General features: G+C 42.0%; 1 protein-coding gene across 3 annotated transcripts; it reads left to right on the top strand.

The window, feature by feature from the left end:
* Positions 1-32,785: 32,785 nt before the first annotated feature.
* SPOPL (speckle type BTB/POZ protein like) lies at positions 32,786-99,718 on the top strand. Of its 3 annotated transcripts, none has more exons than XM_054043689.1 (11): positions 32,786-32,980; positions 67,067-67,203; positions 67,391-67,512; positions 67,795-67,946; positions 76,271-76,398; positions 86,105-86,282; positions 86,384-86,439; positions 89,456-89,578; positions 93,691-93,833; positions 93,934-93,987; positions 95,421-99,718. In XM_054043689.1, exons 2-11 carry the CDS (start codon positions 67,126-67,128, stop codon positions 95,563-95,565), a joined length of 1,179 nt encoding a protein of 392 aa, XP_053899664.1. In that variant the 5' UTR covers positions 32,786-32,980; positions 67,067-67,125; the 3' UTR covers positions 95,566-99,718. The 3 variants fall into 3 exon arrangements, with proteins under 3 accessions (XP_053899664.1, XP_053899665.1, XP_053899666.1); XM_054043690.1 differs by lacking the exon at positions 32,786-32,980 and adding an exon at positions 42,792-42,904; XM_054043691.1 differs by lacking the exon at positions 32,786-32,980 and adding an exon at positions 63,383-63,444.
* Positions 99,719-144,179: the final 44,461 nt, after the last annotated feature.

Raw genomic sequence — 144,179 nt, 5'->3', positions numbered from 1 at the left:
TGCTCCTGTGAAGTGCTAAGTACTCCTTAAGACAAGTTTCAGAGTGCCACAAGTACTCCTGTTCTTCTTTTTACTCCTTAAGAGTTACTTAGGGACCTAAACTCCCACTTGTCCTAATTTGCACCTTTTAGGATTAAGCACCAAATGCTTGCAGGGTTGGGCCAATAGATTGTAACATCTTTGGGTTAAAGGACTGAGTCTAACTATACATGGGCTGACAGTGCCTAGCACATTGTAGGCCCTACCTTAATGGAAATAATGAATAATAATGACTTCTCACATCAGTCAAGAAAGCTCATGTCATATGAGTGAGTATTTGCAGGATTGGGATTTGAATGTATAATTGTACAAAAGAACTCAAGACAAATGTTGCCCAGTGTCAGAAAATGTAAATAATGTGCCATAATTTATCAAAAATCTTGATCCTTCCCATCTTCGCCTCTTCTACCCTTCCCTCCCTCCGCCCCCACCTCCCTCAAAGAAAAGCCCAAACTACCTCAAAGAAAAGCCCAAAAGAAAGAAACTATGCCATGGGTTGGTGGAGAAGGATTGGCTCTTTAAGGCTATAATATTATGTGATTAACAGTGTAGCTGGCACTGGACAAACAGCAGCAGCATCTTCCAAAATTAAAACAAGTAGCCTTTCAGATGGATGAGCCATAGCACTTATGGGCCCAAATCCTGCAAACACGCATGTGAGTAGTCACAATGAAGCCAATGGGACTGCACATGTGAGTAAAGATACTCATATGCATGCTTGCAGAACCAGGCCCTGTAACTGCACGTTGTGCCACCCATGAAAATTATCTCAATACAAACCTGTTTACAGGACTATGTCTCTCCACAGGCACGACGACAGTATGAATCTCAGAAGTATGGCTGCTGCTCATGCTGCATTTTACAGGAAGAATGAGAAATGGCAAGTGTTGGAACTGAAGGAAAGGCAATGCAAAAAACTAATTTTGATCTGAATACGGTCTCATATGCAGCCACTTCTGATCTATTGGTGGCGCATCTTCTCAAATCAACATGTGAGAAGATATGGCGGATTGAGTATATGGACATATTTTCCCTGCTGTTCTGGGAACCTGTAATGGAGGAGAGGGATGAGGCCAAAAGGAAAGAAAAAGATAGGATGAGGCATGCCAACATAGAGAGGAATTGCAGCCTACATGTGGGTGATGGTGCAGTTATGGCAATGTATGGACCTTTGCTGAAATATTTGCTTATTATATGTAGGGCATATAATTCATTCTCAGGCACTCCAGGGCTTTTGCATGATGAGCATGTTAGAATCCTGATCGCCTCTTTGCATTGGGATAAAATTGATCAGGAACTATGACAAGAGAGCATAGCTCAAGGGCCCCCTTTAACGGGACCCTACACCAATAGTGGACATATACTGATAAAGTCAGGCATGAGAAAGGGGACAGGTCTTAGCTTAAGGCACTGAAGCCTGACCAGCCCAGACTTCTGTGCTGGGATACGAGACAGGGGGAAAAAATTGTGCATCGGGTAAGTTTTGGCAGGAATGTGGGCACTGTGGAGGTGGGCACACATCTTCAGGTTGCTGGCGTGTTAAGTGCATCTTCCCCAGGGGATGTGGGCAGCAGCCCAAGCCCATGCAGAGTGGGGCTTGGGCCACCATGGCTGAAAAAGGCAACATATCCAATTAACTTGGGTGTTTTAGCCCCCCTTTTAAGGGATAGTCCCAAGAAGGAGAAAGCGATATACTTGTGGGATTGTTTTGTTCAGGATTTTAGGATCCCCTATGAAGGGGAGAGGGTGCATATCACGGCATAGGGGGCCCAGCCAGGGACAAGATCCAAAAAGGAGACTAGTTTGGGCAGGCATGCAGGTCTTTTCCGACAAATATCATTATCTAATCTCCATATTTCCCCTTTTTCTTAAGAAAGTATCTGGTGACTGTCACCTCATTCACCATCTCTCATACCCTAAAGGGGGAATCAGTAAACAATGCAATTAACCCCAAGCAGTGCACCGTGTGCTATGCATCATTCAACACAGTGGTGCACATGATCAACTCATGCGGTCCTGCTATTTTGCTTTCAAAGACCAACATGAAGTTAGCCTTCTGCCTCCTGGTCTATCTAGCAGACTTTGACCTCTTGGGCTCCCCCCCGTCCGATTGTCAGTTTTATGTGGACAAATGCCCAAAGGCTGTGCTATTTTGTGGGCAGCCTTGGAAAAATTCAGTACAATGCTGGACTGGGTGGTCAGGAGGCACCCAGAGGTAATGCATTATCTGGACATTTTCTTGTTTGTGTGGAGGGCCAGGTCAGGCGAGTATGAGGGCTGCTTTGGGTTTTTCATGAGCGGATGGGAGAATTGGGTGTGCTCTTAGCTAATGAAAAAAAAACTGAAAGCCCTGCTACCACATGACATACTTTAGCATTGAGCTCGATACAGTCCAGGGCAGTCCCGCCTTCCTGGGGACAAGCTCACAGCACAAAACCATATGGTTGTCAGTATCAACAGGACCAAAGAGGTTTGTCTGAGGGATCTCCAATCTCTATTGGGCCATTTGAATTTTCTGTGCAAAGTCATAGCACCCAGGCATGCCTTCTGCATGCAGTTTGCTACTGTGACAATTGGGGCACAGACCCCACACCATTTGATAAGGGTCACTCTGGAGATGAAGGAAGACCTGGCACCATTTCCTCTTTCACTGTAAAGGCATGTCCATCTGGAGGGTTGTTTACATGTTTGAGGTTGATCTGCAGGTCCACTCAGATGCAACAGCTGTGAGAGCTTTTGACTTGTATTTCAGAGGCACTGGAGTGCCTGGGAGTGGCCCTGGGAGTGGATGGAAGCTGCAATTTTGATGGTGGTAATCATCTTCTGGGATGGGGAGTTCAGGGACAAGATGGTCAGGTTTTGATGCCACAATCAAGAGGTTGTCCATATAGTGGACTCTCAGTCCACTAAATCTGCCAGGGTAATGAGGTTGGTGAGGCCTTTCATTCTCCACTGGTCCAGTAAAAGATATTACCTCACCCCCCTTGTCTCTCTAATATTCATTTCACTGTCAAGCATGTACGTGGGCATAACAATGGCATCACCTATGGTGCTTCTCGTTTGCAGGTTGACAAATTCTGAGCACTGGAGTCTGCGGAGGTGCCTGAAAAGATATCAGCAGCCCCATGGAATCTTGATTGCTAGAAGCAGTATCCATGGCCAAGAGACCACTTAAACCACACACCTTTTTGGCTTACATGATGGTGGTTGAGGAGTTCTTGTATATTCCAGGGGGTTGTGGGTCTATCCATGGCCTAGCCTATACCCCAAATTTGTTGGTTTGTGATCTCACTACTTAGGCAGGGGCTCGCACCGCTGACAAAGCTAAGCACTTAGCCAGAAAGCCTTTTACTGCAGGTCTGTGGGTCTTTCAGATCCCTGTCAGGGATTCATGGTCTGCAGGATGCTGGAGGATTGGGCCCAGGCTGCCGGGACACTGAGTGATGCCAGAATGCCGATGACCTTGCACGTCCTTAGGAAATTAGTTAAGGTTCTTCCTCAGATCTGCCATGTGGGGGTGGGGGATTAGGCTGTACTCTTCAAGGCAGCTTTTCTGTTGGCTTTCTTCAGCACCTTCCAGGTCAGTGAGCTGGTCCCTTCAGCCAGGGGACACTTTCAGATGGGCTATCAAACTATAGAACATGAAGCAGACTCCATCTGACTCACAGTCCACAGGTCAAGAACTGATCAAATTGGGGGTTGGCAAGGCTATTGCTCCACTCCACTGTGGTGAAGGGAACCTGTGACCTGTTCGGGCACTGTGGGCATATGTGGCTCAATGGCCCCCAGTGGGGGTCCCCTGTTCAAGCATGGCAACTGTTCCTTCCTAACCAAATTCCAGTTTGTGGGAGTGTTTAGGAATGGACTGTCATTTTGGAGCTTGCCACCCAGACAGTATGGCTCCCACTCCCAAATAGGAGCTGCAAGAGTCACTACTCAGTTGGGTCTGTGGGCATGAGAGCTCCAGGCTATAAAACACTGGCAATCCAGGGCCTATATGTCCTACATGCAGTTGCCTGATGGGAGGCCAACACAGGTGATGGGCCATAAGTACCATAGCTTTTAACCATATCTGCTTCCTTCCCCATGTCTATCATATAGGGCGTAATGGTGCACACTCTAGGCTGAGAATATGGATGTGTGGGCACAGCCTTGTGCATAGGGCATAGAAGATAGCATGTAATTCAGTTAGAGGTTCAGTGCCTGGTCTTGGGTAGGATGTGATTTTGTCATTATTCACCGTGGCGAGAACAACCTGGGAACATGCTCTAGGTTCAAGATGATTCAGAAGGCTTAAAGGAATATTGGACTGCTGGCAGATTTGTTTCCTGGTATGGGGATAATTTGGTTGGAGATGATGGCCTGCGGGATTTGGTGGACTGCAGTCCACCCACAAAAGGTGGATAGGGCCAGGGGGAAAGTCCAACCAGAACAGTGGTGGGCCACATGCAGCCCGTGAGCTGCAGGTTGCCCACCACTGAACCAGAAGGTATCAACATGGCTGGAGTCATGAATGCAGTCAAGCTTTATCAAGAGGATGGAGAGTGCCTCACCAATACAGGTCCTGATTTGTTCCTGGATAATCTCGGTATTGGATTGTCCAAACTGCTAGATAGCCTATGCAGACACACTTATGCTGGCATCTCATTGTGGCAGGGGCCCAATGCAAGTATTAACTGAATTAGGCTTCCTATCCAAAAAAGGTAACATAGTGGACATTCCGAGGACATCTCCTTACATCATAAACATCTCAGATGAGTGTCCTCCCTATAATTTAGGGGGTCAGAATGCAGTTTAGAATTTCATTCTTCTTCTTTTGTATGCAGTGTTGTAGCTGTGTTGGTCCCAGGATATTAGAGAGACAAGGTGGGTGAGGTAATATCTTTTATTGGGCCAACTTCTGTTAGCTCAAAAGCTTGTCTCTCTCACCGTCCCCACCTTCACAAAATACATTTTTCCTGGTGTGCTTGTTATTGGCATTCTGGCATCTAGTTTTCCCAGGTGGGTTGCCTGAAGATTGATTTAGCGTGTGCTCTGAAATGACTCATTTCTGCATTAGTGTGATAACTCCGTTAGACGTCACTCATTCAAACAGATCCAGATGCCCACTTTTCCTCTCATGCTGGAGGCCCTACCTCATTGGTTGAATGTAGTATGAGAAACAAAGATAAGCATTACCAGTAATTATAGAGATGCGTTTACACTGCTCTAATTAAGGTGGTATCAGTGGTTCCATTAACCTTTAAGTTGCTGGTATTTTTTTGATTTTGTCATCTAAGTGAATAAATAACATTTAAGAAAAAATATCGGTGGATTTAGTGCACATAAAGAAGCTAGAATATCAGAACAAGTGCAACATATCCCCAGTGCCAGAACAAGTATCTCCCCAGCTCTCTCGAGACCAGATCCTCGGCTAGTATAAATTGCTAGTGCTCCACTGTGTTCAATGGCACTATGGCTGTAAGGCCAGATCAGTTTTCATTCCTTTTCACTTCTTGGCCTCTCTGCTGAGACTAATAATCAGGATCTCAAAGTGAAGTTTTTTGTGCTGTGGGCACCTGTCCAACAGGAGCTGGTCAGAAATTTCCAACATATTTCTCATAGGCCACTGAACGGAAACTGGATGATAGAAATTGCTACTGACATAGGCCCAAATAAATAAAAAACAAAACTAAACATTGAGGATACAAAAATAGAAATTGTTTGTTTCCTTTTTTATGGTCCAACATTTAGCGGTCATGAAGTTGCATTTTTTTTTTTTTTAAATCTAGTACAAAGCCTCCTGTATTTTTGCTGCAACTGACCTCTGAATGCAAAACTTGCTCACATTTAGAGAAGTTACGGAAAGGACATACATAACAGAAACAATGGTTTGTGAAGTAGAGGAACTAAATCTTCTGGATGTTCTGAAAAGGATGTTTGCAGATGTAGCTGTGTTTAAGCGAGGGAAGATTTTTGTCTTTCAATATTTCCCAAACACTTCAAAAACCAAGATTCATTCTTCAGAGTCAGTCTGTGAAAACACTTCCCATGAGCATATGAACATCCAGGAACAAAACAGAACTTCTGGTGGGATATTTTTTTTTTAAAGACTGTTTGTGCCGACAGTGCCTTTTCCCTGACTGAATGTCCGCAGGTACAATGACAAGAAGCACTCCTGCAGTGATGTAATCAAAAATTCTGTTTACTGTAGCACATTCAGCAGCTTTGTATAGTGAGAATACAGGAGTATCAACAATGGAATAAAACAACTCTGCCACCTTATAAACCACTCTAAAACCCAAAATAATTCTATTTACCTGAGAAATCATCTACCGTTATTTTATTTTTCTGACAGCCCTAACACTAGAGGGAATAGTCCAGAAAAAATGGTGAGGAGACCCTTGTGGAAATTTCACCTCACTGCAGGAGGTAGAGATGTGACCTATGGTCCTTATCTAAAATTGAACAACACTCACAGTGTCTTGTATCACCATAGACTGACTCCAGTGTCTTTAGCAGCACATGGATGATTTGGACATCCTATGGATCATCCCTTCTTTCCCTCAAATAGTATGGTGAGCTTGTGTAACACGAGACTCTCTGTTCTCCTTTTTGCAGTGTTCACCAGCACAGTGAGGGGCAGCAGTAGGGGAGGAGGCGCACATGTGATGGCAGCCCCCCTCCCCCGGCACCCAACGCAGGGGAGGTGAGGGGTCTTCCTGGACCTGAGAGGGGCCCTAGGAGCACGCGCAGTGACAGTGGTGCAAGGTGAGTTGCTGCTGGGGGATGAGGGGAGCCCCTCCCCCAGAGCTCGCTGCTGCCGGTGGGGAGAGGGCTGTGGGGAGGGAGTCCTCCTCTCTGGCCCCAGCCCTGGGGCAGCCAGCCTGCACCCCAAACTCTTCATCCCCGGCCCTGCCCCACCCCGAGCCCGCACTCCCAACCAGAACCCTCACCCCCCCCCCGCACCCTAATCCTCTACCCTAGCCCTGAGCCCCTCCCACACACCAAACCCCTCATCACCAGCCTCACCCCAGAGCCCTCACATTTTTACATTATTTAAAAAATATATATAAATTGGCTTACAAGGCAGGTGGGGGTGGGGGGGGAGAAGACTTGGACCTTTTCTGGGCACCACTAAAAATTATACAAACCTGCCACCCCTGCTACCACCTAATGTACAGGAGCTGAATACCAAAATCTCAAATAAAGGCCAATGACCAGAGAAAATACCTATGAAGCTAGAATTCCTACTTTCTAGGGTAATTCCATGATATCACCCTTCAAGGTTTCCAAGCACATGGCTACTATGGCAAACTATCACACTTCCCTCTGTTTCCCCCGTCACAGGTTCCACTCACCATGAGCGGCACCTCCTGCCAGCTGTCCTGGGGATTAGTTCTGCCAGCTTGTGCTCTCCCTCGGGTGTTTTTTTTCCTCACATCTTGTCTTGCTCTGCTGCCCTGCTCACTCCCGGGTCTGCAGCTTCCTCTCCATGACTTGGCCCTCCAGCCAGGTCGCTACAGTCCTCCCCTTCGGGAAAATTCAGTCTTTCCAGACTTGCTGGCTGGCACCTCCAACATCCTTTGCCACTCCACCGTGACTGATAGGGTAACCTGGGTCTTCCCTCTACACCAGATTCCAGCTACTGGCACCAACTTTCCAAAGTGCAGGGGGGTGCTAGACCCCTGGTGCTTCCCCAGGCCCCACTCCACCCCTTCCCCCAAGGACCCACCCCACTCCTTCCTGCCCCCACTCCACCCCCTCTCCCCTCCCAGTTCCACCTCTCCCCCTTCTTCCCACCCAGTTCCACCCCCTCCCCCAAGCAGGGCCAGCTCCAGGGTTTTGGCTGCCCCAAGCAGCCCCCCCTCCCCAAAAAAAGCCGCAATTGCGATCTGCGGCGGCAATTCGGCGGAAGGTCCTTCGCTCCGAGCGGGAGTGAGGGACCATCCGCCGAATTGCCGCCGAATAGCTGGACCTGCTGCCCCACTCCGGAGTGGCCGCCCCAAGCACCTGCTTGCCAAGCTGGTGCCTGGAGCCGGCCCTGCCCCCAAGCATGCCACATCCTCACTCTTCCCCTCAGCCTCCTACACCCCCCCACAAAACAGCTGATTGCAGCTGGTGGGAGGCACTGGGAGGGAGGGGAGGCACTGATCGGCAGGGCTACCAGCAGGAAGGAGGTGCTGATGGGGGGCTGCTGGTGTTCAGCACCCACCATTTTTCCCTGTGGGTGCTCCAGCCCCAGAGCATCCACAGAGTTGGTGCCTATGGTTCCAGCCCAGAGACCCTATAACAAACAGCCACAGTCCCTGTGCAGTCCTATCTCTTGCTGCTGTTTTTCTGGGCTTCTTCCTACATCTCTGGCTTTCCTCCTCTCTGGGTTTACCAGCCTCCAACTGCCTCCACTCACCCAGCTACTTGGCTTTATACAGGTCCTGCCTGTTCCTGCACAGATGAGCCTGTCCTTAATCAGCTGCCTCCAGCCTAAATCGCCCCGGCTTGCAGCCTAATTAGCTGATTGGGCCCACCTGGCCTAATTCAGCTCTTGCCGGGCTAGTGTGAGGAGTCCACCCCATCACACACCTTCCCCCTCAAGACTGCAACCCAGGGGTGGGCAGGTATTCTCTAAATCAGCTACTCCTTACCTCTCATAGCTGGGCTCTCGGGTCACCCCTTTCATGTCTTAGGTCGCTGGCCATGAGCCACAGCCTGTTCTCTTCCTCCATTGCATCTCTACACTTTTTCTCCAGGGTCTGGGCTGGGCCCCCACAGTAGCCTGTTTCACCTCTTGGTCATTCCCATTTCAACCTGGGCCCCTTCTGTCCCAATCAATTTATCTAGCAACCCCCTTCTTCCTGTCCCACTGTGGTCCATGCCTTCCTCTTTCCTACTCTGCCCTTTTAAAAGAGGGCAATGCCTCTTTATATGGCCAGCCTCACAGCACGCAAAACAAACCCTTTGCCTCCCGTTGGCTGTAGGCATCCCTTTGGCCTATGACCAATTTACATAAAGTCTCTCTTTTCATAGACTAGTTGACTTATATAACTGAACTCATGCTCCCTAGAAGTATGGGGGAGTCACCGGTCGTTAAAAGTGCGGTCACTGGTGCTGTGGGGCTAAGGCAGGCTAGTCCCTATCTTCCTGGCACTGCACTGCGCCCCGGAGCAGGTCTGGCTCCTAGGCTGGGGGGCCACGGGGCTCTTTGCACTCGCCCCTGCTCCGAGAACCTGCTCCGCACGCCCATTGGACAGGAACCGGCCAATGGGAGCTGGGGGGGCGGTGCCTGCAGGCAAGAGCAGCATGAGGAGCCTCCTCGCCCCCCCATATAGGAGCCGGACGTGCTGGCCGTTTTCGGGTCGCAGTCAGGTGCCAGGACAGGCAGGGAGCCTGCCTTAGCCCTGTAGCACCGCTGACCAGGAGCCGCCTGAGGAAAGCCATGCCCCAACCCCGAGCTCCATCCCCCTGCCACCGCCCTGAACCCCCCCAAAACTGTATCCCCCTCCAGCACCCCAAATCCCTCATCCCTGGCCCCAGCCTAGAGCCCGCACCCCCAGCTGGAGCCCTCACCCCTTCCCTCACCCAACCCCCTGCCCCAGCCCAGTGAAAGTGAGTGAGGGTGGGGGAGAGTGAGCCACCAAGGGGGAATGTAGTGAGCAGGGGCAGGGCCTCAGGGAAGAGGCAGGGAAGGGGGAATGGGTAGGGCTAGGGTGTTCAGTTTTGTGGAATTAGAAAGTTGGCAACCCTACTTTGCCCCCTCCCTCCCAGGCGGGCCCCCCCACCTGCTGCTCACACTTCTTCACCCTCCCTCAAGCGCCCCCACTCTCCGTTTGCACCTCTTCGCCCCTCCCCTGAAGCCTCCCTACCCAGTGTTCACGCCTCTTCACCCACTCCCCCAAAGGGCCCCCTGCCCGCCACTCGCACCTTTTTGCCCCCTCCCCCGAGAAGTCCCCCCCATCCCTCACAGAACTTTGAGCAAGTACAAAAACTGCGGGGGGGGGAGGAGGATTCACAGCCCTCAGGCACCCCTAATTGCTGCCTGCTACTTACCAGAATGCTCTGAAGGGCTATGCACCAGGTGGAGGTGGCAGGGGATCTTCCTGTCCTGGCCATTGTAGTTGGTATTGCTCAGCCACCCAGCTTAACTGGCACTGGCCCCTGAATGGCAGATGGGAGGGGCCTCGGGGGAAGAGGCGGACCGGGAGCGGGAAGAAGAGCAGCATGGGCAGGGCCATGGGGGAAGAGCAAGATGCAGGAGGGGAGGCTTGGGGCGGAGCTTGGGTAGGGCCACGGCCCGGGCACCTTTTTGGCAGGAGCACTCCAAAGGCAGCAGGCTGGCGGCATGCCTCCAAAGGGAGATGTGCTACATCCTGTTTGAGGAAGTTTAGTCTCCCTTGGCCTTTTATATCCGCCATCCATGTTGGAGCAAATGAGATCCATTGGGCTTGCACGAGTCAGCAGAATAGCCCTGCCTCTCTGTTCAGACTCCCAGTGTCTGCCTATCATGTTCTTCTATGGTGGTGGGGTCATGTTACCCCTCCCTCTGCAGCAGCCAGTTTAATGTATGCTGCACCTGCAGCTCTACCACTGCAGCATATGCCCCCTAGGCCTGGTCTACACTATGAGTTTAATTCGAATTTAGCAGCGTTAAATCGAATCAACCCTGCATCCATCCACACAACACTGGAACAAATTGCCTAGGGAGGTTGTGGAATCTCCGTCTCTGGAGATATTTAAGAGTAGGTTAGATAAATGTCTATTAGGGATGGTCTAGGCAGTATTTGGTCCTGCCATGCGGGCAGGGGACTGGACTCGATGACCTCTCGAGGTCCCTTCCAGTCCTAGAATCTATGAATCTATGAAACAAAGCCATTTCTTTCGAAATAAAGGGCTCTTAAAATCGATTTCTGTACTCCTCCCCAACGAGCGGAGTAGCGCCGAAATTGATATTGCCATTTCGAATTAGTGTTAGTGTGGCCGCAATTCGATGGTATTGACCTCCGGGAGCTATCCCACAGTGCACCATTGCGACCGCTCTGGACAGCAATCTGAACTCAGATGCACTGGCCAGGTAGACAGGAAAACCCCCGCGAACATTTGAATTTTATTTCCTGTTTGCCCAGCGTGGAGAGCACAGGTGACCACAGAGAGCTCATCAGCACAGGTAACCATGCAGGCCGATAATCGAAAAAGAGCACCAGCATGGACCGTACGGGAGGTACTGGATCTGATCGCTATATAGGGAGAGGATTCAGTGCTAGCAGAACTTGGTTCGAAAGACGAAATGCCAAAACTTTTGAAAAAATCTCCAAGGGGCATGATGGAGAGAGGCCACAATAGGGACTCAGGTCAGTGCCGTGTGAAAGTCAAGGAGCTCAGACAAGCCAATCAAAAAACAAAGGAGGCAAACGGTCGCTCTGGGTCAGAGCCGCGGACATGCCGCTTCTATGCTGAGCTGCATGCAATTCTGGGGGGGGCCACCACCACTACCCCACCTCTGACCGTGGATTCCGAGGCAGGGGTAATCTCATCAGCCACACCTGAGGATTCTGTGGATGGGGAAGAGGAGGAGGACGAGCTTGCGGCGATCACACAGCACTCCGTTCTCCCCAACAGCCAGGATCTTTTTCTCAGCCTGACTGAAGTACCCTCCCAACCCTCCCAAGCCAGTATCCAAGACCATGACCCCATGGAAGGGACCTCAGGTGAGTTTACCTTTTAAAATATAAAACTTGTTTTAAAAGCAAGCGTTTTTTAATGATTACTTTGCCCTGAGGACTTGGGATGCATTCGCGGCCAGTACAGCTACTGGAAAAGTCTATTAACGTGTCTGAGGATGGAGCGGAAATCCTCCAGGGACATCTCCATGAAGCTCTCCTGGAGGTACTCCAAAAGCCTTGCCACAAGGTTTCTGGGCAGTGCAGCCTTATTCCGTCCTCCATGGTAGGACACTTGACCACGCCATGCTAGTAGCAAGTAATCTGGTATCATTGCATGACAAAGCCTGGCAGCGTATGGTCTTGGTGTTTGATTGCTGGCATTCAAGCAACATCTGTTCTTTATCTCACTGTGTAATCCTCAGGAGAGTGATATCGCTCATGGTAACCTGGTTGAAATACGGGAATTTAATTAAGGGGACAGAGGTGGCCGTTCCTACTGGGGCTGTTTGCCTGTGGCTGAAAACAAATCCTTCCCTGCAGTTAGCCAAGCGTGGTGCGGGAGGGAGCTTTTCGTATTTGGCTAGCAGGGATCTTCCCTGATACCAGTCACGTGGTAGGGGGAGGAGTAAAGCGATCATCCCAGAGAATTCATGGTGGTGGTGGTGGTGGGGGGTGTTAGTTTGGTTCCTGCAGGGATCTTCCCTGATACCAGCCACGTGGTGGGGGGAGGGATAAAGCGATCATCCAGAGAATTGGAGGGGGGGGGTAGTTTGTTTTCTCCTGCTGAAGGTTAACAGGAAAACCGCAGCAGTCAACGGGCTTTGCTTGGTATGTGGGAAAGGAGGACGCAGAAGCCGAAAGACAGTGGCTTACCATGGCCACATGCAAGCCGAATTCTGTTGCCCGGACCTGCGTCTGTGATCTCTAGCAGCAAAGCCACGGGCACTCAATATTAAGAGGCAAAATGCAACCTTGCACAGAAATCACATGTGCTATGTAATGTGAATAGTGTTGTTCACCATGAAAGAGTATAAGCATTGTTCTGTAAAATGTATCTTTTTAAAAAATTCTCTCCTTTTTTCCCTCCCTCCAGCAGCTGCAAATTTTTCAAGCCTCCCTCTCCGTTCCAAAGGCTATCTCAGATAAGGCGTCAGAAAAAGAGGACGTGAGACAAGATTTTCGCGGAAATCATGGAATCCACCCGCAGTGAAAGAGCTCATCTGAATGAGTGGAAGGACATGGTTTCAAAGTATAGGAAAGATGCCAGTGAAAGTGAGGACAGGAGGGACCAACGTGAGGACATGCGGGACCAACGTGAGGAGAGGAGAGATGCTCGAGATGAGAGGTGGCGGCAGGAAGATCAGAGGAGGCAGGATGCAACGCTGGGGCTGCTGCGTGAGCAAACAGACATGCTCCGGCATCCGGTGGAGCTTCAGGAACGGCAGCAGGATCACAGACTGGCGCTACAGCCCCTGTATAACCCCCCTACCCCCTCACCATGTTCCATAGCCTCCTCACCCAGATGTGTAAGAACACAGGGGGGGAGGCTCCGTGCACCCTCCCATTCCACCCCAGTGGACAGCCCAAGCAAAAGGCTGTCATTTTTTTAACCTTTTTTTAGTGGCCTTTTCCTTCCCGCCGATCCTCCTCCCAAACCCTACCCGGGTTCTCTCCCTCTTTTTATAATCAATTGATAAAGAATAAATGATTTTTAAACGATAGTGACTTTATTTCCTTTGAAAGCAAGCTGTGATCGAAGGGGGAGGTGGGTTCCTTACAGAGAATGAGTCAATAAAGGGGGCGGGTTTTCATCAAGGAGAAACAAACAGAAATTTCACACTGTAGCCTGGCCAGTCATGAAACTGGTTTTCAAAGCTTCTCTGATGCGCAGTGCTTCCTGGTGTGCTCTTCTAATCGCCCTGGTGTCTGGCTGCGCGTAATCAGCAGCCAGGCGATTTGCCTCAGCCTCCCACCCCGCCATAAAGGTCTCCCCCTTACTTTCACAGAGATTGTGGCGCACACAGCAAGCAGCAATAACAATGGGGATATTGGTTTGGCTGAGGTCTGACCGAGTCAGTAATGATCGCCAGCGACCTTTTAAACGTCCAAATGCACATTCTACCACCATTCTGCACTTGCTCAGCCTGTAGTTGAACAGCTCCTGACTCCTGTCCAGGCTGCCTTTGTATGGCTTCATAAGCCATGGCATTAAGGGGTAGGCTGGGTCCCCAAGGATAACTATTGGCATTTCAACATCCCCAACGGTTATTTTCTGGTCCGGGAAGTAAGTCCCTTGCTGTAGCCGTTTAAACAGATTAGTGTTCCTGAAGACGCAAGAGTCATGAACCCTTCCCGGCCAGCTCACGTTGATGTTGGTGAAACGTCCCTTGTGATCCACAAGTGCTTGCAGCACCATTGAAAAGTACCCCTTGCGGTTTATGTACTGGGTACCCTGGTGCTCCGATGCCAAGATAGGGATATGGGTTCCATCTATCGCCCCACCACAGTTAGGGAATCCCATTGCAGCAAAGCCATTCACTATGACCTGCACATTTCCCAGAGTCACTACCTTTCGTAGCAGCAGCTCAGTGCTTGCTTTGGCTACTTGCATCACAGCAGCCCCAATAGTAGATTTGCCCACTCCAAATTGATTCCTGACTGACCGGTAGCTGTCTGGAGTTGCAAGCTTCCATAGGCTATCGCCACTCGCTTCTCAACTGTGAGGGCTGCTCTTATCTTGGTATTCTGGTGCTTCAGGGCAGGGGACAGCAAGTCATAAAGTTCCATGAAAGTGCCCTTATGCATGCGAAAGTTTCGTAGCCACTGGGAATCGTCCCACACCTGCAACACTATGCGGTCCCACCAGTCTGTGCTTGTTTCCCGGACCCAGAATCGGCGTTCCATGGATAGAACTTGCCCCATTAACAACATGATCTCCAAAGCACCGGGGCCCACAGTTTGAGAGAATTCTGTGTCCATGTCCATGTCCATGTCCTCATCACTCTTGTCGCTGCGCTGCCGTCGCCGCCTCCTCCTCGCCTCGTTTTTCTGGTCCTGATTCAGCATAAACTGCACAAGAATGCATGAGGTGCTTACAATGTTCATGACTGCTGTCTTGAGCTGAGCGGGCTCCATGCTTGCTGTGGTATGGAGTCTGCAGAATTCACCCAGGAAAAAAGGCGTGAAACGGTTGTCTGCCGTTCCTTTCATGGAGGGAGGGGTGAGGCAGTACCAAGAACCACCTGCGACAATGTTTTTTGTCCCATCAGGCACTGGGATCTCAACCCAGAATTCCAATGGGTGGGGGAGACTGCGGGAACTATGGGATAGCTATGGGATAACTACCCACAGTGCAACGCTCCGGAAATCGACGCTAGCCCCGATACATGGACGCACACCGCCGAATTAATGTGCTTAGTGTGGCCACATACATTCGACTTTATACAATCTGTTTCCAAAATTTGAATTCTGTAAATTAGGATTAATCCCGTAGTGTAGACATACCCCTAGAGTCCTAAGAGAAATTCTGGTTAGGTCAGCTGCAATTCAGTCTGGAGCATGGACATTTCTACTCTCCATTCCATAGGGATGTTTCCAGGGCTTAAATTCAGCTGGAGCAATCCAGAGCAGAGCTCCAGTTAATATTTTCAAACCCGCTGTAGCCTCAGCCCCTCCCACAGGGCTGAAAGTCCTGAGCCCAAGGCCCCCCGTGGGGCAGAAGCCTTGAGCCCTGGCACCTCCCACAGGCCTGAAGCTCCAAGTCCCAAATGGGGGGGAAGGGGAGGGCGTTCTGGGAAATAATCTCTGAGAATTTAAGCCCTGGATGTTTCAGTTTTGGAGAGAGAAGTAGGAGATGTTTGAGATGGGAATATACATAAATGCACAACTGAGGTACTCCATCTTTGTTTGTTTGGATGGTTAGTTTGGTAATATGTACTGGGTCATGGTTGTGTGATGTGTTTCTGATACTGTGGGGGGGGGGGGGGGGGGAACCCTGAACTAGCAGGATTTATAAATTCTAAGATAAAATGATATATGATTCATTCAAAAGCTTCTCTCAAAATCTTAGAAGCTGTTCTCTACTATGACATATTGAGAGACTCCAGTACAATTTGTCTTTTCAAGCTGTCCCTGAAAGAAGATTCTGGTGGATATTTTTCAAGTGCAGAAATGTGTGCTGTCTTCTTAGCTTTCAGTTTATATCCAAGTTATAGAACAGAGAAAATTTTATACCCTGTCAGTTTTAATGGAATTGGGACTATTTTTATAATTGTGTCATTTGTGACATTTTATGTGAGCAGAAACACATTGGTTTGTAAAACTGTGACACGTGGAAGCTGTTTGCAGTGATTTAAAGAGAATTTTCTTTCAGTAGTCACTGAAACAGTGGGTCACAAGCTATCCCTGTGGAGGGTCTTGGAAACTGTGAGTTTCCTCCAGTTCTCTGATTTGGATGATAGGATTTGCACCCTAGCCTTGTGGCAAGGGGTTCTGCCCTCTAAATTTGCATGTGTCCTGTGATCTGTGGATCTCAGGATACATTCAGGAGTCAGAATCATCACCATAGAAGCCAAGAGCTTCCACGCAACTGCCTGGACTTTTTTCTTATTTGGTGTCTTCCAGTAGCTGCTGCAGAATTCCTCTTTGGAGTGTAATCGCTTGAGGGAGCTACTGCTGGCTGAACCAACATTAAATCCTGGATTAAATTCTGTGTGGAAATTATCCGACACCCAAAAAGAGCATGCCATGTCCAGCAGCTGCTCTCTTGCTCCCTCTCCAACTCCTGTCCTGCCCCATCCCCATGAACGACTTTCCTCAGTGTGTAAGGTAAAGAAGAATAAATGCTGCACAGTTGCTGCTCTCCTTCACTGCCAGCTTAAGCCTTCTCTACACTGTAACATTATTGCACTGCCAGCACTATTCCCTCTCATAGCTTGCCTCTAATACATCATGCATCTAGACACAAAAGTTTGCAGTGGCACACAACATGCACAACTCTTATGATTGCACTTTTTCTGAGTAAGCCCTTATCTTCACTGCTAAAAAGATGTATTTTTTTTTACCTTGGGATAATTAATACACATAAGCTACCCCAAGATCAAAAAACACAGTGAATAGGAGGCATTTTAATCTTACCATGGGGCAAACTTGGTGAGGTCAGTGCTACGGGTCTGGTGTTTACCTTGTGGCAGGGATACAGAACTGATCTCACCAAATTTACCTCACAGTAAGACTAAAGTGCCTTTTCTTCACTGTTTTGTCACTCGGGGTAGCTCACATGCATTAGTTTTGCCAAAGTAAAAAAATACAAGGTTTTTTTTTAGCAAGGAAGTCAAGGCCTAGTGCTAAGCGTGGTGTTAACCAGCATGTCACACTACACAGTTGCAGTATCACTGTAACTACACATGCTGCTATATGAGCTACACTGGCTCAAATTGATCCTTCCAGATCCGTCCCATGCTGCACCAAGCAACCTTTCAGGGCCTGTGTGTATTCTAATGGCATGAGGTCAAATCTTCTAGAAAGTCCCTCATCTGTACAAAAATAGGTGCACAAACCTTAGCTCTCATTGTGTGCCCTTTTTCTCCAGCATTTGCTACTGTGGGATGGCTGCATTCCAGCGTATTTTGCTAAACTTTCCCACACAGAGAATAGCATATGTCTCAATGGTTGTAAAACACTCTGAGATCCTCTGGTGAAAGGCGCTATTTAAATGCAAAGTACCGTGATTAGTAATACTTGTTATTTCAAGTAGATATTTGATAGAATTGTCTTTTTAAATAAATAAACAAAAACACAGTGCCCTTGAACCATAGTCTTTTCACAGGTAGAAACATCTGCCCCTGCTGAGAGAACATCACACACTAATTGCTTTCAATTTGATATTGTGTGATCCCTGCATTTGAAGAGAAAATAGCCAAACCTTTAACTTGAGGTGAAAGGGCCTGAGGAGTGGTGCATATACTTCTGAGATAAGGCCTATATACTGCTGTTTCCAGCTGATGTCCTTCTGGCAGCATTAACACCTCCCTTACTCTTTGGACATAATCATAGTTCCTATGAAGGCTTGCTCCTCAGATGACAGGAGGAAGTCTAAAGGGAGAAATGTTGCTCCAGAAACATGACTGGGATAGCTAACTAGGGTTTAAAATCTATTTGGTAATTCTTCCTCTTGCCTAGGTAGGAGACCACATGGTTAATGATGGGACTGGTTAATGTAAACTGACATTGGAAATTATGGTTATTTTAAGATGGCTTTGGAGAAAACCTGTTTGTTAGAAGTTTGGTCAGCCTGGACTGGTTCAGAAGTGGCAATTTATCCTCCTAAAGGCATTCTATTGATGATGTTTAATGGACAGTGTGTTGGAACTTCCACAACCTCTTTCAAGGTTTGAAAGTCAAGGGTTAAACTCCTTCCCTGGACTGAAGGAAGGGAATCAAACATGTTTTCTGGATTGTCAAATGGAGAGATTAGGACCTCAGTTGGGCGAGGCTATAGAATCTAATGGCAGAAAAGAAGCAGCTGGCTATAATAGGGTATAAAAAGTGAAATTGGATTGTGTTGACCCTTCTGTTCCCCAACTCAGAGGTGGGGGCTTATTTTTTCCAGTCAAGGAATGAAATCTGTATAAAGGACCTGTCTTTTTCACCTGATCACATGCACAACCCTGAGAACATTCCTAGTGAAGATGTATAATGTATGTGCACTTGTGCAATGGGGAAGTGTAGCCTGAATGAAGCCTCTCTCCCTTTGGTCTTCAGTTTCAGTGAATGTTTCACCTTCCCAAACACAGCCAGGGATTTACTCTGTTCTCTGAGCATCAGTGCTGAGATTATCACAAAGATGAAGACAGGTCTTCAGGAAGGCACATCTTTGCAGGAAATTCTGGGAGTTGGTCATTCATCAGAGGCTTTTCCATCACTTGAAGCTCTATGCCAAGAGTGGAGTACCTTCTAAAAGATGCGCACTAGCTCAACCAGAAGTTAGTCATATTGATGCAGATATCACTGGTTCAGTGGCTAGGGCACTAGCCTAGCACTTGGTAGACTTAGGTTTACTTCTTGTCTGCTCTGCCACAGACTTCCTGTGTGATTCTAAGCAAGTCACTTAGTCTCTCTGTTCCTCCTCTGTAAAATGGGGATAATAGTTCCCTACCTCACAAGGGTGTAGTGGAGATACTCACTAAAGATTGTGAAGCACTTTGAAATCTAATAGTGAAAAGTGCTATATAAGAGTTAAGTATTATTACTCTGTGAAATTCTATGGACTGTTTTATGCAGGTCACACTAGATTAGGGTTACCATATTCTAATTTTTAAAAAGGAGGACACTCCATGGGGCCCCGGCCCCGCCCCAACTCCACCCCTTCCCCGCCCCAAATCTGCCCCCTCCCCTGAACGCTCCGCCCCCTGCTCCTCCCTCTCCCCCTCCCCTACTTCCCGCGAATCAAATGTTCACGGGAAGCCTGAAACAGGGAGGCAGCAGGTAGGCTGGGGTGGGGTGCAGCGCGGTTTAGTCCGGCCCTCCTGGCCGACCAGCTCCCTTCGGCGGCCGGCCAGCCCAGGCCAAGAGGCTCTGGCCCCGGCGTCTCCCGCCCGGCTTGGGCCCTGGGGCCCCAGCCCCCGGCCAACTGCCCGTGCCCCCGGCCCCGGCCCAGCACCGCGCCGGCCCCCGGCCCAGCACCGCGCCGACCCCGGCCCCCGGCCAAGTGCCCGTGCCCCCGGCCCGGCCCCTGGCCGAGCATCGCGCCGGTCCCTGGCCCCGGCCCCCAGCCAAGTGCCCATGCCCCTGACCCCCGGCCAAGTGCCCGCGCCGACCCCGGCCCCCGGCCAAGCACCGCGCCGGCCCCGGCCCTGGCCCCCAGCCAAGTGCCCGCACCCCCGGCCCCGGCCGAGCACTGCGCCGACCCCGGCCCCCGGCCAAGTGCCCGCGCCGACCCCGGCCCCCGGCCCAGCACCGCGCCGGCCCCCGGCCCAGCACCACGCCGACCCCGGCCCTGGCCCCCAGCCAAGTGCCCGCACCCCCGGCCCCGGCCGAGCACTACGCCGACCCCGGCCCCGGTCCCCGGCCAAGTGCCCGCGCCCCCCGGCCAAGCACTGCGCCGGCCCCCGGCCAACTGCCCACACTCCCGGCCCCCGGCCGAGCACCACACCGGCCCCCGGTCCCCGGCCGAGCACCGCGCTGGCCCACATTTTTTATGGGACTCACCACACCCATCAAAATTTACAACCATAGATTATGTTGCCAGAATGGCAGACAGGCAAATTGGGAAATAACAGTCCCTTTAAACTACAGGCTAGTTGATGTGATTTTTCTGTTGATACACTCTGACCACCTGCCCCTAACTCCTTGAGAGCAGTTGCAGAGAAACCATATTGAAAAAAACAAGTCAGAGAAATTAATGTCCCTAATGGTTGATAAAGCCCAGTTGGCCAACAAAGAGAGGCTGATCAAAGTGTTAAAACCAGTGATCTTGACTATGACTCCAGACACTACCAAATTATTTATTCTTTCATAGACTATTGGCTGAAAAATAGAAGCAGATGTCTACAACAGCCAGATACCTAAGCCACAAATCAAAAGTATTTTAAACAGACACTTTGATTAACTGAACTAAAGCTTTCTCTTGTGCCAATTCATCTCAGTTTCTTTTCTGCCAGGTATCATTGCTGATCTATGCCTTGCCTCTCAAAACACACTGATCATATTCAGTAGTGTCCTTAAAATTATCATTAGCGAGACATGACTCAAAGAACCTTGGATTGCCTCAAGCTACACTATGTATCTGTGACTATTGCTTCCTTTCCATCTCTTTATTTTCAACCTGCTGTTATTGTCTTCTAATATCTTAGACCTTGTTATACCAAACAGATGTTTTGGATTACAAGCCTACTCTTTCATTGTACAGTTTGAATGCATCTTTTAAAAGTTTCATTTATGGCTGTCAATGACTTTGAGATAACACACTTTGTTTTCAAGACTGCTTTCAGAACCAAATGACAATTCTGTGCTTTACACAATAGCATAAGCATCTTAATTTTAAGGGGGAGAAAAACAGGAGTAATTAAAGGAATGTTATCCAAACTCCACTTGCTCTAAAAGAACACTATCTGGATCAATGTAGATTTTCTTTTAACTAACTTCTTTATCTGTGTTAATAATACCAGCATAGAGTATTGAAACTGAAAGAACGTAATATGTTAGCTCTCGATCAGGCAAAGACTTAAACACATGCTTACCATGGCATTATGCATGTTAGTAGTTTCATTGTCATTGCTATAAAGTTAAGCATATGCTTAAGTATTTGTATAATCAAGGCCTAAATCTTTGTTTAGAGATCTGACAGAGAATTGGACTTGCAACTGTTGCTCTAGTGATGCTCAGCCACATTTGGAGAAGCAAGGGTATTGCTATGAAGTGTAAAATGAAATTGCTGCAGTCTCTTGTCTTCAGCATCTTGCTATAAAAATGAAAGCTATGAATGCTAAAGAAACAGGAGAGTAAGAGGCTTTCTGCTGTTGCATTGAAATACTACAGGTGATTGCGGGGTGTTAGCTATATGTCACACATGACTAGTGAAGAGATAGTCACTTGAATTTACAGCATAACCATGGAGTGATACTTCATATCATCAAGACAATCAGATGTACAAACCTTGAGTTTGCAGGATATGTGGGTGAGATGAGCAGGGGAAGATTCCTGAAACAAGTTTTGCAGAGGATTGGGCAAGGTTCAACAAAGTGGCTGACTGGACTGAATGTGATATGGTGTACTTCTCAAGCCCATGTGAAGACTGGCCAATGATTCCCATGTGTTGCTTTTACTGTTCATTGTGATGCCACTTTATTGTGCTTTGTACAATGAGAATAGGCTGTGCAGGTCTAGGGCCTCAGATCTGCAATTGGATCTGTGTGGATGGACCTTTGTATCTGCATGGAGCCCTTAGCTGGGGCTCCCTATGAGAGCAAGCATTTACCAGTGTGGATCCAATTACAGGATCAGGGCCGTAATTTCCTCTTTGCTATTTTTGCTGGCTGTTGTTTACTTTTTATACTTCATTAGGCTTATATAACAAAAATACACTAGTCAGCTTGACATCCTGGCTAGCCCCATGTATCAATGTTTGGGTTTCAAATACTTCAAGGAAAGATTTAAAGTCAAACACAAACTGTTCTTCTTGACATTAAATTCTAATACTATTTATTATTTATAGTAAAATATTATAAAACCTAATTTTAAGTCGAAACTACTTCTCAGGGTCTCTTTGAGAGAAAGAAAAATAATTTGTTATCAAACATATATTTACTCAACAACTTTATCTGAGTCCGTTATTCATTACACAACAAAAGATTATCACAAGCAGTAAGAAACTACTAAAAGAACAGGAGTACTTGTGGCACCTTAGAGACTTCTTCGGAAGTGGGCTGTAGTCCACGAAAGCTTATGCTCTAATAAATTTGTTAGTCTCTAAGGTGCCACAAGTACTCCTGTTCTTTTTGTGGATACAGACTAACACGGCTGCTACTCTGAAACCTGTAAGAAACTACTGTAAACCATATGGGGCCCACCATTGTCTCTGCAAATTAACATATGTTTTAATTTTTAAAAGTTATTTTATAAAATTCATTTAAAAATCCCTCCTCGTAAGTTGGCACTTGTGGAGTGTGGGATACATATCGAACTGATCATATAGCTGAAATGAAATTCTTGGGTCAGGCAATGTAATCATAGAAGCAACAAAGAGAAGGATTCTCCCTGGAGACAGTAAACTGTGATGGCACTGCTATCACTGACAGAGTGAAGGGCCTGACAGTCTTTTTAATATAAATGCCTAGTTTCAGATTTTTATAACTGATCATAAAAACTCACTCTAAGCTGAAGGTCTCTGCCAGAGAACATTTTTTTTAAAACAAATGTTCACAAAAATATGTATGGCCATCTTTAGTCATCGTGTAAGCAGAAAAAACTAGCAGAGTATTTGCCCTGTACACTTTTTCGAGGCATAAACAACTCACCTAAACATGAGGTTCTTTTTTTAATTAAAACCCCCAAACATATTGTAGACTTTAAGCGATGTAAATATGCAGCTTTGTTTAACAGGGATATTAAGAGTTTATGTTCAGTTGTAAGTGCTGCACCTATAAAAGGGAATTGGTAAACCACATTCCCACCATAGGAAATTGGCTAATCAGTGGTTAAAGGAGGAGGGGGAGTGTGCCAGTTTTGTTTTCACAGGTCTCAGTGATGTGGCATTGCATCTTGTGGTAAACAGAGGCAGAGCAAGTGGAAGAAAATGGGGACTATTTTATCTGGGTTTTTAATCTGGGCCCATTACCATGGTATCTGAGCACCTAGGGGACATCTACACAGGGATAAAAGGCGCTCGGCATGGCCGTGGCTGGCCTGGGTCAGCTGACTTGGGATCGTGGTACTTGGGCTGTGAGGCTAAAAATTGCTGGGCAGCCCAAGCCTGAGCTCTAGAACCTGCCACCCTTAAGAGTCCCAGAGCTTGAGCTAAAGCCTGAGCCCGAACATCTACACAGCAATTTTTCAGTCCTAGAGCCCGAACCCCGTGAGCCCGAATCAGCTGAGCCAGGCCAGCCACGGGTTTTTTATCCTTGTGTAGACGTACCCTTAGAGAGAGAAGAGAATAATTATATCCAAAAAGAGTTTGTGTTCCCAAGCAGACTCAATGTCAAGCAAGCAAAAGTGTATGGGTGTATATGTGTGTCCTTTGTCTAGTTACACAGGGGCACGTTTCCCACTCCATAAATACTACCACTTACAAGTGACTAAGTTAGAGACATGTATGTCTCTTTAAAAAATCCAAGGGGTCCTTTCCCAGAAAGTTTTGAATTATCTGATGGGATTTTCTGCATGTTAGAAGATTAAGAAATTTCAGTAGATTTTATACAAATTCTGTCATGGATCTGCAGGTCCAGTGTGCTGGAAGAGCTCTGGAACAGTCCCTTCGGGTCGCACTCTTTCACTAGGGTAAGCCACTTGGCTTCACTGCCTTGAACCAAACTTCAGAGCCTTCAGCACCTGTGCGTCACACTGTGAGCTCCCTTCAGCAAGTCCACCTGACTTGGACACCTGAGCGATACCTGTACACCAAAGGGAGCAAAGCACCCCCACCTTTAGCATCTGCAGTGACTCTCAGCCAGCGCTGTAAAAACAGAAGGATTTATTCAATGTCTGGAGTAGAAATTCCTTAGTTAGCACAGAGAAAAGAAAGTTACAGCCTGGGCTATTCTGGTTACCCAGAGCCACTGCCAAGTGGTGTCCACCCTTTGCGTTGGCTCTGTCTCCCTATGTGTCCTCTTTGCTGCAGTTCCTGGGACAGTCCCATCTGGCCCCTCCTCAGTCCTTTGTTGTCCAGCTGGTCAAACACAGCTGGCTTCCTGCAGAGGGGAAAGGCCATCCTGGTCATTAGTTGCTAGGTAGCAAATGTCCCCGTGTTTGGTTTTTTCATTGTCTTCATGGACCTGGTCCTCAAACCTAAGACAGCTAGGCGTCAGTCACGCCTGCCTCTCTGGGCCTCTGCGAAGAGTAAACAGCCCTCTTCCCTGCACCTAGTAAACAATGTAGCATATGGGGGAAACTGAGGCATTGCAGTAGTCATACAAAATATTACATAGAATTCCAACTCCATCACACTCTGTTCTGTATCATTCATCTGTCTCCACATCCCCAATGGGACCCCAAGGGGTGTGTATGTGTATCTGTGCAGTCTGTCTTCCACTCTTAACCTAGAGAAGAAGGGGACGCATCAAGGGATTTCTCTCTTCCTTTTCCATCCCGGAAAGAAGTCAGAACCAGCAGGGGGAGAGATTGTCCGTTAAAGAAAGAAAGGGATGCAGGACTCCTGATTGGGACCTCACTTCTCCCAGCAGTTGCTGCTCCACCTACTAGCTGGAAAGGCTTGGAGCCCCAGAAACTCCTCAGCAAGGCATCAGATCCTCCAGCTGCTCCCACTTCAGGTTCCCTTGCCTATTGGGTCTTCATCTCACTAGCCAAGGAGGAGGGGAGTACTGTGATAGCAGGGCTCCCCCAAGCTAGGGTAAGGAACCAGGGGATGTTTCCTTAGTACTAAGTAATACAGCAGGGTGAATTACAGGGAAGCGATCTCTATTAAGTATGTTGAATGGCAGGTGTTATGTGCTAAGGCTCTACAGACAAAGAGAGAGCAAGAGCAGCTGCGTCCCCACTTACAGTCCTGTGCCTCTGATGTAACACCAAACTAGGTCTCTTCTGAAACTTCCATTCCAATCCTCTTTCTCCAGGTCTACTCATTGTACTACAGGTAGAGCCACACTCCTCTTTAATTTACATTCTCCTCTGGGGCTAGTTACCTGTGAGATCTGAACTCTATAAGTAATCAAACAACAACGCAGATGTGAATCATTCTTTAAGTTCGCCTTACCAAATACAATAGGTACAATCATACTCTAGCCCCCCCAAATAGTGTGTGATCTTGCATACAGCACCACATATGCTGGAATATCTAGGCTTAATGTAGTGAGTTACGAAGGATTTTCATACTTAAATCTGAATATCTGTGAGTTATTTAGATTTAATTCAGCCCTCAATGATATCTCTGAACCCAGTTTCCTATTAGGATGATTCTTTTAAACTGTAAACATGATGAAGGCTAGTACTTATTCTTCTTTGTAAGACTGTCATGTTGTTGAGACGGCTCAGCAACAGCACTAAGATGGCTTGTACGTTTTCAAAGCAAAGTGTGGCAATTTAGCTGTATGACTCCTATTAACATCACTAGCAGCAGAGTGACTAAATCACAGTATACCACTTTGATAATGTAGGGGGAAGAGGCTAGAGTGGCCTATAAAATCATTTTGAACTGAAATATGTTTAATACACATACTGAGCAGAATCATTGAAACTCCTCCTTTGATTGTAACTGGATAGGTCTAGTGTACACTGGTTCAAACTATTAATCTTTGCTTAAATGATACGAAAATTCATTTAGCAATACCCTCTTGTTCAAAAGGGCTACAATATATTTCTTCAATGCATACCTCAAATCATATCTTGGCATTGTTTCTCTAGTTTATCTGAAGTTATAAATAGCTGAGTATAGACCATGAATTAACTCATCAGAATTCAGTACCATTTCATGGACAAATATATCAATCTGGCACCCATAACCAGGTTATGCTATTGAACTATTATTTATAAGTAATGTATTTGAACAAAATAATGTGTAACCATTATTGTTTTATAGTCAACCTCGGTTTTTTAAGATCTGACCATTGTAGAACCAGCAGGCCTGATTTTTCTCTCCTTCAGATGTAAATCAGGTCTAACTCTCTTGAAATCAGTGGAGTAACTCAGGTGCAAAACTGGCAAGAGAGAAGTTCAGACCCTAAATTCCTAGTATTTAGTGAAAAACGTTGCAAGAATATCAAGACAGAAATCAGTTAAAACACGAAAAATGATTTATCTTTGAATTTTAAGAACCCGGGGCTTTTTATGGACTTAAATATGGAAATCTTAGTAATTCTAGCACTAAAATAAATAACGGGAGAAATCTGCATCTGAGAAGATACAATGCAGTGCAACTACTAGAGTCATGGCTTCCTTTTGTCCAAAAAAAAAAAAAAAATCAACAGTATCAATAGATTACTTCGGAAAATTAATTTCACCTTTGATAAAAATGTGTTTTTTACCTTACCTGAACATAGCATGAATGAGAGTTTACTGTTTAATTTTCCTCACCAATTAGCATTTATGTTATGTAAATTTGGTGTAGCAGCTGAAGATAAAATATCTAAAATATCAAATATAGCATTCATCCAATTACAGTATTATAGAATGATTCATGGGGCAAACAGGAGCTATCAGATCATTATACTTTATATCTGTGAGCAGAGTCTGACTCAAGAGGCCAGTGTCTGTTTTAATACATTTCTCCTGACCACTAGTTTTAAACTTTCTATCTAGATGGCATATACAGTATTGAATGATGCATTCTACTTATATTACATTATTCCTCTGAGCTATTTGATTTAATGCTGTTGCTCTAGGAATCTGAATGTTCACATTCTGATCCATCAAACTCCAGAATTAAAGGAAACTACCAGAGTTATGAATCACAATATGTCACGAGATTTAAAATGCTTTTGTCACCAAGAGGACAAAAATTACAAGAAAACATCAGCAGTGGGAGACCTCTTATTAATGAGAAATACAGAACTTACAACAACATTGAGCTGTAAGAAAGATAATAAATCTGGACTAGTGGCAGTAACACTCTATGATAGGCATCAAACGCTAGGGAGATATTTCCATTGTTTATGACTTCATAGCAGCATTCTAAGATTTTTCCACATGAATTTGCAAGTTTATTGACTCCTTGAAATGTTAGCCCTATTTAACAACTAATTTCAACAACACATTAGTGTATTTACTTAAAAATAGATATTTTGAATCCTGAAGGCATTTCTTTAGGATTAGACCCTCTCCGTGGATGTGAATTTGTTTTTTGATTTTATGTGGGACTAAATTAGTGCATAGGACTTGTGCTGGCCTTCCACACGGGCTGAATTTCATTCTTAAAACTTCGGCTCAAAATAAGCTACTTATAGATAAAACTTTCAAAAGTACTTAGGTAACTTAAGATCCTAAATCATTTCAGTGTTTTTGAAAATGTACCCTATGTCTTTTTAAAATAGTAATTAATTTGTAGTCTGTGACAACATATTCTTCTGTCAGATACCTAAATCAAAATACTCAGGAACTTTTAACATAACCCGGCATTGTCTTAATATAGAACACTTCCTCACAACTTTATATACCAAACATAACTGCATTAGTCAACACCATACAATCATTTAATATCTGTATACTTGGATTCAGCAACTTTATTGGTGTCCTTTTCGATAGTGATGCAAGATATTATTACAGATTGTTTTGTATACAGTATAAAATATTGTATATCATTATTAGAGTTGAAAATGAGTAGGGATTCAGATATTCTCTAAACTTCCAAAATTTGTTTATAAGGGCAAACTTCTGTAGCAATACCATATCTGCACTTTAGAGGTCAGAAAGCATTGCACTAAACATCATAGATATTCCTATAGCACTTTTTATTGTACCCCGGGTTATACAAATTTGTTTCTGTTCATTAATAAACTTATATTACTTATCTGTAAGCTGAATAGAATGCTATTTAAATGCTCTTTTTTCCTGAGCTCAGAATACTTGCAACCCAAGCCACAGATACTGCAAAAATTTCACACCGGAAGTACAGATCAGATTGAGGTGAAGTGCTAAATTCAACAGAAGCACAGAAGGGCAAAACTTAAAAAAAAAAAAAAAAAAATTAGGGGCCTATTTTTTATGCAAAATATGCAGAATTGGACACAAACAGGTAACTGCATGTGTAAATACCTCACGCAAAAGGGATAATTGCATGTGTAAATGCACATTTGCACAAACTAATGCACATACAGTTATCTGCTGGTATATTTGGCAGGCACAATTTAGACACCTGTTAAAGGGAAATACTTTGCTTTAAGTATTTATATAGTTTATTAAAAATCATGGGTATAGTGTTTTACACTTAAACTGTACTTTACAAAGTAAATTTTTTCTAATCCAAAGAATTTACAATTTGAGCCCAGTCCTGTGAGATGCTGTGTCTCTCAGGACTGGGCCCAAAGTTAGCCAAGACATGGTATAGCAGTTCAAGATAAGGCAAATGAGGGGCTTATTGATGAGAAGGTAGAAAGGATTCCTCCTGAAATAAAAATTAATAAAAATAAATTAATGGAGATATCCTATCTCCTAGAACTGGAAGGGACCTTGAAAGGTCATCGAGTCCAGCCCCCTGCCTTCACTAGCAGGACCAAGAAATAAGTGCTGTGTGGGGGTGTTTCCACTTCACACAAGTATTGAAAGGGTTAAGGGAGCTTGAAAGTGCTAGTCACCTCGCTGATTGCACCTGGGGAGGGGGTGATCAGGTGGAGGATGGATTTAACAGAGGAGAGAGAAGGTCAGTAGAGAAGGAGACAGAGAGGATGTAGTGAGTGTCTGCTGCCTGCCTGCGAAGGGGCTGGCTGGAAGGGCAGAAAAGCAGAGGTCTACTCCTCAGATGACCTTGAAGGCTGGGGAAAGATCAAAGCCACTGAAGGGTGATGGCCTTCCTGATTTCCTGGCAAGGTGGAGAAATAGGCCAGCCCAAGACACTGGGTGGAGTGAGGCACAGGAGCCACAGGATAGAGGTGATGATATTGGGGTGCACCTGGCTTGCCTGAAAGGGAGAGTGGGTGGTCAGCAAAGTGAGAACTGAGGACTACAGAGATGTGAGAACACTGCATTAGAGATGAGGATTCTCTTGTGAGGGAGAGGGCTGGCCAGCTGACCCCAACAAGGGCTGAAGATTTAATGGCCTTCTATTTTTGTTGGGCTTATTAAAGGACTCTGTGGCCACAGAATGGGTCAGACCCTTGAAGGTGACCAGAGGGTCAGACCATGCCTATGGCTAGAATAGGCTGAAGAACAGCAGGGAAACTGAGGCACAGATGATGCAAGGTTACATTCAGCCACTTGGGGTGTGCTGGAACAGCAACTTTGCTACAACCATACTTATGGATATTGCTTAGGGCTAAAAAGACAATGATTTCAAGGGGCAACATAACAAAAGTCACAATGTCCAAAATAACCTACTGTTGAAATGCATATCCTTTTCTCTGGGGTGAGATGTATGTGCGGATTTTTGGTCTCCCCTAAACATGACTTTGAAGTACAACATGAAAGCTGGCAATATGATCTTTGTTTAATGACCTAATACTGAGATGTCATCAATGCTGTTTGTGATGCCACTAAGCCGTTCATAAGATGAAGGTCTAAACATAATTCTAGACATGTAAATAGTGAAGCTTGTGTGCCCACAACAAAAGATTCAGGCTTTGTTGTGGTAGTTTTGCATTTGCTTTCTTGGCTGAATGTGACTCAGACTTTAAACTGTTCATAGCTATAGCCAGTATCTCTTGTCACTTGTAGTGTGACTGAATATGAAGTTTGAATTTGCAGAGTATATGAGTATGTGCTCTGTTTACTTGGGCTCCAGTGTCAAGTCTTTTAACTGCAAACTAAATAAAGCTTTCACTCTTTTTACTGTTCCTTTCAGGTGTATGAAGTCTGCCTAAGTGTGCTCTGAAACAAAAAGGGTTGGGTTTGGGTTTTTTTCCTGCTTATGTAGGTGTTTGGGTTGTTTGTTTGTTTTTCCTCACCTTTAAAAATATCAGCTCTTGATTTCCATTTTCTTTAGGACTGGAAGGTTATAGATAGCACAATAAACTTAAAACAGAAATGTGGCTTTCTCACTCTTTAACTACAGGAGAAAGTTGAAGTGAGTCTATAAGACCAACAACAGACCTTCTCTCCTGTTCACTAGAGAATTTTCTGGACTTCCCCACCAAAATCAGGAATTTATTCTGTCCCAGGTGACTTCACCAGGAGATTCTTTTCCTAAAGAATCAAGAGGTTGTTCTTCTTCTGATAGTTCTGATTTGCAGTCTTACTTTAAATTTTATCTAGGAGGAGTGGTATTGACCCCCCTGTATTTAGACTGCCTGCCACTTTTCATTATGAAAAATTTTCCTGTTTGTTTTTGTGGCTTGTTTGTTTTTTGTTTTGGAAATACCTCCATGGTTTGCAGCAACAATTTGAAATTTGGCAGAGTGATAACACTGCAATCAAGGAGTGCCTTTGCCTATTTCTCAGAATTTGTTCTGACTTGGCTGAGTTATAACTTTAAGAGGCCAAATATTGCCATTTGTAGTCTGCACTATGCTGCTAAAAACTGAATATTCCAACTGCACAGAGCATGCTCCATCCCCAGGGAGTCTCCTGGTGGAGCCTGTCATGCTAAGCATCCTCCCTAGCATTTTCCTAAATAACCACATGGAACTATAGCCCCAAAACACAAGAGGGGTGGGATGGGAGTCACAAGACAACCTCCCCACAAATCTCGTTTTCTGGCAATGCTCCCCAACCTCTATCTCCTCTTTCTGCAGAATTAGTATCTTCCCTGACCCCCAAAACATGTTGCCCTACTGCTTATCTCCAATGTTCCCTCAAAAAAAAAAACAAAAAACATTTTCTCTTTTCCTGCCCTAGCTTAGAGCCTGTAGGTGGAAGAGGATGCAAAATATTGCAGGAGTGTCCTGCAACAGATTCTCTGCCCGTGCCTCCCAACAGCTAATAGCACTAGGAGTGCTAAAGAGGCGGGAGACAGTAGAGAAAGCGTGGACAGGAGGATGACAGAACACAGCTGTATGGATGGCTGAGCTGTGAGTGAATTCTGGGGGCACTTGCATGTGTTTGAATATCTGTGGTTCCCCTCCCACTATTTGTCTGTTTCATGTAATTAGATTCTAAACTCTTTGAGGCAGGGATTGTCTCCTATTATGTGTTCTGTACAATGTCATAAAGGGGCAGTAATCTTGACTAGGGCCTCTAAATGCTACTGTAATGTAAATAATATTGATGTGGGTTGGTATCATCCTGACACATCCTAACAATATTTCATTTCAATGTAATAACTATGTTTTTGCCTACACAAAGGACTTCCACACATGCCATGTCAATGATGTAATAAGATGATGTGCCAGTGACATAATGGGTGGATGAGATGTCATAGCACTGAGATGAGAGAGAAACTGGGAAATATGAACCGGAGTTGGAGAAGGCAAATGGGACGGTGGCTAAAGATCCCATTAAAACCAATAAGAGACCCCAAATCTCACATGACATTCTTGGCCATCTTGTTACATTTTCCCATATCAAGTAAAATATCATGCATATGGGGTGGGGACACAGAACTTCCCCCTGTACTTTGGGGGAAGGTGCACTGTGTTAGCAGTCAGGAGACTCTGGATTGTAGTGTCATCTTCTTCTATTGTCTGCTGTTAATATTTTGGTGTAGCTCACAAGTCATATTACTCACCATCATAGACCTTAACTTGACTAGGATTTAAAGCTAATTAAATTAGCTTTATGTGTTTTATTATTATTAATTAGCTAATGTGTTTTAAAGATCTATTGTAGACTAGGCATGCAGCCTTTACTGTGTGATAAATTGATCAAATTAAAGCCTGGGCTATGCTTTACTACAGGCAGAGCTGGGATTACAACACATCTCTAATATGACAGTATTCCCCTTTAGGAGCTGGGTCAGGTATCAGCATAAGGCTAACAGCCCTGAGGCCTGTGCTGTGGAGCTGAAGATCTTGCATTCAAATCCTCCAGTTACGCATGCAGGAAAAGAACAGAATGATCTCATTACTCAAGGCTGTCTGCACCAGGGGGCAGAGCTAAGGCCATAGGGGTAACCTTAATTCTAGTATTTGCTAACCATGGTGTGTAACAATGACTCTTTTGAGAGGTCTGGATGCCTCCAGGTCTTGCTAAGGAGCCTTCAACTTACAGGTCAGCTCCTGCATGGACTGAAGCTTAGGGGGAATTAAAAGTAGTTCCCCTGGAGTGGCTGTTGGACGGCCCCTCAGCGAGCTGAGACCGGTGGGCCTGCGCAGGAAGCTGAGTGGTACGTGCCCCCGAGACACACCGTGCCTTGCTGCAGCACTGCCACCACTCAGGATGTTAGCGGGGTAGTGCCGGGCTGTCTGGACATGGCTAAAGCCATAGGGGGCGAGGGCCCTAACTTGAGGCTGGAGAATCGCTGAGCGCCAGCAGGCGGGTTGGGCGGGCCCCTCTCCAGCGCCTATCTCCTGCAGGCTGGCTGGCAGGGCACGCCCAGCTCCGACTTGGTTTCCTAGGCAGCGTTGCCAAGGAAATCGGGCAGAGGCCGCCCCAAGCCGAGAGGCAACGCGACCCCCTGGCTCGTGACAAAGCCCCGCCCACCTGGCTGAGAGCCTGCGGGCGCGGGGCGAACTCAGCGTTACTGGCGCCACCGTTAGACGGCCGGGCGGAGCGCGCGTGGGGAGCAGAGACCTCGCCTGCGCAGCACGTGCCAGCACCCATCCCCGCGAGAACCCGGATGTGAGATCATCCCTGCACGCAGCGTGACCCCCTCCCTGCCCGGAAGTGAGGCGGCTGTAGCTGTACGGGAGCCGGGAGGTCTCGGGTAGGGGTGGGTTGGGCCGGGAGGTCTCGGCTTCGTCCACGGCGCTGGTCGCGAGGAAGGTTGCGACGGGGCGGAAATGTGGCTCCGCTCCCGCCCTGCCTCGCCGCTCCCGCCTCCCACCGGGCACCAGTGACCGCCCGCCAGCATGAGACCCGCCGCCGAGCCGCCTAGCCAGCGCCGCGCTCCGGTAAGTTCCCGAGCCCCCAGGGCTCCTCGGTCCGCACCCGCTATGGGGGTCTCCGCCCCTGGCCTTTGCTAGCAGCTCGGGCTCTGTCGCCCTAGGACCGCCGGGGGACACGGGCCCCGCAGGCAGTAGGGAGGCCCCGATCCCTGGGACAGTGGCTCTCCGCGCCCCTGGGCGTGCCCGGGACTCCCGGGGGCAGGTCTACGCACGGCCCCCTCTCCCCGACAGCACTCCTGCGGCAGCGAGCTCTGACTGTCCCCGTCCCGCCCCCAGGCCCCAGCGGAGGGGCCGCGATCTCGGCCCTTCTCTCCCAACACACCCCGGTAGCCATCGAGTAGCGAGGCCAGGCACACTGAACCACAGAGGGGTAGGGTGCAGGGCCTGTGCTCTCCTTCCCCCGCCCCCCATCCCAACACTGAATCCCAGGCAGGGGAGTGAGGCCTTGCCCCCAGTCCTGCACACTAGCTGGGATTCTGAACAGGCAGGAGGCAGGCCCTCCACCCCCCTTCCCCTGGCAGCTGCTCCCCAAGAAGGGGGGATTGTGCAAGGAAGGCGTGTGGCGTTCAGCTTATCTGGGGGGGGGGGGGTGATGCGGAGCAGGGCAGAATCATAGAGAAGCGTCAGTGTACCCCATCCCCCACTTTTTCATCCCTTACACATCTCTAAGGAAAGCAGGGGGGGAGAGGGTCTTCTGGCTTTCCCTCAGACATTTCTTTCTGCTTGAAAACTATCAGGTATTCAACCCCTTCCCCTCTTATCTAGGGGTTTGAATAGGCAATGATGACTATGGACTTCTTGTTTCAAATGTGGAGCTTCTATTCCCATTGGGGTAGTAGCTTGGAAACAGGGCAGGACGGTTGCTTGGTTCCTTTTGCTGAGCTCTTGATACTTGTGCGTCTGAGTGCTGCAGCAGCTACTCTGTGAATGAGTGCTATTCTAACAGAGATGAGTTAATTTGGGGAATTTTTTTAATGAACGGTGACTGTAGAAAGCACTGGTCTGCGTCCTTCCTTACCCACAAAACAACTTGTCTCAACCTGATCATTAACCTTCGAGAGGTAGAAAGGTCCGTTTGTGATTTATTTCCTCTGTGTATACATCTATATAACATCTAGAGAGAGACACACTCTAGTATGAACTAATTAGTTTAGGCATTGGCTGAGGAGACATGAAAGTGACTATCCAAAATCTTATTTCATTGTTTGTTTATCCTGTGCTTGTTGCCTGGACTTTTCCTACTTATTTCCTGAGACAATGTTGTAGTGTAGCCTTCTAAGAAAATTCCACATCTTCCTCCTCAGAACAGCAACAGACATAGTTTTTGTTGTTGCCTTGTTTTGGGTTGTGTAACTTGCAGAACGTCATTCTAAATGATGGCAATGAACAGTATTTTCAATATCACCCTTGATTCATCCACTACAGTTTGGGCTGTTAATGAATATAGCTGTGTTGGGGACTTGGTCATAACACAGTTGTCTCTTACCTGATTAAAATTGCTACAGTTTGGAGCGTGAACAGGAAAGCTGTCTCACATAGTTATGTGATCCACTGAAATCCAGCTTATACCTCAAATTTTACTGTTCAATTTCAGTGTCTCGATGTGGTGGTACTGTATTGTAGGCAAGGCATTTTAAGACAGGTGATAGTTAAAGGGCAAATAGTATTTTAATAAGGGAAAGAATATGAATAAACTAAATTAACATGAACAAAAATATTGCTAACTTTTTCAAAAGTATAACTTGCGAATGAAGCGTATTGTTTGTATTGTAATGAACTCTATTAACTTTGAAGATATTGTGAACATGATAGCTTAGTTTAAGTGAAGTTCTGCTCTGTAAAAGTATTTATATTTGTATTCCTATTAATGCCTAGCTCTTATATGGTGTCATTCATCCATACATATCTAAGGGTTAATTTAAAAAAAAAAAAATCATTTGTCCGATGTTTGAGGGTCAGTGGCTTTCAAATTAAATGTGTTTACATGAATCACAAGATGGAGTTTCTAGCTGTCAGCCATGCAAAGTCAATGTGGTATCTGAGATTCAAGCTGGGTTCTTTCCTACTCTTTATAACAGTTCTGCAGAATAAATTATGCTGTCAGTGTTTCATGTGATTTGAACAGAACAAAGGAATTCTTCTGGTTCTGGAATTGAAGTTGAGGAATCACGTGGGATAACATGGGGCTTTTTTAGTTAAAGTTTTCAGACAAAAACCATCAGTTTCTAAAGGCTTTTCTGAGATTGATTTTTTTCCTATTTTCATAATTTTGCAGTTTTACTTAACTGTTCTGAAGGAATAAAACATGGTGAGGATGTTAAGGGGGCACAGGAAATTTAGAAATCACACACAGGTCTGAAATTGATTTAATGTTCTTACAGCTAACTCCTAGGAGTCCTATACCTGAGAGTAGGGAAATGCATTTTTTCCCCTAATTCTTGGTTTGTTCTTTGCATTTAACAGCGTGTTTATATGCCAGTTTCACTGTTTCTGCTGCATAGTCATTTTCCCCTTTGTGTGGATCTTTCAGACAGCCATAGGGAAAAGAGAAACATTTTAATACTTGTAAAACCACAAAACACTGCAGGAGCAAGTATAGTATCTGAAACTGCTTCCAACTCCCTCCTTTGAAACTGACTAGATCTCAAGTTGACATATTTTTAAAATATCCAGAAATATTCTGCTTGGGTCTTTGTACCACACTGAACATATTAAACAGGCTTCTACCAGATTTTAATGTCAACAACTAACAATTTATTGTTGTCAAAGAATGTAACTTGTTGAAATTTTAGTTACTAATCAAAGCGTTATTTAACTTGCGATATTGCAGATTCTGCAATATTAGGCTTCCACTGTAATTTTGACAGTGGGAGCCCCAGGGCACCCCTCTCTCAGCCCTGGGCTGCCAACAGTGGGAGCCCCCACTCTCAGCCCCGGGCGGTTGACAGTGGAAAATTGCGGAAAAGTAATAATGGACTTTATTACCGCAAATAATAAGGTTTATTATTACTTTTCCACAATTTTCCATCGCTTGTCTGCAACTCAGCTGCAATTTTTTGACAATCATCCCTCAATTCAAGTAGGGCCTTATGCATGATTATCCATGAGGCCCTAGAAGACCATGGTAAATTAAAGCTGTCGGTAGCTATCCATAAATTTATATGTCAGCAAACAAAAAAGAAAAGAAAATGAAACAATGACAAAAATCTTCTGATAAAGACAGACAAGCTTTTCCTATTTTTAATTAACAGTCATTACATACTGATTACAATTCTTAGAGGGATACTAGCTTGATGGCTAGTTATTTTCAGAAAATTCAATAAAAGTAATTTCAGTTAGTAAATCCCTTTGCCAGTTTTTGTGGTTTTAGGAGTATCTGAACTTTTTGAGCTGCAAATAAAAGAAACTGACTAACTATTTTCCCTGCATAAGTTAGTCAGTTACTGTCAAATGCACAAAGTAAACATTTGAAAAAATATTTTTTCAAATGTTTTGTTTATTGTAATAGGTGTTCAGATTCACTTTTGAGTAATGTTTAAGTTGATGATTTCTCTTTCTACTGACTCTTGCTTGTTTGTTTTTGTCTCCTGTTTGAGCTACAAGCTTTTTTTAAACCTCAGCCTTTTTGTACTGTACTTCTCTTTTCTTTTTACATCCTGCATCCTTGCAGAACTTTTTACTCTGAAACTGTTTCTTACCATAGTGAGTTCTATGGTGCTCAAATGCTACAGTGATAGGCCCTATACAATAATAGAAGTTACAAGTACCCAGATTCCTCATCATTTTCCCATTCTCTGTTTTTTCCACTGTACTGAAGTAGATCTGGGATGGCTTTTCCTCTAGTAGCATTCTCTGACTGATCATGCTATTGAGAAGCATTCATGTTGTTTTTGAAAAAGGAAATCCTTATGCAAAACGGCAATACAGCTAAGATTTTCTGCCAGAATAAGGAATTCTAAATGAGGGCGTTAGATGTTAAACTAAGGTAACTGATTACAAGCAACGTCAGACTAAGTATTGCTTTTGTAAAATATCCTGATTTGCAGAGTATTTTTAAGAATCAATGTCTTTTTTTTTTTTTTTTTTTTTTTGTATTAATCCATCCTTCTTTGCTTTCTGGGTATCTTCTTACCTTATTTAAAATTTTATATATGCAGCTAAATATAAATGAAAAAGACACAAATACATTAATTCATATGTATATAAATTACTTGGGAATTTTACCCAACACCCAGTAAGGCAAGGATTAAGTCTAATCGCCAGTCAAAACATATGGAGCCCAGAGCCATGCCCTCTCCTGCTGCTTGAGTCCCTCCCTCACCACATGGGCCAGAAGACCCTGGTAGAGGCCTATGTGGGACTATGACTACACTGCGCACTTTACAGCAGCACAGCTGTGCCGCTGTAGCTGCGCCGTTGTAAGGTGCACAGTGAAGCTGCTCTTTATCGCTGGGAGCTCTCCTGGTGACAAAATAAAACCACCTCCAACGAGGGGCAGTAGCTTCGTCACCGGGAGCACAGCTCCTGCTGATGAAACACTGTCCACACTAGGGCTTTTCATCGTTAAAACTTTTGTCGTTCAGGGGGATGCGCTCTCTCACTCACTCACTCACTCACACACACACACACACACTCTCTCTCTCTCTAGTGACAAAAGTTTTAACAATGAAAGTGCCATTGTAGACAAAGCCTACTTTTTTTAAACCTTTCTTCCGTCCCGCCCCGCAATATCCAATCCCACCCACTCCCGCATTGTTTCTTGCACGTTTATCCCACTCCCACCTACAAAAATCTTAGATTCCGCAAACCCCTCATGTTATAAAAAAAAATAAAGTCCGTTAATATATAAAAGGAATTCAGACACAATTTTTACTAGTAAAAGAAAAAAAACAAATCTTGCTTAAACCATGTAAAAATACTAACTCCTGTTTATAATAGATATCACATCTCTTTCTATCCCTTGATTAAATTTAAGTATTGAAACCTTTATTTAAAAAAGAAAACCTTTACATTGCTGAAATTCTATTTGACAAACTGATGAGAGATTTAGTGTTTTCCTGCAAATTACTGCAGTCTGGTGGGTTTTTGTTTTTTGCCCACCCAGTACCATCCACAACAAAGGTTACATTTTACCTGCTCCTGCGATTATGGGAATGGATCTGGCCAGACCCGCCGGATCCCGGCGTTGCTACAGGGCTCTAGACCCTGGCTTTCCACTGGCTGAACTCTGCATCCCGTTATTCCTGCCCAGCCTCCCCCACACTAATCAATTATGTGGCCCTTCCACACACACTATTAATTACTGGTAAGTCATGTCAACAATAAATTAATGATGGATTTACCCCCTCCCCCCAAATTGATTTATTCAGATTACATTCAAATTAAGTGTCTTCTGTTGGTGTGGCACTAGTGAGTGTGGAGGGTTGGTGGGGCTAAAGATTCTCTCCTACACCAGACCCCATTCTACCCAAAACTGAGCATTAGGCTGAGGAGAAGGGGGACTGCCAGGCTATCAGGTGTCTAACACCCCATTTTAAGGATGTTCTGCATCTTGGACTGTACAGTCTTTGAGGTATGAACTGTCTCTGTTCTGTTTGTACAGCATCTAGCACAGTGGAATCTTAGTGCATGGCTGGGGCTTCTAAGTAAGTGCTTGACTTACTGACTTATGCCTGTTTATTCCACTTGGAACTTAGGGCCTGCGCTACTGCTTTTCATGATCTCTGGATGCAGTCCTAGCTTCTCCGTGTGTAATTTTAATGATGTTCAATTCTACTTCTTTTATGCTTTTCCAAGTTGTATTTGGTCTGTCTTGTTGCCTCTTGCCCTGGGAATTCTAGTCCAGCTCCTGTCTTCTTGTATTGTTTGGTTCATTCCTCCATGTGTGTCCTAGCTATCTCAGTTTTTGTTCCATAATTTTCTGTCTTATCAGTTTGTTCATTATCTTTTAAAGCTCTTCATTTATGATTTTTCCCCCTCACTGTCTGATATTAAGGATTGTGAAAGGCAGCTGTTTATAAAAATTGGGAGTTTAGATAGTAGCATCTTGATGAACCTCCAAGTTTCAGTGTCCTGTAGTAAAACAGATTTTACAATAGTATTAAATATTCAACTTCAGTTTGGAGGACAAGATTTCTGTTTCTCCATTTTGGCTTTTGGAAAATTCTAGCTCTAATATCTTTCTGTTCCACATGTTTTGTTTACAGTGCTGCCAAGACGTGATGTCAGACCTGTTGTGATAATTGACCCTACAAATTTACCCTAATTGTGAGCTCAGCTGTGAAAAGTGAAAGTTCATAAAGTGGACAGGGATGGTGTCCCTAGCCTCTGTTTGCCAGAAGCTGGGAATGGGCAACAGGGGATGGATCACTTGATGATTACCTGTTCTGTTCATTCCCTCTGGGGCACATGGCATTGGCCACTGTCGGAAGACAGGATACTGGGCTAGATGGACCTTTGGTCTGACCCAGTATGGCTGTTCTTGTGTTCTAATAACCTATGATAAATGTTGAAAGGAAAAGGTAAAAAAGGGAGGAGACAGACTGAATTAGTATAAGAGAAAAGGCCTACTGATATAATTCAAGGACTGTGTTAAGATAATGGCTGGTAAACAAGAAAAGTGGGGACTGGAAATCCATGAACCAAAATTGGTATGTTGGAAATTAGGCCTAATTGGTGGCTGAAATAATTAAGGATGTTCCACCCATCACTCCCTTTTGAGATCCTTAAGGGGGGAATTTTTGGGCACCGATGTGAATTCTGGATGACTGAAAAACAAGAGAAAGGGAAGGTGCAAGCTTCACCATCCTGGCTGCCACCCCATCCTCCTGGGCCCTGGGCTGCCTTTGTTCTAATTCTGAAAGATGTACTGACCAATCTGGGTCAGAGAGGGACCTCAATGACTTCTCCTCTGGCTCTGGCTAAATCCCAGGATGTGATACTTGGTCACAAACCTCCCTGCCCAGTGTGTGTTCTTTTCCTTCCCCACCATATTTCTTTTTTCCTATCCTTCTTTTTTTGCCTTCTTTTTAATAAGAATCTGGCTCAATTGGCCAGGACTATATTTTACAACACTGCAGTAAGCCTGTGACCAAAGAGACAGCTAAAAGCAATGCCCTAAACAGCCAGGTACTGGTGTGAGTTTGCCTGCCTTGGGAGTGGCTGATAGGACTATGTGCTGTGCTTGTGTTTTTTCGATCAACAAGGTTGCAAGTGAGAGTCAACACTAGGCGACAGAAGCTGCATTTTCTAGCTCTGCTGTTCTTTTCTTTCCCCTGTTGTGTGTTTGTCTTGTTTTGCCTTCTAGGAAACAGAATCAGATTTGAACAGCAGCAGCAAAACGTCAGCTTCAGCCCATCTCAGCTAACTTCTTTTTGGGGAAAAGAAAAGGACAGTTATTACCATCTTTAATACCATCTAAGAGACTGTCAGACCACAAGGTTTTCTTTCTAAAAACTCTCTCCAGCTAAAGCGAAAATGAAAACCTTATTTAATATTTTTCATTTCAAATGCTTTAACTGTTTTCCTTTTTCTGTATCTTTAATAAATTTTTAAAAAAATTAATGGTGTGGTTTCCATGGTTCTAAGTAGATTGATGTATCTATATACCAAACCATGAACCCTGGTTAAAACTGTACAGTATCAGGGTCATGCTAACACTTTTTGACTTTAGGCCCAGACTCCATCAGAATTAATATAACAGACCTCATCTATGTCAATTCCAGGAAGTGCTGTTGGTGATTTTTATTGTGTTGATTCTCATGGTTTTTATTTTCTTGGTGTTGATTTAGCCCTATTAGTTGTGCATAAGCCTGGAGATCATTTGTTTTATCTTGCCTATCTCTGTGGGTATGGGACATCACACTGATGTCATCTGCAAAGACGAGGTCTTCTGGCTTCTCTGTGAAAGTCCATGGTATCCCTTTTGGTTGTTTTCTTTCTCAGTACCCCATCCATTACCAGAGGATGAAGGTCTTGACTTAGATAACATAAGACATCTTTGTCTGACTCTGGTGGTTACCTCTAATGGCTTAGTCAATTTGCTGTTATGTATTACTTGACGTGTCATATTTTTCATAGAAACTCTGAATGATCAGAGTCATTTCTGGAGGAATTCCATAGTGGCATAGTAACTTCCATAAGACATGTCTATCCACTGTGTCAAACAAAGGCTTTTTGGAAATCTATTAAATTCATAGAGTGTGACTGATATTTGATATGTAGGGTTACTATTTGAGCTATGCATGATTTCTCCTGTTCAGCCCTGCCTGTTGTTGTCATACCCTTGAATCTACAGCTTTCTTCGTTCTGTCTAGAATGATGCATGTAAATATTTTAATTGGGATGGACAGCAGTTGAATGCCTCTCCAGTTTTTGCACTGACTGAGGTCCTTTTCTTTGGCAGCTTCACTGTATGACCATTGTCCCGCTTGTTTGCTATTTTTCTTCCCCATATCTTTATAAGAGGCCTATCAAAGTGTCTTCTTTGAGTCCTCCTTAAGCACTGCTGCAATAAAAACAATCCCACCCAATGAATGATTCTGTGGCAAGTTCTTTTTGTCGGAACCTTTCACTGCTACTCCAGGAGAATCCTCTGCATGTTGGAGTGACAGGAACCTTTCTTGCCTCCTTTCCCCTGTCCTACCCCACATATCCCATTGCTATGTTGTCTGGGTTTCTCAGAATACTTTTTCACAACAATCCATGTAAGGCACCTTACTTCCTGTGCAGTGGCTGTCCCCTTAAGCAGAGGCAGTGACACTGCACTGCCGCAACTATTTGTGTACACATTGGGGCAGACATCACTGCTTTAATTTGCATTGATGCATGTTTGGAGGTAATGTTTGCACCATAAAGGCTAGAAATTTTTTTAAATGAAAGCCTGGATTCGGTAGAAATTGTTGTTCATCCTGAGAAGAGGACTACTCACTGTAGCTTAGTAGATTTTTCTAGTACTGTGCGTGCATGTGTGTATAAGCAGAGTGTGTAGCTGTGCCTATATAATGCAGTTTTAGGGACAAGGTGGGTTAAGTAACATCTTTTTTTGGACTCACTTTTGTTGGTGAGCGAGACAAGCTTTTCAAGCTCTTCAGGCTCTGTGTAAGCTTGAAAGCTTGTCTCTGTCACCAACAGAAGCTGGTCCAATAAAAGATATTACCTCACCCACCTTGTGTCTCGAATATCCAGGGACTGACACGGCTACAATAACACTGCAAACAACAATGGAAGGTATTATTTTTAGGGGTCATCTTCATTTGTTTGTAACATTCAAAATTTTTTTAGCTGCAGTTTTGCAGGTTTATGCTCAGTTTGGGAGCAAACTTATTAAAAATTTTAACTTGGTTTGCCTATTTTTGAGAACATTTGACAGAGCAAAGGACCCTAGTTTCAGTGACCTAGTGAAAATTTTAATTTGTCAAAGAAAGAGGTCTTTTAAAAATGTACAAGATATAATGTATGTAAATTGTTATGTGATCTCTTAACTGACTGCCAGTGTTCTTTGGATTTGTGTGGGCATGTGTCGCTTAGGAAACTTAGTAGGGAGTGTAACACATTTCTCTTTGCTGATTCTAGATCCTGTAGTAGCAATGAGTTTCTGAAAGACTGAATCTACGAGCTTAGTGAATCAAGTTACTTATCTACATCACTAGTACTGGCTTATTTCTCTCAAAAAGTGACTTACCTCTTATACTTTCCTGTCAAAATGAACAGCTACCATTCTGCATTTCTGTACAAATACTTTGTTGCAGGAGGGACTAAAGTAACATACGCGGTTTGATAATTTGACCTTTATTTTAATTTATCAATACTTCTTCCCTTCCTGTGCTGTTTTTCCAGAGGGTGAGGCAAGGCTGTGTTGATTTCAAGTGCACTCTACACAGACTGAATTCCGGTTACCGCGACAAAAGTATTGCCTCAGATACATTGAGGGTAATCCGTGTGTTCTTCCCTTTTTTTGGTGTTGGACTTCTAATGGGATTGAAGTGGGGAGTGGATAGTTCTAGGGAATGTAAATTGTGAGCTCATGAAGGGTTAGAACATTTTAAATTTTTAAAAAGCATCCTTTTTAACTGACATTGACAATGAGCTAAATATGTTTTGTTAAAACCAAGCCAAGAGTTTGGGGTTTCTGCTTTGTCTAGACTAGAGCACTCGATTAATTGTGCTTCAGTTGATAGCATCATATATACTGAAGTATCAACAACTGAGTGTTTCCACCATCAATTGGTGTAACACTTGCCCTTGCGTCCATCCTTTGGTCGCCCTACCCCAATGTGAGGTGTGGGTTGTCATCTGGTATACAACTTAACCCAACGTTTTTACAGAGGTAAACTCTCAGCTCAATTGACTACGCAACATGCTGACACAACTGGGGCTCTGTCAATTCTGACAGATCAGATTGCTACCTCAGATGGCAAATTCTACATTGCAAAAAAAGAAAAACAAAACAAAAAAATCCACTGCAACAGCGAGTCTCCAAGCCTGGGTCAAGTGATTCAGGCTCGTGCTATGGGGTGAAAAATAGCAGTGTCGGTGTTCATGCTGGTGCTGGAGCCTGAGCTCTGAAATCCACCCTCCTCTCTGGGTTTCACAGCCCAGGCTCCAGCCTGAGCAGGAATGTCTACACTACTATTTGTAGCTCTGTAGCACAAGCCTGCATCAGTTGACGCATGCTCTGAGACTCATTGCCACATTTGGTTTTTTCCAGTGTAGATGTACCCATTGTTTACAGGCTAAGAATCCTCTCTCTGAACTACTGCCACCATATCCCCTTCCCTCTCTGCTTTTCTGCAGAGGCTCTCTGGCTGAGACTGCACTGTTTACCTCTTGGTCATGCCCTCTCACGTATGTCTTCTTTCCAGAGTTAGGGTTTCAGCTGGTGAACCACCGTTAGCTGAAGATTTAGTTGGGGCATGGGAGGAGGGGAATCATGGCTAGGGAACATTTCTGGGATAATGAGGGGGACTGAAGAGCCAGGCAAGGCAGAGAAATTGTCACTCTGTACATGGACAGCTGTCAGACCAGACAGATTGCTCATTTGACGTTGACAGTATACCAGTTGTTCCTTTTGTATTGAGATAAAGCCGAGGACCCCGTTGTGCTAGGCACTGTGCAAACATATAATAAAAAGACTGTTTCTGTCCCGAAAAGTTTAAAGGCTGTGTTCCAGTGTGGTTGCGTCTTAATGATTTAGATACTTAACTTTGAGTGGACTAGTCATTGAACTGAAATAGTTGAGTAAACTGAAATGAAGAAAATATTCTCTGTACCTGCAGAAAAGGCTAATGGAATCTAAAACAGATTTAGCAATTTCAACAAACTCTGGTTCCAGACTTAGCCACTGCCTGACAGCAGCTCAGTGGTTTGACTTCCTTTAAAACTTGACATCAAATATGTATTACTTAATTTTTTGGATTAGTTGATTTCAAATTTAATTTTCAATAAGTTTAAAAAAAAAAACAGCCTGTATTTAATTTAAACTTAAACTGATTTAATTTTTTTAAAAAATCTGATTTTTATTTCTTTAAAAAAAAAAAAAAACTCAATTTTTATCCACCCTGTTCAAAAGTTATATTTAAGTTTACATTCCATTTTTGTATTGCTTTAAAGATTTTTATAAGGGTACACTTTTTTTTGTTTTTTGTTTTTGTTTTTGTTTTTTAAACAAATAAATTGTTGTGAAAAATCTGGAGTTGGCTTGTTGGACGATTAATTGTAACCTAAAGCGATCATTTATTATTTTTCACTGTAGAAAAGCATGTATCTCTACAAAATAAAATTGCAAATTTACTATGACAATGATTTGGTTGAATCTGTCTGTACAATTTAAGAACTCTGTGTTAGATTATGAACTCTGCGTGTATCTTGATCAAGTTGCAAACTCCACTTTGAAGGTGCATACAGCCTGTTGTCTTTACTGTTGTCCTTTTACCTCCATGTTGGACTGAAATTCCAACGGGGGTACTGGCAAAGGTGTAACAGTAGAGGATTGTTAAACTTTGATGGTGTCCTGTTCAAAAAGGAAGCACTCTAGAAAAAAGGCTGACCCCTTCCCTTCACAGAGGAACTGTTATCTGGGGAGAGGTCACCTAGCAATGAAATGACCTGGGGGTTACCTGTTCTGGCTGACTAGGGAGTCACCTGACAGAGGAGACTGACTAGAAGGTTATAAAGAGGCTACTCTGTTTATTTTCTCTTTGGCCATTTTTTTCACCGTCTTAAGATGAGGAAGCTGCAGGAACCGAGTGAGTCGACGGTGAAGGGGAGACACACTTTGTCTATTTGAGCACATATAGTCCCCCAAGCACTTCTAAGGGAAGGATGATCTAGAGAGGGGAAATGTATGTAAGGTTTGGGTTTTTTTTTTCTTGTATAGATCTCTGTGATTCTCCTAGAATCATAGAATATCAGGGTTGGAAGGGACCTCAGGAGGTCATCTAGTCCAACCCCCTGCTCAAAGCAGAACCAATTCCCAACTAAATCATCCCAGCCAGGGCTTTGTCAAGCATGACCTTAAAAACCTCTAAGGAAGGAAGGTCATTATTAAAGGTCAATGGTGTATTTGAGTCCTGTGCAAACTGTGTGTGTGTTGTGTTTTACACTTACTGTGTTCCCTTTAAAGAGAGAAATCAGAACACTCACATGTGGATGGAATTCTAAGAAAAGGAGTATTTAAGTTATGAGGGGAGTCTGAGGAGTCTGAGGAGTCCATACTGGTTCCATGGGATAGGTGTGTGGGCCATGTGGTAACAGTTCTCAGGCAGGAGTATTAGATGAAGGGTCTCGCTCTGACAGTGCATCTAGGACTCTAGAACTGAGACAGTGCCTGAGCCTGGACTCTGTGCAGACTTTGAAGTCTTAAAACACCCATGAAAGCAGAAGCTGGAATTCCTTTCGTCTGGTGGGCTGCCAGCAAGAGAAGCCCAACTAGGGCTGTGACGAATTTGGCATGTAATAGTAATAACTGAAGTAGAATGGACAGAATTCAGTTTATAGAACTTGTATATCCTTCATCTTCCTGCAGAATATCTCAGAGCTGGTTCTCCTGTCTGTCTGAATGCATACATTTAACAAAACTTTTTTTCGCTGATCTTTGAAAATAAAGTAGTAATAGTGGCAAGGGGCTGTATTTATAGTAATCAAACATGTATGATTCATAGCTGGGAGAGACTGCAAATGCTATGGAGGTTAGAATTTTAAAACACTTTGAATAATACATTGGAGAAATGGCTGAAATTAAAAAAAAAAAGTCAATAAAGACATTTGAAGAATCAGTCAAAGCATTGGACACTCTAAATGGCTACTAATTTCATGGACAATTACACTGCATTCTTACTAAAGACACCCCTTGCTCCTGGGGGCTGTAACTAATTGAGATGAGTTCTCTCTGCAAGAACTGCATGGATATAAGAGGTGGGAGGAAAACTACATTAGTAACACTACAGAAGAGTGTGAGTAAAGTTGATGAGTTAGCAGTCTAGCTTTACAAAGAGCCAAATGTTATATCGGGTTATGTTAATAGGATTATCATGTGACTTAAGCAAAATAACTTGTATTCTTGCTCAGTATTGGCTTGTCCTCAGTTTGGGTACTACATTACATTTTGGGCATTGTTTTTAAAAAAAATCTTTTTATTAAAGCAAAGTTGCAATAAAATGTTAACATGCATCATATACAATCCTTATTTATTCAGCATCAGGTTAATAGTCAAAGAACCTGTCTAAAGATTAATAAGAAATTGAAGCATATCATAGCAAAAATTGCAGCAAGAAACAGCTTCCCAAAATAATGAGGCACTCACTGCAGTTAACTGAATTTTGTGAGGGAACAGTTATTTCAAATAGCTGCATTATCAAATATACTTTTATCAGATACCCGATGACTGTAGTTTGGATTTATCTATAAGCATTTAGATTAATCCGCTGTAATACAGCAGTTTTAAACCTGTGGTCTGCAGAGAGCAGGATGGTTACGTGATGTTGGCGCTCCTCTTGGTTTCCAACTACTAAATTACATTAAACACTTCTCTATATTTTTTTAGTAAAGCAATTTGGTGTAGTTGCCACAGAGATGAGTACATGATCCGCAATGGGCGGGGCGGTGTTCCGTGAGACATTCTAGGAGTGATCCATGCTGTGTGTCTTTGTCCATGCTATTGACATTCTTCTTTGTTGGGAAAGCTTGCAGATTCATTCTGATGGATCTTACCCCAGCATGCAAAACCTTGGAGGCAGAACCAGACCTATCAATCAAGGCAGTAGTCACTCCTGTGAAGACCCAACCAGATCATTCTGCCTCCAACAGTTGCAGGGAGGCTTTACAAGACCTCCTGCTCAGAGCAATTAGAAAATAGGACAAAACAACCAAAAAGGGATCCTCTTTATTTTTAGTGTTTGACTTATTTGATTATAAGCATCACTGGACTGTTGTTTAGCCTCACTGGGTCTATAGCAAGCTTGCTGGAAACACCTCTTCTGATACTGAGGTAGCTGGCTGTAGCAGATTGTAGTGCGGTCTATCTGTGAGGGCTTCTTTGGTAAGGACATCTCTCAGGCAACCAGAGAAATAAAGAAGCTGGCAGAACAGAGCACAAAAATGTCTGGGCTAACTGGATCCAACTTGCTGTGGATCAGCTATGCTACTCCTGCTGTGCTAACCAGAGCCTCAAACCATCCATTAACCATACCACCACTGCTTTCTCACTCTCCTCCAAACAGCCAGCCTTGGAGGGGTGAGACGGAGAGCAGCCCACACGTGGAAGAACAAGTAGGGAGTAAGAGGCCCCATTTTTCATGCCACTCTTATGTAACTCTGCCTTGCTCATTGAGAGATACACCTCTACCCTGATATAACACTGTCCTTGGGAGCCAAAAAATCTTACTGCGTTATATTGAACTTGCTTTGATCCGCTGGAGCATGCAGGCCCCCCCTCTCCCCGGAGTGCTGCTTTACCACGTTATATCAGAATTTGTGTTATGTCCACTCAGGGAGTCCTCTGAAGAGTGAACCTTTCATGTGTCCCACATACTTCTACAGCACAGCGACAGATGCAGTTTCCCCTTTCAATTCCTTTATCTCAGGGCATAGAGGCCATTCTCTCTCTATACTACAAAGAAGGGGTGAAAACCCTATAAAGAAAAGATACTTAGGCCACGTCTACATTACCCGCTGGATCAGCGGGTAGTAATCAATCCCCAAATTGACGCCCGTACTCCACCTCGGCAGGAGGAGTAAGCGGAGTCAACGGGGGAGCCACGGCAGTTGACTTGCCACAGTGAGGACGGCCAGGTAAGTCAAACTAAGATACTTTGACTTCAGCTACGCGAATAGCATAGCTGAAGTTGCGTATCTTAGATCGATTTTCCCCTCCCTCCCAGTGTAGACCAGCCCTCGGTGTTGGAATCCTGAGAGGTTAATTTCTCTCTCCTTGCCACCTCCCACCCCCCCCAAACAATAAATCTGAGAACTTGGGAAAGAAAATCAAAGGCATCAAGGAAGGACACTACAGATTCTGATCACAGGGGCCACTCCTCCACAGAGGAAGATTTCTAAAGCTTAATCTCTCTCCCCCCCTTCCTCCCCGCGCCCCCCCCCCCCACCGGTAAAACAAAAGTAACATAATATAAATCCTTCCAGTGTGCAGGCTCTGAGAGGGACAAGAAAGGGCCCAGGGAGCACAAAGAATGTTTTTCATATTCATCTTCCTGGGAGCAAAGACAGTTCTTTTGGACTTGGAGCCAGAGCTCATGGAGGAGGAGGAACCTTAGAAACTATTTTTATTTTATTTTTTTAGGCAGGTTGTTTTGAAACCATTCTTAGGACTACTTTGCAGACTCTATTCCTCCAGAGGAGCCCTTGAAAAGGAGTTAGTCCACCCACAAGTAAACTTGTCCTGATTGATACTCCCAAAAGTCTCATTTAAAATAACAATAAAGAAAAAGAAAATGAAGCTACATCAGCAGCCTTTAGTAGACATGCTGCCTGTATGTCTGGTGCTAGCGCCATGCGCACATGGTCAGACTCCTTAGTGCCATTCAAAATCAAAAGCTCTTCTGGACTTGCAGACATTTTTTTAAAGCAAGATTTTCATAACTGGCTGTTGTGGGAGATGCTCCAACCCCAACAAGCCTGAGATTTACAGTATGAGTAGTGTGTAATACTTAATTTTGTGCGACAACACCAACTCCACCTGCCTAAGGCCATGGAAAGCCAATCCATAGGCAATCAGATACTAGGTACCTCTAAATATCCTGTCAGGTAGGCTCTCTTGTGAGTCTGTAGATAGCACTGTCATAGAAACCACTTTTAAATTAGGTCTTGGCACACATATCAATCTGGATAATTATAGGAAGGATATCCAACGACCTGACCAAATAAACCACTTGGCATAAGGAAGAAAGGAAATGTTTCCGGAAAGCCCTCTATATCAGGCAAGCATGACTACAGGATGACTCTCTGATGTGGTGCTCCCCAAATAGGGGTCAAGTAGCAGGGAAACTCAGTGTCAGATCAGTACTATATTGGAAAAATGGATCTTAGGAGAAATATCCAGCCTCACTTGCACATACACTTAAATTCAAAGCCAACATCAAGACTGGCATCCCCTTTTTCTGCTAACCAATTGAAAAAAACAGAGTATGAAGACTGAAATATATCATCTTCCAAGTGGGGAAACTTATTTCCCAGCAAACAAGAAGGCTTAGTACTCTAGTCCATCTGCTTCCAAGTACCTAAGTGTTCCAAAAACAGAGGAGCGCTCAACCTGAAGTTTTGGGAAAGATTAGTCCAGAAGCCACAAATCAGGATGGAGAATTTAAATTCTACAATTGTAGGAATTTTAAAAGGGGTATATTTTTTTCTTTTTTTGTCAGGTGTTCTTCAGATCAATTATCTGTACATCGTTATATGAACTCCAATAGGTGGTATCTCAGCTACAAATAAAATGGACAATGTACAGTATGGTACTTTACTTTTTAACGTACCTGCTTCTCTAAGGGTTCTTTCTATGAGCAGAGAAGGGGTCACGTATACGCATTGTAAAATGTCTTGCTTATTGGAGCGGTCTTCCTTGAAAAGGTCTACAAAGCAGCAGTCGCATAACCCAGATGCTATTCAATACAACCAAGAGCCAAATGATTCTATGCAATCTGTTATTTATGGGAGTTGTCATAGAAAAACTTCTGTAGGGATTGATATCTGTCGGAGGACAGGATTCAGAAACTAGTGGCCACAAGGCAGAATGATGTTCATTCTCCAGCCATGTTGATCGGGGCTCTGATGTCTTAGATCAGAACAGGGCTGAGTGAGGTTTCACATGGGTCCTCTCCAAAGTTCCTAATTTCTTGAGCCTATAGGATCTATCATTCCTGTCAGCCCTTGGTAATGGGACCACCATCACCCTATGTTAGAACTGGAAGGGGTTGGTGGAGAGAGTCCATGCCAGGTTCAAGAGAGGGAAGCTTATTCAAGGAACAGCTTCATCCAGGATTAACGGAAGAACAGACCTCAAGAACATATTACTTGGATCAAGCTGAGAACAATCAGTTATAACCTAAGAGCCATAACACTAGTCCTGATCAGCCAAGATGGCTGATGGCTTACAATACTTTGGCAGTGTTTCTTCAACAAAAGGAGGTACCAGATCTTCAACCTGGTTCTGGGTATCTTAATCTTTTCTTTTCCTGAGTGACCACAATAGTTCCCAGCCTAGGAAAATTTTACTTGCTTGGATAATTCACCACTCCACCCCACCCGACGTGGCAAACAGTGGGCAAATAAATTTGTGCACGTAAGCTGGTGTATTTTCATGACAATTTTGCAAAGTTGATTTAACCTATAGTTGAATCTGTATCCAGTTCATAATTAACTTCTCTGCCGAGACAGCCAACAAGGGTACCTCTCAGTGCCAAATGTGGTGATTGACACTTATACACTAGAAAGTTGACACAAACCCCGCAGGTTATATCCTGGTTCCAGAAATCATGTTTTTATACAAAGCAGCAGAGCATGGTAGAACAGCATTCGCTGCCAGCACCACCAAAAGATAATGTCAAAACAAGTTACACTGCTTACCTACGCAGTTTTAGCTCAAATAAGGTTAGTTTCTTGGCCAAACAGTTATAAAGCACATTTCATCTTCAAAGCACTTAAGCCTCAACACCAAAACCTGTAAGTTATGATCCCTCTTCCAGATAGGGAAAATGAGACAGAGGTATGGTTCCCAAAACCACAGAACAAGTCTGTGTTAGAGTCTAGACTGGCATTCAGCGGATTGTCCTATACTTGGGTCAGAGATAAGACATAATTTGTTGTTGTGTTGTGCTGTTAAACATCTGCTGCACTTCAACTCAGTGATCTTGCAGATGTCATAATGTAGTCCTTCCCCCTTCTACTCATGTTTGCATATAAATTTGTAAACATTTCAGATACGGGGGCTACATAAATATGATTTTATTACATTTTGTACAGATTATTGCAGGACTAATCACTAACAAGATAACTCTGAACTTTATGATCTACTAATATAATGAGGCTGTGGAATGTTCCCTGCCTCTCTGTCTCTCGCCTCATACTGCACCAGAGAAGAAAGGAGCGGAGGCAAAGCTGCACATTATTGATAAATCACAGAGTTTTCAGTTTGCAGTGTGATAGAGTAACTAATATCTATTTGGTTAATAGTGTTTGGTTCTACACTGAAACATGTCAATATGGCCACTTGCAAAATACCACCCCTAGTGAATAGGATTAATTTTGCTTTTGTAATATATCCTTGTATATTATGCTTTACGCTGTTTCATTGTCTCTTCCCTTGAACAACTGCTATACATCTGAACTACATATATTTTATAATATTTTAAAAAATGAAATGAGTCCTGTTAGAACAAGGTCAAATCCTCTTTCTAAATATGGAATACGAAAACAATTCTAATCTGTTTATTAATGTTCCAGGACTGCCTGTGTGTCAGTCTGAAGCCTAGAATGTCTGAGTCAGTGTGAAGTGATGGAAACAGCTACAAACATGGCTTCTTTTTGTTCAGAATATCACCAGGTTCAATTATCACTGGGATTTGTGGTCAGTTACTGTCCAATTTTAAGTTCTCAGCCATTTTGACTTTATGAATTACACCCCTGCAATAGTAAGACATGTATCTATTTCATTGAGATATCAGAGGTAACTTAATCAGTCACCATCCTTACTGTACAGCTAATTTGCCTACAACAGTTTCATTGATTGTATGAGGGAGACTAGACAGATGGTGAATTACTTGGCCCAACTGCTGTCATTCTTCAAAACCACCCACACAACATAGGCAGCACACATAGGAAACGCAACTGCATGTAGCCCCTCACCGCAGCGCACACACCCCTCCTTTGCCACAGAAATTCTCTTAAACTCCCAGCACAACACGCACACATGCTCACTGTCAAACCATGCACATGAGCATCAGAGCCACAGGTCATCACTAATACATGTGAAGAAAACAAAGATACCAAAAGATCTTTCTACAAAGGGATCACATTGGTACTGCTGAATCACAAATAGCTGTAAAAGATAGAAAAGTCCTAAGGGCACTTCTGACCGAAGGATCAACAGGATGCTTAGTCAAGGTGTTTAGTTCAAGAACTAGGCCCTCAGAGGGAGTTCTTCGCAACCCCACATGAATGAAAAGGTAGGCAGCTATAAGAAATCTTATGTCTAGGTAAGAGGACAATCCTGCGCCTACTTGCTGTCTAGTGAGCTGGAAATGTCCATTGCTTGAATTATAGAGTGTTGGGTTTGGCCAATATTGAGACTTTACTGTAAGAACTTTTATCTCCCTACCCCTCTGGGTGGGGGGAAAAAAGTTGCCTTACCTTCACCAAATCTATCCATGCTAGGGACTAAAGGTTTGTCTACACTACAGTGGCATAGCTACAGTGCTGTTGAGGGAAGGGGCTTTTCTGTTGATGTAGCTAATCTACCTCTCTGAGAGTCAGTAGTTAGGCTGACGGAAGAATTCTTCCATCAACCAAGCTGCATCTACAGTGGGGGATCGGTTGACATAACTATGGCACACAGGGCATAAATTTTTCCCAGCCATAAGCGATGGAGCTAGGTTGATCTAATTTTTAAGTGTAGACCAGACCTTAGGCACAATACACCAGGCCTCTGGAGATGCCCAGTTTGTGGGATATTTTCTCAAGGTGTTACCTGCACAAAATTCTCTGTTGCTCGCACAGTCTAGGGGCACCCACCTTTACCCTTGCATAGGCTCAAGGCGTAACCCTGTTAATTTATGTACCCATCCTTACCCAATTTCTAGGGCTCAGGGCGTACTCTTTGTGGGTTTGCAGGACCTTTTACCAGTGAAAGAGCCTTACACAGTAATATCCCTATCCTCTATTTATTAACAATTACAAAGCAAAATACACAAGCTAAGCATACAATGCTGTGCTCACCAATCCTGATCATGCAGGCGGACTTTCCTGTTAGCCAGGCAAGGTCAGTCTCATCTGGATGCTGGATTCACGGTCGTGCAGAGGATTCTTAGCAGCTCTGATCTTAGGCTGTGTCTTAGAGGGGAGTTCTTCTTCTTCTGTTCCTTCTGGTCTCCTTCTTGGACCCCAGTTTATATAGTGAAACTTGAGTCTTGCTTAGCTATACCTTAACCAGTCATTTAACTAAAATATTAGTAAACAATTCTCTAACCAATTCTAACATATTGTAAAACAATTCTTTAACCAATCATACCCCACTGCATTAATTAATTTTGCTAGGTATAAATTAATTAAACAGAAACCATACATATAATAGAGAAATGGAGACCGTAAAGACAAAACAGTAAAGAAGTAGGGATTTCACAACCACAACTTGTTGATAAGTGATTGCTTGCCAGACAGAATGCCATCGAACAAAGTTTTCTTTAACCATCTTAAGATCTGTTTCTTTCTCTGGTGATGGTGGGTACTATTAGGACAGGAGCCTTCTTAACAGCCTGATATTACATTGTTTTTATATAATTTAGATGGAATGTGAGGATGTGACTTTCTGCCTCTTGGCTAATGGCTGCTGCTCTCCTAATAAAAGGCCTTAGGCCTTACAATATGGCTACAGGAAAAGGCCTTATCCTTACAAAGGCTGAGTGTGCAATATAAACACATCTGAATAACTAAGATTGTTAATTGTGATCTTTGGTTCAAAAGTTGCGGCCACAGTTTGTTACAGTTGTGACTCAAGGCATGCAGCCTGCCTTCCAAAACAGAGCAGCGGGACAGGAGAGATGCTATGTAACCTGCTTGGCTCCCAAAGACAAGCATGACAGGAGGGGTAGCTGGGCCATATTTGAGTAGCATTGTGTCCCCGTGCAACAGGCTGCAATGACAGAGGGGTGGCCAGGCCAAATTTGAATGAGCAGTGTTGCTACCTGGCACATAGGGTCTCAAAGCCACTCAAATTTGCAGCAACTATAAAGAGTTGCGGTGTGTTAAGTTTTCTGCAACAAACTTGGGACCCACGATTTTCTTACAGCCTTATGAATAACTATTTTAATTGATGCCTCTTAAATATTTTGTAGCTAGTTTAATTATTCTGGGCTTGGTTGTATAATTTAGACCTTGGGAGCAGATATTTCCTGTTGAGGCATAACTGAGTGGTGGGTGCCTTCTGAAATGGATACAAAAACTAGAACCTCCTTGGGCAACATAAGGCCACCAGGCTCACTTCTGACTCTCACCCTCCCTATTTCTTAGCTTAAAACAAAACGAAACACCCTGTTATCAAGAACATTATGAACAGGAGAAGACGGTCATGCTTTTGGCAATGGGAAACAGTGCATGATAGTAACTACAGCCTATTAATCTCTTCTTCTGATATAAGTTTGCAGTACCTTTGCTGCAACCTGGATGCAATAGGTCCATTATTGGGGACAGGGTGAGTGATCCAGGGTTTAGCTCTCCACTTGACATCCCAAACTTGACGGGTGGTGCTGGCAGTGAATGCTGTTCCATCATGATCTGCTACTTTGTGTTTGTATAAACCCGATTTCTGGAACCAGGATGTTACCTCTGAGGGGTTTCTCTCAATTTCCTAGGATATAAGGGAAAGTCACATTTGGCTCTGAGAGGTACTCCTGTTGGCTGTCTCGGCAGAGAAGCTATAGGTTAAATCAGCCTTGCAAAATTGTTGTGAAAATGTACCAGCCTAAGTGTACAAATTTATTTGCTCACTGTTTGCCGTGTTGTTTGATATTGAGGGGAGGAAAAATACATTAACCAAGTTAGTAGAATTTTCCTAGGCTGGCACAAACTATTGGCCAATGAGGTTAGATGGTACCATTTCATGTGAACTCTCAGAGTTGTGAAACATTGGTAGGACAGCATGATGAAGATTATGCTAGCACTGCCTGTTGAATCTTTTCTGTGGCAAAATAGGACTACTGTCTCCAGAGAGGACAATCCAGTGCCCTTCCCAAACCTACAAATTAAGGTTACTCTTTTTGTAAGTTTGCTAAAGAAATAGTTTCTGCATCCATGTAACAATTGTAAAATGCTTTCAGCTTGTTCAGACTTGGGTTTTTTTTATACACAAAATGTCATTGTTTGAAAAGAGATTTTGTTCATTTAATGTAGTTTCACATGCTAACAATTTGTGTAAGGAGGAGAGTAATGTGGGGAAACTAAGCAGGGGAAGGAACATTTTGGTTGTATACCAGGAAAAATCCTAATGGCAATAAACTATTAGAATGGGATACTCTTCCAAGAGGAATAGAGGTGAAAAACCTGTCACTTGGGTCACAAAAAACAAGACTGGGTAATGCAAAAGAAATATACTGTAAGTAACCATCTTGCTTTTGATCCCCACGGAAATGGACTAATGTCTCTTGGGGAAAATGGGCTAGATGACCTAATCAGTATTTTCAGCAGTTTCCTATAATATTATGCAGGGTAGATTCATTTAAATCAAAACAATTTAAATCACTGATTTTTAATTATGATTTAAGTCCGCAAGCAGGAATTTAAGTTGATTTAAGTAACTGATTTTAACTGTTTTGCATTTGTATTTTTTAGTTGTTTTATTTAAGCTGATTTGGTTGGTTTGATTTATTAAACCATTAAAATACATTAATTTGCAACTACATATTGCCTTTTACACTACATTTGAAGCTCCTTTTGGTTAACCAGAAAGGTACATTATATCTATACACATTTATTTAAACAATTATGTAGCTTTAATTACATTTATTTAAATTATTTTCTTTATTATATTAGAAAATGGTGAATGATGAATTTTATTTACTAGATTAATTTCTTGTGATTTGTGTCAGGCTCTGTTTGGATGGAAATATAATTCAAAATGCACAAAAACAGTATTTTAGTTTTATTAAATAGTACTCTTCAATGTGCTGGATACATAGAAGAAAAGTTTATCAGAACATGTTCTGCATTTAAAACCAAGTAACTTATTAAACGAAGTACCTAATTAGCATATTGAATGAGTTGTTTCTGATCATCATTCCTTGAGGATTTTAGAACAGTTCACACCTAGTTTTATTTATAGTTTGGAAGAGGAAAACAAACTTTTCTGCTTTTTCAACTCCAGTTGGTTTCTTAATTGTGAATGAACTAGCCAATGGGCTGAACTAGTTGAATAAACTGAACTGAAGATTATTATTATTATTATTATCTCTGCACTTGCAGAAGACACTACTGCAGTCAGAAGCTGGTTTAGCACTTCAGCAAACTCTGGTTCCCAGTGCATAGCCACTGACTTCCAACTGTTCAATGACTTTCTTTAAAAATTGGCAGTGAACATGTACTGCTTCATATCTTTTTGTATTTCATTTAAATGATTATAATAAGCTTAGACCTTAACATAGGCTGTCAATTTCAAATTTAATTTTAAATGGATGTATTTTTCTATATTGAATTTAAATGAAACTGATTTTTAATCACATTTTTATCCATTGTGTTATGAAATAATCGATGCAAGGATAATTCTGAGTTTTGCTAATAGGAATATATGTGAACCAAGAAAGGATACCACTATACTTTTTGCAGCGACTGAGGGAAATTCACTAAGTACAGCATCTAGTTTTGAGCACCTCAAAAATTAGAGAAAATTCAGAGGAGAGCACAAATGATTATTGGAAAATAAGAACTGATAAGATGGGTTAAGATAACTAGGATATTGGGTTTCCAGTCTTTACGTGAAATACATACATGGTTGGAGGAAAGTGGTAATGTTTCCCTGTCCTCTGGCAATCCCTCAGTATAGCTATAGTATAATTTATTTAGCGCTGAGAATTTTTATCTGGCTCCTCCCCACCTTTCATTGTCATTGTCAGTGGATAGATGACCTCATTCTCCAATGCATATTATGGAGCATAAAACTGAGTTATTGTGAGTTTAAACCCTCCCAAAATGTAAGTTCATGTTTGTTTTACTAGTAGCATCAAAGACAGACATGGAGAAGATGACATTTTATAAAATGGGAAACTTATGATCAGCCAGTTGTAATGAACTACATCTCTATTAACAGTCCTGTTGTTTATAATCTAACTTTATATTAAGGCTAGAAATATACTGGATTAGAAATGGAATATTAGTTATTACTGTAAACTCACATGCTTAAAGCTTCTTGTATTAATGGGTATAATACACATCCAGTGTCACTAAAATAATGACTGTTAATTGTTGGTTTGAAGGGGAGGGTAAATGTAATTGTGAGGTGTTTTTAAAACTCCTATATGTATTTCTGATTCCAGTGGGAAGAATCTTTAGATGAATATGCCCCACTCAGTTTCTGGTAACCCCTTTGATTAACTAAATGTCCAGAAATGGCAGTTTTCCAAAGATACAAAAACTTGATGAGAACTTTCTTGCTTTCCCCTACTTGTACTACCCTTAGTGTAGTCGGACTTGAAAAAATGCTATTTCTGGGACAAGAGGCAGCTAGGATAGGTGACTTAGATGAAGAGTCATATTGCCTGTAAGACCAACAAATTGAAGATCAGGCTGTTGTACGTTTTTGCTGGATAACCTGGGTCTTGACTAAAGCAGTTTTACAGTTAAGTGCATAGAAATTTAACAAAACTCATGCTCTGCTGCTTTGATTTTAGAGCAGAAGTGAAAGTGAACCATCTTGTCAATTTCTTGCTGCTTCAGTGGGTGCTCTGATCAGGATCTGGGTCATTGGACACATCTGGGTGTTCAGTGTGGTATGGAGTATGTAGCTCTAAATCTGCCAAAAAAGAAACTACAGTGATGGAAAGGAGGCAAAGGTAGGTAGGACAGAGAGTGGGACTTGAGTGATGTAGAAACAGAGACTAGAAAATTGTCCTTGTCAGCATCTATTTTAAAGCACTTGAGAGAATCTCCTTTTAAGAAGTTGACACTCTTGCTCCTCATACAAGTTATCCAACAAGTCCTCCAAAAAATAAAGAAAGCAAGTCTTTATATTTCTAATATTTCTAAGGTATAAACATCTAATTTAAAGATATACTTGGCCACAGAATATTTCTAACTGCATGTAAAAGTAACATATCTAACAAAAAAGGTTTAGTAGTTGAAGTACAGTAATTGAATTAGCATATATTAGGTGCTTAGATACCAGTGCCAGAGTAGTTGGTGTGATAAGAGTTAGTAAATATTAAGTAAATACTATTTTGTATGCGCTTTTTAGAATTACCTGTTACTTTTAACATCCTCTTCTAAGGAACAAATGAACAGATTGGCAAATTGCATAGCCGTTACTTTGCAAATACATATTGAGTAAATGCTGTGCATTTTCCAGCAGGAAATTAGTCTAGCGTAGTTTGGTATACAGGGAATGCAGTTTGACATTTGGAACAAAAGTGTACTTAATCTTTGTAATTAGATGTAATGATTATATTATTTGTATCATGAGGTGTAATTTACAGACAGAAGTCCGGATAAGGGTAACAGATTGGTCCTTTAAATTAGCTTTTTGACTGTCTTGTCCTCAAATTAAGATTTTCTTTCCAATAAAATTTTATTAATTATTTTAAAGAACAAAATGGTCAGTTTACAAGACTAATATTTCGACAGAACAACTTCGTAAATAAGACTTCTCATGACTGAGGATTTTTTTTTTTTTTTTTTTTTTTAAGTATTTGTAGGATTTGGAAAGGAAGAAGATTGCCCTGGTAAAGTGACGCTAAACCTTGCCCTGGTAAAGTGACGCTAAACCTTGCCCTGGTAAAGTGACGCTAAACCTTGCCCTGGTAAAGTGACGCTAAACCTTGCCCTGGTAAAGTGACGCTAAACCTATCTTAACCAGACATAGGTATATTGCCCTAGTGTAAGAGACCTATATCTATTGACAGCTGGTACACTGCTCCTGCATGCATGCTGCTGTGCTTAAGGGAAAGAGGACATTTAAGACGGAGAGAGATCACTTGATCATTGCCTGGTACACTCCCTCTGGGGCACCTGGCATTGGCCACTGTCTGTAGACAGGATACTGGGCTAGATGGACCTTTGGTCTGACCCGGTACGGGTCTTATGTTCTTGTGACAGTTTTGCATGCCCCATATTCTGGGTTTGCTATGCGCTGGTTTGATACTGTGATACATCCTTCATCCTGAATTGGGTTTTTGCACTGTGCTTTAACCTAGGATTGGGAGCCAATGAGATTTTAAATGATCAGGTATTTGAAAACTTAATATTTCCTTCTCCCAAATAGTAAATGACAAAAAGTATTATATTGATTCCAATCACAGGAAATCTTAATAAATTAAAATCCAGTGGAATTGCTTTGGTTATGGGGGTTGGAATGGTATCAGTGGAGCTAGACCATGTTAATTTGAATCAGCTTGCAAACTCACTTTATTGTTCGGGAGGGGATTGTATTGACTTCAAATTAACAAATCAAATGTTCGTCCATGTAAATATGCACACTGGAGTCTTTATCTGCTTTATATCTGCTTTCTAAATTTAGATATTTAATAAATGAAAGCAGGAATTACTGGAGTTGATTCATATACTAGCTGACCTTTGAGAAGTAGTCTGCATTTTTAAAATTTCCGTCAAAGACAAAATTTGGGTAGCTGTAAACTACAAAAGATTACCTTGCTTGTCAACTTCTTTAGGATGATAGTTGAAACATGTTCAGTGCATCTAAATGCAGAAAAATATTATGACAACTGAAACACATTGTAAAATACACAGATCTGTTGCCAATACTTTCATTTTATTAGTCTTTTCCTTAATATTTTCTTAGTAACATTACTACCAGTTGCAGTAAGATCTAAAGACTCTTATCTTGAAGGATCAGTTGACTAAAGACCATATTGCATATTACAGTATTATTTTAGGTAATTTCTCTCGCCAAGTTACTGCTGCTATTGTATTTCAGTAGGCTTCCAGGCTAAAGTAAAGAAGAATCACTCTGGTTATTAGTTGATGGTTGTCTGTCTATGTATTCAGATCAGCGTGGATAAAAATCAGTTTTTTAAATACATTTTTTTGCTTAAGTTGAATATTTTTGATTTAAACTAAAACCAGATTCATTTGGAAAAAAAAACTACTTAAATTTAATTTGAAAAAGCTGACCTATGTTAAGGCCGTAATGTATTATCTATTAGACATTTAAATTAAATTAAAAAAAATATTAAGCAGTACATGTTTACTGCCAAGTTTCAAAGAAAGTCAAACCACTGAACTGGTGGAAATCTGGAGCTTAAGCACCTGAAAGTGGAGTTCTTTGAACTGCTAAACCAGATTTTGATTGCATTAGCTTCTTCTGCAGGTACAGAAGAGAATATTTTCTTCATTTCTGTTTATTTTATTACTTCATTTCATTCAAAATTAAGAAACCAATTAGTAGCTGAAAAAGCAGGAAAGTTTGTTTCGTCTTCCAATCTGAATAAAAACTAGATGCAAGAGGATGGAGGTGTACTTGTTCCAAAATCTTGAGGGAATAATGATCAGAAACAATCAGTTCAATTAATTAATTATAAACTTCCTTTGTTTAATAAATTATTTCATTTTAAATGCAAAACATGTTTTGATAAACTTTTCTTCTTCCGTATCTAGCACATTTATTTAATAAAAAGAATTGTGTATTTTTAATTGTATTTGAATTTCCATCCAAACAGAGCTTGACACTAATCAGAAGTAAAAAAAAAAAAATTGCCATCTAGTAAATAGTTAAGCTATATAATTGCTTAAAGAAATGTGTATTCATATAGTATATCCTCCTGGTTAGCAAGAAGAAGCATCAAATTTAGTGTTAAGGCAGTGTATGTGCAAATCGGATATTTTAATGCTTACCAACCAATTAGAATATACCTGTCTTTAGGAAAATAACTAAAAAATACAAATGCAAAATTCAATTAAAATCAAAGATTAAAATCATGCTTTCCTGCTTGCTACTTTTAATCCATAATTAAAATTGGTGATTTCAATAGCTTTGATTTAAATCCACAGTCTTTCTAAGTGTATGGAAAAATGGCATTGTTTCCTGTGGCTAAATATTTATCTAATCTTTTCTGTATTGGTTTTTCTAGATTAAAAAAAGGAGATTTATTCTCACTGTACTATTCCTACAGCTAAAGTATGAAAGCACTATACTTAAGGTCAATATTAATAGCCAAAAGCAATTAAAATATTAGTTGAATTGATAGGTGAGAGAGATACCCCCAATGGTTTCAGACCAGCAGCTCTTAAGAATCATAGAATATTAGGGTTGGAAGGGACCTCAGGAGATCATCTAGTCCAACCCCCCTGCTCAAAGCAGGACCAATCCCCAGATAGATTTTTGCCCCAGATCCCTAAATGGCCCCCTCAGGGATTGAACTCACAACCCTGGGTTTAACAGGCCAATGCTCAAACCACTGAGCTATCCCTTCTCCCTCTTTATAACCTATAACACAGATATGTGTTCCACAGTCTGTTCATTAATTTACTATAGAAGACATGTCAGAATTTCCAGTAGTACAATTTTAATTGTATGGTGGTGGAATGGGAGAACACGGAAGTTTGCAGGCCGTGTTGGTTTGGTGGGAGGCGTTGCAAATTCGGAGGAGGATAGGGATATTCTGCAGGGAGACTTGAATGAGCTTGTGAATTGGAGTATCAGAAATAGGATGAAATTTAATAGTAAAAAGTGTAAGGTGATGCACTTGGGGATGACTAATAACAATTTTAGTTACAAGCTGGGGACGCATTGGTTAGAAGTAACGGAAGAGGAGAAGGACCTAGGGGTCCTTGTAGACCGCAGGATGACTGAGTCGACAATGTGACGTGGCGGTAAAAAAAGCCAATGCGGTCTTGGGATGCATTAGGCGAGGGATATCTAGTAGGGATAAGGAGGTCCTGCTTCCGTTGTATAAGGCGCTGGTGAGACCTCATTTGGAGTACTGTGTGCAGTTCTGGACTCCCATGTTTAAAAAAGATGAACTCAAACTGGAACGGGTGCAGAGAAGGGCGACTAGGATGATCAGAGGAATGGAAAACCTGTCGTATGAAAAGAGATTAGAGGAGCTTGGGTTGTTTAGTCTGACAAAGCGAAGGCTGAGGGGGGATATGATTGCTATCTTTAAATATATCAGAGGGATAAATACAAGGGAGGGAGAGGAACTATTCCAGCTTAGTACTAATGTGGACACGAGAACAAATGGATATAAACTAGCCGTGGGGAAGTTCAGGCTTGAAATTAGACGAAGGTTTCTGACCGTCAGAGGGGTGAAATATTGGAACGGCCTTCCGAGGGAAACGGTGGGGGCGACGGACCTGTCTGGTTTTAAGATTAAGCTAGATAAGTTTATGGAGGGAATGGTTTAATGGTAAAACATATTAGCTGGGGAATACCGAGCAATGGTAGGTAAATAGTATAATGGCTAACAAGGGTTAGGCTGGAGACTCTTGCCTACATGCTCGGGGTCTTACTGATCGCCATATTTGGGGTCGGGAAGGAATTTTCCTCCAGGGTAGATTGGCTGAGGCCCTGGAGGTTTTTCGCCTTCCTCCGCAGCATGGGGCAGGGATCACTAGCAGGAGGGTCTGTGCCGATTGAAGTCACTAAAACACAGGATTGGGGACTTCAACGGCAGAGTCCAGGGAAGGGTTTTGTGGCCTGCAGCATGCAGGGGGTCAGACCAGATGATCATAATGGTCCCTTCTGACCTTAAAGTCTATGAGTCTATGAGGCTGCTAAAGAAACTTAGGTGGGGAAAAGGCTATCAAAGATAGTGAAGTGAGCATTAGCAATCTATGTTGCAAAATGGTGCTATGAGTATAAGTGTATTTTCTTTAACTGAAGTATTTTTCTTTAAGATGGAATGGTCAGATACAAACTGCTTCAAAATCTGTTTAGAATAGAGCAAGTTTTCATTGACTGTGTACATTATTTTGCACCGAGTTCCTGTTGGAACAGATCTTACAGGATAACAGGTGTGGATAGTTGAAACACTGGTCCTCAACAGGCTTCCTAAATCATTCTTCACTGCTTAACTTTCGGAGAGGAAAATGTAAGTAAACTTCAAATCATAGGTATTCAGTAAGCTTTATTCTGTGCTTAGGAGTGGAGTATGATCTGAATAGTTAAAGGATAAATTATTGGAGGACCATTATTTAAATAGGTATCCATACATCTAATTTAAAATGTTATATTATTGAAATACAACTTTAGAAGGTCTAGCATGTAATCCCATTTAGAACGATGTATAATAACTCTTTTCCATAAAGATTTCACGTGTGCTGTGGCTCATTTTAAGGTACTTAACATCTGATACTTTAGGTTTTAGACTCTTATAAATGCTAACTAGACTTGTTTTGAGAGTTAAAAAGTATCTAAAATGAGTGACAGACATAGATGATCCTCTGATAGCTGAACTACAATCAGCAGCAAATTAATACCCAAGTAAAAATGTACTGCAATAAAATTGAGATTGTATGCTGCATGTACAACTTAAAAAAATCTCATTAACACATTGATTTGGAAAAAGCTAACTGAAAGTCTGGCTTTGTGTTAGGGAGGTGAAGATTATGCTGCTGCAGGAAAGCATGGCAGCATTTACTTTTTGCTGCTTTTGAGGTAAAAACTGTTGAGCCAAGACTGATGCAGGGAGGAAGCTAGTTACTTTGGATCAAAGAATATAGATGTGACGCACTTTCTGGACTTTCCTCTCTTGGTGGTAGCATGTTTCCTGGAATCTTAAATTCCAGAAGTGTTTGTGGAAGATATTCCCCCTCCCCCTCATTATACTGGGGCTCCAGTTTCCTATAGAGGATTACATAGGGAAGCTGCATTGTCTCTGCTGCAAAGGATTATGAGGGGTAGGATGAAATGAGGGGCTTCTGTTGATGGCACTGCTGGCCAAGAAAATTAAACCAAGGCCAGGGGTTTTAGGGGAATGTGAAAGGGATGAAGATTCTACCACCACTTGTCCCGTGTGGGGAAGGAAAAATTTCTGGCTACTAGAAGCAGAATAACTATTTGACCAGAATTTGGCAGTGAGCACAGCTAAGGAAAATTGCTGAGGCTGAGAAGAAGGAAATATCTTTGTCGTTCAAAGGTCCACAGATCTGTTAGAATGGGTGCATCAGCTTGATTTCAGCTTGAGGACAGAGACAAATGTATCTGCCGCTGGCGGGAAGGGAATGTCCTGTTCCCTGAATTCCCTCCAGGCTTACCTGCCTACCGTGGTGATCTAGCCAGACCTTGCTGCTGCAGAATTTTTGAGAGGAAATTCCAAACTTTGTTCAAATTTCTAACGATTTGGGACAACATTTGTCATCTAATTCCTAGCTGTGCCCAGTAGATTTGTGTTTAAGGAAGATTGTCTCCTCAGCACTGCTTCCCCTTTTCAGGCATTTCCAGCAGCTGGTGCCCCTTCAGGGAACGAGCTAGGCTGGAAAAGGCCAGAGGCAAAAAGAAATCTCTCTCTCCTGGAGCTCGACCTGCTCTATGGACAGCACATAGTTCCCCCTCACAGCCTAGACTGAGTTGGGTCACCCAATTCTTTGCTCTTGGGCAGGATTGGGGAAAACTGGCTCCAGAGGCAAGCAGCTCCTTCTCATCACCATGAAGGGAGTGCTGCCAATGTGTCTATGGGAGGATCATGCTTATAATAAGTCCATAGAGCCTCCAACAGCAGCTATGCTCTTGACTGGTCAGTCGCTGCCTCCCCTCAGGCTACCAATGGAAGACAGTAGATACAGCATGGATAACTGCCACCACCATAGAATGTGATAAGGGGCCTTTTGGCCCAACTCCCTCCCCCTAATCCATCTCTTTAACAGACCTGCTGGGGTTCTCTGTGATATCCCAGGCTGCGTCTTGCTGGAGAAATGCAGAGCCCTACTCCATGTAGTAGAGAGGGGTTCAGTTTCTGCAGACTTCATTCTGAATTCCAGACCAGTAACTTCTTTGAGAAATCAGTGAGTAGATACAGTAAGCCCAGTATCTTTGTGGCTTGGGAGGGGAGGGGGGGGGGGGGGGACATTCAAGCTTAGTTGTAGGAAGACAGCTGTAGGAAGAAGAAAGAGAAGGGAACAGACCTGGGGGAGGGAGGAAGGGGGGAGGGGGGGACTCTTTTGGTATTTTTTAACTAAATGGCACAACTAATCAAATTTGTGTTTTTAATTTGAAAGGATTGACAATACTAAAATTTAGTAGGGAAGCAGGCAGAACTATGATGGTGTTGGTTTTTTCACTTATAGAAAATTTCATGCATTTTTTTTCCTGTTTCAGTACCATCTGCAAGACACTGCTTTCTCCTTATTCAGTGCAATAATTGTCAATATAGGTGTGTTTAGTTACTTGTTAGACTCAAACGTGAGTAAAATAAGATTTCAGAACTTAATCTGGATTGTAGTCAGTCATTACCATTTTAATACAAATATGTATGCTTTTTCTGTTAAGAGTTAGCCATGTTGCTTTATATATAAACCATACTGAAACAATTTTAAAAAATTGATTTTTTGGGACAAAATTGATAAGATATACTTGAAGTTAGGCAAAAATCCATATTTATCATGATTCCTAAAATACTGGGGAAAATATGGTAAACTTATTTAAGTCCCTTTTATCAGAAAATGTGAAGTCTTTCTTGTATATTAAATGTTTGTGGTATTTAGTTAAATAATTCTGGTATTTAGAGAAACAAAACTGCCTGTGGTTATCACACCTGTAGTATGGTGGTCACGTTCTAGTTTCAGTGATAGTTAGTGACTTGGTTAAAAGAGGCTTCACATACTGAGAAAAATTTTCTAAAATATTTTATTGTAGGAACGTGCTTTACAAAACTCCAGTTTGTCTCTACTTCTAGTATGTTGGAGAAAGCATGATACTGAGATATAAGAGTAAATTACAGCGAGAACATTTTATGCTATGCCTTGGAGGCACTTAAATGAGCTCCCAACTACATAATAATTGTGGCAGTTGCATACAGATGTGCTCATGGCTTATTGCCAGTAATATGGCTACTTCGTTTAGAAAAAATTGAGTTTATGCCTTGTCCTTAATTCTACTTAATAAAAGTATGAAGAAAATACTACTCTTTAAAATAGCATACTGTTTCTTCTAAGGATCCCTGTACCATTTGACTCTTGTGGCCCCAGATGACCAAAATCCCTTTCAGCCACAATTTGTGGCCCCACAGGCATTTTCAATTCACTTTATCATTATTAATGTATTGCATACAACATGCAAGGCGCTTTACAAACAAAAAGACCCAGTCCACCAGGCTTATAATATGACTGGGGGGTCAAGGTGGTAATGGCGATGGTAATGTTCTAATAGCACAATTATTTTTGATGTACGATATATAGGTTGTCTGTACTGTTCTAAAACTAAATATCACATTGGGATCCAGCTTGCAGATCTTTGGGTAAAATGTGCTTCTTAATGAGTGTATGGGACCTAGCTAGTGTAGATTTAGACACAAACTATTGCCTTCTCTGCTAGATGTTGCTTTTGATATTTTCAGTAATTTACCTTAATGGAATTTCAAAATTACACAGTTAAAACAAATAGCTGGGGTACCAAAATGTAGTAATAAGCTTATTCTCTCTCCCCTCCCACCCCCCCATTAAACTATTATTTGGTCACTCCATTTTATTAAATATAGTAATCTTATTTTTTTGTAGGAAAATTGCTGAAGTGTGGACTGCTGCCTTGATACTGTAAATCTGCAATAAAGGTGGCAATGTCGAGAGTCCCCACCCCTCCACCACCTGGAGAGATGTCCAGTGGACCTGTGGCCGAAAGCTGGTGTTACACACAGGTAACTTATACAAACTTCAGTGATTGGGTTTTTCTTTTCACAAGATCAGTCTAGACAAATTTTTCTTAACAGTTTGAACAGTGCTGACAATTCAACTAGTTCTCTCATTGGTTGCAGTTACCTATATGACAAGTGAGTTAAAAACTGAAGTATCAAATTGAAGTAATTTTCTACATCTTTTGTTCAGGTTAAAGTAGTAAAATTTTCCTACATGTGGACCATTAATAACTTCAGTTTTTGCCGAGAAGAAATGGGTGAAGTTTTAAAGAGTTCTACATTTTCATCAGGGCCAAATGACAAAATGAAGTGGTAAGATCTCTTATTTTTGTCAATTGCTTGTGGTCCCTTGAACTTAAGGGGTTGAAAAGTTAAGTAACATATTACACACTGAATCAAGAGAAGTTTCTGAAAGGCTTATAACACTGAGTATCTACTGTTTTTCAGATAAGTCATGGTTACAGCAATCATAAAGGGGGAGGGAAATACAAGGGCAACATTAACTTGTTGGTGTACATCATCATGATGTATTATCAAAATGTTTCTAAATTTGTTCTGTCCAGTTTAAAATTTAGTCCTTTACATTTGTTTCAGGTGCCTGAGAGTAAACCCAAAGGGTTTAGATGATGAAAGCAAAGACTACCTGTCATTATATTTGCTTTTAGTCAGTTGTCCAAAAAGTGAAGTCAGAGCAAAATTCAAATTTTCTCTTCTGAATGCTAAAAGAGAAGAAACAAAAGCAATGGGTAAGTGGAATTACAAATGGTGTAATGCAGGCTTTTAAGGAAATCCCCATGAAATTAAACTCTGAAATGAACTTACTTTTACTTTTAAAATAGAGAATTAAACACTGAGGCAAACTTTAAAGTATCTAATGTTTAAGATCCTCATATGATCTTCATTCAATATAAAAAAAAAAACTTATTTCATATTTTGTACCTCTATGAACATTGAGCTAATCTCGTAAATTATAATAGATTGCTAACCACAGTCATTTCAGATTCAATCTTTATTCTGTTTTCTGGCTCTTGTAGTGGGTTCTGTTGTATGTTCCCCTAATTTTGTTTCTTTTTATAGAGGATTTATTTACTTATTGTTGATCATATGCTGACACTTGCTGATCGATTTCCATATTAATTACGTTGAAATACTTTTTATTGGCATCTCTTTACACGCGGGTAGAAAACGCTAAACTTTGGTCTACTTCTTCCCAGTTGCAGTATAGTCAGTCCCAAGCTTTCAGAAATCATGAGCCAGGTCCCCAAAAGATCATGAGATTAAAAAAGAAAAAAGAAATGGGGTTCTTCGTATATATGCCTTCTTGCTTTTGAGCCTTTGGTTTCATGTTTTCAAAATTTTGTCTGACAGGATGAGGTCTAGAAACTTTTTTTTACATGAAAGTTCAGATTCTCCTGTAACTACACGATTCAAGGAGCTGGAGTGCTTAAGAAAAACACCAAATATGATGAGACTGTGCAGCAATGCAGTTAGTTAACTGTTTAAATGTTCAGACACTCAAAAATGATGTCTGCACAGGTTGGCAGATCTCTGGATGGGAAATTCAGAGCACACCAGAACCACTGGGCTTACTTGAATTTTTGGGTCTTTATTGTTTTCTATCTCAGGATGACCCAGACTCCTCAGGCTATACCTCCTGTAATTTCTCACCTTACATAACTACACCTGTGTGCATTACTTACATAATTTCCAAAAACAGAACACAGGCCCCAAATAATACAACATAGAACCCTGTACAGATGTGCCTTGGGGTAACATTATAATATGCAAATTATATGCCTGCCAGAGCTAGTTCTTCCTCTCCTGTCTACCATAGGCGGAAACAACATATTCCATCCCTTTAAGCCTTCTAGTTTACTCCTGTATGTGTTGACAGGATAACATTCTTTATTTAGTTTAATACAATCTCCCTATCCATTCATGCAATTAATTAAAGGTGTAGTTCATGATGTCTAAAAGATGTATCCATTTCAAATAAGAAGTGAAGAGGGATCATATGTTGTGAGAGAGCTATTACTTTTCACTCACTTTTTATTTTAAACACTGACAAGCAAGAAATGCTGAAGCCAGTGTTTTGGGTTTTTTACTCTAGTTTGAAAATCAGAAATAAGCAAACTTCCCACCCCTTGCAGTTTTTGTAGTGGCAACTCTTAAGTTTAGAGTCCACAGCTGACACACTTTTGGGCCCTATGGTCGAATACCTGTACTCTTGAATCTTGTTTTCATTGCCTTTCTAATTATTTTATTTTATTTAGGTTCCTATTGGCTTTATTTTTATTTAGCCTTAGCCATCCTTTTGTGTTGTATTTATCCAAGCTCTAGGCATCCATTATGTTGACTAAAGATGCAGAGCCCTGTCCACAATTCTCCTTGACATGAAGGGAATTGTGCGTGGAATGGATAAAGAACTGATCCTTTAATTTTTTAAATTCTAGTGTAGTAACTATTTTCATGTTGCTTTACTTCTCTAAAAAGCAACAAAGAGTTCTGTGGCACCTTATAGACTAACAGACGTATTGGAGCATAAGCTTTCGAGGGTGAATACCACTTTGTCAGACGCATGTGGTGGAAATTTCCAGAGGCAGGTATAAATATGCAGGCCAGAATCAGTCTGGAGATAAGGCCAGTTCAATCAGGGAGGATGAGGTCCTCTTCCAGCAGTTGAGGTGTGAAAACCAAGGGAGGAGAGGTGCCACAGGACTCTTTGTTGCTTTTTACTGATCCAGACTAACATGGTTACCCCTCTGATACTTTACTTCTCCAGTATTGTAAACCCCTAACAAACTGCTGTGTTTTCAGTTTAATTTTGGTTGCTGATTTTATGTAGATAGCTTTCTAATTTTAACTTATGAAGTTGGAGGTTATTGCTAGGCTGATTCTAGAGATATTTAATTTGAACACCCTTTGTTTTGTTTTCCTCTTTCTGGAAGTTATTTTGTGATTGAAGTTTTACAATGTTATGAGTTTTGAGATGTTGGTCAAGAAGAATCAAAAACATGCCCCAAGGTACCTTAAAGTTGAGAGGATTGACTCTAATCAAAGCAGTATAAATCATTGATTTAAATTCTTTAAATCAGCGAGCAGGAAACCTTGATTTAAATGACTTTAATCTTATTTTTCATCTATACTTTTTTGTATTTCACTAAAGAGAGGGTGAGTTTCATTGGTTGATATCCGTTAAAACATGGTTGACTTACAACTAAATGTAGCCATTACACTAAACTTGGTACTTTTTGCTATCCAGGAGGATATGCTATTTATACAAACTTATTTAGGCGATTTTATAGCTTGACATACACTCATTTAGATTCTTGATATTTACATTTTTTTTTTATTTATGTTAAATGGTGAATGGTGCAAGCTCTCTTTGGATGAAAATTCATTGAAATGCACAAAAACAGCATTTTAAAATCTTTTAGTTAAATAAAACTATTTTAAATGTGCTGGATAGACAAGAAAAAGGTTTATTAAAATACATTTTGCATTTAAAACTAACTGATTTATTAAACAAAGGGAGTATTTTCTGTAGTTACTGAATTGAACTCATAGACTGTAAGGCCAGAAGGAACAAATGTGATCTGATTGTTCTGGTCACAGTGTCTAGAACTAGTAGATCTCTTCCTCAGACCTAGTTTTTTATTCATAGATTAGAAGAGGAAAACAAGCTTTTTTGACTTTCAACTCTCAATCCGTTCCTCAACCTTGCATGTACTAATCATTGAACTGAACTACTTGAATAAGCTGAAATGAAGAAAATATTCTCTCTGCACCTGCAGTAGAGGCTACTGCCAAAGGCTAGTTTTTACTCTGGTTCCAGGTGCTTAGTCACTGCCTTCCACCAGTTCCATGGTTTGATTTTCTTTAAAACTTGACTACAAACATGTATTGCTTCATATTATTTTTGTATTTAAATTAAATTTGAAATTGAGAACCTATGTTAGCCCTAAGCTTATTGTCATGATTTAAATTAGAGGGTTTTTTAAATATAATTTACAATTAAATATATTTTAAACTACTTTTATCCACTCTGTTTAACAATATATTATTAAATGGCTAAGAAGGAGGACAACATCTTGCTGCCTGGCAAATCAACAGGTCTGCAGGCAATCTTCCACTATTCTCTTGCCTCTTGAGGCCCAGATTAACATTATACCAGTTGAATTTGCCTCTGCTTCTGTACTCTATGGTAGTGGCTGCTTGACTAGATTTTATAGAATCATACCATAAGTGACGGCAGTTAGTTTTCCCAGTCCATTATATCATGCAATCAATTCTATTGCCGTTTTCAATTTTTTCCCATCCAGTGTTGCCACAAAAATAAAATTAACGGCAGAAGAAAGAAATTAGACATTCCTATAACTTTATATTTGAGCTTATTTGTATTCATTAAATTATTTTGACCGACAGTGCTACAGTTTTTTACCTTACCATATTCTAAAAGTTACTGAGCTGTCAAATGAAGATAGCTGAAGTAGGAATTGGGCACTCCTTTGTTATAGATGGATTTATTTTGAAAAAAATTCACTAACGATTTCATGTCGGCACAGTTCTGAGAAGGCTTCTCCACATACACACTATAAAAGTTTTTGTAGGACGTAATTCTTGAAGTATTTTTCAGAATTCCCAGGCATCTCAAAGCTTTTTCTTTTTATCCAAAGAAGGTAAAAATTAACATTTTTCAGTACTAAGCAACAGAGGGTCCTGTGGCACCTTTAAGACTACAGAATTGGAGAGGCAAGTTGTTTTTAAAACAAATCTTGATATTTCTGAAACTGGCTGAGGACCTGCATATGACAAAATGTAACCAAATAAATTGCCAGTTTTGATTATTCTGTATGTCAAGCCTTCTACATCATAATGACCAGCTATTAGTGTTGGCAAATCAACATGACCAGAAGAAAAGGGGGCGGGGGGGAACAAGAGGAAGAGGTGGATGAGGCATTTCTAGAATAAATAACAGAAAGTGCCAAAGCACAAGATCTGGTAGTAATGGGGGACTTGAACTACTTAGACATGTGTTGGGAAAGTAATACAGCAAAACATAAAATGTCCTGTACATTCTTAGATTGTATTGGGACAACTTCCTGCTTCAAGAAGGTGGTAGCAGGTATCTGGAAGACAACCATATTATCCTTGATTCTGACTAACAGGGTGGAATTGGTTGCAAATCTGAAGGGTGACGGCAATTTGGGTGAAAGTGATCATGAACTACCGGTAATAGATTTCATGATTCTGAGAAAAGGTAGACGGGAGAACATCAGAATAAGGACAAAGTTTTAAAAAAAAAAAAAAAAAATCAGAGTAGTAGTGAGTAAAGTCCCAGGGGAAGGAAATCTAGGGATAAAAGGGAGCAGTGTCTCAAGAAGATAACATTAAGGTGCAATGGGAAACTATCCCTATTCTTCCTGTCTTTCCTTTCAATAGTTTTTCGCCTTCCTCCGCAGCATGGGGCAGGGATCGCTAGCAGGAGGATTCTCTGCTAATTGAAGTCTCTAAGCCACAGGATTTGGGGACTTCAACAGCAGAGTCAAGGGAAAGGGTAGGGACAGCTTTGTGGCCTGCATCATGCGGGAGGTCAGACCAGATGATCATAATGGTCCCTTCTGACCTTAAAGTCTATGAGTCTATGAGTTTAATAGGAAGAGGCTAATATGGTTCCACCAGGAGCTCTTTATTTACCTGAAAATCAAAAAGGAATTCTATATAAATAGGAAACCTGGACAAATTGCTATGGATGAGTAGAAAAGAATAGCACAAGCAAGTAGGTAGAAAATCAGAAAGGCGAAGGCACAAAATGAGCTACACCTAGCAAGGGACGTAAAAGGCACGAAGAGGAGGTTCTATAAATATATTAGGAGCAAAAGAAAGATGAAGAAAAGCATAGGTTCTCTTCTTAGTGTGAAAGGAGAGCTAACAATGAGCGACATCAAAAAGGCTGAGGTATTTAATGCCTATTTTGCTTCAGTCTTCACTAAACTGGTAAATTGTGATAAGGTACTTAACTGCTGCAAAGCCTGCAAGTTCAGGGCAAGAACAGGCTGGAAATCGCTTCCCCCCACTTCAGCGCTTATCTGAGGGGCAGAGAGGCTCCCCCATGCCAGTGCTGCGTGGGGCTCCAGGTGGCTTTGGCACATGTAGTGCTCGGCTCCTCCTGGGCAGTGCCCTGTGTGGGGGCTTTGGGCTTTCCCAGGGCGCCAGCCCAGCCAGAGGCAGTGGGGAAGAAAGGAGCCTGCCGGCAAGGCTGCAAGTGTGGTGAGTGCTCCTGCCAGGGGTTGGTTCTCCGCCCGGTGCTGGGAGCAGGACGTGCCCCCTCCAGGGGTTTATAACAACAAGGAGCGCAAGCCAAAATAGGGATGTAACAGATTAAAGAATATTTAGATAAGTTAGATGTATTCAAATTGACAGGATTCACCATAGGGTCCTTAGAAAAACTTAAGTAATCTTGGTAATGTTAGCAGTTATATTTGAGTTTCCTGGAGGATGGGAGAAGTCCAAGAGGATAGAAGAAAGGTACTATATGTTTGCCTATCTTTAAAAAAGGAAACAAAGCGGAACCAGAGAATTATAAACCCAGTCAGCCTAACTTTGATACCTGGAAAGATACAGGAACAAATTATTGAACAATCAATTTGAAAGCATCTAGAGGATAATAGAGTGATAAATATTAGCCAACTTGGCATGATTTGTTCTTGACAATTCCAAACCAACCTAATTTTTTTCTTTTTGTTTTCTTTTTTTGACAGGATTACTGGCCTAGTGGAAGGGGAGTGGGCTGGGGCGGGGGGAAGGTATAGACGTGCTGTATCTTGATTTCAGTAAGGCTTTTGAGACAGCGCATATTAACTTCATAAGCAAACTGGAGAAATGTAATCACGATTAAATTACTCTAAGGTGGTTGTGAAACAGATTGAAAGACAGTACTTGAAGTAGTTATCGATGGTTTGCTATTAAACTGAGAGGACATATCTAGTGGGGTCCCACAGGGGTCTATCCTGGGTTTGGTACTAGTCCATATTTTCCTTAATGTATTAGATAATGAGATAAAGAATATGCTTATAAAATTGGTGGAGAACACCAAGCTGAGGGAGGTTGCACACACTTTGGAGGACAGGTTTAGAGTTCAAAACTACCTTGAAAATTGGAGAATTGGTCAGATATCAACAAGATGAAATTGAAGTGTAAAGTATTATGCATAAGAAGGAAAAATTTCCAGTGCACAGCTACAGAATGGGATATCACTAGCTAAGAAGTAGTACTGCTGAAAAAGGTCTGGGGTTATAGTGGATCACATATTGAATAAGTCAACAATGTGATGCAGTTGCAAAAAAGGCAAGTATAATTCTGTGTTGTGTTGTATGTAAGACATAGAAGGCAGTTGTTATGCTCCACTCAGCACTGCTGAGGCCAGTTCTGGGTGCCATACTTCTAGGAAAAATGTGGACAAATTGGAAAGAGTCCAGAGGAGAGGTTGCATGAGCATGTTGTTGGGGTTCAAGAAATCATGAATTCTAGTCCTTGTTCTATTGATGATTCACTATATAGCTTCTGGCAAGTCACTTGGTTTGTCTGTTTCCCCATATCTGAAATGGGGATTCTAGAGAAAATGTGAAGATGAATAAATGTTTGAGAGACTTTCAGATGCTACAGTGATGAGGACACTAGAAAAGACCATGAAGAAATGAGTAACTTTGTATTCAGTGCAGGATTTCAATATTGTTGCAGTAAACAAGGCATTGGGCAATGAGGAAAGAAATATTGAAAAACTGCCTTATGCACTGAATGGGACAGGGTTTTGTGGGGGGGGGGGGGGGGGGGAATAGTATGTGATCATGGAATTAAAAACAGTATAATAATGCCCAAGAGGGGAGAATTCAGGTTGTCCATGGAGCCTTATTTATGGCATTTCCTCACTTTCAAGTGCCTGGCTTTCCAATCTAAATAACTTAGGGTGTTTTGGTATGTAATTTTACATACCAAAGGTTTGATTACTAAAACATTTAGGATGTCTGATACCTAAATAAGATCCAGGTAAGCCTTTTTGGCCATAATGTTTACCAAAGTGAATAACATTGGCTTGTATGTACACTGATCTTCAGCGTGTTCAGAATGATAACTAATACCAGGGTAAAGTGAAAAGTGGCATTTGGTGGTGTAGGGGTAGAGCTTTCCATGTTTGTGTCTGACTTCAGATCATATGATTGCTTTTCAAACTGCCAGTCCTATAAACTCAATATAGTTATTGAGAGGCAAACAAAGTTCTCTTGTTCATTATTCCCAGTACTACAGGTTCTACACACCATATTGTGCCTTCATTAACTCATTTACACCTGTGCAATCTTTGACATCAATAGATTTATAATTAAGATTAAAGCTTGCATTACTGTTTTCAAGATTTTGAAAAATTTTCCTGATCCAAAAGGGAGAGACTTGAAATCTTGAAAATTCATGAACCAAAATCTAAAAAATTCAAATGATCAGTTGAGACCTCAAAATCAAAACAACTGCTTTCATTGTTCTATATTTGATCATAAAATAATTTTAAAATATCTAAATGAAAGGTCATTTTGACCTGAAAAACAGAACTTTTTTGTTTTTGTCAAAACAAATTGACAATTTCAAAACTTTTTTTTTTTAAAATTCACCAAAACCAACCCTTTCTCACAAACAATTTTGCTTTTGAATAATCAGAGTTGTCTGATTGAAATTTTTTTCCCAACCAGCTTGGGCGACTACACAAATTAGCTAGAGAGAAACTATCTAAATGAATAGTCCTTGATTTAGTCCAAAAAATTATTCTAGACAATTCTAGGCAACAATATAGCGAAAATTATTCTGGAGAAGTTTTAAAAACAAAGTAAATATTGTTTAGGATTTTCTAACAAATGACACAATACATGAACTACGTTAAACTGACTTTAGTTAAATCAATTTAACTCTTAAGCTTTCTCAGTATTTTTTTTTTTTTTTTTTTTAAGCTCAGTTACCCCTTATCTTTCTGTTTAACAAATTGTTTTGCTTGAGCATACCTGTTCTGTTTCTTTTCTTTCACCAGAAAGCCAAAGAGCATATCGATTTGTGCAAGGCAAGGATTGGGGTTTTAAAAAATTTATCCGAAGAGATTTTTTACTTGATGAAGCTAATGGTTTGTTACCAGATGACAAGCTTACATTATTTTGTGAGGTATGGTTTTTAATTAATTAAGATAGCTTTTAAAAATCTAAGCAAAAAGATTCTATTTAATAAAATTATGCAGTTTCTTGTAGATATGGTAAATCAGCAAGTTTAAAACCATAAATGTGAATATGGTGTGTTGAGTATTTTCTTCTTTGATATATATGTACTAAATCCCAAAACGGGTGTGATCTTATTACAGTGAACCTATTGGACTTCTCTGAGTGACTAGGGAATGAGCTGTAGAGCGTCTTATACAAAAGGTGGTTGATGCATCCCATAGATGGAAACTCAATCTATTTAGAAGAACAATCAGACTCTTCTCTACTAGCTCAGGAATATATTTGGATCCTAGATTGTTATTACAAAACAAGCTAAATGTCAAGAGGAAACAGTACTACATTTGTAACTAGTATATTTTAGCAAGTTTCTCAAGTAGAATGGACATCAGTTCTTTAATGAATAGCTGTTTTAATTTTTCACCCAGTGGCAAGATTCCTACAGCAACTTCTGCTCATGAGAGGGAATTTAAAAACTGATATATTTAAATTCTTAAAATCAAACTACTGTAGGTATACTGCTCTGACTTATATTTTGGATTTTAGCCTGAAGGTTAGTTGCATAACTTATTACCTTTATAACATTACAGTGTGAACAAATGTGCAGGTTACTTAAAGCAGAACAGAATAAATACCTGTATACTTAGTGCATATCATGGAGTTAATTTTAGCCTTATGGAGAAACATATGAGGAAATAAAATGTAAATCATAATAAATTATGCCTGTAACCTAAATGGTCATACTAAAATCCAGTAAAACAGCTTATGACTTTTTAAAAATGGAACCCAGAGAAAACGGTTGTGATCTTAGTGCATCTGGTATTATATATACATTGGCAGGTTATCACTGCTGCCATGGACTGATTAGTGGCTTAGGGGGATGATAGATGCTTTAACTGCTAATAAGTTTGCTTTGATCTGCGTATTTACAGGAAATGTGTAAAATTGTCTTGGCAAGATTACAACTTAATTATATGTCATTATGCTGTGTAGGAAGAATAATTGAAATGTGGCCCCTGAGACTAGATGGTGCAAATATAGTGCATCTTATTTTCACTTAGACAGACAAGTTAAATTAGTTGCATGATGAATTTATTCTGAATACAATTATTTGGTTGATAAAAGTAAATGTAGCAAATACTTGATGGTTATGCAAGGATCCTCATGAGCTCTTTTTAAAACCTGCCCAGTATCAAATCATTTACACTGAACTAGCTTTACCTGATAGCGTTTATATTTGAAAATGACTTGCACTACATAATTTTAGAGATAAAATACATATATAATTTTGAACATAGGAGACTTAGCTGTTCTATTAAGAAATAGGTATTCCTAACAATAAATTCAAACATATTATTTAATCTCAAAACAAATATTTCTTCTCTATTAAAATTCTCCGCATTTTCAAAATATCATTAGCTAATATTAAGTGTTAGAGATATTCTGCCTCTAAAAGCAGAAAGAAGCATCATATTTAGTAGTTTACAATACATTTGTTAAAATAACTTCTGGCTTAACACTCAAGCAAAGGCTATGTAATTAAGGTTGAAATCTTGCTTAAACTGCACTTATTCCACTATTCAACTATTTTAGGCTGCTATGTGAAAGACTTTACACTGTTTTGAGGCACTATGACAAAGGAACCCACCTACAAATGACAATTTTTTTTCAACTTTAATTCTGAATCCCTGTTTTTACATCACTTATACACAGGCCTGGAGACGGTTCCCTTTTTGGGAAGGAAGCCCCTGGCCGCAGGTAGATTAGCAGGGTTGCAGTCAAGGAAAGAAGTGGTTGGCACATCCCAGTGCTTCCTTCCCTGGCTGCAGCCCCGCACACCTGCCTGTACCTGGTGACCATACAGGAAGTAAGGGGCTGGGTAGCCCGCATCCCCTGCTGGAGTCTTGGTGCTGTGGCTGGGTGGGGAGGCTGTGGGCAGAGCAGCATTGGGGAGGGAGGCTGCAGTGCAGGTATTAAGGCTTTCCTCAGGAAGACAAGGGTGTTTTGGGGCCTGCAGAGCTGCATGGTTGCCCTCCCCACAGCCTCCACTCAAGCTCACAGGGACAAGAATATTGGATGGCTCCATGGGCCCTCATGCTCCCCTGTTGCTGCCTCCGACCCCACAGGGAGAGGTGACAAATCTGAGGAACTGTCCCAGTTTGAGATATCAATAGAATGGATTTTGGAACAAATTGATAAATTAAACAGTTATTAAGTCACGAGGTATTCCCACAAGAGTTCTGAAGGAGCTCAAGTATGAAACTGTAGAACTGCTAAGTGTGGTATGTAACCTATTGCTTAAATCAGCCTCTGTACCAAATTACTGGATGATAGCTAATGTAATTTCGATTTTTTTTTTTTAAAGGCTCTAGAGGCGATCCTGGCAAGTACAGGACATAAACATAACTTCTGTATCTGGCAAATTGGTTGGAACTATAGTAAAGAACAGAATTATCAGACACCTAGATAAACACAATATGTTGGGGGAAGTGTCAACATGGCTTTGGTGAAGCATGATTTCCCTTTACACATCTGCAGCCAGAGAAGACATGTTCCCAGCACTTCCTTCCCTGGACCCCACAAACCTGGCTGCTTCTTATTAATAACTCCTGGATAATGACAACTTTTCTGCTGGCAACAAAGAGGTTACTAATACAGTAACTCCTCACTTAACGTTAAGTATCAGAGGGGTAGCCATGTTAGTCTGGGTCTGTAAAAAGTGACAGAGTCCTGTGGTACCTTATAGACTAACAGACATATTGGAGCATAAGCTTTCGTGGGTGAATACCCATGCATCCGACAAAGTGGATATTCACCCACAAAAGCTTATGCTCCAATACGTCTGTTAGTCTATAAGATGCCACACAACTCTTTGTCACTTAACGTTGTAGTTATGTTCCTGAAAAATGCGACTTTATGCAAAACAATGTTAAGTGAATCCAGTTTCCCCATAAGAATTAATGTAAATAGTGGGGGTTAGGTTCCAGGGAAATTTTTTTTGCCAGACAAAAGACATTGTATACATATACAGTATAAGTTTTTTAAACAATTTTAAACAAACAGTTTAATATTGTACACAGCAATGAATAATTGTGAAGCTTGGTTGAGGTGGTGGAGTCAGAGGGTGGAATATTTCCCAGGGAATGCCTTGCTGCTAAATGATGAACTAGCACTCAGCTGAGCTCTCAAGGGTTAATACGCTGTTGCTAATGTAGCCTCACACTCTACAAGGCAGCATGGACTGAAGCAGGAGGGAGGAAACACAATAGATGCAGGGCAGTAGCTGCAAACATTTCCCTGCAAAAACTGAACATGGAGATGAGCCAATGCTATCCAGCTAGAGCACACCACTCCCTCCTCCTGACAGCACATGCACGACTGCACAGGTGCTGACTTTCCAAAGTGCTGGTGTGGTTGGGGGGAGAATGCATGAGTGAGAGAGAGACATGCCCCTTTAACTACGCTTACCGCACTTCAAGTACGTTGCCCTTTTAAGCAGATTAGCCAGTTCAGACAGGAAGCAACAGCTTCCAGCAAGCTCCCTCCTTTCTGTCCCTGAGCCCTGTCCCCCTCCTCTGCTTTGTGGAGAGGGGGTACGGAGCTGGGGGCAGGAGCAGGGGGACATCCTGACATCAGCACCTCTCTTACCCCCACCCCTCCCATCCCAGCAAGCAGGAAGCTCCTGGCAGCAGCTCCAAGGCAGAGGGCAGGGCAGGCGCAGCAGGGTAGTGCGGGAGCGACAGCTGAACTGCTGCTAGGCAGCTGTTGAGCCATATACCTTACAGGGAATTTAAGGGAGCTGATTAGGGGGGGAGGGGACTGCCAGCCCCCCCCTAGTTCTAATCCCCTTGAGGAGGGGCTGTTCTTCCAGAGACTCCTGCAAGCAGTGGACAAAGCAGGAAGCTGCCAAACGATGTTACAAGGGAGCATTGCGCAACTTTAAATGAGCACGTTCCCTAATTGATCAGCGACGTAACAACGAAACAAAATGTTAACCGGGACGACTTTAAGTGAGGTGTTACTGTAAGTGAATCTACTGTATGCACAGTTTGGAAAAAAAATGAGTAGATACACCTAGCCCTGGTTTTCAGGGGGAATCACTGCACGGGGTTCCAGAACTCCAAGTCAGGGAGGGAGAACTTCACACACTTCTTCCTTCCATGCAGGCTGAAGGGGAATTACTCAGTCTGCCTCAGATTTAATGTAGAGTGCTGCACACAGGACTGTCTTTTGTAATATGCTGCCTAGTGTTCCTGTGACCAGCAGGATATGGTGATATGGTTATGATTTCAGTGACAGCAAAGACTGGAGTGCCAAACAACCAAGCAGAGTTATGCTCAGCTGCTTAACAAGCTGAGTCACCACTGACAGGTAGCAGGATGGATAAAGAGCGTGATTTTTAATCAATTTTCAATTTCAATTTATTTTTAAGTTTAACCTTTTTTATTTACATGTTGCTAGTTCTTTACTTTTTTCCCATTTTATACTCTTAAAGTACTAATGTAGATGTATTTATTTCTTTATTATTTATAGAATTTTTAATTTTGTATAGATTTCTTTTCTCCTGAGAAGTTTAGAATTTTAATTGTCTCTCTTGTGAAAGAGGCAAGTCCAGGGCCCCATTAACCTCCCACTGTGAGAACAGCAAAAACTCAAACAAAACAAATAGCCTGTGCTATATGTGCAACCAACACCATCCTCTGACACATTGACTCTCGCAAGTCAAGAAACTGCATTGCTTCATTGGGCCACACTCCTCTATCAGGATTGTAGTTTGAAGACAGGGAGACTTGTGCCAGTGAGTCATGTAGGTGCTTTTGAAAATCTTAGTCTGAGGTGCCTAAATACAGGTTTAGGAGAGAGAGAATCTTAAAACAACTAAATAAATAAAATCCTGGCCTGTACATCTAAAAAAGGTCATAGTGACTTTATTTACATATTGAAAGTCTAAATAACTTTTCATTGTTAACATTGGCGCAACTTTGTTTTGAAATGACACAGATTTTATCATTGAGTTCAATAAAAATGCAAATATTTGTGTATTCTTAATTGTAAACCAGCGTAGGCCCACTGAAGTCAATGGGATTATTCCTGTGAGGAACTTTATGTACCTTTTGAATTAATAATAAGGATTATGGCCTTAATTTTCAATATTACAGGATATTCTACCAGAAATAGAAAATATTCTGTTCAGGTTGTTATCATTTTTTTTTGTTTTTTGCCTATGCTGGTTTTGTAAAATTTAAATAGGAAATTCTACCTTCAGTGGCATTAAAAAAAAAAAAAAAAAAAAGTTCATATAAATTTATGGTTGCTAATAATAAAGTTGGGAGGTATTGCCAAAATGGAGGAGGACCGGAATATCATACAGGAAGATCTGGATGACCTTGAAAAGTAGAGTGTTAGAAATGGGATGAGATTGAATAGTGCAAAGTGGGAGGTCATGCACTTAAGCACTAACAACAAGAATTTTTACTATAAGCTGGGGATTTATCAGTTGGAAGCGGCAGAGAGGAGAAATACCTAGGTATATTGGTTGATTACAGGATAACTATGAGCCACCATTGCGATGCAGCCGTGAAAAATCCTAATGCAATCTTAGGATGCATCCGGCGAGGTATTTCCAGTACAGAGAGAGAAGTGTTAGTACCATTATACAAGGCACTGGTAACACCTCATCTGGAATAGTGTGTGCAATTCTGGTCTCCCATGTTACAAGATTGGCAGAGATCCTAGGGTTATTTTTGCCTTCCTCTACAGCAGTGTTTTTCAACCTGGGGGGGTCACAGGATGGGTTTAGGGGGTCACAAGTGCAGGGCTGGCATTAGGGGGTGGCAAGCAGGGATCCACACCACAGGGGGCCCTTGAAACTAAGTCACATGCTTCAGCCCCAGACGGTGAGGCTCAAGTCAAAGCCTGAGCCGGGGCACAAGCCCAAGCCCTGCAGCCCAGGGCTGAGGCATGTAACTTAGCTTCGCAGGGCCTGCTTTGGCCTGGACAATTGACCTGCTTGCCACCCTCTCATGCCAGTCCTGAGTATTATTCATAATTTACTTAATGATATTTAGGGAGGGGGGTTGCAGTTTTTTCAAGTGTTAGTGTGGGATGGAGGTGGCACAATTTTTTGAGTCCAAAGGGGGTCACCAGCACAAAACATTTGAGAAACATTGCTTTGTAGCATAGGGAACACTTGCAGGTTTAAACTACAGTAGAACCTCAGCATTACAAACACCAGTTACCGAACAGACCAGTCAACCGCACATCTCATTTGGAACTGGAAGTACACAATCAGGCAGCAACAGAGCTGCTCCCCGCCCCCCAACACACACACACACACACACGCAATATAGTACTGTGTTTAAAAGTAAACCACTTTAAAAAAAAAAAAAAAAAAAGGGAGCGGGGGAAGTTTAATAAAAAAAGATTTGACAAGATAAGGAAACTGTTTCTGTGCTTGTTTCATTTAAATTAAGATGGTTAAAAGCAGCATATTTCTTCTGCATAATAGTTTCAAAGCTGTATTAAGTCGGCGTTCAGTTGGAAACTTATGAAAGAACAACCATAACGTTTTGTTCAGAGTTATGAACATTTCAGAGTTATGAACAGCCTCCATTCCCTACATGTTCAAAACTCTGAGGTTCTAATGTAGTGTAAAATGGTTGAATTTCTGTAACTTGAAGTCTTTAAATCATGATTTGAGGATTTCAGTAATTCAGCCAGAGGTTATGGGTCTGTGACAAGAATGGGTGGGTGAGTTCTGTGGCCTCAATGTGCAGGAGGTCAGACTAGATGATCATGATGATACCTTCTGGCCTTAAACTTTCTCCATTCTTATAGACTCATAAAGAAGGGACAAAGGAAAAAGGGACTGGAGGATGGAAGAGTGGGAGAAGACCAAGATAAACCTCACATAAGAAATGAGTCACGTAGTGGGGATGGTGTGATTGTCGGTGAAAGGGAGAAAGGCGAGGAAATAGATGAAATACTGCTTGGAATCATGTGGACTGTTACCAGATTGCACCATTTATGTGCAGATTAGCTGTGGCCCTTCACTTTGTTGCATGTTGCCTTTGGTGGTCCTTTCAGTACTAATAAAGTACTCCATGTGCTGTGTTAAGGATTTATATGGGGGTGGGGAAAGAAACATAGTTCAGGGTTGTTTTAAAACAGCCATAGAAAAAATGCCTATGTAACAGGCATCCAAAACCTGATACTAATCATTATGGCTATAGCAGAGATTATGAAACTTAGCTTTTGGAGTCAGTATGTAATATTTAAGTAGCTAATTCATTATTCCTTACTGTAATAAATGTGTAGCCTAACATGTTAAAATCGTGTAGATGAAAAAATTATATAATATCCTGTTAACTTAAGCTAACATCATAAACTTTTTCTGGATCGTGATCTATATCACCTAGGTACTTGTATGGCCTTTCTTATCATAATATCAGAGTATCACCATCTTTAATGTTTTTATCATCTCAACATCCCTATGAGATAGGAAAGTACTATTGTACCCCATTTTGCAGAGGGACATGCTTAGGTCTTGAATACCTACAGAGCCATGGCTGGCATGCCTGTATGGACAGAGCCCTCTTGTGTAGATACAGTGTAAGCCAGCAGAAAGAGTTCTGCTAGCATAGCTACATCACCTTCCTGAATGACTTTAGCTATGCCAACAGAAACACTTCTGCTAGTATAGTTGCATCTACAGTGAGGGTGGCCAGAATAACCCTATCAGTTAGGGTGTGTGAGGTGTGCCCCCCCCACACCGTAGCCTGACAACTAAACTGGCAGCATTTTTGTAATAATATAGACCCAGGCCTCAGGGAATTGCCCAAAGTCACACATGAAGTCTGTGACGAAGTAGGGAATTGAACCCAAGTTCTACATTAGTGTTTTAACCACTGGACCATCCTTCCTTTCCTTATCTGACATTTGGACTGCTCAGATGAAGTTTAGATTTTTCAACTCAGACATGTCCATGGGGCTTGGCCACATCCATCTGCCTTTGAACCGTATTCTATGGCTCTAGAGATCCAAACAGAGCAGTCAGTTGAGTGCTCTCACCTTATCTATTCCACTTCTACATTTCTGTAGCTTAGTTTGGAGAATCACTGATCAAGATCCTTTAGCTCAATGTTTCTCAACCTTTTTGATACAAGGGACCAGCATGCTGCCTTCCTAAACTGTGTCAAGGAGATCTCAGGGACCGGCACCAGTCCAGTGTTTCTCAGCACTGCTTTGGCTCACTCTCTACTCTCCTTTAGGGAGCTTAATTTCCAGGCATTTGTCACCAGATCAGACCCCCTGCTGAGCTGTTTCTCATTTGTTCCCCATCACCATAGAGCAAAAAGATGGTGGTCAGTCTGTGAGCAGACTCTAAAGGTATGTCTACGCTTCAATTAAAAACTTGTGGCTGGTTCATGCCAGCTGGCTCAGGCTTGGGCTAAGGGGCTGTTTCATTGTGGTGTAGACGTTGGGGCTTGGGCCGCAGCCTGTGTTCTAGGACTCTCCCACCTCACAGGGTCCTTAGAGCCTGGGCTGCAGCCCGACCCCAAGTGTCTGCTCTGGAATTAAACAGCCCCTATAGCCTGATCCCTGCGAGCCAGAGTCAGCTGACATGGGCCAGCCGCAGGTTTTTAGTTGCAGTGTAGACATACCCTGAAAACACATCAGAAGAACTCCACTACCATCTTCCCATTCCTTCCCAAAGACAACAAAAACCAGCAAAATACAGGGAGAAAAGTCAAGAACCACTTCAGATGCACATCTTTCACAATCTTCTTGGTTTAATTTAATTTAAAACCAAATTTCATATCTTAGACACAAACATTTGAGTTTACATGGTGCCTCGATGCTACATTATAGACTCATTTTTTTCTAGAAGAACCACTTTTAAACTTTTTAAGAGGAATGTGGACACATTCAATTTGTGCCCCAGTGGGCAAAGGCAAAGTGAATAAATGAAGGGGCTTTATTTTACTGGTACCTAGTTCATTTGCTTTATCAGTCTACCATTTTAAATAAAGTTGTATAAGTTCATTTTGACTAATTGGGGTAATTTACTGATAAGAACTACCCACGATCACTTTTATGAAACTCTGCTTTTTCTCTGCTCACATAATCAGTTTGGATTCAGTAAAGGGAGAGCCTTTAAGTGTTGTTGGTTTACGAATATGTGTTCTGTTTCTCAGGTGTGTGAAGGGTCTTATATTTTGTTGATTTGTTTCTGAAATAGCAATAATTTTTAATTAGAGATTCCATTTCTCTCCCAAGCATAGTGCCTGCCTTTGATTTAATCTCTGGCCTTTTTATCATGCTGTTTGTGGCATCATGCTCTTGATTTTTGTCTTGGTCAGATAAGTATGCTAAATGAACAAATGTTTGTATCATTGAAAAGAAAAAGCTTATTTCTCTTACACTTCTTAAAAGGTTTGTTTCTTTGGCTCTAGTATTGTTTCATAAAACCTAGACACTCTGAAATGTAGTCTTTCCCACTATTGCATTTTCACTGGTTTAGGGTTGTGGGTGAGAGACGGAAGCACCAAACATATTTTTGCTTTGTCTAAGAATTACTCAAGTTATAGTGTAGGTGCTATAATTTAATGATTCAGTTATGAAGGAGTTTCTGTCTTACTGTGATTTTCTGTTAGGTAAGCGTGGTCCAAGACTCAGTAAATATATCAGGACAGTCTAATACAAACACTTTGAAGGTACCTGAATGTCGACTAGCAGAAGATTTAGGGAATCTCTGGGAAACCACAAGATTTACAGATTGCAGTTTTTATGTAGGAGGACAAGAATTCAAAGCTCATAAGTCTGTCCTTGCAGGTACTTTTTTACTTTTGTATTGTAACATTTTTGTTTTATTAAATAAAAATGTTAAAATCCAGCTATTTAATTGTATTTAATGCTTAATTCTTTTGCTACAGCTCGTTCACCAGTTTTTAATGCAATGTTTGAACATGAAATGGAGGAAAGCAAAAAGGTAAGCGTGACTGAAAGTTTAAGGTGCTACTCTCGTTCTGATTCCAAAGAAAAAGAAAAACTTATCGAAAACTCAATTGTACTTCATGGATTGATAAAGGTAAAAGTGAGTGCTTAACATGGAAAAGTTTTATGTCAATCAGATTAATATCTCAGGGTGGCATCAAGTCAATGACACCTTATGTCAGTAACTCAAGCTATCTTGAGCCACATTACGAAATTACACTTGAGCGGCTCTGTCCATGCTGGTGCTGCACTCATCTTTGTGTGACCCTAAGACTTTTGGGGCGTATCCCCTGGTTCTTTGTGCTGCAGTAAGATGAGCCACTCAGATTTTCACAATTCATTGGGAAAACTCAGTCTGTCGTTTCTGAGCACAAAAGGAGAATTGTGGTAAAATACTGCAGAACTAGTGGCATTCAAGTGGAGCTACACCACTTCCACACTAGCGTAGTTGTATTAGCAGCTGGCAAGTTGCACGCCCGTCAGCTGTAGCCTGTACCACTTATGAGCCAGCCAACTAGAGTGAAAAGCTCCACCGCACTTGAGTTAAGGGATTTTATGTGTACATGACTAGAGTTAGGGTTAGAGTTGAACTCAAATTAACTTCGCAGTGAAGCCTTGAGAGAGACTGAGATCCTTCTGTTCAACCACAGATTCCACAAACACTTCACGCATACAACTGGTCTACAGGGATAGTAGTTTAATCAGTCCAGACTGCTTCATGCTCTTTATATCTCCTGTAGCGAGGAGCCATCTATCTATATAGTGGAAAAGAATACTTCAAATTCTAGCAATTTCTCTAATACCGTAGAATTGGGGAGCTAGTGCAGAATAGGTAACTGTACTGCTTGCTCTGACTGGGTTTGGACTAGCTTTGCAAGCACCGGTTCTTAAAGCATTGAGGTAAATCAGTGCCACTTCATGCAAACTGGATCCGTTCTCCTCTTGGTTAGTGAAAGCTAGCTCTCAGTGGTTGGGGCCACTGCGTGAATGTCATCACCTCCTTAAGAGAGAGAGGGCAACCTAACAAATTTTGAAAATCTAGGAAGGACATACATTCTCAAGAAACAATCACATGCTAGTTATCCCAAAATCTCTTAATCTCTGCTCCTTGGGCATGGTGATCACGTAGATAATGGCTAAACTATTCCAGTTGTACCTTAGCTGTAACATCATCTTGGAGCCCTTCTAGTCCCTGTTAGATCTGGAGATGACACTCATCTGAATTGTTCTAGACCTGAACCTGTGTATTCCGTAGTTCTGCAGCTATAGAACTTGCCATGGATTTCAGCCCTTGGTTCTCTTTCTAGCCTTTATAACATTGAAAATATGAACAAAGCATAAAACGATGCAGTATTTTCTTCCTGGGTTTGCAGACTACCCTTCATCACAATTAGTGACCTATGAACTCGATTTCATGGCCCAAAATGTTGTATCTTTCCAAGATGACATGGAATTCCACATTTTGCTGCATTCAGGTGTCTGTCTGAAAGGCTTTTTTTCTGTCTCTCTGTTGGGACTTCCTGCAGCTCTCCAGTTTTCACCCTGGGAGGGTGTTAATTGGATTACAGGGCATGCTCTCTAGCCTGTTCCATGTAGCTAGGCAGCAGCAAGATAGACTTGCAGCCAAGGAGCATAGGGAACCCTAAATGTAGGTTGGGCAGCTGGACTGGCTGGCGAATACCACAGCAGCTCAAGCCTGTTGACTTCAAAAACGGAGCTGGTGTAGTTGGTTGCAAGCTTCCTTCTTCCTTAGCATACATGGGAAGTAAGATTTTGAGGCAGGCCACCTGAATAACAAAGTGAAAGCCCCTGGATCACCTGCAGAACCTAGCAAAAAAATAAAAATAAAACCATAGTTGAATATCACTAACTAATTTTAATGTTCATGAGGATTTTCAACTAAACCATCATTGGGTGTGTTTGGGGAGTGAGAAATGGAATATGAAGTGCATTTTATGAAGATACGAGTTACATTCTGTGGCAATATTAGGGTGGCTTGCAACAGAATTTTGTCCCATTGAGCCTTGGTGAACATGAGTCTGATTATAGGGCTATGCACAGCTCAAACATATATGCGTATGTATTAACTCTGTTCTTAACAGTGTGCTGCTAAGAGCTTGCATGGTGCAGCAGCAGTAGGTGGAATTTCATTAATGTGGATTCATGCTTTGCTCTTGTTTAGATCGCAAAGGATTTTTAATGGGCAATTCTCACTTTCACTGAAAGTTCTCACCTGGAGTCCTGCAGGGTACAATGATGTTTCCTCTTGTAAGTGAATCCCACATGTGAGGAGGACCCTGTACTAAAAACTACAGCTGCTTCAAAATGCATAATGGCCTTTCCAATTCTGTATCCATTTCAAGATCCTGGTCCTTGTCTTTTTACAGCCTGTGCCTCAATACTCTATGCTACTGCAACAGCTGTATTTAGGGATGCTGATGAAATTCAGGTTCTAACTTGCAAAGACCAGGGCCAGGCGTTTCTTAATGGAGGGCCCTAAACTGTGGGATTCAGGTGAGGTACAAATACAATCTTTGCCAGGCCTCCTTTAAGAATCACTTGCAGAACAAATTGGCCCTATTAAATGGAAAAAATTAAGGCTCACTCTTCTCTTTGCTGCTGGCTAACTTTTTGCTCTCTCCAATACTTGTAATCTCTGCGGTTCAAAGGAATGTTGATGGATTTAAATCCAGGCCAGGATGTATTTTTAAAAACTCCATAGACCATATTTAGGATTCTCTGTATATACTTTTGCACTGCAGATTCCATACAAATCCAGCCACATTTGAAAGGTTCTGTGATGTCCATCTGACTAACTGATAAAGCTGCTGGCAAAAGAGGAGCTTGACTATAGGTCTATAGTTGAATCTAGAAGTGCCAACTTAACCTTGTAAGGTTCTATATGATGGATATGAAATAAAAACTTGTAGTACGCAAACCAGGTGATCTTAAATTTTTACTCCAAAATTTATAGATGTTATGGTTTTCCTTTTTTTGTTTTTATTCAACAGAATCGTGTAGAAATAAATGATGTAGACCCTGAGGTTTTTAAAGAAATGATGAGATTCATTTACACAGGGAAAGCACCAAACCTTGACAAAATGGCTGACAACTTGTTGGCAGCTGCAGACAAAGTAAGTAATTAGCTCTTAAAGTCCTCAGAATTGTTGTTTTAGAAATCCCTGTTCTAAGCATGTATATTTTGAGTTGTTTAAATACTACCACAATTGATGTCTAAGAAAAATAAACAGATGCACCAACAGATATAAGAAATAGATTGACTTGGAGGGAGGGAGACAGTTTTTTGAATGGTGGGAAGATTAGAAATATATAAAACCTTCCATGGCTGCTAGGAGTATGTACTACCAAGATTTTTCCAAGAAATTGGGGGAGCATTAAATATCCTTAGAAAATCAGTATTGACAAAAGTGTGTCCTTGATCTTTGTATTATGAGCCAAGATAAATAACAGGGCTTTAATGACTACCTTCTCTAAACCATTACTACTTCCTTAACTTTGTCATCTTTCTGTCTTATTACCCTAAATAATTCTAATCTGTCCTTGTACTTAATTCTTGCCTTTAAATATTTACCCTTTAAGCCTTTATTTTCACTGTTCCTCTGAAATGTTCCTTCTTCTGTTCTGCCCTTCTTGAAATGGGGGACTTAAACAACAACACAGTATTCAAGGTGTTGGCATACCACTTCATATTTTAACATACTATTCCAAAATCTTTTAAAAATACTGTACAAATGTAATATCTTCTTTGCTCTTTCCACTGCTGTTGCACATGGAGCTGAAATGTCATCTAGCTGTCCACTATGAAGTTTTAGTTGTTTTCTTCTAAGTGGGTATAGCTAATTAAAAAGCCAGTCATATGTGAACTGTTCGCTTTGTTCCTTTCAAGGTGCATTACCTTAGACTTGTCTACATTTTATATGTTGTCATGCCCAATAATATAGCTCTGTTACCAGGTCCTTCACCATCTGTTTGGTTGACTTTGCATAAAGACTCCTACTAGGTTAGAGAAGCAGATTTTTTCTTATATGGAATCTGTACTGGTTTGTTATATTATATTATACTAACCTGAAATTATATCTTGAAGTAATTTTCCTAGTACTGAAGTAAGGTTTGTGGCTCCCATGATCAACCCTAGCACCTTCTTTAACATACATACAGCACTGACTTGGCTAAATTTGTCAAAAACTTAATTCTTAAATTCCTTCTGAACTATTGGATTAGTGCTCTCCAGGCTTTGATGTAGTAGTTTAGGTCTCTTCTCATACCTCTCTCTGACAGTGCCTCATCTTCAAGATCTCATTGAGTTTGAGACAGATGTTAAAGGCACTCAAGAGTGGAGAGAACTGGAAAAGTAGTGTTTCTGTATGAATGAAATTTTTATCGAAGGCATGATTGCTAAATACAGAGAATGTAATAACTAGAAACTGCCAAAGGCTCCTTGCTCTGCCTTTCTCACGAATGAAAAATAATAGTCTGAAAAAATAGTTCTGCGATGTTACAAAAGCAACTCTATTAAACTTCTATCTTGTCTGCTAGGGATGGCTTTATCATAACTGGCTTTTATTTATATAATCCAAATAGAAGCACCCTAGAGAACAGTACAACAATACATCTAAAATAAAAATAATGTGGTCTGAGAATAGAAAAATTTGTCTAAGAAATAAAGCAGTGGAGTTTTCCTTTGTCTTGTTCAGATAAATATTAATATAAATAAAATGCAAATAAAAAGTAACACATACATGTGGCAGCATCAATATTTTGTGCAGCGATAGTTTCTAAATTTGTCATGGAGACTTTGGAATTACTTATACAAATGATGGATTCTAAAGTAACTAACTATACAAAAAAAAGATCTGGGTGGTGTTATGTACAGCTTAATGAACACCTGCTCGGTGTGCAGCAGTGGTCAAAAAGTAAACTGTTAAGCTGTATACGATACCAAAGAGAATACACAAAATGATTCCTTTACATATCAATAGCATACCTTTACCTAGATTGCTGGGTTCAGTTCTGGTCACCCTATCTCAAGAATATAGCAGATATGTGAGAGGTACAAAAATGGGAAAACTAAATGATGTGAGGCATGGAAAAAATTCTGTATTATGCGACTCAAGTTAAGGGCAGATTGTGATCTTTATTTGCATAGTACCTGTAACAATTTCTCCCTGAACGAAATGGTTGGGGTTATTATAAAGGTATACAAAAAAGAAAGCTTTCGATGGGGAAATTAGGTACTCCTTATTCGCCCTTTACTTTGTACAAGAATTATTGAACATTTAATGAAATATAACAAATTTATAACTGACCAGGGCTTTTTTTGGACTCATGTATACCTTTGAAACTTATTGCCACAGTATACCATTGAGGTAAGAGGTCAGGAGGAGTTTAAAAGATGTATATGTCTAATAATGCAGTTATGGATGTTCTGTCTTGGGAATAAGCAAATCACTGGCAGGGATTAGGAAGAACCTTCCTCTCCAGTGGAATTTTACATAATTTTCCTCTGAGGTTTCTTGCACTTTAATCTGAAATTTCTGGGACTGGACACTGTCAAATATTTTACTGGATTATTGAGCCAGTGGTCTGATGTGATATCCCAGTTCCTATAATCTTAATATTTAAATAATATTAATAATATTTATGGCTTCTCTTCAGCTTTTCTTCATGTTAGTACAGTGGGAAGGATGGAGTAAATGAATTTTAAGTTAGCAGTTAATTCTCCTGTGAGGTTTCAAAGTAGCAGCCGTGTTAATCTGTATCAGCAAAAGAGAATGTTTTTGAAGCTTTTCTGTTGCAAAATTGCCACCTTAATGTATGTCAGTGAGCGATTAGAGAGGTTGAAGTGTTCTCCTACTGTTTTTTGAATGTTATGATTCCTGATGTCAGATTTGTGTCCGTTTATTCTTTTGCGTAGAGACTGTCCGGTTTGGCCAATGTACACGATCCATTGTCTACAGCCAAGTTCTAAGATACAACCACATTTGTTCCAATTCCTCAGACAGAGACAAACACCTACAGGATCTCTATCAAGCATTCTTAAAACTACAGTACCCACCTGCTGAAGTGAAAAAACAGATTGACAGAGCCAGACGAGTACCCAGAAGTCAGCTACTACAGGACAGGTCCGACAAAGAAAATAACAGAACGCCGCTAGCCGTCACTTTCAGCCCCCAACTAAAACCTCTCCAGCGCATCATCAAAGATCTACAACCTATCCTGAAAGATGATCCCTCACTCTCACAGATCTTGGGAGACAGACCTGTCCTCGCTTACAGACAGCCCCCCAACCTGAAGCAAATACTCACTAGCAACCACACACCATACAACAAAAACACTAACCTAGGAACCTATACTTGCAACAAACCCCGCTGCCAACTCTGTCCACATATCTATTCAAGTGACACCATCATAGGACTTAATCACATCAGCCACGCCATCAGGGGCTCGTTCACCTGCACATCTACCGATGTGATATATACCATCATGTGCCAGCAATGCCCCTCTGCCATGTACATTGGCCAAACCGGACAGTCTCTACGCAAAAGAATAAACGGACACAAATCGGACATCAGGAATCATAACATTCAAAAACCAGTAGGAGAACACTTCAACCTCTCTAATCACTCAGTGACAGATGTTAAGGTGGCAATTTTGCAACTGAAAAGCTTCAAAAACAGACTCCAACGAGAAGCTGCTGAACTTGAATTAATATGCAAACTAGATACCATTAACTTAGGTTTGAACAGAGACTGGGAATGGCTCGGTCATTAAACTAATTGAATCTATTTCCCCATGTTAAAGTATCCTCACACCTTTGTGTCAACTGTCCGAAATGGGCCATCTTGATTATCACTTCAAAAGTTTTTCTCCCCTGCTGATAATAGCTTCTCTTAATTAATTAGCCTCTTACAGTTGGTATGGGTACTTCCACCTTTTCATGTTCTCTGTATGTGTAAATATCTTCTTAGTGTCTATTCCATTCTATGCATCCAATGAAGTGGGCTGTAGCCCACGAAAGCTTATGCTCAAATAAATTTGTTCGTCTCTAAGATGCCACAAGAACTCCTGTTCTTTCTCCTGTGAGGGACACTAGTCAATCATCAGGAATGGTGCTAAGCACTTCACAGGATTGGGGCAAATTGTTTTTTAGATTTGTTATACTTTACAGATTACAGCAGAAAGAATAAGTGTGAAGAATGATTAGTATAGTTTTTTCTTTCATTAGTATGCACTGGAACGGCTGAAGGTCATGTGTGAAGAGGCACTCTGTAGTAACCTCTCAGTAGAAAACGTTGCTGACATTCTTATCCTCGCAGATTTGCACAGCGCAGAACAGTTGAAAGCACAAGCAATAGATTTTATTAACAGGCAAGTAATGTTCCTTTATTACACCTGAAATAATGCCTTAAATATCTGTACTTAAATATCCCTTCCTTCTAAATGTTTTGTATAACTTCCCCTGTCATAGGTGCAGTGTTCTTAGACAACTTGGGTGTAAAGATGGGAAAAACTGGAATAGCAAGTAAGTAAAATGATTTACAGAGTTTAAAGTTACCTTTTCCTACACAGGAGTACATCCCAAATTACCCACTAGTACAAGAGAGCCAGACTCTGCTTTGACTGCCAGGGGAATAAAGACGAACCCGCTATAGTCTGTTCAGCAGTGGAGGGCGTCCTTTGTAAACATGGATGCCACCTTCATTCTCACATGATTGAGATAATTGCTGATTGCAAGTGAAGTAAAGCTGCTGCAACAGTAGCCTTGCTTTCTGGGAAATATTTCCCCACAGTTTTTCCCCCACTTTACTTTCCCTTCCACAAAGGAAAAGGTGAGGCTAGTCTGTCCTCTGCCAGAAGATGACAACAGCAGCCAACATTAGCTTTTACTCACTCACTTCGGTTCAGTTTGCTGCTGTGGGGAGCAATGAGAGAGCAGCAGCAAACTGTGCAAATGCATCTTTTCCTCCCTTTATATATAGGCCTGCCAAGTTTCTCTTTGTGCCCAGGGAGGCTGCAGCAAAGTAAGAGGCCCTAGGTGGGGGGGAGTGGGGCTGCTATTTTGTATTATGACAGTGCACAAGGCCCCAGCCAGGATCAGGACTCTCTTGTATTAGGCACTCTGCAAATACACAGGCAGACATAAAGAGTTCTCATTCTAATATGAAAGAAGAGGCAACAAATAAGTGAGATAAGCAGTAGGGGGAGGGAGAAATAAGGTGACAAACATATTTCCAGTGCTGGGCATCCGTATAAGAACCTAGATCGATAAGGTCACACAGTTAACTAGGTTAGCTAGGTTAACATAGTTTGACTGTTCCAAATCATTTAGAAAGGTAACTTTAAAAACAAAGATATAAAAATCAGCTATCCTCTGCTGCTGTACAACCTAGCTCTCTATGATTGCCTGCTTTCCTGTAAGTATTGTAACTGAAGTGGGTCTTGAGGAGGGAGTTGGCCTGGCCTGTCAATTCTTGCCTTCTCCCAAAGCGTGCACAGGGGAGCTGGACCTTCTGAACAGTTTCTAAGGGTACCTTTCCTTTACTCGCCTGCAGCAAAAATCCATATGTCCCTCAGGATACAGCGTGTACTGCCACAGTGTCAGTGAGCTCAATAGTGAAGAATTATAACTGGCATATAGGATATGTTGATACTCTTAAATATTACCACACAATTGGTGTATAGTCTCGGCTGAAGGCATGGCATAGATCATTTCATTCTGGGGAAAATTCCAATTGCAGAACAATGCTAAATATATTTCTTCCAGTTAATCTGTAATTTTACTGAAGTATAAGTGAATACAGTGTTGGTTACAAATAACATACAACTATAGTCAGTTACAGTATTCCACATGTCAAATCATTCTAAGTATTTTCCTGATTCCGCTTTTATAGGATTCAGCATTATATGGACATAATACATTTTAACTGAGATTATTCTTAAACCTTTTGTTTTCAGCCAAGCAACAGACATAATGGAAACAGCAGGCTGGAAGTCCATGATCCACTCTCATCCTCACTTAGTGGCAGAGGCCTTTCGAGCGTTAGCATCTGCACAGTGTCCACAGTTTGGCATTCCACGCAAACGGCTAAAGCAGTCATGAAATCTTCCATGAACTTTAGAGAAACTGAAATGACTCTACTCCTCCATGTCCAGAGGTGTTTTCACAAACCATAACAAGAATTTTTGTTATCCTTGTCCACAGAACAGAAGCTGAAAAAGCCTATTGTTTGCTTTTCAGTTGGATAATTTATGGTTTAATCCTCAGCTTTAAATTAGACTGATTACTCTCTAATTCACTGAAAGGCCTTAAATTATCTTCAATGACTCTCTAGTCCATATAGTCTAATGTATCTTGATTTTTTTTTATCGTGCCTTGTCTTTTTGACTAGGCTATGCAGGATTGCACTAGCTCCATAATGCAGTAAAGTTGATAACTGAAGATTAACTTTTGAAAGGGATCTTCCATTATTTAAAAAAAAAAAATGAAGATTATAGTTTGGTTCTGTGCTAACTGGAAGGTTTCAACTAGACTCTTATTAAAAGCACTTGAACTGAAGGCACATAATGTGCCCCCAGTCCAAGTACAATGCATAGGGAGAACCAGTTTACTTACAGAGGATGCCAACAGGCTGTTAATGGCAATATACTGCTTTGAACATAATTTATTTTTCATTGTGGGGGCAAATATGCAATGGTTTGGCCCAAAAATGTATTTTCAATATAGTTTGTAATGCCTATTGTGTGTATGTCAAAGCTGTCCAACAAGCGTTTAAAAAGAAACACATAATAAACCTTTTGCCTGTGTTTCTTTATGGTCCATCGCTAGTTTACATTTAATGGAGAATAGGGTGAGAGGTAAAGATTTTTCTGTGAAGAGAGAATAGTATTGTATTTGAAAAAAAAATTATTTATATCCCACATGTATGGTTACATAGAAAAGTAAAGGAATGCATAGAATGACCAAATGTAAATTTAAGAAATGGGCCAAATGGATTCTGAATATGCACTTTTAATGCGTAACTTTTGTATGTTGTGTGGTACATATATATTTTGCTTTTGATGAATTAATGAGGTACAGGTAATTGTGGCGTAACTTTTTAAATACATTTTAAGATGCCCACAGCCACATGGGATTTAGTTTTGTTATTATGAACAAGAAAAGCATGTCTTTGAAGACTTAATTGAACGTGAATATTGTAAACTCTCATGTTCTATGTTGAATATTTTCACATTTTTGAGAAGGGCATGTGAATGACAAAACAAAACTTTGGAAAGAGGGTCTGTTCTCCACTCAACATGTGTGCACAATTTCCATTCACACCAGTGGAAGTAACAGATGGTAGGAAGAATAGGTCCCTGAAATGTCAGATAGTATTTGCAAGCATAGACTTGCTTTTTCTAGCATTTCAGTTATTGTACTAGCATTGTGGATGGTATTGAAATTCTGCATAATGTGAAAAGGATGAAACATTTGTAAACTGCTTATCATGGGCCAGTTCTTTATTATATGAACCTTAGCTTTAATACCAACATTTTCAGTGTTTGATAGCTTTGTTTACAACTGGGGGGGAAAGCTGCAGTAGTGCACATTCTAAATGTTTCCTGAGTTATAACATTGAATTTACTGTAAGGGTAATAATATGCTATATCTGTTGTTTGGCAAGATTGCATTTAACAGTGGGAAATGGGAGGAGAGCTCACTGTAATTTATAAACATATTAAGATAAAGACTTCAGTTTGCCTGTAGACTTACATGAAAAATGAAATTTAAGATTTACCTTCTGAAAAGATATCTCCTTCCTAATTTCTTTAAGAGTTCTCTGAATTAATCCTAATGACGTTTTAGGAGGGTAAAGTATATATGCTTTTATATTTTGTTACCAAGTAAACCTTTAGCATAGACCAACCAGAAATAAGTGCCCAGTCCAGTTTTTAAAAAAACAAACCTCCAAATGCTTGCACACACTGTGTTTGAACTAAATCTTTATGTGGCTTAAATATAAAATCAGAAGCAGTCTTAGACAAGTGTCTGAACGGTACAGGGGGCATCTTACCGGACTCTATCTGTGGAGCAATTTATCATTTATCAATTTTTCTTTAAATATTTACCTACATTAAGATTTTGTAAGCATTCTTCATTATAGGGCTTATAAGGATCCTTGTTCCCTCCAAAATAGTGACATTTTTGTTGCAGTGTGTAGAACAAATTAGAACTAATATATTCGTACTCATCATGAACAAGCTTGCTGTTGAAACTTGCAGCTCTAATATACAAAGTGACTTGAATATTTAATACTGTAATTATGATTGTCCAGTTCAGCTTGTTCTAAATTACAACATACCGCTATCTAATGCGAAGCTTAAGGATTTTGTTCTGAAGATTTTTTTAAAAGCATAATAGCACACTTTGTACCAAAAAATGTCAAACACTGTGCTGTAAGAATATCTACATTTGTGGAAATGTCCATTTTTCCAGTAAGGCAGAGCACACCATACATTACAGTAATGGAAAATCATGACAATTGATCTGCTTATATTTGGTTTAATTTATGTATAATTTTAAGTTTTGTCAGCTCTTAAGAAAAAGGTAAAACAATTGCTGTATTCTTAAGTGTGCACTAATTATTCACCTCATTCTTGGTTGAACCACATGCAGTGTTCTCACTGGACCCAAATAAATAGCTGATAAGAACAACTTTCTCCTTTAGATTCAGCCCCTTGTTTTTATTCCCCACATCTCAAGAGTGTGTCTTTTAAAAACACAGTGACCAGTTTTAAGTTCAACAGATGTAAAACTCTAGTATAAAAGTACCGTTTTTTGGGCCAACGTACAGAAATCCTGAAAATGTATTTAGTACATTGAAAGGATTTGGAGCACAAAGTGTGACGGTATCTTGTTTTGTCTTTCTAACACTACTGTCTTAAATAGACAATAGTTACCACTTCCAAACTTTTCTAGGGAGAACCCTGCATGTTTTGTGTGTGTGTGTAGCTGCGATTTTGTGTGGTAGTCTTTTTTTTTTTTTTTTTAAACGACTTTCTAAAAATAAGCACTCAGTTCACTGTTGGAATGATGGTAGAGCTGATTACATCATTTTTCCATTTGGACTTTTTCTGGGGAGGTGTTTTGAATGGATGAAGTTTAAAAAAAATCCTTGTTTTATAGTCCATTTACTGCATTCTGAAGTATGAACACAGAGTGCCTTTTCTAGGATACCTTTGCAATGAATACAAGATTAATAGGATATTAAATCTTTAAAAAAGGTATTTTACAAGTTCTTAAGGAGAATGCTGTTTGGTACAAAAATAATTGGAGTTGAGGTAGATACAAGTTATGGAATATTGATTTGAACTCCACCATGTTTTGCTTGGTTCTTATTTGGTTCTTAAATTCAGATTACTGTCTGGATAATAAATACTATAACTTTTAGCAAGGTTTACAGACTTGTGTATTAGATAATGGTCTCCTGCAAAAAAAATACTGGTTGTATGATTACAGTCTGATTTTTTTGTTTGTTCTGTGATTTCTTAAATGTGGAAATTGCAAACACAAAGGAAGGTTTAAGTTATCTGGGGTGATTTGGGTCTTACACTTCAAGTATTTGATTCTCATAGTGATTTAAATATTTAGAGTGAAACTCACCACTGGGTGTAGAGACAGCGTAAGGCCTATGTACTGCTTACCCTCATAGAACAAGACCATTGTTATAGAAGATACCAGAGTGCAAACTGAGATAGAACTAATAGCTATCAGAACTAACGTTAAAATCTACACTTTACCCAAATTAAATATTCTTAATTTTAATTGACACTAAAATTGACTATTAACTTTTTTCTTAACTGGCATTGATCTCATGGTAGGTGTGTAGTTTATATTCTGTCTTAATTAGTCTCACAACTTGGCTTTTGTTTGCAATAAATGGACTGAGTTTGGAAAGGGAATTCATTTTTTTAAGTGTTTGCATTGGTAGACTTCATCACTCTCTGTAACCTAGCTAATCCTGGGTTTTGAGACTTCTAAAAGAAGGCTTAAAATAAATGCGTCCTATTTTAGAAATGAAACTAATGAAATGATGTAGACCTGTTTTGAGGTGGAAATGATTGAGAATTCAGATATGTGAACACTTGCATCAAACCATCCAGCATTTTTATCAGCTGATGTTAATGGTGAAATACTTTTTGTATCTTGTTGCTGAAAATATTTTTTGCATTTCAGCACATCAAGTTACAATAAAGTTGTTACTTATACAGACTTCTTCTGTGCAACTTGTATTTTCTTTTGGATTTGAACTCACTGTAGTTACCTATGCCGCTTCTCTTGAGATAAGAGTATATTAATACACAAATATACATAAGACAATTCAGAAATTTAAAATGGTGTAGAATGTTGTTGCCCCCATAAGTGGTGGCTCTTCCAGTCGAGAGCCTATCGCAACCTTGTTCCACAATCTTCACTGGCTTTTGGTTAGTCCTCAGGCTGACGTTTAAATGTTTTGACCTATAAAACTCTAAATATTTTGAGACCTGCATACCTGAGAGACCAACTTCTCCCCATGCAATACAAGTGGTGATCACTGGGGGAGGTATCCGAGCTAAAACCCTTTGGTATAAAAATGAGAGGGTAGTGAAGGCAATATAAAATATCCTTGTGTGTCTTCCATTTCCACCACATTCCCACAGAACCAAGACCTTAAAAGGATCATACAAGACTCACTGAAAGTTCAAGAAAATGAGTGGACATAGGGTTTGACCTGTATTGATAGCTCACTTATTTAATGTATTGTAGATATTTTGTATCCTGATTTTTTTTAAAATATTTGCAAAAATGCATAGAACTGTTTGCATTGCTGATTTGAAGAAAATAAATCACATTGGATTTGGAGGAAAACCTAAAACTTTAAGAAAGATAGTGTCCATTTCTGAAAATCTTTCAAGGTAAGTTACTACATCAATTACTAGGGACCAAAAGATCATCTTGACTGTAACGAAAGGAAATCCCTGCGCAGCAATGCCCAGGCAACTTAAACTTCAACTGTTTTCCTGGCACTGGTCAGCACCGACGGCCCTTTTCACTCCCTTTGCCTATGGCTAGGATCTTAAGCAGTTACCTCACTTCGGAGTCAGCCTAGTGAACTCAATTAACTTACTTCTTTCTGAGGTCCATGCCAACAGTTAATAACAATGTCCCCACCTAGTTAAGTTTAAAGCAACCCTTATTGGTCTAGCACAGAAAACAAACCTACTATGAAATGTAGCTTATATTATGCAGGTCATTACAAAATAATTCTTTAACTAGGCACTACATTTTAGTTGATGTTAAAGAAAACTCTTCTGGTTAAGTCCTCCAACTCTGCCTGCTTGAGACGTACTGTATTTTTATCAAGGAGCACCTTATAAGACATCTTTCCTTCTGTGGGGATGAGGCATTTACTTTGTCATCTCACAATAATTCCTTGCTTTGTGCGGCTTACTAGATTTAAATTTAGCATTGAGACAAAATTGTTTTCTTCCTGTGCTAAAGTCTAGTGAGTTGCTTCCTGTTTTCATATTGGGAAACTGATGGGCATGTAAGAAAGCTTTTCCTCACCGAATACTTTAGATCACAAATATTCTACAGTAAAAATATAACAGGATCTTATCTCAGCTCAAGTCTCATTAGCAACATTTATTGTCTTCAGCAACTTTTGGAGGATAGTTTACTTGTTTCAACATGTATAGTTCAACTTTATATTTTAAGAGAAAATTGAGTAGCAAATCTTGATGGTGCTGGTCGGATAAGTCATGGAAATAAAAGGCATTTTCCCTACTACGCAGAATGCCAAGTCTAGACAATTGGTTAGATGAGGGAAGTGCCAGTTCATACAATGTATATCTTGGTGCTACTCCCTTGAATTTTACTTGCTCTTGTAGTTATTTAATAGTCAAGATAACATACACTGGTTTTAAAAGCTTAATTTAACTATCTCAAATGTTGATTTGTTTTTAGATCGTAATGTAACTTCTTGTAGCCTTTATTTTAAACCAAGTATACAATGCACTCAGTTATGCTCTTTATTGAAAACATTTAATTTTGAGGTTTTCTATCTGTCAGTCTGAACTTCCATTACAAATGATGGAGTTGTTTGCAATGCATGTCACAAGGTTATTGGACAATTAAATTCCAATACAAATATTACTGGATGAGTTTATTTTTAACAGATTGTATTAAAGATAAAACTGACTATGTGCATCATACAGAAATGACTTTGCATTTAAAATTATGATTGCTCAAATTGTACCAGATTTCTTAGACTGCTTATCTTGCTGTAGCCTCTTTGGTAGTTTTCCACTGTCTACCTTGAGTACTTTATTTTATTGTTGCATCATCTATTTTGAAGATTCATTCTTCTGCTAGAGAAAGCTGGAAGAAATACAAGCACAGAAATGGAATAAAGCACTTCAGCTCTGTGATGCAAGGGACTTCCTTTTCTACTGCTACCACAAAAGACAGATTCTGCTGACAATATTCATGAGTGTTCTGGAAAAGAGGAGATGGCATTGCAACTACAGGCAAACAAGTTATTTCAATCCAATATTTTACATTGACAGTTTTATGTGAAGCCATGTTTTCAGTTATGTACAATTAGGCTTGCCAGTTTTGGTTGGACATACTCTGGAGGTTTCCTCACATGACATAATTAATCTTTAATTCCTGGAGACTCCAGGACAATCCTGGAGGGTTGACAACCCAATGCACAATGTGCCACTGAATTTTTCATTGTTTCAATATTATAAATGACAGACAAGCTACTTTGCAATTTGGAACTCCTGGGAGGGAAAAACAAGACTGCAGAATTTCAGTTTGGCATGACTTTATAGAAATAGTAGAAAGGCTTTTTGGTTTTGAGTCAGTACAAAAGCTTATGCCCAAATAAATCTGTTAGTCTTTAGGGTGCCACCAGACTCCTTGTTGTTTTTGTGGATACAGACTAACACGGCTACCCCTTGATATATGCACATGCTTAACTTTATGCACTGAGAGCAGTCCCAGGGAAGTTAATGACTACTCACAGTTCATAAAGTTAAGCAAATACACCTCTACCCCGATATAATGCGACCCAATATAACACAAATTCGGATATAACGCGGTAAAGCAGTGCTCCAGGGAGGTGGGGCTGCACACTCCGGCAGGTGAAAGCAAGTTCGATTTCACGTATAACGCGGTGAGATTTTTTGGCTCCCGAGGACAGCATTATATCGGGGTAGAGGTGTATGTAACTCTGGAGAATATGGGCCTATACAATTTTTAGTCATTCTTCAAAGAGTAACTATAGTGTAAGATGAGTTTAAAATTATCAGTTATTTTGCTCTCTGCCATGACATCATTGTTCAGTTATTTTTAAATTTCAATTGCTAAATAATTTTAGGCTCACAAGAACACATATTTGATCTGTCTAGACCGCAATAGGATAGGCAGATACTGTGCAAGTTTCCGTGCAAAATCTTTTATCCTGATCTATCTAAAAGCTTTCCCAAGGTCACATAGTAAGTCAGTGACAGAGCTGGGAGTAACACCCCATGTCCCAATGCAGCACCCTGTGTCCTGGAACTTGAAGTTCTTTCCTTGTGTGTATTTACATATATGAATATTCTGTAACTTCATTGCTAAATGTTTTGCAATACCATATCACTCACTATAGCTAACTGATTACTATTAACAGCTAAAAGCACATTTTAGAAGTATTTGCAAAGACTGGTATTTTTAAGATGCCAAATAAAAGTTATTGGGAGCCAGGATATTTTGACCTTTTTCCCTAGTAAATCATTTTGACGTTTAAAATGGTAACTCTGAAAGGGTTAAGGTTAATTTGTATGTATTAGGTGCACATAATTTTCCAACCGAGTTCAGTTACGTTTGTAGCAGCATTGTGCCACTACCACCCTACCCTACCAAATTAAGACCCGAGTGATGTTTCTAGACACACCATGCAATGCATTGTAGAAAGTAAGATGCACATTAAATGTTGCTAATCTCATGCTGCTATGTTGTCTGTATGTCTTCAGACACAAAATAAAAGCCTGAAGGAAATAACCTGTGAGGAAAGATTAGAAAATACTGAGGCTCAATTCTCTCCTGCCTTTGGCTTGCTATGCATTATGCTGGCTCATAGTGGCCCATAAAACCAGGATAGCCAACCAGGATCACCCAAGCGTAGGGGGCCTCTTCCAGTGGCAAATGCCTGGAGTTGTGGCTCTTATTCCTTTGCCTACAATTGGCATAAGGGCCCACAGCTGGGAGAAAGAGGGAACATGACCAGGGTGTGTCTACACTGCAGCAGTGCCTGGCTGCCATAACTGCTCCTAGTAGCCATCTCTTGAGTTGTCATGTGTTTCTTGGCTGCAGCCAGTGATCTGCATGTAAATGTGTGTAGAGCTTGGCTAAGCTAGGGAGAAGATACAAATGCCAGAAAAGTGTGGGGAGAGATTTTGGGTGGTACAAGCATGTGTAACTAAGAGAACTGGAATGAAAGTACAAAATTTAAATTCTAGGCTCAACATGAACAAGTATTATCGGTCTGTGAACTGCTGTGAAGGGATAGTGTAGACTAGATCTAAAAATTCTACTCTCCCCTCCTGCAAGTCCTCTACTATAGAAAAGCTTTCATAACATCACCTCTACCCTTACACTATAGGAGGACTAATGGATGAGACTCCCATCAGATCAGTCACCAATTCTTAATCATTATTTAATAAGACAGCCAGATCCCATACCAGGAAATAAGTATGCTGCCTTTGCAGATTACAGCCCCTGCCAATTCAGGCAAAAGGCTGAGACCACAGCTCTAAAAGACCATTAATGATACTTGGAATAGTTTAAATTGCCAAATGAGCTGCTTCAAGGATTATGTCCTTGGGTTCCATTTAGGTGGGGGTGTGTAATATATGCTGACCTAAGGGGCAGCTTTAATTGGTGGTGCTGATTTTGAAGTCCTATATTGAGAAGTTATCAGAACTGTTTTAATTACATTCAGGGACAGGCTTCTAAACTACTTTTTTTTACTGTAATTTTAAATATTGATGTGATGTTATCCAAATTCTCCTTAGATGTTTGAGTAAATGATATTTGGAAGGTGTTGCATATTCACAGACTTCTCTATTTAAGGTGAATTGGTGCAGGGTGTAGATATAGAGCAACATAAATGCTTTGTTTTGGACCTTATGGGTAAATTCATTCCAATTGCATATCTGGCATATTTATATGATGGCACCTTCCAAGTCAATTGTGACAATACAGGATACTTCATCTAGCAAACTCGATAACTAATATGCAGTGTTTGTAGCAGCATCGGTCCCAGGATATTAGAGAGGCAAAGTGGGTGAGGCAATATCTTTTATTGGATCAACTTCTGTTGGTGAGAGAGAGCTTGAAAGCTTGTCTCACTCACCAATAAAGATATCACTCACTTTGTCCCTCTAAGCTCTAATAGTGAGAATCACACCTAATTAAGTTGCTTAAAAACAATGCTTTACAAGCCTTTCTGTTAATCTTGTTTGTAATATTGTCCATTAAATAGAAAATGTACCATGCCAGATCTAGTTAATTTCAAAGCAAATTATAAGGAGAGCTAAATGGTACACCAGTTTTGGGGGGGAGGGAATGAAATGTTTAACCCAGTAATGCTGGAGTAGCAGACATCTACTTTTGACAAGCTGACAGAACAAGAGAATTGAAACTTGATGAATCTTAATGCATTCTGTCACGTACTTCAATTTTCTCAAATTATTTCTCCAATTACTTCTAGTCTTTGTGAAGGAATGACTAATGATAATTAATACATTCTTATCATTTGCATATTCAGGCTCCAGTATTTCTGAAAAATGCAGATTTGTTGTGAGGACAAGCCAAGTATTTTCTTGGGAGATCAAAACACTTTAAATGCACTGCTGCAGTATATTTTCAAATGAACAGGAATCTAGTCATTTGATTAGAATGAGTTTAGCCTATTTTTCCCTAGGAAATAGATTGCGCATAGCCCAGGACATGGACCCATTTGTGTGTTTGGGTTTTTTTGGTCTGTAAAGCGTCTATTGTCTCTTATGTACTGCCCTTTGCTTTGTTTGGGCGGAGGGGAAGGGCTCTCTCTACCAACTTGGCCGTTTAGTGCACCCACAAGGGGAGGCCAAATTTAGTGTTTAAAAATACTGTTTGTTCAAGATTCGGAAGAAAACTGTCCACATAAGATACAAAGTCCATATGAGTGCAAGCTTCTTTATGTTGGCTCTGACAGCATGCCTCAACTGTGACTCTGAAGGGCCACCTTTTAGGGGTGAGTAGTATAGCTGGGCGGAAATGATTTTCCTGTCCTGCATCAGGACAAAACCAAGACCGTATGCAATTTTTTGTGAAAAATCAGAGCCAGACAGATCCCAGAATTCCCAACAGCCCGGTGGTTAGAGCACTCACCTGGGATATGGGGGATCTTGGTTCATGTCCCTGCTCCAGTGAATATTTAATTTAAGTGCAATGGGTCCAACAGGAGGTGTTGAGACACCCCCTGCCACCCCAGAATAGCCAATTCTATCGTGGTTAGGACTCTTATCCTGGATATGGAAGATCCAAGTTCAAGTCCCTGGTCTGAATGAGGCAGAGCTTGGGTCTTACATGCCCCCTAGAATAACCAGGTGGGATAGCACTCTCCATATTGTTTGGACCAGTCTATCTTGGACCTGGGAAACCTTTCTTAGCAAAAGTTTTTGTTGAAACTGGTAACTTCCTACAAAAAATTTTTCCTTTTCACAAATCTGAATTTTCCAGTTAAGAAATTCCCACTAGATCTAGTGATGTAGTTTGGTTTGTGTGTCTACTCAATCTTGTCATCTCTACTGATATGGCCAGCAAGAGAGCCTTTTCTGCCATGGACACATGTCTACTTGCAGATGAACTGAACTCCAAAAACCACAATCTGTTAAAGCCTGTAGCAAAAAAGAACAGGAAGGGAACATGAAAGCTGGGACTGAGTAATAGGAAATTCAACTTTTAAAAACAAAACTTAATATTTGGCAGAATGGTCCACTGAAACAGATTCAATGTTTCAGGGAGATACTTCATTCCAATAATGCAGGAAAAATGCTAAGAGGAGATAATGAACAACACAAGATGAAAGTTTGCAAAAAAGGCAATGCAATTCAATTAAACATGGAGACATCACACCAAAGTCCGAGGAGGTGACATTCACTCTGATTCAGCTCTCGACTTGGCAAGTCTATGTCAGTCTTTTCCAGACCACTTCAGTACCAGAATATTGTTGCCTTGGGGATGGGGGGCAGGAGGGAATAGCAGGATTCAGCTAAGGGTGACAAAAGAGGACTTCAGGCAGCAGTTGTGAAAGATCAGGGTGAGCTGGGTGGAATACTAAATATGTACATCTTTTTCGAGTGCTTGCTCATGTCGATTCCAATTAGGTGTGTGCATGCTGCATGCACAGTAGCCGGAAGGTTTTTCCCCTAGCAGTACCTGTCAGCTCAGGCGCGCCCTGGAGTCATGCCTTAATAGCGCCATATCTAGGGCCCTGCCGATCTGCCGCCACTTCAGTTCCTTCTTACCACCTATGACGGTTAGCTGGAACGCTTGTTTCTCTTGCCGCAGCAAGCCTTTTTCCTAGTAGTCTTCAGACTGTTTTTCTGTAAATACTTAAATTAGTTGTTAGTTAAGTCATTATATAGTTAGAATTCCAGTAGGGAATTGTTCTGGGGGTACTCCCTGTTTCCCTCCTCCCACCCCAGTCCTGGGGCATGCCTTGGTCCCTGGGGTTTAAGCCCTGCACAGCTTGTAACAAGCCTATGCCCAGGAATGACCCTCACACTTCCTGCTTGAAGTGCCTGGGGGAATTGCATCAGAAGGACCATTGCAAGATCTGTAGGGGTTTCTGTCCCAGGATTCAAAAACAAAGAGACCCAACGGTTGAAGATCCTTCTGATAGAGGCTGCCCTCCATCCCCACTCAGAGCCAAGATTGGCTGAACTGACGCCTAGCACTTCAACATTGGTGTGCAGTGCTTCAGCATTGACACAAGAAACTTAGGCACTGAGAAAGGACTCAGATTCAGACACTCAGTACCGACAGAGCTCCCTGCACAGGTCCTCCATGCATGGCAGTGTGCAGCACCACTCCCAGTCCCCAGTGCCCCACAAGAAGAAGCCAGACAGAGGGAACTCACTCACACTGAGACTGGGACGGAAGGACTCATAAGCGTTGGGTCATGTAAGTGCGGCACCACTTAGCCCGGCACCGTTGACTCCTGCCCCGACAAGGGGTCAGTCAAGGGACACATCAGTGATGGGATGGGGAGCGCATCTGGGGGAGCACAGGACTCAGGGCCTCTGGTCCTAAGCGGAGTTCTCACTTCACATCAACATCAGGGAGCTGAGAGCATGTCCAGACACACTACGATCTGGCGAAAATATCTGCTCCTGCGCTGACAGCGCACTCTATGCTGGTGCAGGCATCTTCAGTGGCTTTCTTGGCCCAAGTTCTGACCCAAGAAATTTGCTGGGCTGCGACGTGGTCCTCAGTCCACACTTTTACCTCACCTTACTCCATTACCCAGCAGGCTAGAGACAACGCAACCTTCGGCAGAGCGGAGCTCCAATTAGCAAACTCATGAGCTCTGACCCCGCCTCAGAGTTCCTGCTTGGGAGTCACCTAATTGGAATCGACATGAGCAAGCACTCAAAGAAGAAAAAACGGTTACCTGCCTTTCGTAACTGTTGTTCTTCGAGATGTCTTGCTCATGTCCATTCAAAGACCCACCTCCTTACCCCTCTGTCAGAGAAATGCCAGCAAGAAGGAACAGAAGTGGCGGGGGGTTGGCGGGGCCCTATATCTGGCGCCATGGAGGCGCGACTCCAGGGGGCGCCTCAGCCAACCCGACAGGTACTGCTAGGGGAGAAACCTTCCAGCTACTGTGCACGCAGCACACGCACACCTAATTGGAACAGATGTGAGCAACACATCTCAAAGAACAGTTACGAAAGGTAGGTAACTGAATTTTCCCCAGAAATGTTTGTACTCTTTCACAGTGCCCAGACACTGGGAGTTGCTGGCTGGAGATCCCATCTCACTAGGAAGTTAAATGATGGGAAAGCCAAAAACCTACCAGGTGGTCTTAGCTAATATTTACAGTGCTCTGACATGAATGCAGGACAAAAACACGGCTAACAAGATGCCATATGTCAGTGCAGCAAATGGATCGTTCTTATTTTTCATCACTTTTTCAGAAGTCAACAATAAGCTGGGAAACTACAGAATGTCAGAAAGTTGTAAAGGGAATCCTTATTGCTTACGGAATCTATATATAGCAATAAAGAATCTCTGGCACAACCCAGGAGAAAAAGGGTGCAAAAAGACCAGTAATCCTAGTAAAAATAGGGCAGGGAAGTCAGTGTGTAGAATATCTAAACTTGATGACATTGGCCCAGATTCTTAAGGGTTGTGCCACACCATCAACAGGGTCTGGCTGTAAAGCTGTCATAGGTAGTCTTGGGAGGATCACTGCAGTGGAGGGGGGCTTCTCCAGTGGCACAGAGGTGAAGCAAAGGAGCCCATCTTTCCTGCTGCCTGCATAGGGAGCATAACTGCAGCTCCAGTATTCCCTGTCAGTCCCCTGGGTTTGTTTGGGGCTGGTGAAACAGGCTGTTCTTGTGCCTGAGGAGTAGGTTCTGCCTGTAGCTGGCCCAGCATCTGGGTAGTGCAAAAGTGAGCTTGATGTGAGAGGAAGAATGGTCCAGTGGATTGGATGCTGCCCTGGGACTTGGGAGACCTGGTGTAAGGAATGAAGGCCTGTAGGTTAGCCTGGGACTAACTAGCTCAGTCTCCAGACAGACTAATGAACACAGATGAGCTACAGCAGAACCATCTGATTGGCATCCCATCTGTGTGGCTGAAGGAAGTCAGCAGGGGTGCTTTTAAGCCCAGCAGCAGGTCCCTGGCTGCTCAATGCTTATGCCTGCCCCTGTGATCACTCCTGTGCCTGACTTGTGCCCAGCCTTGTTCCTGCTTCTGGGCATGCTCCCTTTCTCAATTCCTGACTCTGGTTTTGACCCTTACGACTGCTGGTTCCTGACCCCATCTCCAACATCTTCGTCAGACCCCCACGTCCCAGTTGCTGACACCTGGGTTCAATTTCCTGCTCCACCACAGACTTCCTGCGTGACTTTGAGCAAGTCACTGTGTCTCAGTTCCCATCTGTAAAATGGGGATAATAGTAATCCCCTACCTCATGGGGTGTTATGAAGAGATATACACTAAAGATCGTGAGGCACTTTGATACTATGGTAATGAGGATCACATAAGTACCTAGGTAAAATATTTATCACCTTTGCATCTAACTCCCATCCCTTGGTGTGTGCACCTCTGCATAGCCAAGGATTTGGCCCCCAGACTGAAGTAGAGATGACTGATCTCTTAGCTGCAGTGGAGGAGGTGAGTGGACTGGAAGAGGCTGTACTGCTGAAAGGTGATGTGGGAATGGGCAGGAGGTTGAGAGTCTGTGACCACCATTATGAGAGCTCAGGAAATTTGTGAAATCACAAAGACTTGTGAAAGAATCATGTATCCAAATTTAGCGCCTCTGCTCCTGGAATTTCTACCAGCAGATTTCAATTTATTCATTAATTTTCAATTTTTGTTAATTTTTCAGCTAATTTATCTCTGCAAGTGGTTCGCATTACAGTTCTGTTGGCCATTTGGTTGGTCAGTTAAGTCACATGCTATAGTTTCAAGTGCTCTGAATGGGTGAGTGTACAACTACTTCCATGAATGCTTTGTGCATTTTTAAATACCGAAGACTATGCTGGGGGAATATTTGTTCATATAGATGTTTGGGGAGAGAAAAGAGGGTGTGAAGGTGAATAAATCAAATGTACTCAAGAATGTGCTGTTGGGATTTTCAAAGTAGACAAAGTTACCTGTCCATATTCCATGGAAAGACAATAGAAATGAAGTGCCTAATTCCTTACGGTACTTTGAAAATCACAGCCTGACTGAACTCAAAGAAAATCTTTGGTAATATTTACTCATCTTCCATTATTGTAGCTCTCCCTTTGAGTGACTTGCATTTTTAGAAACCACAGTCCTGATATTGAACAACTTGTTCTTTCTAGGATTCCCTTTGCTAATCCATCCTTGTCTCTCAGATTTTGTAGCTTATACTTTGGAAACTTTTGGTGTTAAAAGCCATTTAAAATGTGGTTGGGGTAAATATATTCTTTGTAGTCCTGAATGGCTGAGTTACTGAGAGAATTAAAAGCATGGCCTTCAGCTAAGTTATCCATGAAATACGAAGCTTAATATTACTGTTCTAGACCACTGTCCATTTTGCACTGACCATTAGGTTATATTTTGGGTGTTTAGGAAAGAAATGAAGAGGTAATATTGATACATCCTTATGACTGTTCCATTTAGGAATTGGAGCTAGCTTAAATGTCATGGAATGCTTCTTAAGAATTTTAAAGGTAGTGCTGTGAAAACTGGTGTATCAATCGGCTGTTTAAGACCGCCCACTGGGGAGAAGACCAAGTGTGAGTCCAAGCCAGTTGCCTGTATTGTGTAAATTAGAGGGAAAATAATTATCTCTGCATTCTGAATCTTTTTAGGATAGAAGTTGGTGCTATCAGCAAAACGGTGACCTTCCCCCTTTACTTGTTTGCAAAGTTCTCACTAATCTCTTCCTCCTGGTGCTGCTTCATAAAAGTGTATAAAGAGGTAAATCTTAGTCCATTGAAGTTTCTTTAAAATATAATTCTTTTTTAGTGGAATTGAACAGAGAGAAAAGCAAACTTTTCCTGATATAACTGATTTTTCTCTCTCAATTGACTCATTAAAGAATAAAAATAACTTATTCAGATCTGCGGCACATTCAATGCCATTTGAAGTCAGGGCATTGGTCTATGTGAAATACGTCGATTATCTAGTCATATACAGTATACCTGCCACAGAAGAATCATCACAGTTGGCACTGGTTAGCATCCTTGTTGGCATCTTACAAGCCAAACTATGAATGGTCACGGAGACTGAATCAACTTTTCACTCTTCAGGGGGATAGGGGGGCTTAACTGACACCCTAATAAGATAAGGAGGAAATTTGTATTTCTGCAGCTTTTGTGCTGTGCCTATTGAGTAGAAGAATGGACTTCAGTCTCCAGAACTGTCATATTGGTACCTTTCACCAATAGTTAAACACTGGTTACAATTTTAAAAAAGCTGTAAGATAAACCATTCTGGGGTGCACCAGGAGGAAAAGATTATTTGTGTAAAAAATCATTAAAGTTCTAGTTGAGCCTACTGTTGGCTTGTGTGCCGATATTGAGTTAATGTCTCTGAATTATGCCGTATGCAAAGCAAGAATTGAATAAATGGATATTCCTATGGCTGTGTAATAGAGTTGAGAGACAGAATCATAGAACTGGAAAGGACCTTGAGAGGTCATCTAGTCCAGTCGCCTGCACTCAAGGCAGGACTAAGAATTATCTAGACCATCCTTGACAGGTGTTTGTCCAATCTGCTCTTAAAATCCCCAATGATGGAGATTCCACAACCTCCCTAGGAAATTTATTCCAGTGCTTAACCACTCTGAGAGTTAGGAAGCTTTTCCCAATGTCCAACCTAAACCACAGTTGCTGCAATTTAAGCCCATTGCTTCTTGTCCTATCCTCAGAGGTTAAGAACAATAATTTTTCTCCGTCCTCCTTGTAACAACCTTTTATGTACTTGAAAACTGTTATCGTAACCCCTCTCAGTCTTCTCTTCTCCGGTGTTTTCAATCTTCCCCCACAGGTCATGTTTTCTAGACCTTTAATCATTTTTGTTGCTCTTCTCTGGACTTTCTCCAATTCGTCCACATCTTTCCTGAAATGTGGCACCCAGAACTGGACGCAATACTCCAGTTGAGGCCTAATCAGCGCAGAGTAGAGTAGAAGAATTACTTCTCGTGTCATGCTTACAATACTCCTGCTAATACATCACAGAATGATGTTTGCTTTTTTTGCAATAGTGTTACACTGTTGACTCATATTTAGCTTGTGATCCACTATGACCCCAGATCCCTTTCCGCAGTACTCCTTCCTAGGCAGTCATTTCCCATTTTGTATGTGTGAAACTGATTGTTCCTTCCTAAGTGGAGTACTTTGCATTTGTCCTTATTGAATTTCATCCTATATACTTCAGACCATTTCTCCAGTTTGTCCAGATCATTTTAAATTTTAATCCTATCCTCCAAAGCACTTGCAACTCCTCCCAGCTTAGTATCGTCCACAAACTTTATAAGTGTACTCTGAATGCCATTATCTAAATCATTGATGAAGATATTGAACAGAACCAATCCCTGCAGGACCCCACTTGTTATGCCCTTCCAGCATGACTGTGAATGCTGATAACTACTCTCTGGGAATGATTTTCCAATCAGTTATGCACCCACCTTATGGTAGCTCCATCTAGGTTGTATTGCCCTTGTTTGTTTATGAGGTCATGCGAGACAGTATCAAAAGCCTTACTAAAGTCAAGATATACCACATCTACCACTTCCCTCCATCCACAAGGCTTGTTACCCTGTCAAAGAAAGCTATCCGGTTAGTTTGACATGACTTGTTCTTGACAAATCAATGCTGACTGTTACTTATCACCTTATTATCTTCTAGATGTTTTCAAATTGATTGCTTCATTATCTTCTAGGTGTTTGCAAATTGATTTCTTAATTATTTGCTCCATTATCTTTCCAGGTATAGATGTTAAGCTGACTGGTCTAATTCTCTGGATTGTCCTTATTTCCCTTTTTATAGGTGGGCACTATATTTTCCCTTTTCCAGTCTTCTGGAATGTCTCCCGTCTTCCATGACTTTTCAAAGGTAATAGCTAATGGCTCAGAGATCTCATGAGTCAGCTCCTTGAGTAGTCTAGAATGCATTTCATCAGGCCCTGGTGATTTGAAGATATCTAACTTGTCTTAATAATTTTTGACTTGTTCTTTCCCTATTTTAGACTCTGATCCTACCTCATTTTCACTGACATTCACTATTTTAGACATCCAATCGCCACCAACCATTTTGGTGAAAACTGAAACAAAGAAGTTATTAAGCACCTCTGCCATTTCCACATTTTCTGTTACTGTCTTTCCCCCCTCATTGAGTAACAGGCCTACTCTGTCCTTGGGCTGTTTTAATTCTGATGTTAATTTGCATGTGGCTGTGTATGTATTTCTTTTGAGGGCAAAAAAAGCCAAAGGGTAGAGAGTAGACACCGACAACGTAGTCACAAGTTTATTTTCTTTAGCATATTGTGCAAACAGCTTCCATTGTGTCTTGGCAAATTTAAATCACGGAATGGGACAACTGAATAGTAATCGCACACATAAATGTGATATGAGAGAATACGTTTATAGGTGTTTATCTTCTCTGGGTTTGGATTGGATCCTTAGGAGAATCAGAAGAATGTATTTAGTGGTGAGTTCTGGTTAGGAAGAGCAATTTCTCTTCGGTCCTGACACAGGAATACTATTTTGTTATAATGTAAATCCAGCCCTTTGGATCCCTGGAATGGGATTTGAAAAAAATATACACGGGAGTCTGTAATGTTAAAAATGACAGTGGCCACAGGCCTTTAAGTAACGTGCTTATTTCAATCAATGAAAAACAGATGCTATTTTAAGGAGAGCTAGCGCAATACATTTAGTTTTTTCTTTAGACGTACTGAGATACATGAATTTAATTTAAACCTTATAAATTTTCTGTCACTTTTGAAAGCTATAGATTCCATCCATATAGCTATTGGACGTCACTTAACATAATTAAAGAAACAGAAGAGATTTTCATTCCTTAAATAGTGCAATAATACATGATTCAAAGTCTCTTTAGAAGTGAGGAAATTTCCAAGAATCAGTCAGGCAGAGGGGATTTCTTTTATGAAAAAGTGAATATGTACAAAGTAAAGAAAAAACAGATCTTAAACCTCCAGATTACATCTGTTGGAGTGCCATTCATAACACCTAAGTCACATAAGAATTATTGACTCTACTAATGTTTACCAAAGTGTATGGACAAATCTTTAAAAAATGTCTAATGATGTTAGGTGCCTCCATTTTTTTGGATACTCCGTTTGAGACGGCTTTTAGGAGTTCTACCTTTCAGATGGCGGTTGCCCAGCAATTTCTGATAATCAGGTCACTTCAGGGTTTCCTGGGTTGAGTACCCAAAATCACTGGTCACTTGAAAACTGTGGCCTATGTGTATATTGAAAAATACATATGTTTTATGTTTACTTGTATATAAATCTGTATATAGTTAATTTGTACTTCTTCCCTCCACACCCTCCCTAATGTTGCTCCTCCTCTTTTATAGGATGACCTTTCGGTGATAAGGACAGTGTCTTTTCATGTGCTCATCTGACTCCTAGCACAAAGGGATCCTAATGCTGATGGACTGGGGGGGACCTTTGGCCACTGCTGTAGCACAGCTCTAGTGTACTTCAGAGTCGTGTTGGGCCCTTATTAGTGTTTGCAAAGTGCTTTGACATCTACAGAAGAAAGGTGAAAAGTATTTAATACAGAACGTTGACATTTTTAAATACTTGGTATTTTAGCTGTAGAATGGTGGTCAGACATTTTTGGAAGATACAAGGCAAGATGGAGGTGTTTTCTGAAGAGGAATGACTGCCATTGATTGCCACCTTTATGAATTCAGACTGTTATATTTAGCACAACACTTGCCACACCCATTCCCTGCAAAAAAAAGTGTTTGCTAGTAAGAGTACAGAGGAGGCAGCAATATTTCACTACCCAGTATTGGACCCTCTGGTTCAGAACTTGACAAGAACGACCAGTAAGAGGAATGTAAATAGAATCATGGATATCCTGTGCCATTACTCTGCCTATGTTGCAACTGGGAATCGCAGTGCTGCCAACTGTGCTACCGCTACCTGACTTCATGCTTGCTATAATCAAATTTGTTTGTGGTGTTTTTGTGGGGGCTGTAAATAGAACACTCCACTGAACACTTGTATATTTTAAATAGAGCATGAAATTACCCTGTGAGGGTATATTTTTAAACTCAAGTTTTATTTAACCATTTAAAAAAGCAGCACTGCTGCACGAACTTTAAAAGAGAGCGTGCAATACGTGGACTAACCCAGACAACAGCAACCAAGGTGTGATGGAAGGAAAGGGCCTGTTGAGATATTCTTAGGTTTAATGGTGGAGAATTTAAAAAACTCAATGTAAGCAATAGTACTTGGTGTGCCTTCAGTGTACATCCCCACCAATGAAATGCAGGCGCCAGTTGAGTGGAACATTTGTTTATTTGTATTACAGTAGCACGTAGGGGCACCAGTCACGGACCAGGACCCATTGTGGTAGGCACCGTATAAACACAGATCAAAAGGATGGTCTGTGCCCCAATGGGCTTATAGCAGCTTAACAGCACAAGGTTGTGCTACACAACAATTTAGGATACGGACTGAAGAATAATATATCTGCTTTAAACTGTATGATGAGGAGCTGATGGATTTTGAACAAAATGTAATTACCCAAGTAGATATTTTCTTTGCTGGGAATAATACACTCATGGTGCCGTGGAATCTCTAATTACTGCAAACGTTCAGGACCTCAGTTTTATCTCCAATCTAAAAGGCAACACTTCCACTGGTAATGTCCTTTATATTGCTGGGGTACTACCTCAGTATTATCTCAGAAAGTAGATTTGTAGCTACTGACTTCAGAACGTTATATGTAGGGCCCTACCAAATTCATATCCATTTTGGTCAATTTCACGGTCATAGGATTTTAAAAATCATAAATGTCATGATTTCAGATATTTAAATCTGAAATGTCACAGTGTTGTAATTGTAGGGTTCATGACCCAAAAAAAGAGTTGTGGGGGGGTGGTCACAAGGTTATTGTAGGGGAAGTTGCGGTACTGCTACCCTTACTTCTTTGCTGTTACTGCTGGCAACGCGGCCTTCAAAGCTGGGCGACCAGAGAGCAGCAGTTGGCCGGGAGCCCAGCTCTGAAGGCAGAGCTGCTGCTGTCAGGAGCAGCGCAGAAGTAATGATGGCATGGTATGGTATTGCCACCCTTACTTCTGCGCTGCTGCTGGCATTGTGCTGCCTTCAGAGTTGGGCGCCCGGCCAACAGCCGCCGCTCTCCAGCTACTCAGCACAGAAGTAAGGGTGGCACTACCATGACCTCCCCCCAAAATAACCTTGTGATCCCCCTGCAAATCCCTCTGGGTGAGGACCCACAATTTGAGAAATGCTGGTCTCCCCTGTGAAATCTGTACAGTATAGGGGAAAAGCACACAAGACCAGATTTCATGGTCCATGACGCATTTTTCATGGACGTGAATTTGGTAGGGCTCTAATTATGTGCAGCACTCTGGATTTTCCTGAGAAATTGTCCACCTACTACCGAGTGTGCCCCTCTCATGTGAAAACTTGAAGGATGCATTTTCCAAGTTTCTTTCATCAAACTGACATAACTCCTCACTAACTACATTTCCGTCTCTTCCTTGCTGTTGTAATGCCATGTTTACCATCAGAATGCAAACTCTTCTGAGTAAGGAATGGTTTTCTACATATGTAGAAAGCATAAATAGTAATAAAATAAAATAAATCATTAAAACTAAACTACAATCCTCAAAATGAGGAAAATACATTTTGCGATGGATTATCATTGCCATTCACTTGTTCACTATCTCACAGTCTCCCAATCATTACTTTGAATTAGTGATGTTTTATTGTCCTGTGATAACTTTCAAAAATGCCTTTCTCCATTACTTTCTGGCATGGAGGAGTCATCAGGTTTTTTGGTAGTCATCTTAAAACTGCTAGTTGAAAAGGAATATTTAAATTTAATATTTGGGATGACTATCAAATCTTTGCTGCTTGTACTTCACTGAGTTATAACAGCATGTATGAACCCACCAGTACCGTCAGTGTAAAATCAGGGATAATGGTGCAATTTCTTCTCTGAGAATGTTTTTAGTAAAAATATTTCCTTTATTTCAAAAGTGTATTAAACAAATATACCCGCTTATGTTAGTCTTCAATATATAATGCTTTCAATATTCTGGAGTAGATTAAAATGTCAATCATATTATCCATATTTCATAGTGTATCCTCCAGAAGCCTCCGGGAAGGTGCATATGTCTGGCTTTACTTATGTCCGACCAATAAAACAGCCCTCTGGAATGAAATCTGTGCAGGATATACAGCAAGATGTCAAATTAATTGTACCGAAATAATGAGCTAGCACCAAATGCTAATTAAATAGTGATGAAAGTCATACTTTCAATTATTTTCATTATGGTGCAATGTTTTATGTAGACATTAAATGCTTGGAGTATGGGCATATATTGTAATTAGGTTTGTTGTATGAAAAACAAGAGTTATTTCTTTTCTCTGATGAAATCCATATTAAAAGCATTTGAGGCCTCTGATCTTTCTGAACAGTATCTTTTTCAGATGGCTGAATTTATTAAACAATATTGTTTTCTTATCTCAGTGTTTGCTCAGCCTGTTTCTCACAGCCAAAATATTGACATACTGTGGTAATATTATAAAGGGACTTTCATAATTACACAGCAGAACCAGACTGTCATTGCTATTTGTGATGGGGCATCTGCCCCACACTGGCCCATAAGGGGTTAATAGAGCCCTTGGGAGGCTGCACAGGAGACAGCCAATCAGGGCCAGGCTGGCCCATATAAGAAGGGCTGCAGAACAGAGCAGTTTCAGTGGCTCCCTGGAGCTTGAGGAGGGAGGCCTGGCTGCCGAGGAGGCGGAAGAAAGCTAGCACCTTGGACAGAGCAGTGCTGGGCAGGATCGTGAGCATGAGCTCCCAGCTGACTACTGGCATGCTAAGGCCCTGAGACAAGGGTGGAGAAGGAGCTGGGGCTGCGGGGAAGGGGCCCAGGGAAGTAGACTGAGGGGTTGGAGGGAACACAGCATGTGGCTGCCATCTACAGGGTCCCTGGGCCAGGATCCGGAGTAGTGGGTAGGCCTGGGTCTCCCCCTCCCCCACTCGTGACAGAGGAAGTGGCTGGATAGTGGACTGCCTTTCCCCCAGAAGGGGGGAGAACCAAGTGTGACGCAGCTGGAGGGCTATGTTCTGAAGAGGATGTCATGGTCCTTGGAGCGACATGGGTCCAGGAGCAGAAGTGACAGTGGCAAGGCACCACCAGAAGAGGGCGCACTGACGAACAGAGCTAATCCCCAGGACAGCCAGCAGGAGGTGCTGCAGAGGTGAGTCCCATCCTGTCACACTATTCCACATACCAGTTTCCCCTGCCCTGTTCATGCTATTATATCCAGACGTCCTTGATTCAGTCCCTGCCAATGATACAATCAGGGATGTCATCGCACATGGATTGTCTAAGCATTCATTTTCTTAATAGATTACGAACATGATCACAGTATTTGCTGTGGAATAGACATGCATCATTAAATTAACAAAACATTCAAAATACAGTTCTCAAGCCCATCCATTTACCTCCTTATCAGGTCACTTCCAGGACTTTCCTCCCTCCCCAACTTCCAGGTTTTTATGCTGGAGCCTACCTACTCCCAGCAATATCTGTTTTCAAGGAGAACAGAGCAGAATATAATCTCTCTTTGGTTGGAAGGCCAGCAGCCTGGCTTCTTCCTGCTGTTCTAAGGGGAATCAGGTGATTCCTGCTCAGGTGTGCTTCTTTAGTAACCAGGGTTGGCTGGCCCCAGGCCTCCTAGCCTGTAAGGGACAAGCCACCCTATTACACATGGAAGAGCAGGAGTATTTGAGCTGAAGAATTAATAATGCATGGTAGACAGGAACTGCAGTGCCAGCTGCTGAGAGGGTAATTTCAATACTCATAATGATTTTCAACTTCAATTTTAAAACTATCACTTCAGAATTATCCCTCACCTAAAGTAAAAAACTTTTCCCAGACCATAAGAATAGAATCTGAACATCCTGAGCATGTGGAATTAATGACTGAATATTATGCAGAGAGCCATTTAATTAAAAACACTTTCATTAACAATGCAGTTGGAGAGTGTATATGTGTTATGTAATTAAAGATAGTACATCAGTAAATGATACTATATAAAACCAATTCAAAAAATTCAAATGAGATGGTGCAGCATAAGGAACTTAATGCAAGTGGGAATAAAAGTGGATGTGAAAGAAGCTCTGAGTTCTTTCCTAAACTGGAAGCTCCAATTAATCTACTTTTGGGAAGATGATTCAGTACTTGTATTTTAATAATGGGCTGTACGCTTTTAAAGGTGCTTTACAGCATTAGGTACCAAATATCTTTTCTCCCCATTCCCTTCTTCCCGCAGAGTGAGGATTCCCTGAATTTCCTGACAGCATCAACCAGCTTTGCTGACTTTATCAATCTAGACTGCCTAGCACTCCATTTTAATCTGATGGCACTTTTACTTTCTGCATAGTTATATTGTGCCTGGGTATGTCCCAAAAGCTGTGGTTGAAACGGGATTCCTGCAATATCCAATTTCTTCACTTTCGAGGCCACTTCTCTCCCCCCACCCCCTAAATCTTAAAACCAGATGAAAAGAACTTTCTTTGAGGCTGGAGCTATCACCCTATAGGACAGTCAATAGCAAGCCCTTGAAGTTAGCAGCCATCTAGATTTTTCAGGAGTGAAGAACAGGATACTTTGGCTAATCCGAGCATCTTGTGATTTACAATAGACTCTTTTACCAAATTGTGTATCATGTATGAGATGATGTTGGCATCCTCATACTCTGATATTTACATTTTAAAAGAATTTCAAGGGGAAGAGGATTCTATTCCCATAGTTTACTGAATACCTAATGTCAAAAAGAAAGAGTAGTTTAAAATGAAATCCTAAAACTTTCATGTGTCTAACACTGAATTGATACTGTGTTCACTAAAATAAAACTTTAAAAATCTTGTATTCAAAAGGAATGGTTTCAGGAGTTAAACACTCAAGTCAGGAATGCCACAGTTAAGTGTTTCAGAGTAGCAGCCGTGTTAGTCTGTATCCGCAAAAAGAACAGGAGTACTTGTGGCACCTTAGAGACTAACAAATTTATTAGAGCATAAGCTTTCGTGGACTACAGCCCACTTCTTCGGCTGCATATAGAGTGGAATAAATATTGAGGAGACAAGTACTCCTGTTCTTTTTACAGTTAAGTGTGTATGCATTAAGACTAATTACACAATCATATTTATCAAATAATACTGTAGTAAGATAAGGGCCTGAAACATAAGGCCTTGTATTAGAGACCTAGTCTGAGGCCTGAGGCCTGGGCTAAAGTAATGGTCAAAACTTGCTTATATAAAGTAAAGTTAAATTGTGAGCAAGAGGCAGGCCCTGCTCACAGATTCTGGCAAGAACAGGGCTGATTTTGCAGAAACGCACATTCTTAAGTAGTGCTAGGCATAAGAATATATACGCAAACACATTCCAGAAAGGTGGTACCAGAAAATCTTGATACCAGCACATTCCCCAAACATAACAGGAACACACTGACCCATCCTAAAGATAAGGTCAGGATGACAGCATGATGGATAGAGATGTTTGGATCAAACCAATATGTACAAGGTAAAGGGGGGCACCCTGATATGTGGGGGTAATACATAATTTGTTTGTGTCTGTGTCTAAAGATGTATCTTGGAGGCAATGAGAATGGAAAGTCCCGCCATTCACTGAGCTGGTCCATTGTCACGGGCATAGATGTGTTAGTGTACCTGTAACCATTGAACTGGGGCATTTGCACCGTGCTTCGTTGGCAATAAACCTGACCAAGTTCCTTCACTGAAAACCGAATATGTGGATTTCTTGGGCAGTTCGATCAAAGCGTGCTGTATGGGCTATCTGGCCCGAGTCAGTACAGCATGCGGAGAGAACACACGCACAGCCAAACATCTGATGACAAATACAATATAATATGCATTTTGTCCTATAATCTTAAATACACAAGTGTAGCATCTTGCAATATTTTTCATCCGTTTCTATTTATCTTTTCTAACAAATTTGTGTCTTCAGTACACTCCTCACTAGACCACAACACTAGCAGAGCATGCATGCACAGTCTGGCCTTCCTTAATTGCATATTTTTCAAATACCACTTAAAAAAAAACCCAACCTGTGCTATGGGATTTAGGAGCACAAGTTGTATTGGCTTAAAATGGACCATACAGACAATTTTCCAGATGGTCCCAAGTTATTCAAATCAAAGCCAGCGTTGTAGGAATATAGGCCCTCTCCTAGATGAGGCACATATCAAATTTCAGCTTTCTACTCCCAACTGTTTCAGGTGTAAAGTTGTTCAAAATTAAGTTCCTTTAAAAAAAAAAAAGAGCGAGAGAGAGAGAGAGAAAGTGTGGCGGCAAAGAGACACTCTCAGTTCTCAAAAATGGATGAAATGATTTTGCTCAAACTCAGAAATAAAAGAAAATAAAAATTAAATCCACTTTTCCATGAGACTGTAGAGATATATTTATGACCGATTTGGAGATGCTCCCTCATAAGGGATTGTGTTGTGAGTGTGGGAATTTGGAGATGGAGGCTGGGGTTGGGAACACAGCATGGCTGTGTGCAGCAGTTCACCAGAAATGCGCTCCAGTTTGTTTTTATTAAAGTTTTATTCCTTTCTCATTCACTGGCTTATCTAATGAACCCCAAGATCGTTACATGGTATCAGAAGTGTTGAATGAGAAGCAAACTGCAATCATTTTGAAACGAACATCTGAAAGCAGAGACGAAGGGAGTTACCGGAAAAGCATATGGAGCACCAGGCACAGAAGCTTTTGCATGTATTTGGTGAGTACGATAATAGCTTGACTAGCTTAAGAAGGGGAAAAAAGTCAAAAATGGATGTGTTGCAACCTCCACCCAGTCTGCAATTGTCAGGCCAAGTTGCAGAGAACTGGAAAAAATTTAGACAGAGATTTTAATCATATTGAGCAGAGGAGAAAATTGATAAAATGAAATCAGTCTTTTTGCATGTTGGTGGGGAGGAAGCATTAACAACTTTAAATTTGAAGAAGGTGAAAGCATGAAGTTAAGTAAAATACTGCCGACAGTTGAGGAACATTGCATGCCAAAAAGGAATGAAACCTTTGAGAGAGACAAATTTTTTACATGCATGCAAAAAACTGATAACAGCATAGAGCAATATGTCACAGAATTAAGGAAATTCGTTAAAACCTGTGACTTTGGTGAGATGACAGAAGAGTCTGTCTTTAAAGCCACAAATAATTCTCTCTCTGACCACAATGTGTTAAGAGACAGACAGCTCCGCGAAGGAGACTTAACTTTAGAAAAAGCTCTCCAAATATGCAGGGCAGCAGAATGCGTGAAAGCACAAGCCAAAGAGCTGAATTTACCAGGTGGGTTTATCCATGTACTTAGTGCAAAAGGATATAGCCAGAATAGGTCAAATCAAAGAGTGAAACTACTTGCTATGAAAACCACTGCTAGGGGGAAGACTGGGTACAGTCAATCACATGGAAGGTGTGGATCACAGCATTGCCTCAAACAGTGTATTTTCTTTGGGAAACTCTGTCATAAATGTGGGGGAAATAATCACTTTGCAAAATGCTGCAGATCCCAAATGCAGACAAGTCAGGTGTATTAAGTTAAAGACAATCAGGTTAGGAGTTTTTCATAGATTTACTGGGATCTAGCAAGCCTGTTGAGAGGGACTGGACACTGCCTATCACAGTGAATGGAACAATTATTCCACTGAAATGGGACACAGGAGCTCAGGTTAATATTCTGTCTGAGTAAGATTGAGAGAGAGTTAAAATTTGGGTCCCAAAAAAATAAAAGTAACTGGTTATTCTGGAACAAATATACCAGTAAAGGGGAGGTGCATTCTTAGCATCAACCATAAAAACACCATATACCGGCTCCTGCTCATTGTAGTGCCGAAAGAGGGGACACCAATTTTAGGCTTGGCTGCATGTGAGAAACTTGATCTGGTAGAATGGGTGCTCTCACTTCAAGATCATATTGAACCTGGCTATGAAGCACTCTTTCAGGAGTATCATGACCTGTTTCAAGGGTTGGATTGCTTGCAGGGTGAACATACAATCTAGATAAACAAGCAGGTTCCTCCAGCTATCCATCCATGTAGAAAGGTACCATTTGCACTCCATGATAAACTCAAGGCTGAGCTTGCAAGGATGGAAGCAATGCAAGTGATACCCATTCTGTTGGCTCCTCAATTTTTTGTAAGTTCCCTAGTCATTGTGGAGAAAAGTAAGGGCCAGTTACGCATACACTTATATCCCAGAGACCTCAATGAGGCTATAAAAAGAGAACATTTCAAACTACCAACCAGATAAAACATTATGGCTCAATTTGCAAATGCTCAATATTTCAGTAAATTGGATGCATCCTCGGGTTTTTGGCAGCTAAACTTAATAGTAAGAAGCTCAAAAACTATTCCATTTGGAAGATTCTCATGCTTACCCTTCAGCATAGGTTCAGCACCAGAAGTGTACCACAAAACCATACAAATGATCTATGAATATATTAATGGTGTTGACACCTCAATGGATGACGACATCTTGGGCTCAATGAAAAGGAGCATGATTGTCCTGCATGCATCTAGAGCAGCAAATATCAAACTAAATAGGGATAAATGTGTATTTTAGGGTTTACAGAACTGATTTTTGTTGGGGACATTATTTCCAACGAAGGTGTAAAACCTGATAAGAGGAAGATTTCAGCCACTGAAATGGTGCCACGTCCCCATAGAAAGATGTCCAACAGTTCCTGGGAATGGTTAATTATCTTGGAAAATTCATACCGAATCTATCTACCAAAGCAGCGGCTTTGAGGATACTCCTAGAGAATAAAAATGAATAGCCCCCCAGTCTGCCCTACCCACCCCCAGCGTGGTCGGTATTGCGGTGCAGAACAGGAGGAACCATGACAAGGTTTAAAATAACTGATACAAGAACTAGTGTTGAAGTTCTATGCACCAAGGCGGCCTATTAAAATCTCAGGAGATACTTCACAGTCTGGGCTAGGGGCAGTGATTTTACAGAAGCATGAGGATTGTTGGCAACCAGCGGCATATGCATCTAAATCACTGACTGAGGCAGAAACCAAATATGCACAGCTCAAAAGGAGCTTTTAGGAATATTGTTTGAGATACTGAATACTGTGAGAGATTACATCAGTATATTTATGGACAGACAGTGGAAGTTGAAATGGACCACAAGCCCCTGATCATGTTATTTAGCAAATTGCTAAATGACTGTACTTTAAGGATTTAAAGAATGATGATAAAGCTGCAAAAGTATGATTTGGTTGTGACCTACATGCCTGGTAAATTAATGTTCACTGCAGATGCATTCTCCAGAGCAGTGGCTGCCAAGAAACCAGAGAAGACTTTAGAGACAGCAAGTCTCTGTAGATCTGATTGTAAAGTCAATTCCCAGAGCTAACAGGAAACTACGACAAATAAGAGAGGAAATGGAGAAAGATGAATCATTGGAAATCCTTAAAGAAGTGATAATTAAAGGTTGGTCTGAAGAAATAAACAGTTGCTGTCCAAGTATAAGAGACTATTGGAACCACAGACATGAATTTACTGAGATAGATGGGGTGATTTTTCCAGGGCAGTAAGATTGTAATTCCAATAAACCTCCAAAAGGATTTTCCTTAGCATGTCTATGAGGTTCATTTAGGAATTGAGAAGTGCAAACAACAAGCATGAGAGGTGCTGTATTGGCTGCGGATCAATCTCAACATCACTAATGTCATAGGAAATTGCTTTTCCTGCTTGAAATACAAGCCATGCCAACAAGCAGAACCACTGAGACCTCATCCAGTTCCACAAAGGCCTTATGAGAAGGTCAGCACTAATTTATTTACCTGGCAATCAAAGGATTACTTAATAGTCACAGATGATTATTCTCTGTATCCAGAAATGTGCACACTGCACAATACTAATGGTAAATCAGTGATAGCCAGCATGAGGGGAATCTTCTCCCGACCTGGAATTCCAGATGACGTCTTTAGCAATAATGGGCTGCAATTTTCCAGTGCAGATTTTAGGTAATTTGCCCTAGATTGAGATTGTCATTAGAAAACATCAAGTCCAAATTACCCCCAATCAAATGGACTTGTGGAAAGGTCTATACGGATAATAAAGAACCTTATGAAAAGACTTTTGACAATGGGGATGATTTGTATAAAGCTTTATTGATTTACTAAACTACACCCCTGGAGAACGGCTTTTCTCCAGCTCAGCTGTTAATGGGAAGAAGGATCCGATCTAATTTACCAATTACTAATAAGTTGCTGCAATCTCATAACAATGGCACCATGCTGAAGATGAAAGAAAATCAGAAGTGGAAGCAGAAATATTATTTCAACCAACTGGCCGATCTCCCATCTCTTAACCCAGGTGATAGTGTGCCTGAGGAATCACACCACTAATACTTGGGGCCAAAGGGATACCATTAAAGAACAGCTACATCCAAGGTCTTCTGTAGTCCAGACAGACCAGGGTGACACATTTCAATTCATCAAAGGGATTTCCCATCTGACTGATCCTTTATCATCGATGCACAAAGGAGAAACCTGTCAAGGAACAAGAGAACAACTCAGACTCTAATGACTGATCTTCTTAGTATCAGCCTGAGTTGGAGATTAAACATCCTGAAAGACCGATCGAGACTTCTTAACCTGACTTGAGAAGGGTTATTTGAGGAAAGTGAGTAGTAAAGACTCACTCCAGAGTGATGTGCTGGTAACCTCTCCTCTCCTCTGATACACCAGGTTTACAGAAATGTACTAGATGGGTTGAGAATGTAATGTGTATTATTAGATAGTTAACTGTTTATATAAGAATTAATTCTTTTTTCTTTAACAGGGAAGATGTAGAGAGATGTTTATGAAAGATTGATGCTCACATAAGGGACTGTGTTGCGAGTGTGGGAGTTTAGAGATGTGTGCCCTGGAATTGGGGCTTGGGACTGCTGCCTGGCTGTGTGCAATGGTTCACCATAGACGTTCTCCAGTTCATTTTATTAAAGTTTTATTTCTTTCTCATTCACTGGCTTGCTGTTTAATGAACCCTAAAATCGTGACAGAGACCAAGTTTGAAAAACTTCCCAAAAGCATGGAGTGACTGAAAAGAAAGAGGATTAGGAAGGAAAACATTATGCAACCATAACTACAGCATTCCTGCTGCTCCTCCCATAATCATGAAAACTTCTTAGACAAAGTTCTGAATAACTTAATCGCTATTGTTCAAGGCATCTGGTTGCAAGTTACCTATTTTGGAAACTGGCAGCTTCTGCCTTATTAATGAAATCTCAAAAAGAAAAGATTGCTGGTAAGTAATTAGTGTGCTAATTTGTTATATCCAAACTGACTGATACTGAAATCTTGGCATATAACCTGTTAACTTCTTCTGTACCTATTTTTAAATCTAGGGCTAACTGCCAATGGCCCCCTCATCTCATATTTCACTTTTCTCTTTATTTCCAATTTGGAACCAATTACAACATATCACCTTTCAGGAAGATCACCAGCTTATTTGGAGCTGTTAAGATAAGGTAACTCAAAACTTAATTGACTGCATAGTGATGAAAGAGCTTAAACTGCCTTACATCTGGGAACCAGGCAAGAGAATAGAGAGAAGCAGAAATTGAATTTGCATCTGATGTGGCTAAAACTGCCAGGTACAGACACAGAGATGCTGATTGAAACATCGTTGTCAGTGAATTGAAGGGTCTGTTGATGAACTGAAGGATGCAGTGCAATCGCCTCGGATCAGGAGGGCAATAAACAGGCATCTATCCCAGCTTTCTCAGCCAGCTGAAGTAACAAATATAGGGAAAATAATGGAATGTCTGCAAAAAAAAAAAAAAAAAAGACATCAGAAACAACAACAGAAAGAGCAGCCTTAGGCATTATTTGTATTGTGGTACCTCTCAAAGTCCCAATTCTGAGCAAGGACCTCATCTGGCGGGGCTCTGTACAGACACCCTCGCCAGATGAGTTAACAACATAACTTGAAATAAGATATCTGTGGCAACTGGAGCCGTCGCTAGGGGATGGCAAATTGGAGCAACAGTTCCAGGCCCCGTGCTTTGGGGAGGCCCCCACAGGGCGGTGCGATTGGCTGGCGGCGCATGGGCAGCAGGTGAACCGCTGGCTGGGGGAGGCTACTCGCAGCCCCGCTCCTTTCACCTGAGGGAGAGTGCGCAATGCCACCACCGCAGCTGCCCCAGCCCCAGGAAGGCAGGTGGTGAGGCTCCAGCCCCCTGGAGCCCAGCAGCACCGCTGAAGTGGGGCCCTGAGGGAGCGGAGGTGGGCGGGGCACGCCTGGCTATTTGGGAAGGCATCGCCTCCCCCATCCTCCTCTACCCTCCCCGTCTGTCCTACCCACCCTCAGCGCGGTCGGTCCCGGTAGTGATGTCACTTCCGCCCCGGGCCCTGCACCCCCCTAGGGACAGCCCTGGTGGCCATAATAGGAGGGGACAGGGAGTGGAGAGGGTGAGTCTCAAAGGCCTGGTCTACACTACGAGTTTAGGTTGACTTTAGCAGCGTTAAATCGAATTAAGCCTGGACACGTTCACAGGACAAAGCCCTTTCTTTCGACTTAAGGGGCCCTTTAAACCGGTTTTTTTACTCCACCTCCAACAAGGGGATTAGTGATAAAATCGGCCTTAGCGGGTCAGAATTGGGGTAGTGTGGACGGAATTTGATGTTATTGGTCTCCGGGAGCTATCCCACGTGCTTCATTGTGACCGCTCTGGACAGCACTCTCAACTCAGATGAACTGACCAGGTAGACAGGAAAAGCCCCACGAATGTTTGAATTTCATTTCCTGTTTGCCCAGTGTGGAGCGCACAGGTGACCACGCAGAGCTCATCAGCACAGGTAACCGTGATGGAGTTCCAGGATCTCAAAAGAGCTCCAGCATGGACCAAACGGGAGGTACGGGATCTGCTCGCCATATGGGGAGATGAATCAGTGCTAGCTGAACTCCGTAGCAGTAAACGAAATGACAAAATATTGGAAAAGGTCTCCAAGGCCATGAAGGACAGAGGCCATAACAGGGACGCACAGCAGTGCCGCGTGAAAATTAAGGAGCTAAGGCAAGCCTACAACAAAGCCAGAGAGGCAAACGGAAGGTCCGGGGCAGAGCCACAAACATGCCGCTTCTACGCGGAGCTGCATGCCATGCTAGGGGGTGCAGCCACCACTACCCCAACCGTGTGGTATGACTCCGTCACTGGAGAAACACACGGGGAAGAGGGTTCGGGGTACGAGGAAGAGGAGGATGAAGATAATGTAGATAGCTCACAGCAACAAAGAAGCGGAGAAACCAGTTTTCCCAACAGCCAGGATATGTTTATCACCCTGGACCCGGAGCCAGTAACCCCCGAACTTACCCAAGGCATGCTCCCAGACCCTGAGGGCACACAGGGGACCTCTGGTGAGTGTACCTTTGTAAATATTACACATGGTTTAAAAGCAAGCATGTTTAATGATTAATGATTAATTTGCCCTGGCAATCGCGGCCAGTACAGCTACTAGAAAAGTCTGTTAACGTGTATGGGGATGGAGCGGAAATCCTCCAGGGACATCTCCAGAAAGCTCTCCTTCATGTACTCCCAAAGCCTTTGCAAAAGGTTTCTGGAGAGGGAGGGCTGCCTTATCCCGTCCACCATGGTAGGACACTTTACCACGCCAGGCCAGTAGCACGTAGGCTGGAATCATTGCATAACAAAGCATGGCAGCGTATGGTCCCGGTGTTTGCTGGCATGCAGACATCCATTCCTTATTGCTCTTTGTTATCCTCAGGAGAGTGATATCATTCACGGTCACCTGGTTGAAATGGGGTGATTTTATTAAGGGGACATTCAGAGGTGCCCGTTCCTGCTCGGCTGAACAGAAATGTTCCCCGCTGTTAGCCACGCGGTGCAGGGGTGGGGGGTGGGGTGGGTTAGTTGGTTTTGTGCTGCATGTTAATCCGGGAACCGTAACCCCTCCTTTTACATTGCAAACCCATTTTAAATGGCCAACCCAACAGGTGCTTGGTATGAGAAATGAGGGCGCTGCTGTTTGAAACCATTCCCACATGTTAAGAAGGTGAAAAAAGCCAAAAGACTGTGGCTTACCATGGCTGCCTGCAAGCTGAAATCTGTTGTCTGGCACTGCGTGAGTGATCTCTCACACCAAACCGGCAGGCCCTCAATATAAGAGGAAAAATGCGACCTTGTAATGAAAGCATATGTGCTGTGTAATGTGAATAGCAAAATTTAACGTGAAAGAGTGTACCCATTGTTCTCTAAAAGGTCTTTTTTTTTTAACCACCTCTCCCTTCTCCTCCACCAGCTGCAAATGTTTCTCCTTCACAGAGGCTAGTGAAGATTAGAAGGAGAAAACGGCGGACTTGGGATGACATGTTCACGGAGCTCCAGATGTCCTCCCACGCTGAAAGAGCACAGCAGAATGTGTGGAGGCAGTCAATGTCAGACTACAGAAAAGCACAGTATGAACGAGAGGAGAGGTGGCAGGCTGAATCGCGGGATGAACAGAGCAAGTGGCAGGCTAAAGATGATAGGTGGTGTCAGCTTGCAGACAGAAGGCAAGAGTCAATGCTCCGGCTGCTGGAGCATCAAACTGATATGCTCCGGCTGCTGGAGCATCAAACTGATATGCTCCGGCGTATGGTTGAGCTGCAGGAAAGGCAGCAGGAGCAGAGACCGCCGCTACAGCCCCTGTGTAACCAACAGCCCTCCTCCCCAAGTTCCATAGCCTCCTCACCTAGACGCCCAAGAACACGGTGGGGGGGCCTCCGGCCACCCAGTCACTCCACCCCAGATGATTGCCCGAGCATCAGAAGGCTGGCCTTCAATAAGAGTTAAAGCTTTAAACTGCAGTGTGCCCTTTTCCTTCCCTCCTCCCCCACCCATCCCGGGCTACCTTGGCAATTATCCCCCTAGTTGTGTGATGAATTAATAAAGAATGCATGAATGTGAAGTAACAATGACTTTATTGCCTCTGCAAGTGGTGCTCGAAGGGGGATGGGAGGGTGGGGTGCTTGGTTTACAGGGAAGTAGAGTGAACCGGGTAGGGGGGTGGGGCGGAGGGTTCATCAAGGAGAAACAAACAGAAGTCACAAAACTTGTTTTCAAAGTTTCTCTGATGTGCACCGTGCCCTGCTGTGCTCTTCTAACCGCCCTGGTGTCTGGCTGCGCATAATCAGCGGCCAGGCGATGTGCCTCAACCTCCCACCCCGCCATAAATGTCTCCCCCTTACTCTCACAGATATTGTGGAGCGCACAGCAAGCAGCAATAACAATGGGGATATTCTTTTCGCTGAGGTCTGAGCGAGGCAGTAAGCTGCGCCAGCGCGCTTTTAAACATGCAAATGCACATTCCATCACCATTCGGCACTTGCTCAGCCTGTAGTTGAACAGGTCCTGACTACTGTCCAGGCTGCCTGTGTATGGCTTCATGAGCCCTGGCTCATGGGGTAGGCTGGGTCCCCAAGGATAACTATTGGCATTTCAACATCCCCAACGGTTATTTTCTGGTCCGGGAAGAAAGTCCCTTCCTCCAGCTTTCGAAACAGACCAGAGTGCCTGAAGACGCGAGCATCATGTACCTTTCCTGGCCATCCCACGTTGATGTTGGTGAAACGTCCCTTGTGATCCACCAGGGCTTGCAGCAGCATTGAAAAGTACCCCTTGCGGTTTATGTACTCGGTGGCTTGGTGCTCCGGTGCCAAGATAGGGATATGGGTTCCGTCTATTGCCCCACCACAGTTTGGGAATCCCATTGCAGCAAAGCCATCCACTATGGCCTGCACGTTTCCCAGAGTCACTACCCTTGATATCACCAGGTCTTTGATTGCCCTGGCAACTTGGATCACAGCAACCCCCACAGTAGATTTGCCCACTCCAAATTGATTCCCGACTGACCGGGAACTGTCTGGCGTTGCAAGCTTCCACAGGGCTATCGCCACTCGCTTCTCAACTGTGAGGGCTGCTCTCATCCTGGTATTCTGGTGCTTCAGGGCAGGGGAAAGCAAGTCGCAAAGTTCCATGAAAGTGCCCTTACGCGTGCGAAAGTTTCGCAGCCACTGGGAATCGTCCCACACCTGCAGCACGATGCGGTCCACCAGTCTGTGCTTGTTTCCCGGGCCCAGAATCTGCGTTCCACGGCATGAACCTGCCCCAGTAACACCATGATTTCCACATTGCTGGGGCCTGTACCTTGTGAGAGGTCTATGTCCATGTCAATTTCCTCATCGCTCTCGTCGCCGCGCTGCAATCGCCTCCTCGGCTGGTCCTGGTTTAGCTTTGGCATGTCCTGGCTCTGCATATAGTCCAGGACAATGCGCGTGGTGGTCATAGTGCTCATAATTGCCGCGGTGATCTGAGCGGGCTTCATGATCCCAGTGCTATGGCGTCTGGTCTGAAAAAAGGCGCGAAACTAGTATCTGACGGACGGAGAGAGGGGCGAGTGACGACATGGCGTACAGGTACAGGGAATTAAAATCAACAAAGGTGGCTGTGCATCAGGGAGAAACACAAACAACTGTCACACAGAATGGCCACCCCCCAAAGATTGAACTCAAAACCCTGGGTTTAGCAGGCCTTTGATTTCACGGAGGGAGGGGGAAGCAAACTAATACAGAACAAATCTATTTTTTACATCTTAAGCTGGCAGACGACGGTGCAGCATGACTGATAGCCCTCGGCAACTTCTGGGTGCTTGGCAGAAAATAGCATACTACGACTGATAGCCATCATCGTCAAGACAGTTCAATAGGACTGAGCATGTCTGCCCAGGTGCCCATGATTGACAGCCACTGCAGTACGATGACGACGGATACCAGTCGTAATATACCATCTTCTACCAAAAGGCAAGGGGCTGCTGTTGTGTGCAATGCAGTCCCACGTCTGCCAGCCCCATGTCTGCCAGCACCCAGATCACCGACGAAGGCTACCAGTCAGACTGCACCGTCTACTGCCAAAAGGCAATTAGCTGCTGCTGTGTAGCAATGCAGTACCACATCTGCCAGCACCCAGAGGACATATGGTGATGGTGAGCTGAGCTGAGCGGGCTCCATGCTTGCCGTGGTATGTTGTCTGCACAGGTAACCAAGGTAAAAAGGCGCGAATTGATTGTCTGCCGTTGCTCTGATGGAGGGGGAGGTGCCTGACGACATGTACCCAGAACCCCACGTGACACTGTTTTGCGTCATTCAGGCATTGGGATCTCAACCCAGAATTCCAATGGGCGGTGGAGACTGTGGGAACTGTGGGATAGCAACCCACAGTGCAATGCTCCGGAAGTCGACGCTAGCCTCGGTACTGTGGATGCGGTCCGCTGACTTAATGCACTTAGAGCATTTTATGTGAGGACACACGCAATCGGCTGTATACAACCGATTTCTATAAAACCGGCTTCTATAAATTCGACCTAATTTCGTAGTGTAGACATACCCAAAGACTAGATGATAGGATTGAAATGGGTGAACTGTTGAATGTGTGAACTTGATTTCAAATCATCTGAAAGATTTTTAATAAATAAAATTAACTAATCAGGCATAACCTAAGTAGTTTTCCATCAGGGTTTCCCCTTAACAGGACACCAGAATTAGCCTTAAGGCCACTGTTTGCTCTCATCAACATGAGACCTAAACTTTTCTTCACCTCAGGAATATCTGTTCACTCTCCAAAAGGGAGCTCCTGTTTCACGTACTGTCCATGTGCAACAGGCACTTCTAGTTCTCACATGCCCCCAAATGATCTGCTTTTGCTCCCAGAGCATCTCAGCAGTTAGTCCTAACGGCAGGTTTTAAGCATGGCACTGACAGTTTAGCTGCACATGTGCTGATTTATTCAGTCATCAGGTGAATATGACCATCTAGATTGGATGGTCCTACCTGGCCAATTTATATACATGTATTTTGTATTTTATTGCATATTTTAACTACTGTAAAAGCACCTGGAGTCATGGATACAGACTTTCAATAAATTGCAGGAAATAAAATACCACTGGTCAACTTCTTAAACATCTTTTAGTTAATGCCCTCTTCTTCTATATACAAAATATATTTAATTTTCTTAAATTATTCTATTTGATCTGTTTGACTGTCACTGTTTTTTGATAGATTGAAAAGGAGCTTATGTCATGTACCTTTTTATAAGACCCGTTCCCCACCCCCCCAAAGGATATTCCAGTAAGCCTTTGTGTCAAATTCCTCCAAATGGTAAGCAGGTAGGTATGTTCTGAGTAAACTGTGTTTTCCTGGGAACTTATTGTTTTTTAATTGGTCTACAGCTGGTGCTGGATTTGTGCCAAGTTAGTGACTGGTTTATGTCTTTGCATAGTTTATTCTTGTTGGCTTTTCCCTTGAAGCTTTTATGTTGCTTCCAGGTTACATTGGGACTCGCAACTAGAGGTGCTAGAATTTGGGGTTTAATCCTGATTTATAATGTTTAGATGAGTAGCAAATATGGGGGCCAAAAATCTGTGAGACTGAGAAGCTAGCAGCAGTCTGCACTAAGATGTTTCTATGCCACACTGCTGCCAACCTCCAAAAGAACATGTTGGGGAAGATCCTTTCTCTCTAGGTACAGGTCTTCAAGTCAGGTCTAATAGGCCTGTGTTGGAAGATTTTCAAAATAAGGTGTGGTTTGACCAAAAATGGGATGTTTTAGCCCCTTGCAATTCACATTCTTCTATCTAAAATAGTGTATTAGAAGTGTGTTTCATGAACTCAGTGTATTCCATGTACTTGAACAGCTTCAGGTGCACAATCAATAGGGAGTTGTTTGGCGACGTGTTATTTAACCCCTTTTAGCTAACTCCAGAGACCTAAATCCAGTACTCGGGGACATTATATGAATCTGTGGCATTCCTTGAACGACTGTGTTTCCATAAACCCATGAATGGATTACACTAATCCCTAGATTTTTATCAGTGACAAGTACAGTGCAGGCAATGTTCTCCAATTATAATTCAAAGCAAGTTTGCCAATATATTATATAAATGTCATTTTATTTAATATGGAATGGAAACTACTTATACTAAATATATGTAAGAGATGATTATCACTGAAGAGATAGAGATGGGAATGACACAGTCTAGTTTTTTGAATGAGGCATCCCACAGCTAAAAACCCACTTGATGATATCCCTGTCATTCAGTTGTCTGGGATATATATTACTTTTCATTGCAGATCTTTTCTTATATCTGAATATGGCAAGTAATGATGGGAAACCACATTATTAATTATTATTATTATTTATTATTATATAAATAAGAAATTAGCCAGATTATGCTGGTCTACAGTAAACCTACTAAATGAAAGGCTAAAACAGCATCTCATTAAGGAACAGAATTCTAACATTCTTGCATTGCACATAATTAATAATAATAATTCCATTCACAGTGAACCAATGACACACTGATCCCATGCTGAACACTTTCATTCAGGTGCTATGGCATAGTTGGAATAGAGGGTACATTTTGGGGTTCACTTTTTATCACTCTAGTAGGTTAATTCACATACTAAAGAGTGTGCATACCTAGCAAAGCCCAATAAACTCACAAATGAAAGGTGCTCTGCTGGCCTTATAGATTTTTCTATAGCACTCACTGCTTTAGTACCTAAGCATCTCATACCTTATTTATTATTTGTATTATGATAGCACCTAGTAGCCCTAGGCATGGACCATAGCCCATTGTACTAGAGGGTGTACAAACATGGAACAAAAGATTGTCCCTGCCCCAGGAGTTTATAATCTAAGTATAAGACAAAAGACAACAGAGGAATATAGACAGATGTGGAAGTACAAGAAAACAATGGGACAATATTGGTCAGCATGATAAGCAGTGGTCTCTGCACACTACCAGCCTAACTATTCTCACAACACTCTTATGAGCTAGAAAAACAGTCTCTTCGTTTTACAAATAGGGAATGGAGGCACACACATTAAGCAATTTACTCAAGTTCACACTGGAAGGCTGCCACAGAACCTTGACCTCCTGAGTCCTAGCCTAATACCTTGAATATGAAGCTATCCTTCCTTATCTTCAACATTATGGTTGTGACCCTGCCAGCTGCTGAACATTTTTTGGCACTTAGCACTCTACAGACTCAGGCCGGTTATATCTATCAATATCAAACAGAATTTTCTGGATCGAAATTATCAAAATTCTTATAGAAGAAACGCAAAAATAGATGAACCAATCCACTGAATGACCCCTATTGTCTAGAGCAAAAGGATTTTCTGTTAGCTAAAGAAAAATATAATTCTATCCTAATATGCACACTTTGGGTTCCTGATGTTTTTTCAATTATCCATCTTTTTCCATGCATCTAAAGGTTGATTTGAACCACTGAATTTAAAACTAAGAACAGAGGTGATTATATACACACACACACACACACACACAGTATTGTAATGATATAATTAGGAAAAAAAGATTTGTTAGATGTGTTTTGGTTAAAATAAAAGTACATTTTAGGATTTTTTTTTAAATAAAAGGTTAATATAAAAACAGTTTGCTACAAACATTTGCAACTTACTGCTTCTTTATTTTATGTTACCAAATGTCATATGTTAACATATTTTAAGTGAAGGTGTAAATTGCTTTCAATTTCTAAATATAATTCTAATTCAGATTCACAAAGAGTGACAATTACTGTTAGTCCTTAACATGTCTCAAAATTAATTTAAAAACATCTGCTAGTGTAGCAAGTGACAAGTATACTTGAGCCTGCATAGCTATCAGATACAGTACACAATTATTGTTTACACTGGTAGCCTGAAAATACAGAGTTAAGCTTGAAACTCTGTCATTGAGCTGCCCTGTTAAGCAGGTATTGGAGGGGGCTCAGCAGTCAGTCTGCATTTCCCGGTTTAAGTAAGACATGTTTCTTTTAATTCCATTGAAAAATATTTTTAAAAATACGAGTACAGTATTTCCTCTCGTTACACTGGTTTTTTTAATGTAACAAATTTGAAAGCAAGACGGTCAACCGGTGCTCCACAGGCCAAATGTGTGTTTCTGAATTGTGCAGCACATAGCTGACCTCATCTGTCAATGCAGGTGTGCAGCATGTATAGTCCACTATGCAACAAATGCTTTGTCTTGATCCAAATGGTGGTTATTGCTAAGCTCAGAGTTCTTGGCCCACACTATACAGGTCAAATGCTTGTCCTGCAAATATCTGAAATGCCAAAATATATCTGCAGGTTATTTTAGCACCTTGTTGGAATATGAATTGTAAATAAGAATTGTAGCTCACTTCTAGTAATCCTTAGGGCTTGTCTACATGAGGAAATAATTGGAATAGCTTTTCCACTATGACCATTCCAGAATAGCTCCCTGAATGAATACTCTTATTCCAGAATGTGTCTATTCAGGGAGCTATTCTGTAATAGCTATTCCAGTCTATTTTCCCACATAAAAAATCCCTTAAGTTCTAGGCATATGACTTGCAGATTGTTTAAACCGTAAAAGAAAAGTTTTATGAATGATAATGCATCGCTAATAGGGGAAGATGGAGTAAAAATGAACTAATTGGAAAATGATCCACGTTTCTCATCCTGCTCACTTTCCATGAATGTTCCCACAGATGTCAGATTTCTCACATAAGGCAAATAGCATTAGGCCACAGTAATGGGGGAGAGGGGTGATGATTATAATGCTTCTAAATTTTTCTTTTAGCTGAATGTTTTTTATAGATATAACAAACCTTTTATAAATCCAATATTCTTTCAGCATTTGTTTAATTAACAAAACACATTGTTTACTATTGTTCTCATCGTTGTCAATCTCCATCATCAACAGCAAAAGCTCTTGTACAGTTAATGTTGGTTGGGCAACTTTTTCTGGACTTCTCCTTACTAAGTTACCCATATCTGTGCTGCTTGGAATCTTATCTTCCCAAGCACATGTACTTTAGTTTGTGTGTTTTGCAGAATCCATTTTCAGTGGCTGAAAACTTGGCTTCTCAAGGGAAAAAGGATAAAGCCAGAGCACGCTAACCCAACATGTCCCTGGCAGTAAATAATTGAAACATTTGAAAGAAAGAAAGAAATACCATTTTCACAGTGCTAAATATGTGCTGTGTCTACAAAGCATCCTCTAGATATTACAGGAAGTCACAATCCAGTCCAATACATGGGAGATATTTTCTAAATATGGGCCAGATACTGAGGTCTTAACAGAATAGTCTGACCAATATTATTTGTGTAGACGGGACTTTCTCTGTGGGTACTCACATGTCTCAGCCAAGGTTTGAAAGAGGCTTAGTTGCTTCTGTAGCTTCTGCCCCAGCCCCTGCGTAGTCTCCGCTGTGCCACTTGGAATCCACAGCCTGGAGGGCAGTTATGAGGATGTTTGTGTGAGAGGGTGATCCAGACATTAGTGTTTCAATGGGAGTGTAACTGAGGAAGAAATGGCTATGGGGAGGGGACTTGCCTGTAACTGGAGGTTCTTCAAGATGTGTGGTCCCTATCTGTATTCCACCAGGATTATGTGCGTGCGCCTGGAGCTGGACCTTTTCAAAGTAATAATGTCCATCAGTACACATATGCGTCCTTGCGTACTGCCTTGTTGTTTCTCCCAAGGCGATAAAGGGCAGGTTGGACTGACCACTTCTTTGGTTCCTTCTCCATCGCAGACCTACCAGATCTGAAACAGAGGGGAAGGAGGGTGGGATTGGACTACAGATAGAGACCACACATCTCGAAGAACCTCCAGTTAAAGGTAAGTGACTTCCCCTTCTTCAAGTGATAGTCCCTATTGTATTCTACTGAAAGTGATTAACAAGCAGTATCTAGCTAGGAGGAGGATGAGAGGAAGATGACAGGATCATGGAACGGTGGACTGCTGCACTGAATGAGGTGTCTGTTGCGGAATCATGGACTAGAGCATAATGAGAAGAAAAGGTGTGTACCGAACTCCAAAGGGCCATCTTGCATATGTCTGCAAGGTGCACATCGTGGAGCACAGAGGTAGTTGATGCTTGTGTTCACGGGGAATGGGCCCGTATCCCACCTAGTGGGGACCATCCTGATCATTGATAGCAGAGCACAATGCACCCTGAAACCCATTTTGATATCTTTGGGTGGAGATGGACTGCCCTTTAAGGCTCTCTGCTAGGGCAACAAATAGCTGGGAGGCTTCCGGAATGGCTTCATCCTTTGTAGGTAAAAGGCCATGTACATCGAGGGAGCGAAGCTGACCTTCGTCATTTGAGGTGTGTGGTTTAGGAAAGAAAGTGGGTAGGTGTATGGATTGTTTGAGGTGGAAGCGGGAAACCACGTTCGGTAGAAATTTGGGATGCAGGCATAGTGAAACGTTGTCCTTACGGAATGTGGTGAAAGGTGGGTTTGCCATCATGGCCCCCATTTTGCCAACCCGCCTTGCAGAGGCAATAGCAACCAAGAAAGCAAACTTCATGGAAAGAAGGGAAAGAGCAGGAGGCCAGAGGTTCAAAGGGAGAGTTCATTAATGATGTAAGGAGTAGGTTGAGGTCCCACTGGGGAGCGACAGGCTGAATGGATTGGTATTTACATACTAGGCCCTTCCAGAATCGGGCAATCAAAAGATGGGTAAAAACCAAATGCCTTTCACTGGAGGGTGGAAAGTGCTAATAGCCGCTGCGTGCATGCTGTTGGAGTTGAGAACAAGCCCCAAGGCCTTCAGATGGAAGAAATAGTCTAATACCATCGGAATGCCCACAGCCTCGGGGGCAAAACCTTTCTGTTGGGCCCAAGAAGTGAAACACGCCCATTTTGTTTGGTACAATCACCTTGTGGAGTCCTTCCTGCTATTGGAGAGGGCATTTTGTACTCCCAGTGAACACTCCCATGCTAGTGGAGGTGTCCATTCAAAAATCAAGCTGTCAGGTAAAGTATCCGTGGATTGGAGTGCCAGAGTCTGCCATTGTGTTGCGTGAGTAGCTCTGGAAAAGTTGGGAGTGGGAGAGGAGGATGCTTCGACATGCAGAGAAGAAGGGGAAACCAGAACTGGTGAGGCCAGAATGAAGGGATTAGGATGATTGTCACCCTCTCCCATTGGAGTTTGTGAAGGATGCGACACAAAAGCATCCTAGGGGAGGAAAGGCATACTTGATTCAGTCCGAGCAGTTGATGACCAGGGTGTCGTCCTGTGAATGGGCAGCAAGTCCTCCACTTGAGCAGTATTGAATGCACTTGATGTTGGCATGAGATGCAAGAGGTCCCTGATCAGAGTTCTCCGGGACCAAAAATGTCTGAGTACTGTGTCATGCAACTCTAATTCATGGTTGATGCAAAATTTCTGCAGAGAACATTGGCAATCACGTTCTGGGTTCCTGGAAGGTAAGCTGCCAACAAAAGGATATGATATGTAATGCACCATTTCTAGAGGTGTACCAATTCCGTACACAGAATTGGGGACCTTGTGTCCCCTTGCTTGTTTATGTAGTAAAACATAGTGGTTTACTCTCCTGACATGATGAGAACATGATGAGAATGGATAGCAGATAAAAATGTATGGCATGCCTTGTGTACCGCCTGAAGTTCCAGGATGTTGATGTGCAGCCTGGCTTCCCGAGCAGTCCAAGTGCCTTGTGTCATGCGATCTCCCATGTGAGCGCCCCAGCCATTGAGTGACACATCCATTATGATTGTCATGCTTGGGGAGGATGGAAGGAAGAGCATTCCAGAGCAAACTTGAAGTGGGTCTGTCCACCATCAAAAGGAAGAGATGATTTCTGGTGCAACGGTAAGAATGGTGTCCATGGGCTGCTACATGGGGGAGTAGACTCCCTGCAGCCATAGCTGTAGGCAGTGGAAGTGCAGACAAGTAAACACCGTGACATACATGCATGCTGCCATGTGACTGAAGAGGGAAAGGCAAGTTCTGGCAAGGACCGAGTGACTGGAAGATAAGTGCATGCAGAGGCTGTGTTGAGGTGTGCTCCTATGAATTCCAGGGACTGTGTGGCGTGCAAAGTTGATTTTTTGATGTTAATGCTGACTCCTAGGGAGGAGAGGAGTAGAAGGAGCTGGGACGTCAACTTTCAAGTTTCCTTTCTGGACTGTGCTGCCAGCAGCCAGTTATCTAGGTAAGGGAAGACAAGGACTCCTTGTCATTGGAAGTGAGCCGCTACCATGGAGAAAACATTTGTGAAGACCCATGGGGCAGTGATAAGTCCGAACAGGAGAATCCTGTATTGAAAGTGCTGAGGACCCACCATGAATCTCAGGAACCGTATGTGGGCCATTTGAATGTCGATATGGAAGTAGGCATCTTGCATATTGAGAGCTGTGAACCACATGCCTTTTTTAGTGAGGGAATAATGACCGCAAGCATGATCATACTAAACTTTGGCTTGTGAATGAAACGGTTGAGGTGGTGGAGATCCAAGATTGGTCTCCATCCCTGCTTCTTCTTGGGTACCAGAAAATAATTGGAATAGAACCCTGTGCTCTAAAAGGCAGTAGGGCAGTGGTTTTCAAACTTTATGCATTGGCGACCCCTTTCACACAGCAAGCCTCTGAGTGTGCCCCCCCTTATAAATTAAAAATGGGGGGGAGGTAATTTAATGAGGGCTCAGGGCTGTCAGCCAGAGCTCCCAACCCCCATTTAACCACCTTGCAACCCCCTGAGGGGTCATGACCCCTAGTTTGAGAATCCTTGCTGTAGGGACTTGCTCCACTGCTCCTCTCTGGAGGAGGGAAGTCAACCTCTAGAGTAAGAATAATGTTGAGAGTGATCCTTGGGGCGGGGAATGTGGAGGAGGAAACATCACAAACTCAGTGGTAGAGCATGTTGAATGACATCCAGGATCCACTTGTCCATTGTTTCAGAGTGGTAACCGTGTTAGTCTGTATCAGCAAAAACAATGAGGAGTCTTTGTGGCGCCTTAGAGACTATCACATTTATTTTGGCATAAGCTTTCGTGGGCTACAACCCACTTCATCAGATGCATGGAGTGGAACATACAGGGGCAGGTATAAATACCTGAACAGATGTGAGTTGCCTTACCAAGTGTGAAGTCAGTCTAATGAGACAATTCAATTGACAGCAGGATACCAAGGGAGGAAAAATAACTTTTGAAGTGGTAATGAGAGTGGCCCATTTCAGACAGTTGACAAGAAGGTGTGAGTAACAGTGGGGGAAATAAGTATTGGGGAAATTAGGTTTAGGTTTTGTAATGACCCAACCACTCCCAGTCTTTATTCAGGCCTAATCTGATGGTGTCCAGTTTGCAAATTAATTCCAGTTCTGCAGTTTCACATTGGAGTCTGTTTTTGAAGTTTTTTTGTTGAAGAATTGCCACTTTTATGTCGGTGGCAGAAAGAGTTTGAGATGGGCCCTGAAAGGGATGGCTGGCAAGTGCATTGGGGTGCAAAGTGGTTGATGGCTTTCTAGTTGCACTCGGACATATCGCTTACGCAAACATTGAGTGTGTTGGGCAGAGGACTGTACCATTGGATCAGGCAGACAGTATCTGTGGACCTTTGGGCGTTTCTGTGGAGGCTCGTAGGTGGTAGAACTGGGGAGTCCTGTAGCATTGCGTATGTGACGGGCGTTAAAATTTTTGCTTTGGTGTTGGCGTATATAGGCCTAAGGATTGCAAAGTGGCACTATAATCTTTCAGTGAGTGCATGGAATCATCCTTCTTCTAATTGAAGAGGTGTGATTTATCAAAAGGGACGTCCTCAACTCTTCTGTACCTCCCTAGGGAAACCTGAGGAATGTGACCAGGATTCACTCCTCACAACAATTCCAGTCGCCAACATGCCCAAAGACATGTCTGCTGAATCAACTGCAGCCTGACGTATGGACCTAGCGACCAACTTGCCTTCCTCTAAAATAGCTTGGAATTGGGCATGATCCTGTTGAGGTAGTTTATCCGCGAATTCTGCCATCGGTCCATAGTTTAAAAAGTCGTATTTGGCCATCAGTGCCAAGTAGTTCAAGATCCTGAACTGGGGGATGTCAGAGAAGACCTTTTGACCCATAAGGTCTAGCCTCTTGCCCTCCTTGTCAGTGGGGGTGGAGAGTGGATGCTGTTGTTTAGCCTGTTCGGTAGCAGCCTGAATCATCAGGGAATTGGGCAGAGAATGAGAGAACAGAAACTCAGACCCCTTTTGGGAGGGTCAAAGTACTTCTTTTTTCCCCTTTCGGGGTGGAGGCATATGTGACCAGTGTATGCCACACAGTGCAAGCCAGTTGGAGAAAGGCATAGTTGATCGGAAGGCCACTATGGCCAGTACCGATGCATGTAAAATGTCTAGAAATTGGTGTTGACTGTCCTGCACCTCAATCAATGGGAGCTGGAGAGTATGTGCTATTCTTCATAACAGCTCCTGAAACTGTCAATAGTCTGGGGGAGAGAAGGGCATCGTCAACACAGCCATGTCCAGGGACAACGAAGGATATCTCTCTGGATCCGCTGGTACCGCTGGGGCCAGGCTGATCAGTGCATTGTCTAGTTTTGGTTCTGAACATCTGGTCAACGAAGGACCGGGCAGTGATACAGGAGAGTGGTCCTGTATTGAACGGGACAGTTCTGAAGGCGAATATTGGGCCACAAGCTCCAATATGGCCAACCTGGTTGATCCTGCTGTTGCAGCAGTGGTACCCAAAAAGTCAAGTTCCAGTGGTTCCTGGGCTGAGCTAAAGTAGGGTATTGCCATAGTGCCGTCGTAAACCTCTGATAGTCATGTCTTCGGAATGGAAGCAGCAAACCATGTGTAACATCCGGATCCTCAGACTCAGAGGAACTGGAGTCCAATACAAATGGCAGTGCCAATGGAATGGGATGTATTGTAGAAACATGGCCAAAGAGTGGTATTTCCAAGATGGTGGATGGGGCTTTTTGTAGGTGAAAGTATCGGAACACCTGGAGATCTCATCCTTTCCAGGGCGAACAGTTCATGAGGCCCAGGGGCACTTTCAAGTCTCCCCGGAGTCAACAGAACCAGGGCCAGTCACGGGATCTGTCTCTGAACTGATGATTCATGGGATGCCGGCAGAGCCAATGCAGAAGGGGTATGTGTGTCTGGAACTGGGACCAGCAGATCTGGTGAGTGATGTGACTTCTTATCTCTTTTGTAGGCCTTGAAGTGTGGCACTGCTCTGTGGACGGAACTCATGGATAGCGCGACAACTTTCTTAGACCTGGAGGAAGACTTACTGCCAGGCTTCTGTGACTCATGGCTAGGCCCTGGTGCAGGATCTGTAGCACTAGTACTGGTTCCATGGTATGAGGTGCACTCTTGGGCTGTTTGGGGGGGTTCCCTCACCAGGATCCGAGAGCAGCCCCATGGCAACCTCCATGAGGTGCTTCTTAAGACGGAAGGCTCTGCCTTCCCATGTACGAGCAGGGAAGGAGAGGCAGATACTGCACCTGGACATAGTGTGGGCTTCCCCCAAACAGTACAGACAGCATTGGTGCTCATTGCTGAGGAAAAACAAGCAAGGGCAGGAAGCTCAGACTTTGAATCCTGGCCTCTTCAACATAATACAGTACCCAGACTCGGGTGCTGGAGGGAGGGGGACTGTTTGGCGGGAAACTGCAGAAGTGGCATCCCAAGTCCTTAACTGCACAAAAAACTTCTAGAAACAAGATAATTTCTAAAAAAAAGAGTGAAAATCTTGACTATATATAGCACCCAAACCTGGGTGCTGGGTTCGGGGGAAGGTGGTGTT

This window comes from Malaclemys terrapin, chromosome 11 (assembly GCF_027887155.1).
Source record: "Malaclemys terrapin pileata isolate rMalTer1 chromosome 11, rMalTer1.hap1, whole genome shotgun sequence".
Lineage (NCBI taxonomy): Eukaryota > Metazoa > Chordata > Testudines > Emydidae > Malaclemys > Malaclemys terrapin.
The sequence above is the reverse complement of the archived record's forward strand: the minus strand, read 5'-3'. Positions and strand labels throughout refer to the sequence as shown.

Coding starts and splice junctions, on each gene's coding strand:
- SPOPL (XM_054043689.1), top strand. CDS start 67,126: ATGTCGAGAGTCCCCACCCCTCCACCACCTGGAGAGATGTCCAGTGGA. Junction 93,834..93,933: donor GCAATAGATTTTATTAACAG/GCAAGTAATGTT, acceptor CCCCTGTCATAG/GTGCAGTGTTCTTAGACAAC. Junction 93,988..95,420: donor GGGAAAAACTGGAATAGCAA/GTAAGTAAAATG, acceptor TTTTGTTTTCAG/CCAAGCAACAGACATAATGG.